The sequence below is a fragment of the Lampris incognitus genome, chromosome 20 (genome assembly GCF_029633865.1).
Source record: "Lampris incognitus isolate fLamInc1 chromosome 20, fLamInc1.hap2, whole genome shotgun sequence".
Taxonomy (NCBI): Eukaryota; Metazoa; Chordata; class Actinopteri; order Lampriformes; family Lampridae; genus Lampris; species Lampris incognitus.
Window position 1 is genome coordinate 30,195,909 of NC_079230.1, and position 144,179 is coordinate 30,340,087.

The 144,179-nt window shown below is 49.6% G+C and overlaps 5 protein-coding genes across 7 annotated transcripts in view; 1 reads left to right on the forward strand and 4 right to left on the reverse strand.

Annotated features, from left to right (window-relative positions):
* Positions 1 to 26,795: 26,795 nt before the first annotated feature.
* rce1a (Ras converting CAAX endopeptidase 1a) lies at positions 26,796 to 55,411 on the reverse strand. The gene is made up of 8 exons (XM_056300232.1): positions 55,164 to 55,411; positions 48,104 to 48,206; positions 37,911 to 37,994; positions 32,481 to 32,559; positions 28,069 to 28,236; positions 27,745 to 27,816; positions 27,582 to 27,644; positions 26,796 to 27,269 (listed from the first exon to the last, which is right to left on the reverse strand). The coding sequence occupies exons 1-8, from the start codon at positions 55,409 to 55,411 to the stop codon at positions 27,040 to 27,042; spliced, it is 1,047 nt and encodes a 348-aa protein (XP_056156207.1). The 3' UTR covers positions 26,796 to 27,039.
* A 938-nt stretch (positions 55,412 to 56,349) lies between these two features.
* On the forward strand, positions 56,350 to 99,492 carry peli3 (pellino E3 ubiquitin protein ligase family member 3). 3 transcript variants are annotated; one of them, XM_056300110.1, is made up of 7 exons: positions 56,350 to 56,650; positions 69,430 to 69,630; positions 81,889 to 82,018; positions 90,705 to 90,806; positions 93,274 to 93,513; positions 98,238 to 98,426; positions 98,807 to 99,492. In XM_056300110.1, exons 1-7 carry the CDS (start codon positions 56,484 to 56,486, stop codon positions 99,404 to 99,406), a joined length of 1,629 nt encoding a protein of 542 aa, XP_056156085.1. In that variant the 5' UTR covers positions 56,350 to 56,483; the 3' UTR covers positions 99,407 to 99,492. The 3 variants fall into 3 exon arrangements, with proteins under 3 accessions (XP_056156085.1, XP_056156086.1, XP_056156087.1); XM_056300112.1 differs by lacking the exon at positions 56,350 to 56,650 and adding an exon at positions 56,694 to 56,954; XM_056300111.1 differs by lacking the exon at positions 90,705 to 90,806.
* LOC130130415 (40S ribosomal protein S15a-like) lies at positions 95,756 to 96,972 on the reverse strand. Its single transcript, XM_056300114.1, has 2 exons — positions 96,667 to 96,972; positions 95,756 to 96,183 (listed from the first exon to the last, which is right to left on the reverse strand). The coding sequence occupies exons 1-2, from the start codon at positions 96,970 to 96,972 to the stop codon at positions 96,115 to 96,117; spliced, it is 375 nt and encodes a 124-aa protein (XP_056156089.1). The 3' UTR covers positions 95,756 to 96,114.
* Positions 99,493 to 107,834: 8,342 nt separating the features above from the next.
* Positions 107,835 to 117,448, reverse strand: rab1ba (zRAB1B, member RAS oncogene family a). Its single transcript, XM_056299993.1, has 6 exons — positions 117,151 to 117,448; positions 115,435 to 115,507; positions 115,207 to 115,302; positions 114,603 to 114,698; positions 108,935 to 109,066; positions 107,835 to 108,560 (listed from the first exon to the last, which is right to left on the reverse strand). Exons 1-6 carry the CDS (start codon positions 117,162 to 117,164, stop codon positions 108,366 to 108,368), a joined length of 606 nt encoding a protein of 201 aa, XP_056155968.1. The 5' UTR covers positions 117,165 to 117,448; the 3' UTR covers positions 107,835 to 108,365.
* A 1,977-nt stretch (positions 117,449 to 119,425) lies between these two features.
* The window catches only part of si:ch73-40a2.1 (tyrosine-protein kinase receptor TYRO3), a 33,557-nt gene continuing 8,803 nt past the window's right edge, over positions 119,426 to 144,179 (reverse strand). Inside the window, exons 8-15 of the mRNA XM_056300233.1 lie at positions 135,499 to 135,612; positions 132,816 to 132,896; positions 132,616 to 132,708; positions 131,379 to 131,500; positions 124,701 to 124,810; positions 121,441 to 121,600; positions 120,647 to 120,783; positions 119,426 to 120,029 (exon numbers count right to left, since the gene is read on the reverse strand). Coding sequence (XP_056156208.1) covers positions 119,696 to 120,029; positions 120,647 to 120,783; positions 121,441 to 121,600; positions 124,701 to 124,810; positions 131,379 to 131,500; positions 132,616 to 132,708; positions 132,816 to 132,896; positions 135,499 to 135,612 — 1,151 coding nt within the window. The 3' untranslated portion in view covers positions 119,426 to 119,695. The remainder of the gene's footprint in view (positions 120,030 to 120,646; positions 120,784 to 121,440; positions 121,601 to 124,700; positions 124,811 to 131,378; positions 131,501 to 132,615; positions 132,709 to 132,815; positions 132,897 to 135,498; positions 135,613 to 144,179) is intronic.

Here is a 144,179-nt window from a genome sequence, read left to right on the forward strand (position 1 = left end):
TTGCGGCTAAAAAATGCGAGTGGCTGCCACGCATTCGCCACACGCTGTTCAACCACAGCCCCCACGGCTATGTCAGACGCATCGGTTGTTAAAGCTATGGACGCCGTGGGTGTGGGATGGGCGAGGAGGGCAGCGTTAGCCAGGGCGCACTTAGCTCCGTCAAAGGCCTGGACCCGTTCGGGAGTCCAGTCGACAGGGTCGTTAGCCTTCTTAAGCCGCAGGGCTTCGTAAAGAGGCTGAAGGAGGGGGGCAGCGCGAGGGAGGAAACGGTTATAAAAATTCACCATTCCCAAGAATTCCTGCAATGCCTTAACAGAGACCGGGCGGGGAAATTCCGCCACCGCTTGCACCTTAGAAGGCAACGGGACCGCGCCTTGCGGCGAAATGCGGTGACCCAAGAAGTCAATCACCGGCAGTCCAAACTGACACTTGGCCGGGTTGACGATCAGGCCGTGTTCGTCCAGACGACGGAAAACCTGTTTCAGGTGCGCCAGGTGCTCTTCAGCTGACGGACTGGCCACCACGACCCATCCGCCTTGGGCACCGTGTGACGCGGCGAGGCCCACGGGCTGTTGGAACGCCTCACTATACCCAGACGCTCCATGATGGCGAACTCCTCCTTAGCTGTAGCCAATTTTACCGCGTCGAGGCGCCGCGCGCGCGCAAAAACTGACGGCCCCAGAGTGGGAATGAAATGTTGTACCCCGTGTTTAGTAACCGCGGTGGAAAAGGCGGTGGAAACATCCCCTAATGCTAAAAAGTTAGCGTGTGTTAACGGCCCGGCTCCCCTTGTCTCGCACGGAACAGTGGCGAAAGACACAGCATCAATTAAACGGCGGTTTGCAACATCAACCAGCAGACCATTAGCAAACAGAACATCCGCGCCGATAATAGGAACAGTAATGGCGGCGACTACGAAGTCCCACTCAAAATGGCGCCCGTGGAAGCAAACAGTCACCAACCTTGTGCCAAACGTCGCAATGGACGAACCGTTAGCTGCACTTAACTGTGGGCCGCCGCCTTCGGTCGACCTGTCTGTCTTAGCAGGAGGGAGTAGGCTCTTTTGCGAGCCTGAGTCCACCAGAAACCGTCTTCCTGACATCGTGTCCTTAATGAAGAGCAGCTCACTACGTCCGCCAGCGCCCACAGCTGCTACTGAGCGCTGGCCCTGGAGTTTCCCGCCGCCTCAAACGTGCACGGAGGGACGCAGCGCCTCGCCTTGCCGCCGAACCGCTGGTGGAAGAAACAGAGGCCTCTCCCGCGCCGTCTCCGGACAGTCACTCCAGCCACCACCGCCGGGTCCGCGTCCTCCGACGCCGGCTGCAGAGGCTCCGATGCCACACTCTGCACAGAGAACCGTCTGGTAGCCAGCAGGACCCGATCGGCCTCCTCGCCAAACCTCGGCAGTCACCAGCGGCCAGACACGGGGAGTTAGCCAAAGCCGCGCGCACAGGAGACGGGAGCTGGCGCAGGAAAACGTGCGGGAAAAGGAATCCACCTTCGTCCGAGCCTAGCAGCGACAGCATATTGTCCATGAGATCCACAGCCGTCCCGTCGCCCAAACCGGATAGGGAAAGGATTCTATCTGCCCTCTCTGCGGCAGATAGGCTGTACCTCCGGAGCAGAAGATGTTTGAGGGCGACGTATTTATCGTGTTGCGGAGGGGCGCGCAACAGCTGCATGGCCCGACGTGTGGACTGCTGATCCAGCGCAGCGACGACCAGATAGTATCTCGAGTCGTCCGCGGAGATTCCACGCAGGTGGAACAGCGCCTCGACATGCTGGAACCACGAGGCCGGGTCGCTCTGCCAGAACTCTGGGAGCTTCGAAGCCGCGGCGAGAACGGCCGGCTGTGAGAGTTGGGGCGGCGTGGCCGAAGTGGATTCACACTCCTCTTCTGCTCCAAACATGTTCAATTCGGGGTCACCAATGTGGCAGGATGAGGAAAAACACATGAGACCAAGGCGAGTTTGCTGTTTATTCCTCAACTCCAAAAACCAACTGCAGCAGGAACAACCCTGCACCAGCAAGCCCGGGAACGTAACCACGCCCCCAGCTTACAGTCCTGCTGGGTGAGAGGCATAGCCCCTAGTGTCCGCCACAATGTTTTACATATTCACTGACACACAGGGACTTGAATATTTTACATATTCACTGGCACACGGGGACTGACATATTTTACATATTCACTGACACACGGGGACTGACATATTTTACATATTCACTGACACACAGGGACTTGAATATTTTACATATTCACTGGCACACAGGGACTGACATATTTTACATATTCACTGACACACAGGGACTGACATATTTTACATATTCACTGGCACACGGGGACTGACATATTTTACATATTATTGGCGCAGCACTTATCTTCTGTGCACGCCATCTGTACTGGAATCAGGTACTTTGTTTCGGTGGTTAAACACGAATAAAAGACAAGTCCCGGTCTCAGGAGCCATACGGAATGAGCCACGACTGTTCCGTCACATCATTCAAGCAACACGGAAACACATTTTGGGAATCAAAGTCCACCAGAGCAGCCTGCTGCTGCTGCTGCTGCTTCTGCCGCCATTTGGCAGAAAATGCCTTTTGCAGCTTCGATTACAATTAAAATAACGAGAATTGATAACAAGTAAAAATAAATAACAATAATAATAAAATCATAACGATAACAATAATATAATATATAGTATATAAAAATAAATAATAATAATAATAATATACGATAGTAATAATATATAATATATATTATAGTATATAATAACAAAATAATAAAATAATAATAAAAACAAGATAAAGATAAATAACAAGAATTGATAACCAATAAAAATCAATAATAATAAATAATAATAGATAATAATATAATATATACATGTTATATATAATATATGATGTATAATAATAAATCATAATAATATATAATAATATAATATGTATATATTATATAATATATAATAATAAAATAATAATACTAAAAAATAAATGAAAGATAAGTTAAAAAACAAGATGAAGATAAATTACCAGACTCCCAGTGGGGACTCCGGGTTAAATAAGAGAAGGTGCAGTAAAACCCAGCCTGACCCTCTGCCTCTCTCAGTTAAGATCTGTGTCAGTAAATTTGGAAATTAAAGTGTTACATGGATAGATGTTGTGTCAAATCTAAAATGGATTTCTCTCAATTTAGGTGAGATGCAGGGTTGAAATGGGCACAACCAAGCCTTACACCATTTTTTAAAATTTAGCTTTATGTTATTTGTAATTTATTTTATTTTATTTTATTATTATTCTATTTTTGTATTATTTTATTTTATGTTATTTTGTATTATTTTGTATTATTTTATTTTATTGCATTTTTGTATTATTTTATTTTATTTTATTTTACATTATTTTGTATTATTTTATTTTGTATTATTTTGTAGTATTTTATTGTATTTTATTATTCTTTTTTATTTTTTGCATTATTTTATTTTGTTTTTATTTTGTATTCTTTTATTATATTTTATTTCATTTTATTTTATTATTTTATTTTGTTATTATTTTGTATTCTTTTATTTTATTGTATTTTATTATTGTATTTTATTGTGTTTTATTGTATTTTATTTTACGGGCTTTGCCATCTTTGGCGTGCACACATCGCCTGCTGACGTCATGGGAGCCGACTTCTCTGTGTATTTGTCGGCTCCATGTTCCAGCACATTGTGCTATCTTAACCCGCAAGCTAGCAGCTCGGTGGAGGGCTGAAAACACGGCCTTCCTTCCGACCTGGAACGGCCCCATGCGTTCAAATCCAGGGGCGGCCCGGCGTTTTCACTGGTCACCGTTTCGCTCGTGGAAGTGGGAACCCTGATCCCGGAGGGCAGCCCGGGCACCAAGACTCACGGGGAAGCGGTTTTGGCGTCTCGCAGATGGTTTCTAAAGAGGTGAACAGTTGCAGATTTTAGGGTCACTCAAGACGCTCGGGTTTAAAGGCCTGCAGATGCGCTCGCTGCCCTTCTACACTTGCAGAGAGAGGAGCCTTATCTGGCAGGCAGGCGGGCGGGGCAGGCGGGCGGGGCAGGCGGGCATTCCTGCAGCACGTTAGTCACACACAGCAGACACCCGGAGTCCACACGTAGGGATCATGTAAGCACCGTGTACACTGTGCCCCTGTGTCTGAGCAGCACTGGGAGCTGCCTGTCGGCTGCAGGGACCGGCCCGTTGCTGAACACTCGCACAAAACCTCTTGCATGCACACACACACACACACACACACACACACACACACACACACACACACACACACACACACACACACACACACACACAGACACACACACACACACATTCCTCCGACCTTCCTCCTTCTCTCAACACTTTTGTGTTCATGTGTGCTGCCGTCTCCTGCCGAGACACATGCGGGCAGGAAATAACTGCCTGCACAACAGCCGGGGTAACAAAGCCTCGTCTGTGCCTCTGTGGCAACACAAAGAGACAGACGCAGAGTGGGACGCACACGTTTGTGTGGATGGAGCCCGGGTGTGTATTTGTGTCTGTACGTCTGCTGACTGAGACACTGAGACAGAGGTGCTGAGCAAAGGGCGCGGGTTAACCAAACAGCCTCCATGAGCCTCCATGAGCCGCCGGGCCGCCGCCGGGCCGCCGCCGGGCCGCCGCCGGGCCACCGCCGCCATGCAGGATGAGTGGCAGCGTGGCTCGCCCTCATTTAACTCACCGCACCCAGAGATGTGAATGACGCCACGCCGCTGCAGCCGGGTATTGTGTTTGCTTACAGAGGACATAATATGAGGACTGAGCGGCAGGGCTGTCTCCCTGCCGAGCAGCCCTGGTGGGACTGGACACAGATGGAGATAATATGAGGACAGAGCAACAGAGGAGATAATAACAGGACAGAGCAGCAGAGGAGATAATATGAGGACGGAGCAGCAGGGCCGTCTCCCTGCTGAGCGGCCCTGGTGGGGCTGGACACAGAGGAGATAATATGAAGACGGACCAGTAGGGCTGTCTCCCTGCTCGGGGGCCCTAGTGGGACTGGACACAGAGGAGATAATAAGAGGACAGAGCAGCAGAGGACATAATATGAGGACGGAGCAGCAGGGCTGTTTCCCTACCGAGCGGCCCTGGTGAGACTGGACACAGAGGAGATAATACGAGGACAGAGCAGCAGAGGACACAATTTGAGGACGGAGCAGCAGGGCTGTCTCCCTGCTGTGGGGCTGGACACAGAGGAGATAATATAAGGACGGAGCAACAGAGGAGATAATATGAGGATGGAGCAGCAGGGCTGTCTCCCTACCGTGGGGCTGGTGAGGCTGGACACAGAGGAGATAATATGAGGACGGAGCAACAGAGGAGATAATATGAGGATGGAGCAGCAGGGCCGTCTCCCTGCCTTGGGGCTGGACACAGAGGAGATAATATGAGGACGGAGCAACAGAGGAGATAATATGAGGACGGAGCAGCAGGGCTGTTTCCCTGCCGAGCGGCCCTGGTGGGACTGGACACAGAGGAGATAATATGAGGACGGAGCAGCAGAGGAGATAATATGAGGACGGAGCAGCAGAGGAGATAATATGAGGACGGAGCAGCAGGGCTGTCTCCCTGCCGTGGGGCTGGACACAGAGGAGATGATATGAGGACAGAGCAGCAGGGCCGTCTCCCTGCCTTGGGGCTGGACACAGAGGAGATAATATAAGGACGGAGCAACAGGGTTGTCCCCCTGCCGTGGGGCCCTGGTGAGACTGGACACAGATGGAGATAATATGAAGACGGAGCAACAGAGGAGATAATATGAGGACGGAGCAGTAGGGCTGTCTCCCTGCCAAGCGGCCCTGGTGGGACTGGACACAGAGGACATAATATGAGGACGGAGCAGCAGGGTTGTCCCCCTGCCGTGGGGCCCTGGTGAGACTGGACACAGATGGAGATAATATGAAGACGGAGCAACAGAGGAGATAATATGAGGACGGAGCAGTAGGGCTGTCTCCCTGCCAAGCGGCCCTGGTGGGACTGGACACAGAGGACATAATATGAGGACGGAGCAGCAGGGCTGTCTCCCTGCCGAGCAGCCCTGGTGAGACTAGACACAGATGGAGATAATATGAGGACGGAGCAGTAGGGCTGTCTCCCTGCCAAGCGGCCCTGGTGGGACTGGACACAGAGGACATAATATGAGGACGGAGCAGTAGGGTTGTCTCCCTGCCGTGGGGCTGGACCTGGACACAGAGGAGATAATATGAGGACGGAGCAGCAGGGTTGTCTCCCTGCCGTGGGGCCCTGGTGAGACTGGACACAGATGGAGATAATATGAAGACGGAGCAACAGAGGAGATAATATGAGGACGGAGCAGTAGGGCTGTCTCCCTGCCAAGCGGCCCTGGTGGGACTGGACACAGAGGACATAATATGAGGACGGAGCAGCAGGGTTGTCCCCCTGCCGTGGGGCCCTGGTGAGACTGGACACAGATGGAGATAATATGAAGACGGAGCAACAGAGGAGATAATATGAGGACGGAGCAGCAGGGCTGTCTCCCTGCCAAGCGGCCCTGGTGGGACTGGACACAGAGGACATAATATGAGGACGGAGCAGCAGGGCTGTCTCCCTGCCGAGCAGCCCTGGTGAGACTGGACACAGATGGAGATAATATGAGGACGGAGTAATAGAGGACATAATATGAGGACGGAGCAGTAGGGTTGTCTCCCTGCCGTGGGGCTGGACCTGGACACAGAGGAGATAATATGAGGACGGAGCAGCAGGGTTGTCTCCCTGCCGTGGGGCCCTGGTGAGACTGGACACAGATGGAGATAATATGAGGACGGAGTAACAGAGGACATAATATGAGGACGGAGCAGTAGGGCTGTCTCCCTACCATAGGACTGGACACAGAGGAGATAATATGAGGACGGAGCAGCAGGGCTGTCTCCCTGCCGTGGGGCCCTGGTGGGACTGGACACAGAGGACATAATATGAGGACGGAGCAGCAGGGTTGTCCCCCTGCCGTGGGGCCCTGGTGAGACTGGACACAGATGGAGATCCTCCAAGCCCCGTTTGGAAACGAGCCATGTCAGTTTGAGTCAAGACTACAAACCAATGTTAGTCATGCACAAGGATGCAGAGGCAGTCAGTCCTTTTACCAACACACACACACACACACACACACACACACACACACACACACACACACACACACACACACACACACACACACACACACACACACACAACACTGTGTTGTCGACTGTAGGGGCTGTAAGAAAACATCGATACACTCGAGTGTGGCGATATGATCTTGTGTGATAGTGTATCGATTCTCAAAACCACTGTACCCATTTTTAATTGTTTACATGTAAAGGTTCGTGACAAACATGTTGTGTTGTGTGTAACCCCCGACCGCTAGATGGCAGTGTTGTAATCTATCTTCAGCCATTTGACTCTTCCACTCCAACTCAACAGCGTAAATTGAGGAAGTAGCATAAGAGCAAAGAACACAAGCCTATGAAACCGCAAAATATCACCTTGCTTACAGCATCACAATATATCCCCACATATTGTATCGTGACCCTGTATCGTGACCCTGTATCGTGACCCTGTATCGTGACCCTGTATCGTGACCCTGTATCGTGATGCGTATCGTGACCCTGTATCGTGACCCTGTATCGTGACCCTGTATCGTGATGCGTATCGTGACCCTGTATCGTGACCCTGTATCGTGACCCTGTATCGTGATGCGTATCGTGACCCTGTATCGTGACCCTGTATCGTGATGCGTATCGTGACCCTGTATCTTGACCCTGTATCGTGACCCTGTATCGTGATGCGTATCGTGACCCTGTATCGTGACCCTGTATCGTGATGCGTATCGTGACCCTGTATCGTGACCCTGTATCGTGATGCGTATCGTGACCCTGTATCGTGATGCGTATCGTGACCCTGTATCGTGACCCTGTATCGTGACCCTGCATCATGACCCTGTATCGTGACCCTGTATCATGACCCTGTATCGTGACCCTGTATCGTGACCCTGCATCATGACCCTGTATCGTGACCCTGTATCATGACCCTGTATCTTGACCCTGTATCGTATCGCCAGGATCTCACCAATACACAACCCTAGTAGACTGCATGCATCAGGTTCTCATATTCATGTTCCCACTGAACCCTCTGAACACAGGCTGCTCAGCTGCAAGGGACATCTTCTGTTGTCCTTTATCTGATGGGCTGCAGCAGCATCTGGACATCTCTGACTCCTGACATGTGTCCTGACAAGTGTCCTGACAAGTGTCCTGACATGGGTCCTGACATGGGTCCTGACATGTGTCCTGACAAGTGTCCTGAAAAGTGTCCTGACAAGTGTCCTGACATGGGTCCTGACATGTGTCCTGACATGTGTCCTGACAAGTGTCCTGACATGGGTCCTGACATGGGTCCTGACATGTGTCCTGACATGTGTCCTGAAAAGTGTCCCGACAAGTGTCCTGACATGGGTCCTGACATGTGTCCTGACATGTGTCCTGAAAAGTGTCCTGACATGTGTCCTAACATGTGTCCTGACATGGGTCCTGACATGTGTCCTGACATGTGTCCTGAAAAGTGTACTGACATGTGTCCTGGAAAGTGTCCTGACATGTGTCCTGACAAGTGTCCTGACAAGTGTCCTGAAAAGTGTCCTGACATGTGTCCTGACAAGTGTCCTGACATGTGTCCTGACAAGTGTCCTGACAAGTGTCCTGACATGTGTCCTGACATGTGTCCTGACAAGTGTCCTGACATGTGTCCTGAAAAGTGTCCTGACAAGTGTCCTGACATGTGTCCTGACAAGTGTCCTGACAAGTGTCCTGACATGTGTCCTGACAAGTGTCCTGACATGTGTCCTGACATGTGTCCTGACAAGTGTCCTGACAAGTGTCCTGACATGTGTCCTGACAAGTGTCCTGACATGTGTCCTGACAAGTGTCCTGACATGTGTCCTGACAAGTGTCCTGACAAGTGTCCTGACAAGTGTCCTGACATGTGTCCTGACAAGTGTCCTGACAAGTGTCCTGACATGGGTCCTGACATGTGTCCTGACAAGTGTCCTGACATGTGTCCTGACAAGTGTCCTGACATGTGTCCTGACAAGTGTCCTGACAAGTGTCCTGACATGGGTCCTGACATGTGTCCTGACAAGTGTCCTGACATGGGTCCTGACATGTGTCCTGACATGTGTCCTGGGTTTCTGTTCACTCCCACTTAATGCAGGGTGCTCGGGCCAGCGGTGGTGGTGTAGATTCTGTTCACACACACAAAAACAAAATACTTTAAGAGCTCTCTCTCTCTGTCTTCGTGTGAACCACGTGTCATCATGATCGACAGTGGAGCTCTGCAGACTTGTTTTGGTCCATATGCACTTCAACACGAACAATGGGTATCGAGGAATCCTCTGAATTCTGTGTGATATGATGCCCAGGATGTCACAGAATAATACCTGTCTGTCACTCATGACAGGTACCTGCCCCCAACTGCCTCCTCAGTAAAGGAAGCCACACCGCTTCCGGTGTGGGAAGATGGCGGCGCAAGTTCACATTTGCGGCGGCCTCACCCAGTACCGTTCATGCAGCGTCTTTGTCCACGTCTAAGTTTGTCTTCGTTTGGTGGCTGGGAGAGCTGGCGCTGGATCGGCTGGGAGAGCTTGGTCTAATGCATCCTGTGGGCCCAGGGACCACGGCCCTGACCGGAGCTGAGCCCGAAGAGGAAACACCGGAGGCGGTCTGACAGGATGCGGAAGCGGGGCAGGCTAAGCTAAGTGCTAGCCCATGCAGACCAGCAGTTGGGATAACACCGAGGGCGGTCTGGCGGCGGCCTCGCCTAGCCTTGACTGTGTTTTAGCGTCGTCAGGTGGAGTGCGGGGAGGTGTGTCGAAGGTGTCTGGCTGGGACAGCTGGTGCTGGATTGGCCGGGAGAGCTTGGTCTGCTGCATCCTGTGGGCCCAGGGACCACGGCCCTGACCGCAGCTGAGCCCGAAGAGGAAACACCGAGGGCGGTCTGTCAGGACGCAGAAGCAGGGCAGGCTAAGCTAACTGCTAGCCCATGCAGACCGGCAGTTCCGGCAGTCCTCCTGGCTGGCGTTCGTTCTCCTGGACAGTGATTTTTATTTATTTATTTTTGTAGTTTAGATATGCGTTAGTTTGGAAGTGTGTTTTTGTCGTTGTGTTGCGCTGCTGTGCGCTGGGGAAACAATGTTTAGCTTCATTTCATGTGCGCAAGAGCATGAGATGAAATGACAGATAAAGTGTTTGTCATTTCGAGTATAATTGATACCTACTGATTTGCCGCTGTATTCCTGGTCGCACCCTGGGTGGTGCTGGGACGAGAGTCCGGTCGTGAGGCAGTGCGTCTCACACTGCCGTTACATCACCCGTCTCCGACTTACACTCATGCATTCACTCTGGCGTCTCGAACTCGGCCTCCGCCGCTACATTTTCCCAGGCTTCATGGCGACGCCTCCTGCAAGACCTCCACAAAGACTGTTTTATGTCATCCACACATGCTTGGCCTTTTCTCATCTCTTTGCTCCTCTCAGAAGTCAGAATAAAGAGCCTTCACCAGGGTTTACTGACATAAGTCCAGCTTTACAGGGAGAGCAGACAGGCTGGAGTAAGATGTTGGACATCCTAGCAGGCCTGCCACTGGAAACAGATTTAAAGACGTGTGGGACAGATTTATCGCGTTTTTAAAAGATTCCCACAAGCTGGATATGTCATTATCTTAGAGCCACAGGACAGTCAAACATTTTGCTCTCGATACGTCTCGCTTGGTGTTGAGGTCAAAGCTGAACACATTAAGAAAGACCGACATCAGGAAGGGAAAGCACAGCACCAACTGATCTTTGAAGAGGACGTTTTCACAGCAGGCGTTTCTTTGCAGCCGTTAACATCTGCAGGCTCCTCCCAGCCAGGCCAGTCTGCTCATCTCACATCAATCACATCAGTCACATCAATGACATCAGTCACATCAATCACATCAGTAACATCAATCACATCAGTCACATCAATCACATCAGTCACATCAGTCACATCATCACATCAATCACATCAGTCACATCATCACATCAGTCACATCATCACATCAGTCACATCAATGACATCAATCACATCAGGCACATCAATCACATCAGTCACATCAATCACATCATCACATCAGTCACGTCAGTCACATCAATCACATCAGTTACATCAGTCACAACAATCACATCGGTCACATCAGTCACAACAATCACATCAGTCACAGCAATCACATCAGTCACGTCAATCACATCGGTCACATCAGTCACATCAACCACATCAATCGCATCAGTCACATCAGTCACATCATCACATCAGTCACATCAATCACATCATCACAGCAGTCACATCAATCACATCAGTCACATCAATCACATCAGTCACAACAATCACATCAATCACATCAGTCACATCAGTCACAACAATCACATCGGTCACATCAGCCACATCAGTCACATCGGTCACAACAATCACATCAGTCACATCAATCACATCAGTCACATCGGTCACAACAATCACATCAGTCACATCAATCACATCAGTCACATCAGTCACAACAATCACATCAATCACATCAGTCACATCGGTCACATCAGCCACATCAATCACATCGGTCACAACAATCACATCAGTCACAACAATCACATCAGTCACATCAATCGCATCAGTCACATCAGTCACAACAATCACATCAGTCACACCACTCACATCAGTCACAACAATCACATCAGTCACATCAGTCACATCAGTCACAACAATCACATCAGTCACAACAATCACATCAGTCGCATCAGTCATATCAGTCACATCAATCACATCAGTCACAGCAATCGCATCAGTCACATCAGTCACATCAATCACATCAGTCACAACAATTACATCAGTCACATCAGTCACATCAGTCACAACAATCACATCAGTCGCATCAGTCACATCAATCACATCAGTCACAACAATCGCATCAGTCACATCAGTCACATCAGTCACAACAATCGCATCAGTCACATCAGTCACATCAATCACATCAGTCACAACAATCACATCAGTCACATCAGTCACATCCATCACTTCAGTCACATCAATCACAACAGTCACAACAGTCACATCAGTCATAACAATCACATCAGTCACATCAGTCACAACAATCACATCAGTCGCATCAGTCACATCAGTCACAACAATCACATCAGTCACATCAGTCACAACAATCACATCAGTCGCATCAGTCATATCAGTCACATCAATCACATCAGTCACAACAATCGCATCAGTCACATCAGTCACATCAATCACATCAGTCACAACAATCACATCAGTCACATCAATCACATCAGTCACAACAGTCACATCAGTCACAACAATCACATCAGTCACATCAGTCACATCAGTCACAACAATCGCATCAGTCACATCAGTCACATCAATCACATCAGTCACAACAATCACATCAGTCACATCAGTCACATCCATCACTTCAGTCACATCAATCACATCAGTCACAACAGTCACATCAGTCATAACAATCACATCAGTCATATCAGTCACAACAATCACATCAGTCGCATCAGTCACAACAATCACATCAGTCACATCAGTCACAACAATCACATCAGTCGCATCAGTCATATCAGTCACATCAATCACATCAGTCACAACAATCACATCAGTCACATCAGTCACAACAATCACATGAGTCACAACAATCGCATCAGTCACATCAGTCACATCAGTCACAACAATCACATCAGTCACATCAATCACATCAGTCACATCAATCACATCAGTCACAACAGTCACAACAATCACATCAGTCACATCAGTCACAACAATCACATCAGTCACATCAGTCACAACAATCACGTCGGTCACATCAGTCACAACAATCACATCAGTCACATCAGTCACATCGGTCACAACAATCACATCAGTCACAACAATCACATCAGTCACAACAATCACATCAGTCACAACAATCACATCAGTCACATCAATCACATCAGTCACATCAATCACATCAGTCACAACAGTCACATCAATCACATCAGTCACATCAATCACATCAGTCACATCAATCGCATCAGTCACATCAATCACATCAGTCACATCAGTCACAACAGTCACATCAGTCACAACAATCACATCAGTCACATCAGTCGAAACAATCACATCGGTCACATCAGTCACATCAGTCACAACAATCACATCGGTCACATCAATCACATCAGTCACATCAGTCACAACAATCACATCAATCACATCAGTCACATCAGTCACAACAATCACATCAGTCACAACAATCACACCAGTCACATCGGTCACAACAATCACATCAATCACATCAGTCACATCAGTCACAACAATCACATCAGTCACATCAGTCACAACAATCACATCAGTCACATCATTCACATCAGTCACGTCAGTCACATCAATCGCATCAGTCACATCAATCACATCAGTCACATCAGTCACAACAGTCACATCAGTCACAACAATCACATCCATCACATCAATCACATCAGTCACATCAGTCACAACAATCACATCAGTCACATCAGTCACAACAATCACATCAGTCACATCAATCACATCAGTCACATCAGTCACAACAGTCGCATCAGTCACATCAATCGCATCAGTCACATCAATCGGATCAGTCACATCAGTCACAACAATCACATCAGTCACAACAGTCACATCAATCACATCAGTCACATCAATCACATCAGTCACATCAATCGCATCAGTCACATCAATCACATCAGTCACATCAGTCACAACAGTCACATCAGTCACAACAATCACATCAGTCACATCAGTCGAAACAATCACATCGGTCACATCAGTCACATCAGTCAAAACAATCACATCGGTCACATCAATCACATCAGTCACATCAGTCACAACAATCACATCGGTCACATCAATCACATCAGTCACATCAGTCACAACAATCACATCAGTCACAACAATCACACCAGTCACATCGGTCACAACAATCACATCGGTCACAACAATCACATCAATCACATCAGTCACATCAGTCACAACAATCACATCAGTCACATCAGTCACAACAATCACATCAGTCACATCATTCACATCAGTCACGTCAGTCACATCAATCGCATCAGTCACATCAATCACATCAGTCACATCAGTCACAACAGTCACATCAGTCACAACAATCACATCCATCACATCAATCACATCAGTCACATCAGTCACAACAATCACATCAGTCACATCAGTCACAACAATCACATCAGTCACATCAATCACATCAGTCACATCAGTCACAACAGTCGCATCAGTCACATCAATCGCATCAGTCACATCAATCGGATCAGTCACATCAGTCACAACAATCACATCAGTCGCATCAGTCATATCAGTCACATCAATCACATCAGTCACAACAATCACATCAGTCACATCAGTCACAACAATCACATGAGTCACAACAATCGCATCAGTCACATCAGTCACATCAGTCACAACAATCACATCAGTCACATCAATCACATCAGTCACAACAGTCACAACAATCACATCAGTCACATCAGTCACAACAATCACATCAGTCACATCAGTCACAACAATCACGTCGGTCACATCAGTCACAACAATCACATCAGTCACATCAGTCACATCGGTCACAACAATCACATCAGTCACATCAGTCACAACAATCACATCAGTCACAACAATCACATCAGTCACAACAATCACATCAGTCACATCAATCACATCAGTCACATCAATCACATCAGTCACAACAGTCACATCAATCACATCAGTCACATCAATCACATCAGTCACATCAATCGCATCAGTCACATCAATCACATCAGTCACATCAGTCACAACAGTCACATCAGTCACAACAATCACATCAGTCACATCAGTCGAAACAATCACATCGGTCACATCAGTCACATCAGTCACAACAATCACATCGGTCACATCAATCACATCAGTCACATCAGTCACAACAATCACATCGGTCACATCAATCACATCAGTCACATCAGTCACAACAATCACATCAGTCACAACAATCACACCAGTCACATCGGTCACAACAATCACATCAATCACATCAGTCACATCAGTCACAACAATCACATCAGTCACATCAGTCACAACAATCACATCAGTCACATCATTCACATCAGTCACGTCAGTCACATCAATCGCATCAGTCACATCAATCACATCAGTCACATCAGTCACAACAGTCACATCAGTCACAACAATCACATCCATCACATCAATCACATCAGTCACATCAGTCACAACAATCACATCAGTCACAACAATCACATCAGTCACATCAATCACATCAGTCACATCAGTCTCATCAGTCACAACAGTCGCATCAGTCACATCAATCGCATCAGTCACATCAATCGGATCAGTCACATCAATCACATCAGTCACATCAGTCACAACAGTCACATCAGTCACAACAATCACATCCATCACATCAATCACATCAGTCACATCAGTCACAACAATCACATCAGTCACATCAGTCACAACAATCACATCAGTCACATCAATCACATCAGTCACATCAGTCACATCAGTCACAACAGTCGCATCAGTCACATCAATGACATCAGTCACATCAATCACATCAGTCACATCAGTCACATCAGTCACAACAATCACATCAGTCACATCAGTCACAACAATCCTCCCTGCATCACAGTGTGGCGGTGTTACTCTGTCAATTAGTCAACTGTTCAGACAGACTAATTGGCTTTAATAGGTAGCAGGACCCACACACACACACACACACACACACACACACACACACACACACACACACACACACATAGAGCAAGAGAGAGAGGCATAGAGAGGGAGACAGAGAGAGAAATAGAGGGAGACAGAGACATAGAGACATAGGGAGAGACAGAGGGAGACATAGGGAGGGAGAGAGAGAGACAGAGAGAGAGACACACAGAGAGACACACAGAGAGACACAGAGAGAGACACAGAGAGAGAGAGAAAGACATAAAGGGAGGGAGAGAGAGACAGACAGAGAGAGAGAATGATGGTGCTGATAGGAGGGTCATAGTTATTGAGTGGGCATGTGGTGTGAATAACAAAACCTGAGACACCACTCTGTGTGTGTGTGTGTGTGTGTGTGTGTGTGTGTGTGTTAGTGTGTGCGTGCCTGCGCACGCGTGTATACACTTGCTCACAGCAAAGGGGAGTGATCCATGCGGTGTCTCCAGAGGGAGGCAAGCAGCTGTTCCCCCATCTCTCATCTCAGACAGGAAGTGGTCAGAGCAGCAGAGGCACGATGGAACAGCTCGCACGCAAACGCTGCCTCCGATCCAGGTCTTCGGAACAAACGGCCCACCGGAGACTTGAGAGGTTCAGCAGCGCCGGCTCTGCCAGTGCACCGCTGGCGGCAGCGGGGGCTGCGGAGCCTGTGGCAGACAGCAGCAGCCGTCTGTCCTCAGGCCTGGGCCCTCCGCGAGACGTGCGGCGCCGCCTCCCGGGCCTCCTTTTCCAACACGTCCTGCGTGCAGCGTGTGCGTAGGAGGCAGGTGTGCAGACAGACAAACAGACAGACGAGAGCAGACTAAATATCGTGCCCTTGAGGGTAACAAGTGCACGATAGCTCAAAGTCAGGTCAGGTTTTAACTGGTCACAGCTTAAAAACCCTGAACACGGCGAAATAAGAAATGTATTTTCAAATAACTTGATACCGTGTTTTTTTACCATTTCCTGTGTGGGGAGATGGCGGCGCACAAATTCACGTTGCAGCGGCCTCACCCAGTACCGTCCATGCAGCGTCTTCCTCCACGTCTGCGTCTAAGTTTGTCTCGGTTTGGTGGCTGGGAGAGCTGGTGCTGGATCGGCTAGGAGAGGCTGGTCTGCTGAGTCCTGTGGGCCCAAGGACCACGGCCCTGACCGGAGCTGTGCCCGAAGAGGTAACACCGAGGCCGGTCTGACAGGATGCAGAAGCGGGTCAGCCGGGCAGGCTAAGCTAACTGCTAGCCCATGCAGACCGGCAGTTCCAATAATACCGAGGGCGGTCTGGCGGCGGCCTCGCCTAGCCTTGACTGTGTTTTAGTGTCGGCATGTGGAGTGCAGGGAGGTGTATCGAAGGTGTCTGGCTGGGAGAGCTGGTGCTGGATCGACTGGGAAAGCTTGGTCTACTGCATCCTGTAGGCCCAGGGACCACGGCCCTGACCGGAGCTGCACCTGAAGAGGAAACACCGAGACCGGTCTGACAGGACACAGAAGCGGGTCAGCCGGGCAGGCTAAGCTAACTGCTAGCTAGCCCATGCAGACCGGCAGTTCCAATAACACCGAGGGCGGTCTGGCGGCGCCCTCGCCTGGCCTTGACTGTGTTTTAGTGTCGGCATGTGGAGTGCAAAGGTTTCTGGCTGGGAGAGCTGGTGCTGGATCGACTGGGAAAGCTTGGTCTACTGCATCCTGTAGGCCCAGGGACCACGGCCCTGACCGGAGCTGCGCCTGAAGAGGAAACACCGAGACCGGTCTGACAGGACACAGAAGCGGGTCAGCTCGACAAGCTAAGCTAACTGCTAGTTAGCCCATGCAGACTGGCAGTTCCAATAACACCGAGTGCGGTCTGGCGGCGGCCTCGCCTGGCCTTGACTGTGTTTTAGTGTCGGCATGTGGAGTGCAAAGGTTTCTGGCTGGGAGAGCTGGTGCTGGATCGACTGGGAAAGCTTGGTCTACTGCATCCTGTAGGCCCAGGGACCACGGCCCTGACCGGAGCTGCACCTGAAGAGGAAACACCGAGGCCGGTCTGACAGGACGCAGAAGCGGGTCAGCCGGACAAGCTAAGCTAACTGCTAGCTAGCCCATGCAGACTGGCAGCTCCAATAACACCGAGGGCGGTCTGGCGGCGGCCTCGCCTGGCCTTGACTGTGTTTTAGTGTCGGCATGTGGAGTGCAGGGAGGTGTGTCGAAGGTGTCTGGCTGGGAGAGCTGGTGCTGGTGCTGGATCGACTGGGAAAGCTTGGTCTACTGCATCCTGTAGGCCCAGGGACCACGGCCCTGACCGGAGCTGCACCTGAAGAGGAAACACCGAGGCTGGTCTGACAGGACGCAGAAGCGGGTCAGCCGGGCAAGCTAAGCTAACTGCTAGCCCATGCAGACCGGCAGTTCCAATAATACCGAGGGCGGTCTGGCGGCGGCCTCGCCTGGCCTTGACTGTGTTTTAGTGTCGGCATGCGCAGTGCAGGGAGGTGTGTCAAAGGTGTCTGGCTGGGAGAGCTGGTGCTGGATCGACTGGGAAAGCTTGGTCTACTGCATCCTGTAGGCCCAGGGACCACGGCCCTGACCGGAGCTGCGCCTGAAGAGGTAACACCGAGGCCGGTCTGACAGGACGCAGAAGCGGGTCAGCCGGGCAAGCTAAGCTAACTGCTAGCCCATGCAGACCGGCAGTTCCAATAACACCGAGGCCGGTCTGACAGGACCTAGCTGGCGTTCGTTCTCCTGCACAGTGATTTTATTTTTTTGTAGTTGGATGTGTTACTTTGGATGCGTGTCTTGTGGTAGTTCTTGTAGTTTTTGGAAGTGTTTGTGTCTTTGTGTTGCACTGCTGTGCGCTGGGGAAACGATGTTTCGCTTCATTTCATGTGTGCAAGTGCATGAAATGAAACGACAAATAAAGTGTTTCTGATTCTGATTCTACCTTTACCCATAACTGTTCGCCATTGTCTCGGAAACGGGGGGGCGTGGTCTGGTGATATTAATATTCATGAGCTGGCCTTGGACTGACAAGTACAACCCAGGGCTGGCGGTAAGGGTGGGCGGAGTTTCCCATTTGGATGCGTTGATCCGACTAGGTGCAAGTAAATGACTGAGTGATGACATCATGAGTGTCAGCGGAAAAGACCAGCGGAGAGGAGCAGGAGTCGGGTTCTCCTTCCAGACGCAGAAACTGGATTCTGCTTTTATACGAACATTCTCTTCAGTAGGACGAGAAGGCAGGAAGCCACTTCATTTTGTATTGTATGCTTACAGTGAATGTGTCTTCTGCAGGTAACCACCCTGTCGTATAGGAGCAGTGGGCCGCTGCAGCGCCCGGGGACCAACTCCAGTTCTTCTTTCCATTGCCTTGCTCAGGGGCACAGGCAGGAGTATTAACCCTAACATGCGTGTCTTTTTGATGGTGGGAGGACACCGGAGCACCCGGAGGAAACCCACGAGGAGAGCATGCAAACTCCACACAGAAAGGACCTGGGACGGCCTGGGGTTCGAACCCAGGACCTTCTTGCTGCGAGGCCACAGTGTTAACCCCTGGGCCACCGTGCCGCCAACAATACATGTAAATGGGCAGTACAAAATGCTGGATGACTAAAGTTATGACCGATGTTAGAAAACATCAGGGTTTCAAATTTGGACCGACTAACATGTCCTCGTGCATCTTCCCCCAGTGTACCCGCACACACTTTATCCGCAAGCAATGAGATTCCTCCATACTAGAAGGTCACCGTGCTCTCTCAGGAAGGCTTGGGTCCAGAACACATCCCCCGGTTTGGACCGACCAACTGTGCGCGTCTTGACAGTAATGGAGACTACACAGCCCTCCGGCCAACATTAAGCAACCTGCAGATTTACTGCTTGCTCTTTCGGGTTTCTGGTTAATGAAAAGGAATTGCTCATTACTCTTTCCCTGCACCACCCCCACCCATACTCTCTTTCTCTGGCTAGCTCGGCGTCACCCGAGGCCATTTTAATCTGCCTATGTTGGAGCCGTCTCCTTACACAGATGGATGAGAAAGTGGAGCGAGTGCAGCAGAGCAGGAGACGTAGATGACGTGTGCAGGTGAGAAGTGGAGCGAGTGCAGGAGACGTGGATGATGTGTGCAGGTGGATGAGAAGTGGAGCGAGTGCAGGAGACGTAGATGACGTGTGCAGGTGGATGAGAAGTGGAGCGAGTGCAGGAGACGTAGATGATGTGTGCAGGTGGATGAGAAGTGGAGCGAGTGCAGCAGAGCAGGAGATGTACAGGACGTGTGCGGGTGGATGAGAAGTGCAGCAGAGCAGGAGATGTAGAGGACGTGTGCGGGTGGATGAGAAGTGCAGCAGAGCAGGAGACGTAGATGACTTGTGCAGGTGGATGAGAAGTGGAGCGAGTGCAGCAGTGCAGGAGACGTAGATGACTTGTGCAGGTGGATGAGAAGTGCAGCAGAGCAGGAGATGTACAGGACGTGTGCGGGTGGATGAGAAGTGGAGCGAGCGCAGCAGAGCAGGAGATGTAGATGACGTGTGCGGGTGGATGAGAAGTGGAGCGAGTGCAGCAGAGCAGGAGATGTAGAGGACGTGTGCGGGTGGATGAGAAGTGGAGCGAGTGCAGCAGAGCAGGAGATGTAGAGGACGTGTGCGGGTGGATGAGAAGTGGAGCGAGTGCAGCAGAGCAGGAGACGTAGATGACGTGTGCAGGTGGATGAGAAGTGGAGCGAGTGCAGGAGACGTAGATGATGTGTGCAGGTGGATGAGAAGTGGAGCGAGTGCAGCAGAGCAGGAGATGTACAGGACGTGTGCGGGTGGATGAGAAGTGGAGCGAGCGCAGCAGAGCAGGAGATGTACAGGACGTGTGCGGGTGGATGAGAAGTGGAGCGAGTGCAGCAGAGCAGGAGACGTAGATGATGTAGATGACTTGTGCAGGTGGATGAGAAGTGGAGCGAGTGCAGCAGAGCAGGAGATGTAGATGATGTGTGCAGGTGGATGAGGAGTGCAGCAGAGCAGGAGACGTAGATGATGTGTGCGGGTGGATGAGAAGTGGAGCGTGTGCAGCAGAGCAGGAGACGTAGATGATGTAGATGACGTGTGCAGGTGGATGAGAAGTGGAGCGAGTGCAGCAGAGCAGGAGACGTAGATGATGTAGATGACGTGTGCAGGTGGGCCTGCTCCACAAGAGCTCCAGAGAGCAGCTGGCGTGTGGGGGATGGGGAGATACGGAGGGGGAAGGGGGGGGGGTTCTGGTGTGGTACTCATCAGCCCAACAAGGTCCTGAAGGCTCCAGCTGGCCAGCTGCAGACTGGGACTCTAACCTTTAGCGCCAGTCACTCCCCTCGGACTGACTTATGCGGCTGAAGACGACCCAGCTCGTCTCTTATCTCCCCGTCCTGGATTTGACCGCCTTACAGTTGCATTTGTGGGCTTTTGGAGGTCCACCAGGGTCTCTGAGGGAGCACGTTTGCTGCACGCCAAAGCCATGAAGCTGAATCGGTCCAACGCACGTGAGGCCAACGTGCTTCTTCACACTTTCCCCCGCACGTCAGCAGCGCCTACAAGACTTCCTGAGGCGTCGGGGCACGAAGGATATTAACATGCAAATCTCCTCTAAGCCACGCAGCGGAGGCGTGTCGGCGAGCAACTCACAGCCCAGGAAAGAAACGCGGCTGCTGGACTATTGCGCCACCCCGCGGCACGGCTCTGTAACTGCAGAGGGGATGAGCGGAAACGCCAGAAATCCCCGTCGGTTTTTTTTAATCGTTCATGCTACAGCCTTGCTCCTTCCGTTTTGTATTCGTGGCCGCCGGACCTCTAGAAGCACGTCATCGTGAACTCGGACGCCGCCGGTCCGAGACCCCCCACACCACAACACCCACATGCTGGACTACCTGAGTCCAAACGCAACACACACTCACACAGTGCAATCATCTTCTAAGCTGGAAACCCGGGCAAACCAGTGTAAAGCAGTGGGGCTTGTTGTGATATGTTAATTAGGACCGGATGCTAGGTGGAGTGATACAGGAAGTGATGTCTTGACGCCTGAGCATAATGTGGAGTGAAGTTATGTTAAACCCTAGTCTGCCTTGTCGTCCACTAATACTTCAGGGCTGTTATTACCACCTGGCGTGTCATTTCATCATCTCACCGTCAGGGGGCGTCTCATTGTGGAGTAACGAGCATCGGGGACAACCGAATTTCACTTATAATACCACATGACTGGCGGCACGGTGGCGCAGGGGTTAGCACAGTCGCCTCACGGCAAGAAGGTCCTGGGTTCGAGCCTCGGGGTAGTCCAACCTTGGGGGTCGTCCCGGGTCGTCCTCTGTGTGGAGTTTGCATGTTCTCCCCGTTTGGGTTTCCTCCCACAGTCCAAAGACATGTAGGTCAGCTGACTCGGCCTTACTACACTGGCCCTAGGTGTGTGTGTGTGTGAGGAAAGTCTAGAAGGTAGTAAAGGCTGACTCTAAACCCTCCATTCCAAACACGGAGAACTGACCAAACACGGATGAGGGGCTGAAACATCCATTTAAGTTGCACAGTTGCAATAACAGACGCAAGGGACGTGTCGGTTGCTCTTCACGGGGAACTCGAGACGCAGAACAAACCTCGAGACTGGGCAGGGTTATCTACCGGAGTCACGTGCACTACAGCTCCAACCTGCACACAGCACCAACCTGCTCCAGCCAAGCTGGTTCAGACGCTCATCAAGTGGCGGTCTGACGGGACGCGGAGGCGGGGCAGGCTAAGCTAACCGCTAGCCCATGCAGGCCGGCAGTTCCGACAACACCGAGGGCGGTCTGGCGGCGGCCTCGCCTGGCCTTGCCTGTGTGTTTGTGGTGTGGTCGTGTGGAGGGCGGGGAGGTGTGTCAAGGGTGTCTGGCTGGGAGAGCTGGCGCTGGGTCGGCTTAGGGGAGCCTGGTCTGCTGCGTCCGGTGGGCCCAAGGACCACGGCCTGCCTGGAGCTGCGCCTGAGGAGGAAGCACCGAGGGCGGTCTGACAGGACGCGGAGGCGGGGCAGGCTAAGCTAACCGCTAGCCCATGCAGACCGGCGGTTCCGACAACACCGAGGGCGGTCTGGCGGCGGTCTGGCCTGGCCTTGGCTGTGTGTTTGTGGTGTGGTCGTGTGGAGTGCAGGGTGGTGTGTCGAGGGTGTCTGGCTGGGTGAGCTGGCGCTGGTCGGCTTAGGGGAGTCTGGTCTGCTGCGTCCGGTGGGCCCAAGGACCACGGCCCCTGCCTGGAGCTGCACCCGAGGAGGAAGGACCGAGGGTGGTCTGACAGGACGCGGAGGCGGGGCAGGCTAAGCTAACCGCTAGCCCATGCAGACCGGCGGTTCCGACAACACTGAGGGCGGTCTGGCGGCGGTCTGGCCTGGCCTTGCCTGTGTGTTTGTGGTGTGGTCGTGCGGAGGGCGGGGAGGTGTGTCGAGGGTGTCTGGCTGGGAGAGCTGGCGCTGGGTCGGCTTAGGGGAGTCTGGTCTGCTGCGTCTGGTGGGCCCAAGGACCACGGCCCTGCCTGGAGCTGCGCCCGAGGAGGAAGCACCGAGGGCGGTCTGACAGGACGCGGAGGCGGGGCAGGCTAAGCTAACTGCTAGCCCATGCAGGCCGGAAGTCCTCCTGGCTGGCGCTGGTTCTTCTGGACGGTGGACTTGTCATGTTTGGTATATACTACGTGCTAGTTTAGAGATGGGCGTCAGTTAGTATCCGTGTTCTTGTGGTTTTGGACGTGTTCTTGTCCTTGCGCTGCACTGCTGCGGGCTGGGGGAAACCATATGAACTGACGGTGCTCCTGATTCCTGACGGGACGCGTCGGTTGCTCTTCACGGGAAACTCGAGATGCAGAACAAACCTCGAGACCGGGCAGGGTTATCTACCGGGAGTCACGTGCACTACGGGTCCAACCTGCGCCCAATAACGAGCCCGTCTTCAGCCCGGCTGGTCCGGACGCTCGCCAGGTGCGTGGATGAAGACGGCACCAAACCACCGGCGCGGAGCGGACAGCTCAGAAATCCGGTCCACGAAACCCTGCAGGACACCGCGGCCCACGTCCTCGTGTGCCACTGGAAGACGACAACCCGACCGGAACACGACGCCTCGGCACCGTCTTCAGTGACGTAACTTGATGAAGATTTAACAGAGGCAGAGAATAACGCACAGCTTTACGACGGTGTATAAAATTATCTAATTTAATTACAAATTTCTCTTGACATTTCTGCTGAGCGATTCCAAAGATTCTGCAAAAGACTAACGTATTAAAACAATGTGCCCAAAGAAACGGAAGTCTCCGACTGACGGCATTGTACAACGAGGAGAGGATGAACACGAGGTACATGCAGAAACATCTGTACATTAATGTTCATATCACCAAAATAGATCTGATTACAAAACAGTATACACAGTGCCGAATATAAACATCTGTAGAGTTACCCGCCCGCCTGCCCACACACAGTCGTGGAGACAAGCTCCGGGACACGGCCTCCGGGACACGGCCCTCGGTCTGGTGCTGGATAATAAAATAGCAGAGCCGCTTTACTGTGCACCAAAATTTAGCAAAAATAGATTCATATGCGTCTGTCGATGCTGTCCTTCCAGCACATTCTACATGCAGATGATGCATCTTCTTCTCAGCAGCCAATACACATGTACGATTGTTGAAGAAAACACCCTTTGGATGAAAAATAAGTCTTAGTTTTTGTTTCTCTTTTCTTACAGCAGGAAGGGGGAGTGCTAGTGCTCCCGCTCCGAATGTCTAGCAGGTGTACATGTCAGAGTTTCAAGTCAATGGGAGGAAAATAAAATAAAAATTAAAAAAAAAAGCTCAACAAGCATCGACACACACGCAGCAGAAGTGGGCGACGGGCCTCGCGTTGCAGACCGCTCAGGAGCGACTGCGTTGAAGCGGGTTGTGTGACGGGCGCCCGGGAGAGTGTGTGGTTCGGATGAAACATCGCTCGCCGGTTCATCGTGCTGCTACCGGCTGGGCCGGAGTCTGACAACATCTCTGTCAGGGGACTCTCGGGTTCGAACCACGAGGGCGAGCCGGCAGCGAGCCGGCAGCGCAGCTCGGCGGCACAAAGCACGAATCCGTCCTGGCTTTTACAAAGAAGGGGACAGTTTGCCCGCTCGCCGACTGGTGCCGGGAGAGTCAGGGCCAGAGGTCTTAAAACGCTAAGCGGTGGTTTGGCAGAGCTGCATGTATGGAAAGCAGTTAGGGCCGCCAGGTCTTCTACATGGATCAGCAGCGAGAGCCATGCAGCCGCTACGTGAGATGGATAAAAGAAGCTTACGGTTATTGCAGAGCAACGCATGGTCTCAGATGCACAGCACCCAGAACAGGGGGGATGGCGGGGTGCGAGGGGCAGAGCGTGGCAGCAGGTCTACCGATGCTTAACGTGGTCAGAGAACTCTAAGCAGCTGGGGGAGTGTGGCGCCATTGGGTCCAAGTGCTCTCCCGGCCTCTCGTACGTCGAGCTTTCGGATTGGAACGGGGACATAATCTTGGGGAGAGCAGGGTTCAAAAAAAGTTAGGGGGAATTGTTTATTCAGCTGACAGATGACTGACGTCAGGTAAGCCAACAGTGTCAAGGGCTCTCCCGCAACACTGCCAAAGAGATGTGGCGCCATCTGGTGGCGTTATTAAGTAGACGCAGTCTAATGTTTAAAAGATAGGCGACGTCGCCGCAAGGTTGCAGACGTTTCCCCGTTGCTCATTTCAACCCACCAGCACAACAACTCCCTGATTTCACCCTCTACATAATTTATTGCTGAAGATCCAAGTGACCCATTTCTTCACAGTATAGTTTATGCAAGACACCTGCCACCAGTCCGGGAGTTCTCTCCAGGCTCTCTGGAGCAGCTGCAACATCTAGTCCTGTAAACAAGCCAGAACCAGTGCACAAAATACAGAAAGACACAATGAGCCTGTTCCACTGGGTAATAACCGTCTGTGCATTGCAAGGAAATAATACGTACAGGGGCAATGAGGCTGGCTGGGGCAAATGACCAAGAACGAATGATCATCCGAAACAGACCACCACCCCCTAGAATCAATAACGCACCCCGGCATCTCTTCTAGTGCATTCCAGTCAGCATCTCCCAAATGGCCCATCTAGTGCAATGAGCTGCGATAGTCTCCGGTCAAATAAATAGAGAAACCCCACCGCAGACACGGGGAGGACGCCGGGCTCGTCGCACACAAAAGTAATGCAACGACTGTAACCACAAAGAGCAGGTCGTCTGCAAACATCTTCACAAGTCCTGTACTGAAGCAACAGTCAATATGTGCACGCGAGTCTGTGTGTGTGCGTCAGTGTGTGAGTGAGCGACACCGCTTTCCTGGGTCTTTGTATTGAAAAGTTCACATGTTAGAGCATTGAAAATAGTGGTTTAAAGCGTTCCCGTCGCCATACGACTACACCTGAGAGTTACGGCTAAAACCAGACAACCTTCTCTTCTGGAAGGGTGCTTCCCGCCACATTTAACAGGCAGTTAAAGCAGAACAAAAGCAAAACACGACAACATGAGCGCACATCTTCCTGCTCCATACACTGATGACCAGCTGGGACACCGATTAGACGAACACGATGGAGATGCTGGTGTAGCAACCGGAAGCTTCTATAAGCGAGGCGTCTGGAAATGATAACAGGAAGCTAGCTGAGGATCACTGAGCTCAGGAGACAAACGGCGTCGTGGGCCAGCTGTTTGGCGTTGCGAGAGTGAGAAAACGACTTGGGGGGGCCATTACTCTACATGTGAGTAAAGAGCCTCGGAAATCAGCCAGAGCTTATTAAAGTGAGCTAGCCTCCACCGTGAGGAAAAATAACCCCTAACCAATTCCACCACCCACCCTCAACAACAAACACTACCAACACTGAAACATGCAGATGCATATAAATATCAATTTTCACAAACTATAGCATTTATGTTAACATCTCTCCACATATAAAACATTTTCTTATTCATCAGAATGTGTCGTAGTCCTGTGTATTATATTAGCCTACAGTATGACCGCATGTTTACTGCCTAAGGTTTACCATGCGGTAGAGAATGGCCATTTGATACCCTTACTGCCCTGCGGCAGCGTAGAGTAGCGTAGCTACATGGCTGTTAGCACTGACAGTACAGAGCGGACCTGGCGTGACATGACATCACCCAACAATCCTGTAAGAAGTTCTGATATCTCCGTTACGCTGGTGGTCGAGGCGGTGGCAGTGGTCCACCGGGTCTGAGGAGGTGACATTGCCAAGAGTCGACAAGGGTCAGGAGACACATAGCACGCTTGGGGAGGAGGCCAGGGTACAAACAGGGGTGGGAAGGCCATAAAAGACCGGGTCTGTGAGGGGAAAAAGGAAGAGAAGGAAGAGAAAGACCCCGAGCAGGTAACAGGAGAGGACGGTGAGGCGGTGCGGGTGCTCCAGGGCTGTGCTGATGGCAGGGAAACCCATGTAGTTGCAGAAGGAGTGACACAGAACCGGGCCCACCAGGTGACCTACGACAGAGAGAGAAGAGGAGAAAAAGAGAGATGACAGCTGGTATATGCACTGACAGTCCAAATGAGGGTTTGATCCCGGTGACCATTAGCGCTGACTTGACCAAAAGTTACAGCACTGGGGTCAAACACGCCTTTAAGTCTGCCGACAGCCACTAACCACACAACCATCACGTGACAGAACACTCGGACCAGACAACCTGGACCTGAACCTGAACAGTCAGGAAACTTTAAGCAATAACTAGAGGGAACTACGTAGGGTGTTGTGCTCCATGCAGGACAAGAAGGTCTAACATACACCGTAAAGCTGACCTGTTCTGATGAATATGAAGGCAGTGTAGGCTCCAAACACGGCTGTGTAGGAAAACTGGAACACTGTGGTGAAAGAGAGCAACACGGCCCACCATCAAGCTCTTCCCCGGCATGTTCAACCAGTCCCATCATGAATGTTTGAATAGGCCGTATGGATTTTTACCTGCTGAAAGGAAGATCCCCGACATGGTCCCCTGTCTGAAGCGCAGCAGCTCAATCACATGGTGGAAGTGGGCTGCAAGGACAGCAACGCTGTTATTAGAGCCGCATCACGCAAATACTGGTTCTTACTTTAGTTTTTCTATGGGAGAGGGCAAAACAGGTAGTCCAGATAGGAGCATCAAACCCAACCAACTTCTGCTAGTTCTGTCACGACAACAGCCACCACAACACATTTTCACTGGCTTGGGTCACAAGCGGTGAGACCCAAGTCCTCATTCTGTCCATACCTGGGATTAAAACTGCCTGACCGACTAAAGAGTCTCACCTACTCCAAAAAAGAGTGGGCAGGTGAAGATGGCGGTTGAAGGGCTGGCGCAGGGCACCAACATGGGTAGCATGCAGGCTCGGAACACCAGCTCCTCAGTCAGCGGCGCCACCACCTGGTTTCTCAGCCAGCGCATGTCACTGAAGCACAACGTCCAGAACCAGGGGTCTGCAGGATGGACAGCAGGGACACAAAGCTAGTTAGGGGAAAGGACTAAGCCCTTTCTTTCTTCTTTTTTGTTTTTTTTTTTCTGTGCTGATCCGGGGAGGGCTGCAGACTACCACATGCCTCCTCCCATACATGTGGAGTCACCAGCCGCTTCTTTTCACCTGACAGTGAGGAGTTTCACCAGGGGGACGTAGCGCGTGGGAGGAACACACTATTCCCCCCAGTTTCCCCTTCCCCCCGGAACAGGCACCCCGACTGACCAGAGGAGGCGCTAGTGCAGCGACCAGGACACATACCCACATCCGGCTTCCCACCCACAGACACGGCCAATTGTGTCTGTAGGGACGCCCGACCAAGCCGGAGGTAACACGGGGATTCGAATTGGCGATCCCCATGTTGGTAGGCAACAGAATAGACCGCCACGCCACCCGGACGCCCGACTAATCCCTTTGTGACTCAACACAAAACTGGCTCTGTCTTTTCCTATATCTCTGACAAAGACGCATTCAACTTGTATACATTTAAATTTACACATTTGTAAAGCAGTAGAGGTCCGGGAAAAGTTGTTCAGTGTAAAACTGCAAAAGTAGGCCTCCGGGTGGCGTGGCGGTCTATTCTGTTGCCTACCAACACGGGAATCCCGGTTCAAATCCCCGTGTTACCTCCGGCTCAGTCGGACATTCCTACAGATACAATTGGCCATGTCTACAGGTGGGAGGCCAGATATGTGTCCTGGCTGATTCACTAGCGCCTCCTCTGGTTGGTCGAGATGCCTGTCCGGGGGGGTGGCAGCGTGATCTTCCCACACGCTACGTCCCCCTGGTGAAACTCCTCACTGTCAGGTGAAAAGAAGCGGCTGGCGACTCCACATGTATGGGAGGAGGCATGTGGTAGTCTGCAGCCCTCCCCGGATCAGCAGAAGGGGTGGAGCAGCGGGGGTGGAGCAGAGCGGGTAAAGCAGAAGGGGTGGAGCAGAGCGGGTGGAGCAGAGACTTACTATTTAAACCGGCTCATTATTTAAATTGGAATACTTGCAAAATAGCTTTCATATTTGCTCCGTGCAGCCCAGATGGATAATCCAAAAAAAAATCTCTTTCCATTTTCTTCCATTGTGCAGTGAAGCGCCTCAAATTCACACGTGTAGCACACAAATAAACACGCACAGAGTGACTTCTGCCCCAATACCAAATCAAGACCCCCTTCGTTCCTGTTTTTCATGCTAATTTAACGCGTGAAATTTAGAAGTTAGCTCGCTAGCATGCTATGAGAGACATATTCACTTTTACCATAACTGTAAACACCCCAAAACATGACTGACAGGGCTGGTAATTATATATATAATTATATACACTACCGTTCAAAAGTTTGGGATCACATTGAAATGTCCATATTTTTGAAGGAAAAGCACTGTATTTTTCAATGAAGATAACTTTAAACTAGTCTTAACTTTAAAGAAATACACTCTATACATTGCTAATGTGGTAAATGACTATTCTAGCTGCAAATGTCTGGTTTTTGGTGCAATATCTACATAGGTGTATAGAGGCCCATTTCAAGCAACTATCACTCCAGTGTTCTAATGGTACAATGTGTTTGCTCATTGGCTCAGAAGGCTAATTGATGATTAGAAAACCCTTGTGCAATCATGTTCACACATCTGAAAACAGTTTAGCTCGTTACAGAAGCTACAAAACTGACCTTCCTTTGAGCAGATTGAGTTTCTGGAGCATCACATTTGTGGGGTCAATTAAACGCTCAAAATGGCCAGAAAAAGAGAACTTTCATCTGAAACTCGACAGTCTATTCTTGTTCTTAGAAATGAAGGCTATTCCATGCGAGAAATTGCTAAGAAATTGAAGATTTCCTACACCGGTGTGTACTACTCCCTTCAGAGGACAGCACAAACAGGCTCTAACCAGAGTAGAAAAAGAAGTGGGAGGCCGCGTTGCACAACTGAGCAAGAAGATAAGTACATTAGAGTCTCTAGTTTGAGAAACAGACGCCTCACAGGTCCCCAACTGGCATCTTCATTAAATAGTACCCGCAAAACACCAGTGTCAACATCTACAGTGAAGAGGCGGCTGCGGGATTCTGGGCTTCAGGGCAGAGTGGCAAAGAAAAAGCCATATCTGAGACTGACCAATAAAAGAAAAAGATTAAGATGGGCAAAAGAACACAGACATTGGACAGAGGAAGACTGGAAAAAAGTGTTGTGGACGGATGAATCCAAGTTTGAGGTGTTTGGATCACAAAGAAGAACGTTTGTGAGACGCAGAACAAATGAAAAGATGCTGGAAGAATGCCTGACGCCATCTGTTAAGCATGGTGGAGGTAATGTGATGGTCTGGGGTTGCTTTGGTGCTGGTAAGGTGGGAGATTTGTACAGGGTAAAAGGGATTCTGAATAAGGAAGGCTATCACTCCATTTTGCAACGCCATGCCATACCCAGTGGACAGCGCTTGATTGGAGCCAATTTCATCCTACAACAGGACAATGACCCTAAACACACCTCCAAATTTTGCAAGAACTATTTAGAGCAGAAGCAGGCAGCTGGTATTCTATCGGTAATGGAGTGGCCAGCGCAGTCACCAGATCTGAACCCCATTGAGCTGTTGTGGGAGCAGCTTGACCGTATGGTACGCAAGAAGTGCCCATCCAACCAATCCAACTTGTGGGAGCTGCTTCTGGAAGCGTGGGGTGCAATTTCTCCAGATTACCTCAACAAATTAACAGCTAGAATGCCAAAGGTCTGCAATGCTGTAATTGCTGCAAATGGAGGATTCTTTGACGAAAGCAAAGTTTGATGTAAAAAAAATCTTATTTCAAATACAAATCATTATTTCTAACCTTGTCAATGTCTTGACTCTATTTTCTATTCATTTCACAACATATGGTGGTGAATAAGTGTGACTTTTCATGGAAAACACAAAATTGTTTGGGTGATCCCAAACTTTTGAACGGTAGTGTATATATATATATATATATATATATATATATATAGTATATATATGTGTGTGTGTGTGTAATTATATATATATACTGGCAGAATCTAGTTTGTTTAAGTTCATTTATCTGCTAATGTGTGACGCCGAGACTTGTTTCCACCCACGATGGAGGTGAAGGAGGAGGAAAACATCCATCTGGGCTGCACGGAGCATCTGCTGAAGAGATTTTGTGATTACCTGCTCTCATATCGTGGCCAGGTAACGACACCCTTCTCCCAAACTAACATCACTTCAGCATCACAGCATGTGACTTCAGAGAAACTCTATTGAGCCCCGTGGGGGCAATTCTTCCTCTGCATTTAACCCATCCTAGTTGTGCAGCGAGGAGCAGCGAGGAGCAGCGGGCAGCCGCCGTGCAGCGCCCGGGGACCGGAGCACCCCGAGAAACCCCACCGCAGACACGGGGAGAACATGCAAACGACCTGGGATGACCCCCACGGTTGGGACTACCCCGGGGTTCGAACCCAGGACCCTTCTTGCCGCGAGGCGACAGCGCTAACCACTGCGCCACCGTGCCGCCGCACTTCCCCTGAACCACGGTGTTGAAGGACGATGAACAGACGCTGTGACGAGGTCTGACTGAATACTTCTCCCGTCTCTGAGGGTCTGGGTTTGAACGTTTACTCAGAGCAGTACACTCAGCCTTCCAGCTTTCAGAACGTAATGAGCCTCGAGTCAGAGCACGCTGCAGTCCCTCTGGATTACTACATCACATCACATTAAACTACACATGTGAGGGGATGCAACCAAAAACACAAAAAAAGGAAAATGACATCACGATATATTTGAAAATGCTCAATACGCGTCGAACTGGCACTAAAATATCATCTTGAACAGGGAGGTGCCAGCCAGGAGCAGCCAGGAGCAGCAGTGAATGGACTGCCTTTCATGTAGCGCTTTTGGGGCTACAACAGCCGCTCAAAGCACTTTACAGTCAGTGAATGCCTCATATTCACACACACACACACTCTCTCGTACACCGAGTACCAGCCGTACAAGGTAACAACCAGCTAGTCGGGGGCAGTCAGGGGTTCGGTGTCTTGCACTGTGACACCTCGACGCCTTTGCAAGGAGGAGCCGAGGATCAAACCAGCAACCTTCCGGTCACTACACAACCATGACAAGTATGGGTGTGTGTGTGTGTGTGTGTGTGTGTTTTCCTCTGCGTGGTGTTCAGGATCTGTAATGGCAGACAAAACAGGACAAACAAGACAACATGTTGTGCGTCAGCTGTCTCACCGAAGGCCACCCGCAGGCCGTCCATGAAGCTCCAGGGACAGTCCATGGCCAGCTGGATGAGGGGGCCCAGGAACAGCACCTGATGCAGTGAGGGAGGACACAGTGAGAAAGAAAGTAAGAGTCTCCCGTCTTGTTCCCCGAGAACAAATAATCACCGTTCTCCCTGACACGACTCGTGTGCAGTCCCTCCGGCCGCCCAACACAGCCAGCAAGACTCAAGCGCTCCTCCAGCCGACCAACACAGCCAGCGGGACTCAAGCTCTCCTCCAGCCGCCCAACACAGCCAGCGGGACTCAAGCGCTCCTCCAGCCGCCCAATACAGCCAGCAGGACTCAAGCTCTCCTCCGGCCGCCCAACACAGCCAGCAAGACTCAAGCGCTCCTCCAGCCGACAAACACAGCCAGCGGGACTCAAGCTCTCCTCCAGCCGCCCAACACAGCCAGCGGGACTCAAGCGCTCCTCCAGCCGCCCAACACGGCCAGCGGGACTCAAGCTCTCCTCCAGCCGACCAACACAGCCAGCGGGACTCAAGCTCTCCTCCAGCCGCCCAATACAGCCAGCAGGACTCAAGCTCTCCTCCAGCCGCCCAACACAGCCAGCGGGACTCAAACGCTCCTCCAACCCCCTCTGCCGATCCGGGGAGGGCTGCAGACTATCACATGCCTCCTCTGATACACATGGAGTCGTCAGCCGCTTCTTTTCACCCGACAGTGAGGCGTTTCACCAGGGGGACGTAGCGCATGGGAGGATCACGCTATTCCCCCCAGTTCCCCCTCCCCCCCGAACAGGCACCCCGACCGACCAGAGGAGGCGCTAGTGCGGCGACCAGGACACATACCCACATCCGGCATCCCACCCGCAGACACGACCAATTGTGTCTGTAGGGGCAACCGACCAAGCCGGAGGTAATGCGGGGATTCGAACTGGTGATCCCTGTGTTGGTAGGTAACAGAATAGACCGCTACGCTACCCGGACGCCCACGAAGGGAAAATGTGATAAACTTTCCCCTTGCCAACTGTCAGTTTTGCCAAGTGCTGGGACTGCCTGGCTTATCTAAGAGCCCTACATCAGCTTAAGGGAAACTCACTGGGAAAAGGCATCTTTAACTGTATTCACACCGAGGGACCCGTTTCAAAAGATATGCTGCACCTAATGACTTCCTGGTCGCGTAAACCTGTACCCCTTTGCTATTAATTATTCATGAATCATATTCGAGTGCTTTCTAATTCAGAAGAAGAGGAACGGCACGAGACAACGGACCTCGTTCATCAATTATTCCTAAGTACATACAAATGTGTTCTTACACACCCATGGAAATGTGCAGCCCTGCAGTCTGTCTCAGAGACCAGTGCAGAACCTAGTAACCCCTGCATATAGACACCAGTTGGCTAGCGCTGATGTCTTTGTAAGCCTGGGGGACTGCTCGTTGCAAGAGGTAGACAACAGATGTTAGGAGGAAGGAGTCAAATGTCTTGATGCATGCTCAATAGTCCAGGTAAGGACACCACAGAAAGGTGAACCAGTTCATCTGGACACAACTCCAGTTAATGGTCACGGCAACTTGAACATGAAACCGATAGTTGTTTTCGGTCGTTATGCCACCGCATTGTTTATCATCGGCAGTCACTTGGGGTCGAGTATGACTGTCCTTCTAGGTCCTTGTACTTGCAGGACTTTTTATGTGGAGTGGCTGATGCTCCTGCAGCCACCACGCGTTCCTTGGCAGGGGGTGGTCAGAGTCCAATGGCATGGAGAACCAAGACGATTTGGGATCACCCTCTCTTGCAGCCTTCATCCACCTTCACTGCCGCTGTGACCTGGAGACATCTTCCACCAGTTCCACCATCGGGGTCTTTGTTGGATCGCGCTTCATCTGGAACCTCCCCATCACCCTATCTGCCTTGGGTGATCCTACCAGGAGCCAAGCTCCGGACGGCATAGCTCTTGGGATCATTGGTACATGCATGGTGGCGATCCAGGAGAAGTGCATAGTTTATAAGGGCGGGGATACCTACAGTCAGTTTGGACTGAAGAAGTCACTTAGATGAGTGAACGCTGATGAACTGATTCACCTTTCTGTGATTAGGGGAAAGGAATTAGAAATAACCATCAGGCTTTGCTTCTGACTGTCATGTAATCTGAAGAGCTAAGAAAAATCCCATAGGTATGTAAGAACAAATCTGTATGCAGGAACGATTGATGAATGAGGCCCATTGTGTGAGGGAGCCTCAATGTGGCAAGTCCTATTTTCTGTATTTCATGCATTAGTGTTATTTAACATTGGAATATCATCATCATCATTTGGGTTCAAGATTACAGGGCTTGACCCTTAATAATATAGACTGGTTAATTATTACAATTTTTCTTCTGCAGTTGTTAAATTTACTCAGTTGATTTATGGTGATCACATGTATACTGGAATAATGACAGAAACAAGTGCCACAAGCCCAGCAGTTGTTACTCCAATCAGCCACATGAGGGTGCTGTGATGAAAGGTCTAAATTACACAATTTGGATGGCTACTACTGCTACACTTTTAAGTGTCACAGACCCAAAATGGGGCAGATATATTGAGCTACGCTGGCTCTACAAATCTTAATCAGGACCACCAAAGTCCAGCAGACTGGATCTTTGATTAATTTGTTTAGTTTTGTTCTGTTTTAAACAGTAATACCCAGAGGCTTGTTCAATTTATCAGCTGTTGGCACTAAATTTGGCAAGTGTGCTAAAGAGACCAAGGTGCCTGAATGACTCATAAATAGGCCTCTGGATAAAATGCATGAATTTGAGGTAAACAATGCACATTCAACCAGCCATCCACGGGATGTAAAAGAAAACAGATTCATCAGACCAGGCCACCTTCTTCCACTGCTTCACGGTCCAATTCTGATGCTCACGTGGAAATTGTAGGTGCTTTTGGTGGTGGACATGGGTCAGCATGGGTTCTCTGACTGATCCGTGGCTATGCAGCCCCATACACAGCAAGCTGTGATGCACTGGGTGTTCTCACACCTGTCCGTCATAGCCAGCATCAACTTTTTCAGCAACTTGAGCTACAGAAGCTCTTCTGTGGGATCGGACCAGACGGGCTAGCCTTCACTCCCCATGCACATCAATGAGCCTTGGGCGCCCATGACCCTGTTGCCAGTTCACAGGTTGCCCTTCCTTGGACCACTTTTTGTAGGTACTGACCAATGCATACCGGGAACAATCCACAAGACCTGCCGTTTTAGAGATGTTCTGACCCAGTCATCTAGCCATCACTATTTGGTCCTTGTCAAAGTCACTCAGATCCTTATGCTTGTCCATTTTTCCTGCTCCCAACACATCAACTTCAAGAACTGACTTTTCTCTTGCTGCCTATTACATCCCACCCCTTGACAGGTGCCATGGTAACGACATAATCAAGTTATCACTCACCTGTCAGTGGTTTTAATGTTTTGGCTGATTAGTGTATGGCCAACATTAATCAATGACTTGAGAAATGTGTGTGCCTTGACAGAAAACGGGCTTTAGTGCACTGACCATTCACCCAATTGTTACAGCTTTGTGCAGACAATAGTTAAGAACCATGAAGGTAGGCCACACAAAAATATATCCACAATTAAAAGGGGAGCCACAAAAGATAACATCTTACAAAATTTAGAGCTGAGAAGATTTCGAGCCTCGTATAAATCATAATTACAAGGTGCGGTCATGAACAAGGAGCATACAGGTTTCACCTATCAAATGATGGCTGAAAAGGCTTAAAAATGATTCAGAAAAATAATCTGTTTCTGGTAATAAAGTGTCATCTAACACCCTTATTTGATTGGACAATCAGTGAATTATCATCAGTCGGTCTGTTTTCAAATAGTTGGTTCGCCTCATTGTGCAAGTTAGTGAGCCCACTAGCTATCGAAGAGTCTGGTGAACTCGAGGCCATGCCCCTCAACCTTCCCAGAGCCCCTCAACCTTCCCAGAGCCCCTCAATCTTCCCAGAGCCCCTCAACCTTCCCAGAGCCCCTCAACCTTCCCAGAGCCCCTCCACCTCCCGAGAGAAGTGGCTGTGCGTAAGTGTCCTGGTCGCTGCGCTAGCGCCTCCTCTGGTTGGTCGGGGTGCCTGTTCGGGGGGAGGGAGAACTGGAGGGGAATAGTGTGATCATCCCGTGCGCTACGTCTGCCTGGTGAAACTCCTCACTGTCAGGTGAAAAGAAGCGGCTGGCAACTCCACATGTATGGGAGGAGGCACGTGGTAGTCTGCAGCCCCCCTCAGATCAGCAGAGGGGGTGGAGCAGCGACCGGGATGGCTAGGAAGAGTGGGATAATTGGCCGGGTACAATTGGGGAGAAAATGCGGGGCGGAAGTGGGGGGGACTCCAAATGTGACTGTGCAATTGCTGACTTGCAAAGCTACTATAGTGATATGAATGCTGTGGCAGTGAGCAGAGAGGTTGGGCGTGCAGACTGTTTACCAGGGGAAACCTTTCTGTGACGAGGCTGGGAAGTTTGTAGAGATTTATAGAAATGTCCAGACATGAGGAATTAACACTTAAAGGAAGTCTCTTAATGATGGAATATGAAATGGCTGACACAGTTACAGTATTGTTACAACGTGACTGGTCAAACAGTCAGAGCGTTGTGCTGTCCCGCTGGCCAGGGATTTGAGGTGACTGTTAAAATTACTGTAAATGTTGGTCGGGTTTTAAAGTACTCGAGCAAACCTACCCTGACTGCCCCCCCCTTTTACCCCCCCCCCGACTATATTCGGCCAATTACCCCACTCTTCTGAGCCGTCCCGGTCTCTGCTCCGCCCCCTCTGCCGATCCGGGGAGGGCTGCAGACTACCACATGCCTCCTCCCATACATGTGGAGTCACCAGCCGCTTCTTTTCACCTGACAGTGAGGAGTTTCACCAGGGGGACGTAGCGCGTGGGAGGATCACGCTATTCCCCCCAGTTCCCCCTCCCCCCCGAACAGGCACCCCGACCAACCAGAGGAGGCGCTAGTGCAGCAACCAGGACACATACCCACATCCTGGTTCCCACCCGTAGACACGTCCAATTGTGTCTGTAGGGACGCCCGACCGAGCCGGAGGTAACACGGGGATTCGAACCGGGATCCCCGTGTTGGTAGGCAACGGAATAGACCGCTACGCTACCCGGATGCCCCGACAGTTGGAGGAGTCTTAATGAGCCGTTAGTCAGACAGCAGTCACCCAACAATTCTTTGGCTCTTGTTGGAGAAACTGTACGTCGTCTTCGCCACCAGCTGGGGTGCAACAATCCACAGACACATGCTTTAGCCAAATCATATACAGTGTCATTACCTACACAGATCTCAAGTTATTCATCATCCTCTTGAGAAAAACAAACAAACAAACACAATCAAAAGGGACAGAGTACAACACGTCTCTGGATGTACAACACACAGATGAAGATGATGCATTACCATGGTCAGCAGCAGAGGCAGTACGACCGCAGGAATCAGGCCCTCCAAGTGAATCCCCATCAGAGCCAGCAGAGACGGGCCAGGCTGGCATGAGAGATACAGAACACACACACAGACACACAGACACACAGACACACACACACACACACACACACACACACACACACACACACGGATAAGTGCAAGGCAAATTCATGAACTAAAACTGGGTTGAACACAGCACAAAAATAAACCCAGGTACACTTTTCAATCATCACCAGTTAGAACTTCCTGGCTGCAGGAGCTGCAGACCAGGTCTGCAGATGGGATGTAAGCAGTTAACCCAGAACAAACCCCCTCTCCTAAACTGGAGTGAGTGCAGTTAACCCAGAACAAACCCCCTCTCCTAAACTGGAGTGAGTGTAGTTAACCCAGACCAAACCCCCTCTCCTAAACTGGAGTGAGTGCAGTTAACCCAGAACAAACCCCCTCTCCTAAAATGGAGTGAGTGTAGTTAACCCAGAATAAACCCCCTCTCCTAAAATGGAGTGAGTGTAGTTAACCCAGAACAAACCCCCTCTCCTAAAATGGAGTGAGTGTAGTTAACCCAGAACAAATGCCCTCTCCTAAACTGGAGTGAGTGTAGTTAACCCAGAACAAACCCCCTCTCCTAAACTGGAGTGAGTGTAGTTAACCCAGAACAAACCCCTTCTCCTAAACTGGAGTGAGTGTAGTTAACCCAGAACAAACCCCTTCTCCTAAACTGGAGTGAGTGTAGTTAACCCAGAACAAACCCCCTCTCCTAAACTGGAGTGAGTGTAGTTAACCCAGAACAAACCCCCTCTCCTAAACTGGAGTGAGTGCCGTTAACCCAGAACAAACCCCCTCTCCTAAACTGGAGTGAGTGCCGTTAACCCAGAACAAACCCCCTCTCCTAAACTGGAGTGAGTGCCGTTAACCCAGAACAAACCCCCTCTCCTAAACTGGAGTGAGTGCAGTTAACCCAGAACAAACCCCCTCTCCTAAACTGGAGTGAGTGTAGTTAACCCAGAACAAACCCCTTCTCCTAAACTGGAGTGAGTGCAGTTAACCCAGAACAAACCCCCTCTCCTAAACTGGAGTGAGTACAGTTAACCCAGAACAAACGCCCTCTCCTAAACTGGAGTGAGTGTAGTTAACCCAGAACAAACGCCCTCTCCTAAACTGGAGTGAGTGCCGTTAACCCAGAACAAACCCCCTCTCCTAAACTGGAGTGAGTGTAGTTAACCCAGAACAAACCCCCATCTCCTAAACTGGAGTGAGTGTAGTTAACCCAGAACAAACCCCTTCTCCTAAACTGGAGTGAGTGTAGTTAACCCAGAACAAACCCCTTCTCCTAAACTGGAGTGAGTGTAGTTAACCCAGAACAAACCCCCATCTCCTAAACTGGAGTGAGTGTAGTTAACCCAGAACAAACCCCTTCTCCTAAACTGGAGTGAGTGTAGTTAACCCAGAACAAACCCCTTCTCCTAAACTGGAGTGAGTGCAGTTAACCCAGAACAAACCCCCTCTCCTAAACTGGAGTGAGTGTAGTTAACCCAGAACAAACCCCCTCTCCTAAACTGGAGTGAGTGTAGTTAACCCAGAACAAACCCCCTCTCCTAAACTGGAGTGAGTGTAGTTAACCCAGAACAAACCCCCTCTCCTAAACTGGAGTGAGTGTAGTTAACCCAGAACAAACCCCTTCTCCTAAACTGGAGTGAGTGCCGTTAACCCAGAACAAACCCCTTCTCCTAAACTGGAGTGAATGCAGTTAACCGAGAACAAACCCCCTCTCCTAAGCTGGAGTGAGTGCAGTTAACCCAGAACAAACCCCCTCTCCTAAACTGGAGTGAGTATAGTTAACCCAGAACAAACCCCTTCTCCTAAACTGGAGTGAGTGTAGTTAACCCAGAACAAACCCCCTCTCCTAAACTGGAGTGAGTGTAGTTAACCCAGAACAAACCCCTTCTCCTAAACTAGAGTGAGTGCCGTTAACCCAGAACAAACCCCTTCTCCTAAACTGGAGTGAGTGCCGTTAACCCAGAACAAACCCCTTCTCCTAAACTGGAGTGAGTGTAGTTAACCCAGAACAAACCCCTTCTCCTAAACTGGAGTGAGTGCAGTTAACCCAGAACAAACCCCCTCTCCTAAACTGGAGTGAGTACAGTTAACCCAGAACAAACGCCCTCTCCTAAACTGGAGTGAGTGTAGTTAACCCAGAACAAACACCCTCTCCTAAACTGGAGTGAGTGTAGTTAACCCAGAACAAACCCCTTCTCCTAAACTGGAGTGAGTGCCGTTAACCCAGAACAAACCCCTTCTCCTAAACTGGAGTGAATGCAGTTAACCGAGAACAAACCCCCTCTCCTAAGCTGGAGTGAGTGCCGTTAACCCAGAACAAACCCCTTCTCCTAAACTGGAGTGAGTGCCGTTAACCCAGAACAAACCCCTTCTCCTAAACTGGAGTGAGTGTAGTTAACCCAGAACAAACCCCTTCTCCTAAACTGGAGTGAGTGCCGTTAACCCAGAACAAACCCCTTCTCCTAAACTGGAGTGAGTGTAGTTAACCCAGAACAAACCCCTTCTCCTAAACTGGAGTGAGTGCCGTTAACCCAGAACAAACCCCTTCTCCTAAACTGGAGTGAGTGCAGTTAACCCAGAACAAACCCCCTCTCCTAAACTGGAGTGAGTGCCGTTAACCCAGAACAAACCCCCTCTCCTAAACTGGAGTGCACCAACACCAAACAGCTTTTATCCTCTCCTTACAAACTACATTTATTTTCTTTCTTTTTTGGATTTGTTCCCCCATTTTCTCCTCAATTGCATCCGGCCAATGACCCCAATCTTCCAAGCCGTCCCGGTCGCTGCTCCACCTCCTCTGCTGATCCGGGGAGGGCTGCAAGACTACCCACATCCGGCTTCCCACCCGCAGACGCGGCCAACTGTGTCCGTAGGGACGCCCGACCAAGCCGGAGGTAACACGGGGGTTCGAACCGCCGATCCCCGCGTTGGTAGGCAACGCAACAGACCGCTACGCTACCCGGATGCCTTGGAAAACTTTACTACCTCAGTGACATGAGACAAGTGGCAAAATACCTGTGTGATGGTTTCACGTTTGGCCTGCGTGTAGACCATCTCCGAGTTTACCTCGTGTCAAATAAAGGACACGTTCCATACGAGACGGCAGATGCGGGCTTGAACACACGTCCCTTATATCCAAATAACACCTCAGCTGTGGTAAATGAACAAATAAGTGAAAAGTGTTGGGAGGAATATCGGAGCTACTAAACATCTGTTTTGTTAGCCCCCTGCTGTGATGACGCGTTCAGTAAGGACACTTCCACCGATGAGCCAAAACATTATGACCACCAGCCTGTTATGCTGTTAGGCCTCTGTGTGCCGCCAAAACAGCACCAACCCGCCGAGGCATGGACTCTACAAGACCCCTGAAGTTGTCCTGTGGTATCTGGCACCAAAACATTAGCAGCAGATCCTTCCAAGTCCTGTAAGTTACGAGGTGCAGCCGCCGTGGATCGGACTCGTCGGTCCAGCACATCCCACAGATGCTCAATCAGACTGAGATCTGGAGAACTTGGAGGCCAGGACAACACCTTGAACGCGTCATCGTGTTCCTCAAACCTTTCCCGAACAATGTGTGCCGCGTGGCAGGGAGCATTATCCTGCTGAAAGAGGCCACTGCCATCAGGGAAGACCACACCACCAGGTCATGAAGGGGAGAGCCTGGTCCCTGGGTCTGCCCATTCATGTGGGCAGACCCAGGGTTTCCCAGCAGGACACTGCCAGGAGTCATCACACTGCCTCCACTGGCTTGTCGTCTTCCCTCAGTGCAACCTGGTGCCATAACATCAACGGGTAAATGCCGCACACGTACACAACCATCCACATGATCTTAAAGAAAATGGACTCATTAGACAAGGCGACCATCCACTGCTCAAAGGTCCAGTTCCGAGGCTTGCGTGCCCATTGTAGGCACTTTCGACAGTGGACAAGAGTCATCATGGGCACCCTGACTGGTCTGTGGCTACGCAGCCCCATACACAGCAGGGGGCGACGCACCGTGGGTTGAGACACATTCCTCCTCATTAACATTTTCTGTGACTTGTGCCACAGTAGACCTTCTGTCGGTTCAGATTAGACGGGATGGCCTTCATTGCCACCGCGCATTGACGAGCCTCGGGTGCCCAACGTTTGCCCCTCCTCGGACCACTGTCGGTAGGGACTCGTCAACGCTGACCGGGAGCACCTCACGAGCCTTGCTGCTTCAGAGATGCTCTGACCCAGTCGTCAGGCCACAACAATCGGGGCCTTGTGAAAGTCGCTCAGGTCTTCACTCCTGCCCGTTTCTGCTGCCTCCAACACGCTGGTACGAGCGCCGACTGTTTGCCAACCATCTAGTCTACCCAGACCTTGACATGTGCCCTTGTTTGGAGATGATCGTTATTCGGTTCACCTGTGAGTCACACCTGTCAACATTGGGATTTGAGAAATAGGGAACATTTCCATTGCCCCCCCCCCCATCACCACCACTGTCCACATACCCCTACCATTTAGACAAGGGTACACACAGTGTACCCCAAAACCCCCACTTTATTTAAAATATCAGTGCAACAAGGAGTGGGTTAACTAGTTCCTACATTAATTAAGTAGGTGACTACAATTAGGTGGTCAGAATCAGATACCCAGGGCATCCGGGTTCCTGGTTCGAATCCCCGTGTTACCGCCGGCTGGGTGGGAGGTCCCTACAGACACAACTGGCCGTGTCTGCGGGTGGGAAGCCGGATGTGGGCATGTGTCCTGGTCGCTGCACTAGCGCCTCCTCTGGTTGGTCAGGACACCTGTTCAGGGGGAGGGGGAACTGGGGGGATCCTCCCACGCGCTACGTCCCCCTGGTGAAACTCCTCACTGTCAGGTGAAAAGAAGCGGCTGGCGACTCCACATGTATGGGAGGAGGCATGTGGTAGTCTGCAGCCCTCCCCGGATCGGCAGAGGGGGTGGAGCAGCGACCGGGACGGCTCGGAGAGTGGGGTGATTGGTCAGGTACAATTGGGGAGAAAACGGATTCAGATACCTGGCCGAAAGTGAAATGCTGTGAGCATCCCTGCATTATATAACTGAAAACACAAAAGAGCACATAAGCTCAGTACTTACACGTTTCTTTGTGTACTACTTGAATGAGGATATGTACACATCACTTACATATGATGCTTTAGTTGTGATTTTGAGAGAGGCCGACTGGTAAGTGAGACAACTGGTCGGGGAGGGTGATTACGGAAACGGATGGGAGACAGGATGAGTGAGAGAATGGATGGAGGATACCGTTTTATTTGCTGTGGGGGTCTCTTGCATCTGCAAGGGACTTGTACCTGTATTGGTCGCACACTTTGCATTCCTCAGCATCTTCTGAGAAGGAGTGTGTGTGTGTGTGTGTGTGTGTGTGTGTGTACATACACACAGGGTGTTGTGATGCGTCTAGTGCAGCAGTGTGTAGTTGGAGGGAAGGTGCATGTGTTCTTCCAACCCGCTTGTGTCCTTCCTGCCCTTAGCTTGCTGCCGCTAGCTAGCCTCTGTGGCGAATAGGGAAGCATCCTAGCGTGTTAGCCTTCCCTTGCCAGTACATAGCCTCTCCTTCACCAAGACTCCTGCCAGGCCTCCCCGTGGCCACACGTGGTAACTGGGGTCTTGCGGCCCCAGGCTAACTTGGCAGGGGATCTCGGAGCAGCAGTGGGCCCCAGAGATATGGTGTGCAGGCCCACCCTGGTGGACACGCCCTGGCACCTATCAACCACTGCCCCGCTGCCTTGTGGGTGAGTCTGGAAGACATAAGGCTAAGGGAGCTCACCCCAACAGAAAAGCAAGCTGTGGCGGCACGCTTCGAGGCGGTTTCCGAAAAACTGGATTTCCGGCAGCCCCCCTGCAGTTGTGTGGAGGTGCCGGTCGTCTAGGGATCCCCCTTGCCATCGGAACCATCTCCTCTACAATCAAGTCATGTGGCGTTGGGAGAAGCGCCCCACCCCTCATGCCACTTTAAAAACCATCTCTGCTGCGCAGGTATCTTCTGCTATCTGAGTCCTCAAAGGACCCACAAAGAGAAGAAGATGGTCATCATCGGGCACGATGGACAACCAGCAAGCAAGCAAGCGTGTGTGATGCTGACATATTTTACAAAAAGCATGACTTTGACCGACGCTGCTCTTCGCTAAGTTCCGGTAAGCCCCTCCCATTTAGTGAGATACCTGCACAAACTTTTAGCCTTTTTGGAGGGTATTCCATCCCTCTCACATTCATCCATCCTTGAATCAATGCTCTCTTCTTCTTGGTCTTCTTCTTGGTCTTCTTCTTGGTCTTCTTCTTGGTCTTTTCTTATTGACGGATGCCGTCTGATTGAATGACTTCTTGTCACTAGATGTTACAGCTCGTGTTCTACATACTGCCACCTGCCTTACCTGAGGGGAATGTAGCATACACATCGAATACGCCCGGTGGTTATGTCTACCATCAGCATTACCCCTGACCTTTTCTTTTTTTTGGAAAGGTTAAAAATACCAGAGAATCCCAGGGGGAAGGGGGGCGGGGGGGTTGACAGGTATGCTGTGAGTGGTCATAATGCTTTGGCTCATCAGTGTATATCTTTTCATTTCATTTGATGAGCTTCACCGACATGGGCGCACAGCAATTAACGTTCTCTGATGGCCTGGCGGCCTGTCCAGGGTGTCTCCCCGCCTGCCGCCCCAATGACTGCTGGGATAGGCGCCAGCATCCCTGCGACCCCGACAGGGATAATGCATGGATGGATGGATGGATGGATGGTCAAATATTCACTGGCATGACTTATTAACTGGTAAATTCGGTCTATCGAGCAGCTGGTGTTTCAGTATAACAGCATCTCCTGACAACTGCGACCTCCAAAGGTTCCACAGCCACAAATCGTGGTGGGATGTTTGATCGATCACTATCTTTTCAATTTCCTATTAGAGAAGTCACCAAGACCTCTTTTTTTCCACCGATGAAACGCCGCGAAAACTCGGTCTTTTCTGTCCGTGGCTGATGCCGAGATGCTGATCCATGCTTTTGATTCATCCAGACCAGATTACTGCAGTGCCCCCTTTTCCCGGCCTGCCACGCACTAAAAACCTTCAGCTGGTTCCCAATGCTGCTGCTAGAATATTAACTAAAACAAAAATGTTTGACCAGGTCATGCCGACTCAGCCTCCCTTCACTGGATCCCCGTTCATGCTATTCATCTGACTTGAAAGTCCTACTTTTTTTCTCGGATTTTCCCCCTTTTTCCTCCCCAGTTGTACCCGGCCAATTACCCCACTCTTCCGAGCCGTCCCGGTCGCTACTCCACCCCCTCTGGAGTCACCAGCCGCTTCTTTTCACCTGACAGTGAGGAGTTTCTCCAGGGTGACGTAGCGCGTGGGAGGATCACACTATTCCCCCCCAAGTTCCCCCTGAACAGGTGCCCCGACCGACCAGAGGAGGCGCTAGTGCAGCGACCAGGACTCATACCCACATCCGGCTTCCTATCCGCAGACACGGCCAATGGTGTCTGTAGGGACGCCCGACCAATCCGGAGGCAACATGGGGATTCGAACCGGTGATCCCCGTGTTGGTAGGCAACGGAATAGACCGCCACGCTACCCGAACAACTTAAAGTTTTACTTTTAACCTATGAAATACTTAATGGGCCAGGGATCCCGGTTCGAATCCCCGCATTACCTCCGGCTTGGTCAGACACAAATGGTTGTGTCTGCGGGTGAGAAGCCGGATGTGGGTATATGTCCTGGTCGCTGCACTAGCACCTCCTCTGGTTGGTCGGAGCACCTGTCCAGGGGGGAGGGTGAACTGGGGGGGGAACAGCGTGATCCTCCCACATGCTACGTCACCCTGGTGAAACTCCTCAGTGTCAGGCGAAAAGAAGCAGCTGGTGACTCTCGGAGGAGGCATGTGGTAGTCTGAGCCCTCCCCGGATCGGCCGAGGGGGGTGGAGCAGCGACCGGGACAGCTTGGAAGAGTGGGGTAACTGGTCAGGTACAATTGGAGAGAAAAAGGGGGGAATTTGGCAGATCTCATACAGCCTTGTGTACCTTCCCGTGCCCTCCATTCTCAAAGTGACGGCGTCCTCTCTGTCCTCCCGAGTTAAAAAGAAGTCTGCAGGCTGCAGAGTCTTCTCTTACCGTGACCCCTTTCTTTGCAATAGTCTCCCAGCCCACAGAGAATCTGACTCTGTAGACTCTTTCACGTCTACACTGAAAAGCCCTCTGTTCTCATTAGCTTCCAGCTAGCCGGTTCATCTCCTTGGCAGTTTGACTTCCTCCTGAGCCATCCTCTCTTGGGAGGCTGTCAGTCTCAGTGTATTCATAACTGTAGGTCTCATCTCTTGGTTTTAACCTGCTGACTAGAATGTTCCTGAACTTCTTTTGAATGAATCGCACCATTCTACCCTTCTGATTGTATCTCTGAGCACGTGTGCACTCTCTCTCTCTCTCTCTCTCTCTCTCTCTCTCTCTCATGCGATGTCTATTCTCTCTGCAGGGCCCCACTGAGCAGAGCTACTTTCGTGGCGCGGGGTCCCGCCAGCTCTTCACTTCCTCTTTGGGGTTCCCGACGTTGTCTTGGATGGTCACAGATTCACTGAGTTTGCCTTGCACCCTCTTCACAGGCTCCTTCACAGGCTCCTGACAGGTACCCGCAAGAGAGACCTTATTACCCCTATCCTGGCCCCTCTCCACCTAAGCAGTTCAGAATTGATTTTAAGCTTCTCCTGTTTGTTTATGAAGCCCTAAATGGGCTGGCCCCCTACCTATATCGCAGACCTTTTAACCCTCTAGTCCACCTCCAGGTCCCTCAGGTCGGCTGGCTTGGGACTCCTGGCTGTCCCACCATCTAAAGTTAAGCTCAGGGGTGACCACGCCTTTGCGGCTGCAGCCGGTAGACTGTGGAACAGCATTTCCCTCCCTATCAGATCTGCCCCCTCCAGCCACTCTGTTAAGTCCCGGCTCAAAACGTACTTTTCTTCTCAAGCGTTTGAATCCTCCTGGTGCGGCTGAATTCTGGCTTCTTCCTATGCCCGTGTATTGTTTATTCATCCCTACGAGCTACGTGCCTTTTGTTTTCCTGATGAGGTTTTTCTTGTGGAGATTTTCCTCATTCAGGTCTAGGGTACAAGCATAGAGGGTCCGTCTATTGTCGTATATTGTTGTATATTTGTACTGACAGCAAAGCCCTTCGGGACGACCGTGTGATTTTGAGCTATACAAATAAACTGGACTATAATCTCATATTTTGCATGACTGAAGTTGAATTATTAAACGAGAGGTGCACTGAAACTCAAAGAGAAAAGAGGAACAAGCAACAAAAACAAAACAAAATGAAGACTTTGCTGAAGCTATACTTGGTCGATCACTTCTGAGCGATATACTCACTATTTACATCCATCCATCCATCCATCCATTATCCCAACCGCTTATCCTGCTCTCTGGGTCACGGGGATGCTGGAGCCTATCCCAGCAGTCACTTGGCGGCAGGCGGGGAGACACCCTGGACAGGCCGCCCTGGACAGGCCGCCAGCCCATCACACACACACATTCACACATTCACACCTAGGGACAATTTAGTACGGCCGATTCACCTGACCTACATGTCTTTGGACTGTGGGAGGAAACCGGAGCCCCCGGAGGAAACCCACCAAGACACGGGGAGAACATGCAAACTCCACACAGAGGACGACCTCCAAGGTCGGACTACCCCGGGGCTCGGACCCAGGACCTTCTTGCTGTGAGGTGACTGTGCTAACCACTGTGCCACCTTGCCGCCCTACTATTTACATAATGTATGTAAATATGATATGATAAGCAAGTCCACTTACATTGCCTGCAGCACACATTTCGTGGTTGTCGCCATTGAACAGGCACCAAACTGACATCAGAATAAGGACTGAAATATCTGCTTTATGGAAATTAAGTGAACACATGGACAATACAGCTACATCGGTTTCAGGGTGCATTAAAGTCTCTACAAGTAGGGGAACTGGCCCATTAGTTATCCTTTCATAAGCATGCACACCCAGCACATCTTGTTACTGGTCTCCGATGAGCAGCCCGAAACAAAACGTGCACTTGTAGTCATAAGAAATGTCCGTATCGATGTCTGGCGATGACCCAGAGACCTACCCTGACTCCTGTGAATTCCCTCCATGCCCACACAAAGAGGGGTGACAGGGCAGATACAATCAGTACACTTGTGAAGCGCCTCTTTATCACAGCTGGGTGATCCCTGGGGACAAAAGTGATGAAGAGGGGCAGAGGGAGCGAGGGATGGCATAGACGGAAAGGAGAGAGAGAAAAGAAAACAAAGAGGTCAAAACAGATCATCAACAAAGTGCAGCGGTGAGAAAACCCGAACAGTCACCACTAACTGAGCACCTGCCAGAATGAAGAACTCTACTCATGGACGGATTTAATCGATTTCATTTAAACCAGGCACCGGTCCAGGGGTCCAAGGGGTCAGGGGGCCCCTAAGCCAGTGCCTCTGCGGGAGGTCAATGTTATTAAGCAGATTTAAATGGACTCAGCTATTCAAGTCAATAACAGCTTGCTGTCACTGATTTTTTTAGGCTTTGTCATTGAAGCGCCTGTTACTGGTCTCTGACCTCATAACTGAGACAGGTGTAGTGCCTGTTACTGGTCTCTCACCTCATAACTGAGACAGGTGTAGTGCCTGTTACTGGTCTCTGACCTCATAACTGAGACAGGTGTAGTGCCTGTTACTGGTCTCTGACCCCATAACTGAGACAGGTGTAGTGCCTGTTACTGGTCTCTGACCCCATAACTGAGACAGGTGTAGTGCCTGTTGCTGGTCTCTGACCTCATAACTGAGACAGGTGTAGCGCCTGTTACTGGTCTCTGACCTCATAACTGAGACAGGTGTAGTGCCTGTTACTGGTCTCTGACCTCATAACTGAGACAGATGAACTGCCTGTTACTGGTCTCTGACCTCATAACTGAGACAGGTGTAGCGCCTGTTACTGGTCTCTGACCTCATAACTGAGACAGATGAACTGCCTGTTACTGGTCTCTGACCTCATAACTGAGACAGATGAACTGCCTGTTACTGGTCTCTGACCTCATAACTGAGACAGGTGTAGCGCCTGTTACTGGTCTCTGACCTCATAACTGAGACAGGTGTAGTGCCTGTTACTGGTCTCTGACCCCATAACTGAGACAGGTGAAGTGCCTGTTACTGGTCTCTGACCCCATAACTGAGACAGGTGTAGTGCCTGTTACTTGTCTTTGACCTCATAACTGAGACAGGTGTAGTGCCTGTTACTTGTCTCTGACCTCATAACTGAGACAGGTGAAGTGCCTGTTACTGGTCTCTGACCCCATAACTGAGACAGGTGTAGTGCCTGTTACTGGTCTCTGACCTCATAACTGAGATAGGTGTAGTGCCTGTTACTGGTCTCTGACCTCATAACTGAGATAGGTGTAGTGCCTGTTACTGGTCTCTGACCTCATAACTGAGACAGGTGTAGCGCCAGTTACTGGTCTCTGACCTCATAACTGAGATAGGTGTAGTGCCTGTTACTGGTCTCTGACCTCATAACTGAGATAGGTGTAGTGCCTGTTACTGGTCTCTGACCTCATAACTGAGATAGGTATAGCGCCTGTTACTGGTCTCTGACCTCATAACTGAGACAGGTGAAGCGCCTGTTACTGGTCTCTGACCTCATAACTGACACAAGTGAAGCACCTGTTGCTTGTCTCTGACCTCATAACTGAGACAGGTGTAGTGCCTGTTACTGGTCTATGACCTCATAACTGAGACAGGTGAAGTGCCTGTTACTGGTCTCTGACCTCATAACTGAGACAGGTGAAGTGCCTGTTACTGGTCTCTGACCTCATAACTGAGAAAGGTGTAGTGCCTGTTACTGGTCTCTCACCTCATAACTGAGACAGTTGAAGCACCTGTTACTGGTCTCTGACCTCATAACTGAGACAGGTGTAGCGCCTGTTACTGGTCTCTGACCTCATAACTGAGACAGGTGTAGCGCCTGTTACTGGTCTCTGACCTCATAACTGAGACAGTTGAAGCGCCTGTTACTGGTCTCTGACCTCATAACTGAGACAGGTGTAGCGCCTGTTACTGGTCTCTGACCTCATAACTGAGACAGGTGTAGCGCCTGTTACTGGTCTCTGACCTCATAACTGAGATAGGTGCAGTGCCTGTTACTGGTCTCTGACCTCATAACTGAGACAGGTGTAGTGCCTGTTACTGGTCTCTGATCTCATAACTGAGACAGGTGTAGTGCCTGTTACTGGTCTCTGACCTCATAACTGAGACAGGTGAAGCGCCTGTTACTGGTCTCTGACCTCATAACTGAGACAGGTGAAGCGGCTGTTACTGGGCTCTGACCCCATAACTGAGACAGGTGAAGCCCCTGTTACTTGTCTCTGACCTCATAACTGAGACAGGTGAAGCCCCTGTTACTGGGCTCTGACCCCATAACTGAGACAGGTGAAGCCCCTGTTACTGGTCTCTGACCTCATAACTGAGACAGGTGAAGCGCCTGTTACTGGTCTCTGACCTCATAACTGACACAAGTGAAGCACCTGTTGCTTGTCTCTGACCTCATAACTGAGACAGGTGTAGTGCCTGTTACTGGTCTCTGACCTCATAACTGAGACAGGTGAAGCGCCTGTTACTGGTCTCTGACCTCATAACTGACACAAGTGAAGCACCTGTTGCTTGTCTCTGACCTCATAACTGAGACAGGTGTAGTGCCTGTTACTGGTCTCTGACCTCATAACTGAGACAGGTGTAGTGCCTGTTACTGGTCTCTGACCTCATAACTGAGATAGGTATAGCGCCTGTTACTGGTCTCTGACCTCATAACTGAGATAGGTATAGCGCCTGTTACTGGTCTCTGACCTCATAACTGAGACAGGTGAAGCGCCTGTTACTGGTCTCTGACCTCATAACTGACACAAGTGAAGCACCTGTTGCTTGTCTCTGACCTCATAACTGAGACAGGTGTAGTGCCTGTTACTGGTCTCTGACCTCATAACTGAGACAGTTGAAGCGCCTGTTACTGGTCTCTGACCTCATAACTGAGACAGGTGAAGTGCCTGTTACTGGTCTCTGACCTCATAACTGAGACAGGCTGACCTCATAACTGAGACGGGATAGTTTGTTAAGGTGCAGCAGGCTTTAACTGAGTGTACCTGTGCTCCAAATGCTATTGAGGGAAAGGTGACTCCTTAGTTAATGAGCGGTTTGTTGTAATTGAGTGTAACTGTGCTGGGGGAGGGGGGCTGCTTTCAGACATCCCAGGGACCCACCAGTCTACGGTGTTGCCAGATGTAGGATAATTATCGTATTTGTACGATAATTTTGCCCTCCGTACGATCAACAATGCAGAGAGAAGCTTCCGCTTCCGGTGTGGCAAGATGGCGGCACGAATTCAAGTTTGCGGCAGCCTCACCCAGTACCGTCCACGCAGTTTCTTTGTCCATGTCTGCATCAAAGTTTTGTCTTCGTTTGATGGCTGGGAGAGCTGGCGCTGGATCGGCTGGGAGAGCTTGGTCTGCCGCGTCCTGTGGGCCCAGGGACCACGGCCCTGACCGGAGCTGCGCCAAAAGAGCTAACACCAAGGGCGATCTGACAGGATGCCGAAGCAGGGCAGGCTAAGCTAACTGCTAGCCCATGCAAATCGGCAGTTCTCATCTGGCTGGGACAGCTGGCGCTGGATCGGCTGAGGGAGCTTGGAAACACCCGAGGGCGGTCTGACAGGACGCGAAAGCAGGACAGGCTAAGCTAACTGCTAGTCCATGCAGACCGGCAGTTCCGACAGTCATCGTGGCTGGCATTCGTTCCCTTGGACAGTGACTTTCTTTTTCTTTTTTCTTTTTTTTAGTTGGGATATATGTGTTCGTTTGGATATGTGTGTTCTTGTAGTTATTGGATATGTGTTTTTGTCTTTGTGTTGCACTGCTGTGGGCTGGGGAAATGTAATGACAAATAAAGTATTCCTGATCCTGATTCCTGATCCTGAAAGTCCCATGTTTTTGTTTATGTTGATTTTGATATACTTTTAATGATCCCAACAGGGAAATTCCATCCATCCATCCATCCATTATCTGAACCGCTTATCCTGCTCTCTGGGTCACGGGGATGCTGGAGCCTATCCCAGCAGTCACTGGGCGGCAGGCGGGGAGACAACCTGGACAGGCCGCCAGGCCATCACAGGGCCCACACACACACACACACACACACACTCACACCTAGGGACAATTTAGTACGGCCGATTCACCTGACCTACATGTCTTTGGACTGTGGGAGGAAACCAGAGCCCCCGGAGGAAACCCACGCAGACACGGGGAGAACATGCAAACTCCACACAGAGGATGACCCGGGACGACCCCCAAGGTTGGACTACCCCGGGGCTCAAACCCAGGAAATTCTTGCTGTGAGGTGACCGCACTAACCACTGCGTCATCGTGCCACCCATGGGGAAATTATGCTCTGCATGTAACCCATGCTAGCTGTGTAGCTGGGAGCAGTGGGCAGCCGCCGTGCAGCACCCCCAGTTGGTCTTGCCATGCCCCGGTGAGGGGCACAGACAGGAGTATTAACCCTGACATGCATGTCTTTTTGATGGTGGGGGAAACCGGAGCACCCAAAGAAAACCCACCGCAGACACGGGGAGAACATGCAAACTCCACACAGGATGACCTGGGATGACCTCGAGGGTTTGAACCCAGGACCTTCTTGCTGCGAGTCAACGGTGCTAACCACGGCACCACTGTGCCACTAACATACGATAATGTATAATAATTTAATTTTGTGACACTTAGTATTTGTAGTTGTAGTCAGTCTAGGCTATTCATTTCCTGACAGCAAAATCTGCAATAATAAAATATGGATCCTACATCTGTGTTTACCCGTCTCTTCTCACGTGACATCTTTCAGCCAGTCATGCTTGTGGTGATGATGAACGTTACTCACGAGCACGACGGCTGTTAAATTCCATTCGTCAAACCTAAACGGTCAGCTATCAGCTGGTACATGTACATGCCGAATAGGCCACAACTCACGTTAGAGTTTACTATGAGTTTACTGAAGAGCTACGCTTTTGTTTTCAATGTTGGGACATTTTTATTTGAGTGAGTCCCGAAAGACTACCACCTTCCACGCATCATACAACAAGGTCAGCAATTTCTTTTTTTTTAAAAAACAATGTGGCTAGATGTGTAGGCAGTTTCAAAAAGTCGTTTGTCTCAATAAATATGCTTTCTGAAAATACTCATTTACGCTTATTTGTTCTCCTGGTTATGAATGGCGTAGGATAATTTTCCTCAAAATAAGACTTTTAAGCCTCTGGTAGGCGACTAAATACACTGTGAGAATCCTGGCTTATTGGTATGCCCACCAGACTAGCCAAGTAAAATGGGGTAATAGTGTTTCAGCCCCATTTGGGGTTAACAATGGTGTCAGACAAGGGGGGAATTCTGTCTCCAGTTCTCTACAATTTATATACTGATGATTTGTCCAAGCAGTTGAAAGCCTCCAACACTGGGTGCATGATGGGTAATACCTTGGTGAACCATATTATGTATGCAGATGACCTTGTCATCCTCAGTCCCTGTAGCGCTGGTCTCCAGCAGCTCCTTGATATATGTTGTGTGTACGGTGTGCAGCACGATATCAAACACAATGCTAGTAAGAGTGTTGTCATAATCTGCAGAACCAAAGAGGTCAATCGTCTAAAATGTCCTGATTTTAAACTGTCTGATAATAATCTTGGGGTATGTAATAAGGTGACATATCTTAGACATTATATTACTGAACAAATGACAGATGATGATGATTATTTATAGACAATGCTGCATGATGTATGCACAAGCACACACACTCTCATGCAAGTTTGGTATGTGTTCAGTTAGTGTGAAGATGTCTGTTCAGAGCATATTGTACACCACTTTATACTGCCCCCCTGTGGTCAAACTACATATTGTACACCACTTCATACTGCACCCCAGAGGTCAAACTACATATTGTACACCACTTCATACTGCACCCCAGAGATCAAACTACATATTGTACACCACTTCATACTGCACCCCAGAGGTCAAACAACATATTGTACACCACTTTATACTGCACCCCTGTGGTCAAACGACTTATTGTACACCACTTTATACTGCACCCCTGTGGTCAAACGACATATTGTACACCACTTTATACTGCACCCCTGTGGTCAAACGACATATTGTACACCACGTTATACTGCACCCCTGTGGTCAAACTACATATTGTACAACACTTTATACTGCACCCCCTGTGGTCAAACTATAAAAAAGCAGGCTTACAGAGGCTTCGAGCAGCTTATAATGATGCTATGAGAATAATACTAAAAGGACCTAGATGATGTAGTGTAAGTGAAATGTTTGTGGCTGCAGGAGTCAACACCTTTCAGGCTCTTCTAAGAAATCTCATGTATATATGTATTTGCCGGCTCAGTGACTCTGATAATGTAATCATCAAGGGTTTAACTAATATAAGATTCAGTACCACACGCTACCAATCCCGGCAGCGGGACCACTGGTATAGCTGCCTTCTTATAAGACACTGATTTGTTCCATTTATGTTATTTTATTGTGTTCACTCTGTGTATTGTCTAGGGGTTTGTATTTTACCTGTTTGTCTTTGTCTGTTATAATAATAATACATTGTATTTGTGGGCGCCTTTCAGAGCACTCAAGGACACCTTAGAGAGAACAGTTTAAAAAAACAAGCAGCCCTGCATCAGACAGCATAAAACAAAGCAGGGCAGACAAGAAAAAGTTAACACAACAGATAAGTATCAAATCATCATGTGCACACAACTCAATGAAGCGTGGCTCAGACTGAATAGGCCAGTGTGAAAAGATGGGATGTGAAGGTTGAAAGAGAGTCAGTGTTGCGAAGGTCTTGTGGGAGAGAGCTCCGTGGCCGGGGGGGGGGGGCAGAATGACTGAAGGCTCTAGACCCCATGGTAGTCACGTTGTGGACCCTGAGTCTGCAACAAAGTTCTGAACTGAACTGGCCCTTCACCGTTTCGTACCCGGCAACGCTGCCCGTCTATCGCTTCACTCGCGTGTAAACGCGGCCGCCGACTACGTTCGCCGGCTGCTGGTTGGCGCGACTGCGCAGCGGCGGGGTCGAATCAACAAAGAAACTGGCACGACTAACCTCGGTAGGTCACTCCGCCACACGTACAGGCTCCCCACGTAGGAGCAGGCGAGCAGTAAGCAGGACAGAATCGACACCCAGCATAAGCCGTCCGGAGGCACAAACCCGCCATTGCTGCTCATTTCCTCTGTCATCAGGCTCAGCCGCAAATCCCCCTCCTCCTCTCCCGTGTGGCTGGTGCGAGGACAGGCTCGGCGGTGGAGGCTAAACGAAGGGGTTGGTCGACAGCCGGACCGCTTCTCTACCATCCGGCTCGGCCGACGTCCACGAACGATAAGCCGGGGAGATTCCTTTTCAAAACACAGAGCTATGCGCGCTAGCTTCCGCGGCGCTGGATTTTTACGTCATCGCAGAGCCGCCGGCGCAGAATGTTTACGTCAGCCTTCTCCCCCGGAACGCACCTGTAGATGTCGGTAATAAGATGCGTCGGCCCACTAATTAGGGGGGAAAAGACTGTTTTATGGTTTCCTCTCTGGCAATATTGCGGACCGCTCATCCCGAACACTGACTTATGAGGATTTTACTAAATACCAAGGACTACAGCGAGGCGTTTGTGAGACGAGCGATTTTAATGCTTGATAACATCTGTAGTCTGTTCACCCTGGTAGCCAAGTTAATATACGATTCAAAGCGTCGCCGTTTTCCATCTAGAAACCGTTTAATCATGTTATTAAACTTGAAGTCTGGTGAAATCTGGTGTTTGTGTGTTGGAATGATGACCCTCCAAGAGACGCCACTCTGTCTGTGTGTGCGTGCGTGCGCGCGCGCCCAGGATTATTTATTTATTGTTCTTATTTACACGAGATTATTTTTGCTCCTTGTTTCTTGAGCACGTCCCTTGCCGTTGAGAGTGTCGTATTGATATGAGAGACGGCGCCGCGATTCCAACCACCCCATCTTTCATGAAAAAAAAATACAAATAAAAATTCTGTCGTTATTGCACGCGCACGCGCGCACGCGCCTTCCAAGATAAGCGCATCGCGCTCGTGTACCGTGGCTCTCTGCTGTGTGCCGGCGTCGCGCAGGCGGGCGGATGCTGGGGGCGGAGCCAGCACTTCGTGTGGAACCTGAAGGTGGTTTCTGATATATACGCAACAACCAGCGGAGCGTGTGGCACACGCGTCTGTATACCACTCTTCTCTCTTTCTACTGCTTTTGGGAAGACGGAGAGAGAGAGAGAGAGAGAGAGAGAGAGAGAGAGAGAGAGAGAGAGAGAGAGAGAGAGAGAGAGAGAGACGTGCCGACGCGGGGAGGACGTCTGGACCACAGCAGCCAGCGGTCTCCTAGAGGAAGCGAGCATGTCGCGCCGGTCTGCGGCGGATGTGCGATGCGCACTCTCCGGCCCCGCGGTTCCTCCAGCCGACTTGCCGTCTGCCGTGGCGTGTGTTTAACGCGGCGGCGCCCGGAGCCGAGGCCGCGCCGACGACCGACGGAGCCCCAAGGAATCTAAACCGTCCACCGGACCTCCCCTCGGCAAACATCAGCGGGTACATATAGCCAGCGGCTCTTTCCCTCGCCACATGTGTCGTGACGCGATCTCGGCTGGCGTCCGTCCGCGACGAAGGCGCTGGTACCGATAAAAATGGCGAGGCATGGCCTGCTTTGCCTTGCTGCTATTGTGTTGTGCTGCGTGACGGGGAGTATAGCGCTGCCGGGGCGGCGCGGCTCGGGAGGTACAGCGGGTCGGTCCGGTAGTCCAACGGTCGCTGGTTCGATCCCCGGCTCCTCCGGAGAGCGTGTCGAAGTGTCCTTGAGCGAGACTCTGGACCCCTAACTGCTCCTGATGAGCAGGTTGGCATCTTTGCATGGCAGCCTCCGCCATCGTTGTGTGTGCGTGTGTGTGTGCGTGTGTGTGTGCGTGTGTGTGTGTGTGTGTGTTGATGCACTCCGAGTGGTCCGTAGACTAGGAAAGCGCTGTATAGATGCGCTCCATTTGTCATTATACCATATGCTGACGTTCGTGGTGATGCCCCACACACACACACACACGCATACACACGCACACACCCATAAACGTGTTTGTTGTCTGCATATGGCTGCCTGGCTAGAGGCAGACGGCTGTGCCTTGCTTCAGAAGAAAGGACGCTTAAGACCGGCTCTGAAAACATCCTCGACTCCGGTCTGGATTCCCTCGTCGTAGAAAACACCCGTGCGAACGGATCCAGCTGTGACAGATGTGTGACGGATGAGCTAAAATGGAATGTTCTTGTTTTCTAGGATGCTTTCGGTGTAATCAGATGAAGAATTATACAATCTGTTGTCATGGGGGAGGGGGGGGGCAACCCCGATAAGGGGGGGGGGCAACCCCGATAAAGGGGGGGGGCAACCCCGATAAGCAGGCCGCCGTAACCGCGTGACAAGTGGAAAACGCAATCCTCTGCAATCCGCCCGTGAAGGGGCAGACATGCAGAACCATACGCACCCCGAGGGGGGGAGAGAGAGAGGGGGGGGGGGGCCGTGTTAGAGCTGTTGTACATCAGCCGGTACCGGTTGCGGAGGACCTCGGTGTGTCCCGTGTTCTTTCTAGATGTTTCTTGTGGAGAGCAAAGCTGCCGGCCACGTCTCTGGACGGCCATACGGTGTGTGTGACGAGTGCATTGTAGCTATGCATGTTGGAAATGGGTCGGCTCAACGAGGAGCCACGCGTGGACGTTATTCTGTGATTCGGTGGGTCGATCCTGCGGGACTACAGCTCGCTCGGGCCGAGCCCTTTAGTCACGGCTGTCATACAGGGCTTGGAGGGGAAGGTTGGGCGGAAGCGGCGTGGATGGAGAGAGCTTGGCAAGAGAATAGGGGGGGGGAGGGAAAATGATCATATAATGAACGGCGAGGAAGGTGGAGATGATTATTCAGCGTGGTTGTGCGTCGGCAGGTAGGCGAGATGACACTAGCGGCCCACCTGTCAGGTGCCCACGGGGTCGAGCTGAGAAGAGGTGGCGGCAACAGGAAGAGCGAGGTAAATAGAAAAAAAAAACATCCTTCAGCTGCGGTTTGAACATTTTGAAGGGATTATTCGAACTCTTACGCCAGCAACCCCAGTGGGCCCGTTTGAACCGGAACGTGAGAGGATGGAGGGTTGTTGCTATAGAGAAGGGCTGAAAACCTGTAGAGGACGGGAGCAGAACGTGTCCCTGTCCAGCGAAGGTCTCAGCGTAGCAATAGAGATGGTCGTGTCATCAGTAGGGTTGGATGCTGCAGGTGATATCTTGGCTCTGCTGGCAGGCACTTCCTTTCTGTCTGACTGCCTCCTGAAGTGCGGCTACTAGTGCCTAATGATCTTAGTTAGTTGAATTGTCCTTCTTTGAAATTCAGATGGCCCTCCTCAACAGTGCTACAGGTGTATTCCTTCTCTCCCTCTTTTTGCCTTTCCCTTTCTCTCCAATGCCCCCCCTCCCCCTTATTTCTAATCTCCCTGCCTCTTGGCAGACAGCAGGGCGATTTAAGGCCAGTCGGGACTGCAGGATTCTCTCCATCACTGTAGTTTAGCTCCCCTACAGCATAACACAAACGCACACGTCACCGCCATGCCATCATCGCCACATGCCATCAGCGCCATGCCATCAGCGCCATGCCGTCACCACCATGCCGTCACCACCATGCCGTCGCCATCATGCCATCGACACCATGCCGTCGCCATCATGCCATCACCACCATGCCGTCACCACCATGCCATCGCCATCATGCCATCACCATCATGCCTTCACCACCATACCATCACCATCATGCCATCGCCATCATGCCTTCACCACCATGCCATCAAAACATGCCATCACCACCATGCCATCACCACCCTGCTGTCGCCACCATACCGTCACTGCCATGCCGTCACCACCATGCCGTCGCCATCATGCCTTCACCACCATGCCATCAAAACATGCCATCACCACCATGCCGTCGCCACCATACCATCACCAACATGACATCACCACCATGCCGTCACCACCATGCCGTTGTCATCCTACCATCGCCACCATACCATCACCACCATGACATCACCACCATACCATCACCAACATGACATCACCACCATGCCGTCACCACCATGACATCACCACCATACCATCACCACCATGCCATCACCACCATGACATCACCACCATACCATCACCACCATGCCATCACCATCATGCCATCACCACCATGACATCACCACCATACCGTCACCACCATACCGTCACCATCATGCCATCACCACCATGACATCACCACCATACCATCACCATCATGCCATCACCATCATGCCATCACCACCATACCATCACCATCATGACATCACCACCATGACATCACCACCATACCATCACCATCATGACATCACCACCATACCATCACCACCATACCATCACTATCATGCCATCACCATCATGCCATCACCACCATACCATCACCATCATGACATCACCACCATACCATCACCATCATGCCATCACCACCATGACATCACCACCATACCATCACCACCATACCATCACCATCATGCCATCACCACCATACCATCACCATCATGCCATCACCACCATACCATCACCACCATACCGTCACCACCATGCCATCGCCACCATGCCGTCACTGCCATGCCATCGCCACCATGCCGTTGTCATCCTACCATCACCACCATGCCATCACCACCATGACATCACCACCATGACATCACCACTTGTATGTAGGGCCTCTTGTTCGATAGCAGCCTGCACACTGAGCTTTCTGGGTTATATAAACTGCTGTGAAGATGCACCGTAGTGTCACCACACGACGGCTCCATGTTGTGCTAAGGTCACTGACATGAGTGTGACACGCTGAGGACCGCGTTAGTGATGGTGTTAATAACGAGGAGCCTGAGGCAAGCTGGTTTATAGAAGGGAGGCAGTAGCAGCTACCAGAGAAACGTTGGCCTGGGTGAGAGATAAATGGGGGTAGAACAGAGAAGAAGATGGTGGGGGTTTTGGGGGGGGGGGTGTAACAGTGAAAACGGTAACATCAGCTTGCAGGATGTGTACAGTACAAACTGTTATGTAATGCGGAGCAGACGGGTTTGGCATGTTCTCTGGCTCTGCGAGGTCCTCCCTGACCAGCTCCCCACAGGCCCACCAGGTCCTCCCTGACCAGCTCCCCACAGGCCCACCAGGTCCTCCCTGACCAGCTCCCCACAGTCCCACCAGGTCCTCCCTGACCAGCTCCCCACAGTCCCACCAGGTCCTCCCTGACCAGCTCCCCACAGTCCCACCAGGTCCTCCCTGACCAGCTCCCCACAGTCCCACCAGGTCCTCCCTGACCAGCTCCCCACAGGCCCACCAGGTCCTCCCTGACCAGCTCCCCACAGGCCCACCAGGTCCTCCCTGACCAGCTCCCCACAGGCCCACCAGGTCCTCCCTGACCAGCTCCCCACAGGCCCACCAGGTCCTCCCTGACCAGCTCCCCACAGGCCCACCAGGTCCTCCCTGACCAGCTCCCCACAGTCCCACCAGGTCCTCCCTGACCAGCTCCCCACAGTCCCACCAGGTCCTCCCTGACCAGCTCCCACCAGGTCCTCCCTGACCAGCTCCCCACAGGCCCAACAGGTCCTCCCTGACCAGCTCCCCACAGGCCCACCAGGTCCTCCCTGACCAGCTCCCCACAGGCCCACCAGGTCCTCCCTGACCAGCTCCCCACAGGCCCACCAGGTCCTCCCTGACCAGCTCCCCACAGGCCCACCAGGTCCTCCCTGACCAGCTCCCCACTGGCCCACCATGTCCTCCCTGACCAGCTCCCCACAGGCCCACCAGGTCCTCCCTGACCAGCTCCCACCAGGTCCTCCCTGACCAGCTCCCCACAGGCCCACCAGGTCCTCCCTGACCAGCTCCCCACAGGCCCACCAGGTCCTCCCTGACCAGCTCCCCACAGGCCCACCAGGTCCTCCCTGACCAGCTCCCCACTGGCCCACCAGGTCCTCCCTGACCAGCACCCCACAGGCCCACCAGGTGCTCCCTGACCAGCTCCCCAAAGGCCCACCAGGTCCTCCCTGACCAGCTCCCCACAGGTCCACCAAGTCCTCCCTGACCAGCTCCCCACAGTCCCACCAGGTCCTCCCTGACCAGCTCCCCACAGTCTAACCAGGTCCTCCCTGACACGCTCCCCACAGGCCCACCAGGTCCTCCCTGACCAGCTCCCCACAGGCCCACCAGGTCCTCCCTGACCAGCTCCCCACAGTCCAATCAGGTCCTCCCTGACCAGCTCCCCACAGGCCCACCAGGTCCTCCCTGACCAGCTCCCCACAGGCCCACCAGGTCCTCCCTGACCAGCTCCCCACAGTCCCACCAGGTCCCCCCTGACCAGCTCCCCACAGGCCCACCAGGTCCTCCCTGACCAGCTCCCCACAGGCCCACCAGGTCCTCCCTGACCAGCTCCCCACAGGCCCACCAGGTCCTCCCTGACCAGCTCCCCACAGTCCCATCAGGTCCTCCCTGACCAGCTCCCCACAGGCCCACCAGGTCCTCCCTGACCAGCTCCCCACAGGCCCATCAGGTCCTCCCTGACCAGCTCCCCACAGGCCCACCAGGTCCTCCCTGACCAGCTCCCCACAGGCCCACCAGGTCCTCCCTGACCAGCTCCCACCAGGTCATCCCTGACCAGCTCCCCACAGGCCCACCAGGTCCTCCCTGACCAGCTCCCCACAGGCCCACCAGGTCCTCCCTGACCAGCTCCCCACAGGCCCACCAGGTCCTCCCTGACCAGCTCCCCACAGGCCCACCAGGTCCTCCCTGACCAGCTCCCCACAGGCCCACCAGGTCCTCCCTGACCAGCTCCCCACAGTCCCACCAGGTCCTCCCTGACCAGCTCCCCACAGTCCCACCAGGTCCTCCCTGACCAGCTCCCCACAGGCCCACCAGGTCCTCCCTGACCAGCTCCCCACAGTCCCACCAGGTCCTCCCTGACCAGCTCCCCACAGTCTAACCAGGTCCTCCCTGACCAGCTCCCCACAGGCCCACCAGGTCCTCCCTGACCAGCTCCTCACAGGCCCACCAGGTCCTCCCTGACCAGCTCCCCACAGTCCCATCAGGTCCTCCCTGACCAGCTCCCCACAGGCCCACCAGGTCCTCCCTGACCAGCTCCCCACAGGCCCACCAGGTCCTCCCTGACCAGCTCCCACCAGGTCATCCCTGACCAGCTCCCCACAGGCCCACCAGGTCCTCCCTGACCAGCTCCCCACAGGCCCACCAGGTCCTCCCTGACCAGCTCCCCACAGGCCCACCAGGTCCTCCCTGACCAGCTCCCACCAGGTCCTCCCTGACCAGCTCCCCACAGGCCCACCAGGTCCTCCCTGACCAGCTCCCCACAGGCCCACCAGGTCCTCCCTGACCAGCTCCCCACAGGCCCACCAGGTCCTCCCTGACCAGCTCCCCACAGGCCCACCAGGTCCTCCCTGACCAGCTCCCCACAGGCCCACCAGGTCCTCCCTGACCAGCTCCCCACAGTCCCACCAGGTCCTCCCTGACCAGCTCCCCACAGGCCCACCAGGTCCTCCCTGACCAGCTCCCCACAGTCCCACCAGGTCCTCCCTGACCAGCTCCCCACAGTCTAACCAGGTCCTCCCTGACCAGCTCCCCACAGGCCCACCAGGTCCTCCCTGACCAGCTCCCCACAGGCCCACCAGGTCCTCCCTGACCAGCTCCCCACAGGCCCACCAGGTCCTCCCTGACCAGCTCCCCACAGGCCCACCAGGTCCTCCCTGACCAGCTCCCCACAGTCCCACCAGGTCCCCCCTGACCAGCTCCCCATAGGCCCACCAGGTCCTCCCTGACCAGCTCCCCACAGTCTAACCAGGTCCTCCCTGACCAGCTCCCCACAGGCCCACCAGGTCCTCCCTGACCAGCTCCCCACAGGCCCACCAGGTCCTCCCTGACCAGCTCCCCACAGTCCAATCAGGTCCTCCCTGACCAGCTCCCCACAGGCCCACCAGGTCCTCCCTGACCAGCTCCCCACAGTCCCACCAGGTCCCCCCTGACCAGCTCCCCATAGGCCCACCAGGTCCTCCCTGACCAGCTCCCCACAGGCCCACCAGGTCCTCCCTGACCAGCTCCCCACAGTCCCACCAGGTCCTCCCTGACCAGCTCCCCATAGGCCCACCAGGTCCTCCCTGACCAGCTCCCCATAGGCCCACCAGGTCCTCCCTGACCAGCTCCCCACAGGCCCACCAGGTCCTCCCTGACCAGCAGGGCAGTCTAGATGGAGGACCAGAGGATAGTTCTCAGTGTCTTCATGACTACATGATAGTGAAGGTGAGATGACAGCCGGAAAAAAAGACAAGGAGAGACTAGAAATGTCCCGGGGGGGAGGGGGGGGGTAGGGGTTAGAGGAGCGTTGATGAGAAAATATGAGATTATGAAACGAAGGGCAGTTTGTGGACAATAGGGGGGGACAGGGCTGTGTCTGCCCTGCTGGCCAGAGAACTACAACATGCAGTTTTTCCTACAACAGCCCCTCCACCCACCCCCCCCTCCCTTATCTATTTCTCTCTATTATTTTCTCTTCTCTTTGTCATCCTTTGTCAGACAGCTCTTCTTTGTTTCTTTCCCTCTCTTTCAGTCTCTCTCCCTCGATGGGCCCTCACTCAACACCCCCCTCCCTCCCTCCCAATGCACACCCACCCACCCACCCACCCACACCCACCCACACACACACACAGAATGTGGCTGTGGGTTGATTAGAAAATGCGTGGCACAGAACAGGCAATCCATCACCCTGCCAAAGCCTGGCCCGCCTGCGCCTGCGCCATGCAGCAGACACACAACCCAGCGTACACACACACTGAGACGCACAGCAAACCACCCCCACCCCCACCCCGCAGCACCACCCTCTGCCTCCCGCTACTCTTTTCTTCCTCCTCTCATCATCTTTCTGTTCCACGAGGCCGTTAGCCTCAGAGATCCACAGTCCACACGCACACACACAGAAGATGTGCAGCATTTAAACATCTGCCTACATCTGCCTGTCCTCGTCATCCAGACCCTCACTTCTCCAACCTTCTCACTTCTCCGTCCGTCTCATCCCTCCAACCTTCTCACTCGTCCGCCGTACCCCGACACCTACCGGTGTTTATTGATTTATTTTGTACGAGATCTCCGTTCTAGTGCTGCACATCATGTGAGAGGGGGAGATGTGCAGTTAAAGGTCGTGAGCTGGACCTGAACCGTTGTTGTCGTTGTTGTTGTTGTTGTTGTTGTTGTTGTTTTAAATGCATGCTATTCTGCACCACAGTCTATTGTCACTGTCGGAGAACGCCCGCCCTACCCCATACCCCCACGTTTCCATCGCCTCCCATTAAGTCGTCCCTTCTCTTTTCCTCGTGTACCTCTTTCCCCGGCCTCCCCTGAGTCTACTCCCCCCACCCCACCCCTGCAGCACTGAACCCGCTCCACCCTCCATCCCCTCATATCAAGCCAAGGCATGGATAGCTGGGGGGGGGGATGAAATGACTGAGTCTGCTGCCAGCCATCCGTCATCTGATTATGAGAACATTTTCTCCTCATCGGGGTCCAGATTTAATAAAACCTGGTATCGGACATCAGTTGACTTCTGGGTAAGGTAGTCCAGTATGGGTCAGCGCCTGCTTTGCGGGAGCGTCGCTCCGAGGCGTTGGGAAAACAAGGCAGGCAGGACGGGAGGGTTTCGAAATCACGATAACGTGTTCACCGGCATCGTGTTTGTGTTTCTAAGACTGTTATCTAATCTCCACAAAGAGAGAACAAAGCTTGTGAGGGGGGTTGTCATGCTTTTGCACCACTTGTTTTCCACCGTGTAGGTGGTCTCGCCCACTTTTGATTAATAATAGGTTTGAGTATCAAGGCACCGGCTTAAAACCTGTGCGCCTCTCTGCCGATGGAGGCCCGGGATTCAGGGCTGTTTTTCTTCTGTAAAACGGCTCATGTCAAAATATCTACATAAACACGGTGAGTCAGACGTGGCAGAAAGGAGCCAACTGTTTTCACATAGTAGTGTAACCGGTTATATTGTTGCCCGGTGCGGGATTCGATACGGGGTGTACCGCACCACAAGGCGACCTCACTAACCGCTCGGCTAAAGGGTCAGACCCGTTAGTCAGACCCGTTAGCTAGGGGCTAACGTGTCTTATTAGTAGTTTACAATCGTCACCCTCTCCCGGAAGCGCGCCCTCTGTTCTTCCCGCGCTCCGAAGAGACTTCTGAGGATCTGCACAGTTCCGGATCCCACCGCTGCCACCAATGTAAGCGGTTATTTTCTTGCCCGGTGCGGGATTTGATACGGGTGTACTGCACCACAAGGCCACATCACTAACCGCTCGGCTAAAGGGTCAGACCCATTAGCTAGGGGCTAACGTGTCTAGTTAGTAGTTTACAGTCGTCACCCTCCCCGGAAGCGCGCCCTCGCGCTTTGTTCTTCCCGCGCTCCGAAGAGACTTCTGAGGATCTGCACACTTCCGGATCCCACCGCTGCCACCAATGTAAGCGGTTATTTTCTTGCCCGGTGCGGGATTCGATACGGGTGTACTGCAGCACAAGGCGACCTCACTAACCGCTCGGCTAAAGGGTCAGACTCGTTAGCTAGCGGCTAACATGTCTAATTAGTAGTTTACAGTCGTCACCCTCCACCGGAAGCGCGCCCTCGTGCTTTGTTCTTCCCGCGCTCCGAAGAGACTTCTGAGGATCTGCACACTTCCGGATCCCACCGCTGCCACCAATGTAACCGGTTATTTTCTTGCCCGGTGCGGGATTCGATACGGGTGTACTGCAGCACAAGGCGACATCACTAACCGCTCGGCTAAAGGGTCAGACTCGTTAGCTAGGGGCTAACGTGTCTAGTTAGTAGTTTACAGTCGTCACCCTCCCCGGAAGCGCGCCCTCGCGCTTTGTTCTTCCCGCGCTCCGAAGAGACTTCTGAGGATCTGCACACTTCCGGATCCCACCTCTGCCACCAATGTAAGCGGTTATTTTCTTGCCCGGTGCGGGATTCGATACGGGGTCTACTGCACCACAAGGCGACATCGCTAACCGCTCGGCTAAAGGGTCAGACCCGTTAGCTAGGGGCTAACGTGTCTTATTAGTAGATTACAGTATGCTTATGTAATCGGTTATTTTCTTGCCCGGTGCGGGATTCGATACGGGTGTACTGCAGCACAAGGCGACCTCACTAACCGCTCGGCTAAAGGGTCAGACTCGTTAGCTAGCGGCTAACATGTCTAATTAGTAGTTTACAGTCGTCACCCTCCACCGGAAGCGCGCCCTCGTGCTTTGTTCTTCCCGCGCTCCGAAGAGACTTCTGAGGATCTGCACACTTCCGGATCCCACCGCTGCCACCAATGTAACCGGTTATTTTCTTGCCCGGTGCGGGATTTGATACGGGTGTACTGCAGCACAAGGCGACATCACTAACCGCTCGGCTAAAGGGTCAGACTCGTTAGCTAGGGGCTAACGTGTCTAGTTAGTAGTTTACAGTCGTCACCCTCCCCGGAAGCGCGCCCTCGCGCTTTGTTCTTCCCGCGCTCCGAAGAGACTTCTGAGGATCTGCACACTTCCGGATCCCACCGCTGCCACCAATGTAAGCGGTTATTTTCTTGCCCGGTGCGGGATTCGATACGGGGTCTACTGCACCACAAGGCGACATCGCTAACCGCTCGGCTAAAGGGTCAGACCCGTTAGCTAGGGGCTAACGTGTCTTATTAGTAGATTACAGTATGCTTATGTAATCGGTTATTTTCTTGCCCGGTGCGGGATTCGATACGGGTGTACTGCAGCACAAGGCGACCTCACTAACCGCTCGGCTAAAGGGTCAGACTCGTTAGCTAGCGGCTAACATGTCTAATTAGTAGTTTACAGTCGTCACCCTCCACCGGAAGCGCGCCCTCGTGCTTTGTTCTTCCCGCGCTCCGAAGAGACTTCTGAGGATCTGCACACTTCCGGATCCCACCGCTGCCACCAATGTAACCGGTTATTTTCTTGCCCGGTGCGGGATTTGATACGGGTGTACTGCAGCACAAGGCGACATCACTAACCGCTCGGCTAAAGGGTCAGACTCGTTAGCTAGGGGCTAACGTGTCTAGTTGGTAGTTTACAGTCGTCACCCTCCCCGGAAGCGCGCCGTCGCGCTTTGTTCTTCCCGCGCTCCGAAGAGACTTCTGAGGATCTGCACACTTCCGGATCCCACCGCTGCCACCAATGTAAGCGGTTATTTTCTTGCCCGGTGCGGGATTCGATACGGGGTCTACTGCACCACAAGGCGACATCGCTAACCGCTCGGCTAAAGGGTCAGACCCGTTAGCTAGGGGCTAACGTGTCTTATTAGTAGATTACAGTATGCTTATGTAATCGGTTATTTTCTTGCCCGGTGCGGGATTCGATACGGGGTGTACTGCACCACAAGGCGACCTCGCTAACCGCTCGGCTAAAGGGTCAGACCCGTTAGTCAGACCCGTTAGCTAGGGGCTAACGTGTCTAATTAGTCGTTTACAGTAGTGTAACGTGCATGGATTAGTAGACACGCTGGGCGCAGGCTGGCGGGTCTGACCCTTTAGTCGAGCGGATAGCGATCTCTCCTGCGGTGCGGGCGATACGGGTTCGCCTCCCGGCCGCGGCAGTTCCAGTGGTTGCGTTGTCCCCCCGAATTCGCTACATACAGTATTCTTATTTATTGTCAATTAAAACACTAATGGTGTGGAATGCAGTCTCACAGTATTGCGGATTTCTCTGAAGATTGTATGGATGGCTGTAGAAGCTTGAGGGGGACGTGCACGCTTCTTACCTTTAGCCTGCCTGCCTGGAGCTTATTTCCCAGCACCGCTTGCCAGCGCTCCGACAGAAGCTCGTGTCATCATCGCAGTAAGATGATGGAGCGCTAACGGGGGCAGGGGTGCAGGTTTCTGTTTATCTGCCTTTGTGGGGGGAAAAGCCTTATTACTTTTACTGATCCAATCCAATTGGCTGGGCCGGGGGGCTCAGCAAATATCCTGGGTCAGCAAGCCAAAAGCACTTCAGTCAAGGACCATGAAAATTACCAGAAGAGCAAACGTCAGAAAGTCACTCTGGCCACCGAGGCAGTGGCTGAGTGATGAGGCGCATCCTGCCCATTGTTCCCGAACCTGTTAATGTATGAGTCTGTTATGACTTATGAATCTGTTAATGTATAACTCTGTTATGAATATGTTCGCTGTATGACTCTGTTAGCTGTATTAATCTGTTAGCTGTATGAATCTGTTAGCTGTATGAATGTGTTAGCTGTATGAATGTGTTAGCTGTTTGACTCTGTTAGCTTTATGAATCTGTTAGCTGTATTAATGTGTTAGCTGTTTGGATCTGTTGGCTGTATGAATCTGTTAGCTGTATTAATGTGTTAGCTGTTTGGATCTGTTGGCTGTATGAATGTGTTAGCTGTATGAATCTGTTAGCTGTTTGGATCTGTTAGCTGTATGAATGTGTTAGCTGTTTGGATCTGTTAGCTGTATGAATGTGGTAGCTGTTTGGATCTGTTGGCTGTATGAATCTGTTAGCTGTTTGGATCTGTTAGCTGTATGAATGTGGTAGCTGTTTGGATCCATTAGGTGTATGAATCTGTTAGCTGTTTGGATCTGTTGGCTGTATGAATGCGTTAGCTGTATGAATGTGTTAGCTGTGTGGATTTGTTGGCTGTATGAATCTGTTAGCTGTTTGGAACTGTTGGCTGTATGAATGCGTTAGCTGTATGAATGTGTTAGCTGTTTGGATCTGTTGGCTGTATGAACGCGTAGGCTGTATGAGTCTGTTAGCTGTGTGGATCTGTTGGCTGTATGAATCTGTTAGCTGTATGAATGTATTAGCTGTTTGGATCTGTTGGCTGTATGAATGTGTTAGCTGTATGAATCTGTTAGCTGTATGAATTTGTTAGCTGTTTGACTCTGTTAGCTGTAGCTGTTGGACTCTGTTAGCTGTTTGACTCTTTTAGCTGTTTGACTCGGTTAGCTGTTTGGCGGCTTCAGCAATGATGCAAAGGAGAAGGATTTGTCACACAGCGTTTTTCCAAATGAGCAAACCTGTATAAAATGTATCTGACTTTTTATAATCTTACCAAAATCCTACATAGATTTGAGAGTCATCATGCAGTACCAGAAGCTCTGTAAGGTCATGGTTGGTATGACTAAGAAAACATAATAGTGAAAATGAAATGTTTTCAATGTCGTCAATTCATATTCAAGTACAGTTATTCAGTGTCACAGGTGTAGGTTATCTATCTGACTCCCCGCCCTCTCTCTCTTTGTCTGTCTGTCTCTCCTTTCTCCCCCTAGCCGTGAGCCCCCGTTGTGGCCGGTGGGCATGGTTTTGGAGGGTAGCTCAGAAGCTCTGTGTCCCCCCCCATCTCTGGAGCTGCGCCCATCCTGCAACAAGAGCCAGCCCTCCCCACCCCTGAGCTCAGGCTCGCAGCCCCACGACGGGGTCTTCCCAGGGGACAAGGAGCCCATCAAGTATGGCGAGCTCATCGTCCTAGGGTGAGACACTGGAGAATCGCATCTGTGTACATCGTCTTGAGTGTTTGCTTGTTGGTGGATATGAGCTCTGAGAGACAGTTTGAAGAGAGGTGGATGAGTTGCACATGCTTGCCTGTATGGGTATGTGTGTGAATGTTGTTTTCAAGCCAGTATGTTTTCAGATGCAGTGGGTGCCGCATCAAGGGTATGATGTTTCATTGGTTGCACACTCAAAAACCCTTCCCTCTAAGGGTATCCTCGATCAGACCATCTGGGTATTGGCATCTTGATAACAGTCATATGGCCCATTGAAGGGTACCTTTAAAAAAAAAAGTACTGTTTTTGACATCAGTCTGAATTATTCTGCGCTCCCTCAAACTTCCTACTGGAGGGCGTCTGGATAGCACGGCATACCGTTGCCTACCAACATGGGGATTGGTGGTTCGAATCTTCGTGTTACCTCCAGCTTGGTCGGGCGCCCCTACAGACACAATTGGCCGTGCCGTGTCTGCAGTTGGGAAGCCGGATGTGGATATGTGTCCTGGTCGTTGCACTAGCGCCTCCTCTGGTCAGTCCGGGCGCCGGTTCGGGGGGGAATAGCGTGATCCTCCCGTGCGCTACATCCCCCTGGTGAAACTCCTCACTGTCAGGTGAAAAGAAGCAGCTGGCAACTCCCCATGTATCAGAGGAGGCACGTGGTAGTCGGCAGCCCTCTCCGGATCAGCAGAGGGGGTGGAGCAGAGGCCGGCACAGCTTGGAAGAGTGGGGTCATTGGCCGGATACAATTGGGAAGAGAAAGGGGGAAGATATCCGCACGAAAAACTGCCTACAGGGCCAGAAGCACTCCAGCTGTGGAGCAAATGTGTGTGAGTGAGTGGCTCATCTGACCCCATAGAAAGGTGTCTTTCAAGCACTGAGGCGTATGGACACAAAGAGACATTAAACCCTTAGCTGCTGAAGGGAGTGACGGACATGTTCAGATACACCAACATGTTGCTATCTGCACGTGAGCGATAGAAAAGCAGACATGCTACAGAACTATTTTATGTACAGGGACAGACACGTCTTATCTACTCCTTGGCCTTATGGATCCATGTGCAGATGGATTATGGGAATCAGTTGGCCATGTCCATGTTAGTGGAGATAGAGAGGACCTCATGTCCATGTCGTTAGAGAGAGGGAGGGACCTCATGTCCATGTTATTAGAGAGAGGGGGGACCTCATGTCCATGTCGTTAAAGAGAGGGGGGGACCTCATGTCCATGTTATTAGAGAGAGGGGGGACCTCATGTCCATGTTATTAGAAATAGAGAGGACCTCATGTCCATGTCGTTAGAGAGAGGGAGGGACCTCATGTCCATGTTATTAGAGAGAGGGGGGACCTCATGTCCATGTAGTTAGAGAGAGGGGGGACCTCATGTCCATGTCGTTAGAGAGAGGGAGGACCTCATGTCCATGTTATTAGAGAGAAGGAGGACCTCATGTCCATGTTATTAGAGATAGAGAGGACCTCATGTCCATGTTATTAGAGAGAAGGAGGACCTCATGTCCATGTTATTAGAGAGAAGGAGGACCTCATGTCCTTGTTATTAGAGATAGAGAGGACCTCATGTCCATGTAGTTAGAGAGAGGGGGGACCTCATGTCCATGTTATTAGAGATAGAGAGGACCTCATGTCCATGTCGTTAGAGAGAGGGGGGACCTCATGTCCATGTCGTTAGAGAGAGGGAGGACCTCATGTCCATGTTATTAGAGAGAAGGAGGACCTCATGTCCATGTTATTAGAGATAGAGAGGACCTCATGTCCATGTAGTTAGAGAGAGGGGGGACCTCATGTCCATGTTATTAGAGATAGAGAGGACCTCATGTCCATGTTAGTGGAGATAGAGAGGACCTCATGTCCATGTCGTTAGAGAGAGGGAGGACCTCATGTCCATGTTATTACAGATAGAGAGGACCTCATGTCCATGTCATTAGAGATAGAGAGGACCTCATGTCCATGTCATTAGAGAGAAGGAGGACCTCATGTCCATGTTATTAGAGATAGAGAGGACCTCATGTCCATGTCATTAGAGAGAAGGAGGACCTCATGTCCATGTTATTAGAGATAGAGAGGACCTCATGTCCATGTCGTTAGAGAGATGGAGGACCTCATGTCCATGATATTAGAGATAGAGAGGACCTCGTGTCCATCTCATTAGAGAGAGGGAGGACCTCATGTCCATGTTATTACAGATAGAGAGGACCTCATGTCCATGTCATTAGAGAGAGGGAGGACCTCATGTCCATGTTATTACAGATAGAGAGGACCTCATGTCCATGTCATTAGAGAGAAGGAGGACCTCATGTCCATGTTATTAGAGATAGAGAGGACCTCATGTCCATGTCATTAGAGAGAAGGAGGACCTCATGTCCATGTCATTAGAGAGAAGGAGGACCTCATGTCCATGTCATTAGAGAGAGGGGGGACCTCATGTCCGTGTTATTAGAGATAGAGAGGACCTCATGTCCATGTCGTTAGAGAGATGGGGGACCTCTTGTCCGTGTTATTAGAGATAGAGAGGACCTCATGTCCATGTCGTTAGAGAGATGGGGGACCTCTTGTCCATGATATTAGAGATAGAGAGGACCTCATGTCCATGTCATTAGAGAGAGGGGGGACCTCATGTCCATGTTATTAGAAATAGAGAGGACCTCATGTCCATGTCATTAGAGAGAAGGAGGACCTCATGTCCATGTCATTAGAGAGAAGGAGGACCTCATGTCCATGTCATTAGAGAGAAGGAGGACCTCATGTCCATGTCATTAGAGAGAGGGGGGACCTCATGTCCATGTTATTAGAGATAGAGAGGACCTCATGTCCATGTCATTAGAGAGAGGGGGGACCTCATGTCCATGTTATTAGAGATAGAGAGGACCTCATGTCCATGTTATTAGAGATAGAGAGGACCTCATGTCCATGTTATTAGAGATAGAGAGGACCTCATGTCCATGTCGTTAGAGAGATGGAGGACCTCATGTCCATGATATTAGAGATAGAGAGGACCTCATGTCCATGTCATTAGAGAGAAGGAGGACCTCATGTCCATGTTATTAGAGATAGAGAGGACCTCATGTCCATGTCATTAGAGAGAAGGAGGACCTCATGTCCATGTTATTAGAGATAGAGAGGACCTCATGTCCATGTCGTTAGAGAGATGGAGGACCTCATGTCCATGATATTAGAGATAGAGAGGACCTCGTGTCCATCTCATTAGAGAGGGGGAGGACCTCATGTCCATGTTATTACAGATAGAGAGGACCTCATGTCCATGTCATTAGAGAGAGGGAGGACCTCATGTCCATGTTATTACAGATAGAGAGGACCTCATGTCCATGTCATTAGAGAGAAGGAGGACCTCATGTCCATGTCATTAGAGAGAAGGAGGACCTCATGTCCATGTTATTAGAGATAGAGAGGACCTCATGTCCATGTTATTAGAGATAGAGAGGACCTCATGTCCATGTCGTTAGAGAGATGGAGGACCTCATGTCCATGATATTAGAGATAGAGAGGACCTCATGTCCATGTCATTAGAGAGAAGGAGGACCTCATGTCCATGTTATTAGAGATAGAGAGGACCTCATGTCCATGTCATTAGAGAGAAGGAGGACCTCATGTCCATGTTATTAGAGATAGAGAGGACCTCATGTCCATGTCGTTAGAGAGATGGAGGACCTCATGTCCATGATATTAGAGATAGAGAGGACCTCGTGTCCATCTCATTAGAGAGGGGGAGGACCTCATGTCCATGTTATTACAGATAGAGAGGACCTCATGTCCATGTCATTAGAGAGAGGGAGGACCTCATGTCCATGTTATTACAGATAGAGAGGACCTCATGTCCATGTCATTAGAGAGAGGGAGGACCTCATGTCCATGTTATTACAGATAGAGAGGACCTCATGTCCATGTCATTAGAGAGAGAGAGGACCTCATGTCCATGTCATTAGAGAGAAGGAGGACCTCATGTCCATGTTATTAGAGAGAAGGAGGACCTCATGTCCATGTTATTAGAGATAGAGAGGACCTCATGTCCATGTCATTAGAGAGAAGGAGGACCTCATGTCCATGTCATTAGAGAGAAGGAGGACCTCATGTCCATGTCATTAGAGAGAGGGGGGACCTCATGTCCATGTTATTAGAGATAGAGAGGACCTCATGTCCATGTCATTAGAGAGAGGGGGGACCTCATGTCCGTGTTATTAGAGATAGAGAGGACCTCATGTCCATGTCGTTAGAGAGATGGGGGACCTCTTGTCCATGATATTAGAGATAGAGAGGACCTCATGTCCATGTCATTAGAGAGAGGGGGGACCTCATGTCCATGTTATTAGAAATAGAGAGGACCTCATGTCCATGTCATTAGAGAGAAGGAGGACCTCATGTCCATGTCATTAGAGAGAAGGAGGACCTCATGTCCATGTCATTAGAGAGAAGGAGGACCTCATGTCCATGTCATTAGAGAGAGGGGGGACCTCATGTCCATGTTATTAGAGATAGAGAGGACCTCATGTCCATGTTATTAGAGAGAGAGAGGACCTCATATCCATGTCATTAGAAAGAGGGAGGATGTCATTAGAGAGAGAGGATATTGCCACATGCTTTGGTAATATGTACACAAACGTATGTCATGCCAATAAAGCACATATTGAATTGAATTGAGAGGACCTCATGTCCATGTCGTTAGAGAGAGAGAAGACCTCATGTCCATATCATTAGAGAGAGAGAGAGGACGTCATGTCCATGCCATTAGAGAGAGAGAGGACATCATGTCCATGTTATTAGAGAGAGAGGGGACATCATGTCCATGTTATTAGAGAGAGAGGGGACATCATGTCCATATCATTAGAGAGAGAGAGAGGATTGCCTGCTGGCAACCTTTTTGAGGTCCATCCAGTCATGTGTCCTCTGCAGCTTGTAGAACACTAACTGGGAATGTCATGGATGGAGGCTAGAATGATCCGGGCATCATGGGACTTTTCCCCGTTACATAAAGCACATAAAGGATAATTCACACTGTTGTAATGCTGAGCAACCCCCCCTATTAAGCAATTAAATTTCGGTTAATTTTCAATGTTTTGGAAAACTAATTGCTCGAGATCGGTTCAATTATTAGAAACATTGAAACTTCGTGAACGTGAGTTTGTGTTTGTTTTTTGCATGGCAACCGGGAAGAAGGTGGCACAGTATGATAAAGTAGGCAAATCTGCTCGTTCCCGGAAGTTTTTACTCACTCAAGCCGCCTGTTGGAAATGTTGATTTTTACCATTACCACGATAATACTCAACGCAGAAAGATGACTAAGCCATGTTATAGGTTTATTTTCGTTCCTGAGAAATTGGCCGTGCCCAATTCAGCCAGTTTCTCCTGAATCTGTCAGCCGTTTGGTGGCTTTTACAATGATGCAAAGGAGAAGGATTTGTCAGTTGCTTGACAGAGCACCATTTCAAATGAGCAAATTTGAGACGTCCGGGTAGCGTGGCGGTCTATTCCGTTGCCTACCAACACAGGGATCGCAGGTTCGAATTCCCGTGTTACCTCCGACTTGGTCGGGTGTTACAGGCACAGTTGGCCGTGTCTGTGGGTGGGAAGCCGGATGTAGGTATGTGTCCTGGTCGCAGCACTAGCGCCTCCTCTGGTCAGTCGGGGCGCCTGTTCGGGGGGGACTGGGGGGAGTAGCGTGATCCTCCCATGCGTTAAGTCCCCCTGGTGAAACTCCTCACTGTCAGGTGAAAAGAAGCGGCTGGTAGTCTGCAGCCCTTCCCAGATCCGCAGAGGGGGTGGAGCAGCGACCGGGACGGACCCTTGACTTTTTTTTCAAGGAACCAGATTTTTTTCAGCACAGTTGCTAATTGTTCACACTGCTGATTCAGCAGGGAGCGTTTCAATACTGAGGTTGTTGATACAGTTCAACGTCCCAATAACAACAATGACCATAATTCATTAGGCACACTCTTTTTTTCAATGGGTGTGCTCCATTTGATCTAGAAAGTAAGTTGCATATTATTAGATTAGATTGGACTGTTTTATTAGGAATTTATTTGTCATTTCACTTCATGTACTTGCACACATGGAATGAAACAAAACATCATTTCCCCCAAGCCCACAGCAGTGCAACACAAAGACAAAAACACATATCCAGAAACTACAAGAACACATATATCCAAACTACAACACATATCCAAACTAAACACATATATCCAAACTAGAACACATATATCCAAACTAGAACACATATATCCAAACTAAACACATGTATCCAAACTAAGAACCCATATATCCAAACTAGAACATGTATATCCAAACTAGAACACATATATCCAAACTAGAACACATATGTCCAAACTAAGAACACATATGTCCAAACTAAGAACACATATATCCAAACTAGAACACATATATCCAAACTAGAACACATATATCCAAACGTAGAACACATATATCCAAACTAAGAACACATATATCCTAACTAAGAACACATATATCCAAACTAGAACATGTATATCCAAACTAGAACACATATATCCAAACTAAGAACACATATATCCTAACTAAGAACACATATATCCAAACTAGAAAATGTATATCCAAACTAGAACACATATATCCAAGCTAAGAACACATATATCCAAATTAAGAACACATATATCCAAACTAAGAACACATATATCCTAACTAAGAACACATATATCCAAACTAGAACACAAAGATCCAAGCTAAGAACACATATATCCAAACTAGAACACATATATCCAAATTAAGAACACATACTATATCCAAACCAGAACACATACACTACCGTTCAAAAGTTTGGGATCACCCAAACAATTGTGTTTTCCATGAAAAGTCACACTTATTCACCACCATATGTTGTGAAATGAATAGAAAATAGAGTCAAGACATTGACAAGGTTAGAAATAATTATTTGTATTTGAAATAAGATTTTTTTTACATCAAACTTTGCTTTCGTCAAAGAATCCTCCATTTGCAGCAATTACAGCATTGCAGACCTTTGGCATTCTAGCTTTTAATTTGTTGAGGTAATCTGGAGAAATTGCACCCCACGCTTCCAGAAGCAGCTCCCACAAGTTGGATTGGTTGGATGGGCACTTCTTGCGTACCATACGGTCAAGCTGCTCCCACAACAGCTCAATGGGGTTCAGATCTGGTGACTGCGCTGGCCACTCCATTACCGATAGAATACCAGCTGCCTGCTTCTGCTCTAAATAGTTCTTGCACAATTTGGAGGTGTGTTTAGGGTCATTGTCCTGTTGTAGGATGAAATTGGCTCCAATCAAGCGCTGTCCACTGGGTATGGCATGGCGTTGCAAAATGGAGTGATAGCCTTCCTTATTCAGAATCCCTTTTACCCTGTACAAATCTCCCACCTTACCAGCACCAAAGCAACCCCAGACCATCACATTACCTCCACCATGCTTAACAGATGGCGTCAGGCATTCTTCCAGCATCTTTTCATTTGTTCTGCGTCTCACAAACGTTCTTCTTTGTGATCCAAACACCTCAAACTTGGATTAATCCGTCCACAACACTTTTTTCCAGTCTTCCTCTGTCCAATGTCTGTGTTCTTTTGCCCATCTTAATCTTTTTCTTTTATTGGTCAGTCTCAGATATGACTTTTTCTTTGCCACTCTGCCCTGAAGCCCAGAATCCCGCAGCCGCCTCTTCACTGTAGATGTTGACACTGGTGTTTTGCGGGTACTATTTAATGAAGATGCCAGTTGGGGACCTGTGAGGCGTCTGTTTCTCAAACTAGAGACTCTAATGTACTTATCTTCTTGCTCAGTTGTGCAACGCGGCCTCCCACTTCTTTTTCTACTCTGGTTAGAGCCTGTTTGTGCTGTCCTCTGAAGGGAGTAGTACACACCGGTGTAGGAAATCTTCAATTTCTTAGCAATTTCTCACATGGAATAGCCTTCATTTCTAAGAACAAGAATAGACTGTCGAGTTTCAGATGAAAGTTCTCTTTTTCTGGCCATTTTGAGCGTTTAATTGACCCCACAAATGTGATGCTCCAGAAACTCAATCTGCTCAAAGGAAGGTCAGTTTTGTAGCTTCTGTAACGAGCTAAACTGTTTTCAGATGTGTGAACATGATTGCACAAGGGTTTTCTAATCATCAATTAGCCTTCTGAGCCAATGAGCAAACACATTGTACCATTAGAACACTGGAGTGATAGTTGCTTGAAATGGGCCTCTATACACCTATGTAGATATTGCACCAAAAACCAGACATTTGCAGCTAGAATAGTCATTTACCACATTAGCAATGTATAGAGTGTATTTCTTTAAAGTTAAGACTAGTTTAAAGTTATCTTCATTGAAAAGTACAGTGCTTTTCCTTCAAAAATATGGACATTTCAATGTGATCCCAAACTTTTGAACGGTAGTGTATATCCAAACTAGAACACATATATCCAAACTAAGAACATATATATCCAAACTAAGAACACATACTATATCCAAACTAGAACACATATATTCAAACTAGAACACATATATCAAACCAAGAACACATATATCCAAACTAAACACATATATCCAAACTAGAACACATATATCCAATCTCGAACACATATATCCAAACTAGAACACATATATCCAAACTAGAACACATATCCAAACTAGAACACATCTATCCAAACTAGAACACATAAATCCAAACTAAGAACACATATATCCAAACTAAGAACACATACTATATCCAAACTAAGAACACATACATTGAAACTAGAACACATATATCCAAACTAAGAACACATATGTCCAAACTATGAACACATACTATATCCAAACTAGAACACATATATCCAAAGCTCGAACACATATATCCAAACTAGAACACATATATCCAAACTAGAACACATAGATCCAAACTAAGAACACATATATCCAAACTAAAAACACATACTATATCCAAACTAGACAACATATATCCAAACTAAGAACACATATATCCAAACTAAACACATATATCCAAACTAAGAACACATATATCCAAACTAGAACTCATATATCCAAACTAAGAACTCATATATCCAAACTAATAATGCATATATCCAAACTAAGAACACATATATCCAAACTAGAACACATATATCCAAACTAGAACACATATATCCAAACTAAATACATATCCAAACTAGAACACATATATCCAAACTAAACAACAACAAAAAAAATTACTGTCCAGGACAACGAACACCAGCCAGGATGACTGTCGGAAATGCTGTTCTGCATGGGCTAGCAGACCACCCTCGATGTTTCCTCTTCGGGCACAGCTCCAGGCAGGGCCGTGGTCCTTGGGCCCACAGGATGCAGCAGACCAAGCTCCCCCAGCCGGTCCAGTGCCAGCTCTCCCAGCCAGACACCCTCGTCACACCTCCACACGATGACGCCAAAAACACAGTCAAGGCTAGGCAAGGCTGCCGCCAGACCGCCATCGGTGTTATCGGAACTGCCAGTCTGCATGGGCTAGCAGTTAGCTTAGCCTGCCACGCTTCCACATCCAGTCAGACCGCACATGGTGTTTCCTCTTTGGGCAAAGCTCTGGGCAGGGCCGTGGTCCCTGGGCCCACAGGAAGAAGCAGACCAAGCTTTCTTAACTGATCCAGTGCCAGCTCTCCCAGCCATCAGACGAAGACAAAATCTTAGACGCAGACATGGACAAAGACACTGCATGGACGGTACTGGGTGCGGCTGCCACAAATGTATGTTCGCGTCGCAGTCTTCCCACACCAGAAGCCACATGACCAAGGCCGGTGGAACAGCAGACACTCCGCATATTATCATCAACAATACAGTTACACAATAACAGAAACAAACTTATTACGCACAACAAGTAGGTGAATGGTAGTATGCATGCCAGTGGTGTGTGAGGAGGGGACTATCGGGAGGAATTCAGAGTCCTGATAGCCAGGGGGGAGCGCCTCCCTGAGGGAAGGAGCTGCAGCCCGGGTGGGGAAAACTGCTTGAATGGAGTCCCGGCGGCAGTTATTATCTTGAATCCCATCTGATGATAGCAGATGATAGCAGATAGTGTGGCAGAAGTTGTTGTAACAATCCGGAGTTGTCTCAACACAATAACTTTTCAGTTTGTTTTCAGCCATACCATCCATCCAAAGCAGTCATTGGACAGCAGACGGGGAGGCACCCTGGACAGCCTGCCAGACCATCACACAGGGCCAACACCCAGACACACACACACATTAACACCTAGGGACAATTTGATACGGCCGATTCACCTGACCTACATGTCTTTGGACTGTGGGAGGAAACCGGAGCCCCCGGAGGACGACCCCCCCAATGTTGGGCTACCCCGGGGCTCAAACCCAGGACCTTCTTAATGTGAGGCGACTGCATTAACCACCGCGCCACCGTGCCCCCTCAGCCATACCAGCCCATTATAACAGATGTGTTTTACTAGTCTTCCATTGTTCGCTGTGCTGTTGGTACCTGTGGCACTTTGTTTACTCGGCACACTTAGCTGTTGATTCAGAAAGGCGTGCCGAAATTAAATGTAGTGGAAACCACGCCCATCTGGCATAAACCGGCACTTTGCCTGATGGGTTTTGGAGCTCACCCAATGTTCCACAAAGCGCTCCTACAGGAGGTAACAGATGTGTTGTGGCCGAGAGAGAAAGGGGAGAAGGAAAGAAAGGTGGCCATACAAAGTGGTGTGTATCCCTGATACAGGGCTGTGGTCAGATTACTACCAGAGTTGGGGCTTTTCTCCCAAAAAGGGGGCTTTTTATCCCTAACACAGGATCCCTTACGCAAGCCTTTGACCTACCACGGCTACAAATACACCATGCTCGTGGACGACTCGCCACATAGTGGATATTTCAGGCGTAAAAACAGAATATCTTCATAACTATGAACTGATTATGCTGCTGTAGAAACCCTATCTGCTGCTTGGTTTCATCGAATACACTTGAGACCGTATGGATCTTTCATTTTTTGGGGGGTAGGTTACCCACAAAATGGTTGTAAACATCGGCTAAAATTGGTGGCGTTCGGATGGAATTCAAAACTTACTTTTAGACCGACTGGAAATCAAACCAAATTCAGGAAAACCCCCCCCCCTTTTTCTCCCGAATTGTATCCGGCCAGTTACCCCTAAATTCACGGAAAACACTACTCGCTGGACACGACCCGGGCGTGTCATCTGCACCGCAGGGGAAGTGGCGTGACCTCATCCTGCAGGAGCCTGTCAGCCCCTCCACCACTCAGGTCGGTGGATTCATCGCTTGTACTCCACCTGACTTCCCTGTTCAACGACTGGCTTGAAAATAGAAACCAACACGTGAATACTTGCACATATTATCCAGGTTTCTCACTACATGAATCCATAATGCAGACCACATTAATCATGTTGTTTAGCCGGTGCCATTGTGTGAGAGTGGCATGACATGCAGAATTTTTGGGGATTTTTTTCCCCCTTTTTGGCCAGTTACCCCACTCTTCCGAGCCGTCCCGGTCTCTGCTCCACCCCCTCTGCTGATCCGGGGAGGGCTGCAGACTACCACGTGCCTCCTCCCATACATGTGGAGTCGCCAGCCGCTTCTTTTCACCTGACAGTGAGGAGTTTCACCAGGGAGACGTAGCGCGTGGGAGGATCACGCTATTCCCTCCCCGAACAGGCGCCCCGAGCGACCAGATGAGGCGCTAGTGCAGCGACCAGGAAACACACCCACATCTGGCTCCCCACCCGCAGACACGGCCAATTGTGCCTGACCAAGCCGGCGGTAACACGGGGATTCAAACCGGCGATCCCCGTGTTGGTAGGCAACGGAATAGACCACTACGCCACCCAGATGCCACGACATGCGGGAATTTCTAGCTATTAATTTTCTTATTCATGGTTAAAATTCCTCCAATGACTGCTGGGATAGGCTCCAGCATCCCCGCGACCCTGAGAGCAGGATCAGCAGTTTGGATAACGGATGGGTGGATGGGTGGGTGGATGGATCGAATTGTCTTATTAATATAAATTTAACATTTCACAATGTATTGACAAAACATGTTAGTATTATAAATCTGTATCGTTTACTGATATTTCCATATATTTGAGCAGTCATACGTCGTCCAGCTCAGTAAACTGGTCCAGGGTTTGGTCAGAAACCACGTCGACCCATCTGGGACTGTGCTTTTGCAGAACGTAGCGGGACATTTTTTGCCACTGTTACAATCAGCTACACCTTGTCTCTCTGGCACGCAGGCACAACGGTTCGCTGGCCAACGGGGACAAGGGTCGCAGAAGAAGTCGGCTGGCGCTCTACAAGAGGCCCAAAGCCAACGGAGTCAAACCCGACGTCATCCACAATGTCTCAACCCCTCTGGTGTCGAAGGTAAGAGACCCCAACTGCCTTGTTACCCAACAGGATGCAGTGATTCCTATTGAAGTCCTGCAGGAGGCTGTGTTATTGCTACGGAGGGGGTTAAAGGGGATCTCCCTCTGTGCCTGTCTCAGTCCTTGTTCTTAGTTTCACTGCAGGCAAAAGCCAAACATCTCATTTCAAGACTATGAGAGCAGTGATTTAAGGTAGATGTGGGGACGGGGGAAGCTAAATGTGAAAGTCAGACATTTTGTTTAGTTGCAGAATTGGGGGGGTTTTTTTGTACATTTTTTTTATGAACACACTACTAGATTTACAGGTTACCATTTTTAATTTTCCCCACCCACCCTTCCACTCTCCCCCGACCCCTGCACCTCAACAGAAACACAGCATACAAAGCAAAAAAAACATATACTATATATCTATATAAAGGGGAAGACAACAATAACCATTGTCTCCCCCAATAGCGAACATCAAAAACAACCACTACAACAGCAATAATAATAATAACAATAATAATAAAATAATAATAACAATAACAATAATAATAATAATAATAAAACAATAATAATAACAACAATAATAATAATAATAAAACAATAATAATAACAATAATAATAATAAAACAATAATAATAAAATAATAATAACAATAACAACAATAATAATAAAATAACAATAACAATAATAATAACAATAATAACAATAATAATAACAATAATAATAACAATAACAGTAATAATAATAATAATGATAACAATAATAATAATAACAAGAATAATCTGCAGTAATCTGCCCTCAAACACCACCTGCACCCCAGGAGGCCACAGTCCCAGAAGTGTGTACCCACACATTGATGTATGTACCCACACATTGTTATACCTGCATGTATGCCTGCCAACATGAGGGTGATTCTTCAGTTTGGCGTACTTCTGGCTTTTGCGATTTTTAAAAAATAAAAAATAAAATTCTCTAAAATCTGTTTTTCTTTTTCAAAAGCTCTGTTAAGTGGTGTGGGACAAATATCTTAGCGGAGCTTTGATCGTCCTACAACACAAGTTTCATATCATGATGCTTTTTTCAACGTAACAGCAAAATGTGATGTAATGACATGTGACGATAACGACACGCGATGTAATGACACGCGATGTAATGACACGTGATGGTAATGACACGTGACGATAATGACACGTGATGGTAATGACGCGCGATGTAATGACGCGCGATGTAATGACACGTGATGGTAATGACACGTGACGATAATGACACGTGATGGTAATGACGCGCGATGTAATGACGCGCGATGTAATGACACGTGATGGTAATGACACGCGATGGTAATAACACGTGATGGTAATGACACGGGATGTAATGACACGTGATGGTAATGACGCGTGATGTAATGACACGTGATGGTAATGACACGTGATGGTAATGACGCGCGATGTAATGACACGTGATGGTAATGACACGTGATGGTAATGACAGTTTTCACTTTTTGGAGAAAAATTTGGCTAGGTCTTAGACTTGCTAAGCTAACTTGTTAGCTAGCATACAACGTACAGCGGATATAGGTGAATGAAGTGACATGTCTTATTTGTGAACTACGATACTCCACTAGTGACTTGTGTGGTAATAAGGTCTTTATACTGTCAGATCAGGACATACAAATCTACACATCACATGTGTGCATATGAGAAAGTCACGCTTCCGCCATGACTGCTCACGCGCCTCTGGCACTTCTAGTTTCCATGGCAACCACATTGTTGTTGTTTGAAGAAACGTTGCTGGTCTAAAATGTTGGGTGTGATGTAATGACAGATGTATGAGGGACAGCGATATTTAACTATACAGGTGTGCAAATTGCACACATATAAACCATATGAATGTGAAATTTGTCTTTTTAAATTATTATGAGAAAATGCAAAGTAAAGCTTTAATGAATTTAACCATTTTTATTACTTTATTATAGAGGGCAGGTTAAAAGGTCTGGGTTGGGGACAAAACCACAACAGTGAAATTCTGCCACATTTGAATTTTCAACAAACTGAAAAAGTATGAAAATGTCCTCACTGAGACACAAATCCTTTTTCATAGCTAACACAACCTAACTAAAAATTCAATAACTGTTTTTTCAAAAAAATAAATAAAAGAAATTCTTGAAAATCTACCCTGGGGACAGAAACACTCCCTTAACTGAAGACTCACCCATAAACACACACCCAATGTACCTATAGACACACTAGCTGTATACCCCTCTATACACACTACATGTATACACCTCTATACACACTACATGTATACACCGCTATACACACTAGCTGTATACCCCTCTATACACACTACATGTATACACCTCTATACACACTACATCTATACACTCTACATGTAAACACCTCTATACACACTACATGTATAAACCTCTATACACAATACATGTATACACCTCTATACACACTACATCTATACACACTACACGGTTACACCTCTATACACACTAGCTGTATACACCACTATACACACTACATGTATACACCTCTATACACACTAGCTGTATACACCTCTATACACACTACATGTATAAACCTCTATACGCACTACATGTATACACCTCTATACACACTAGCTGTATACCCCTCTATACACACTAGCTGAATACACCACTATACACACTACATGTATACACCTCTATACACACTAGCTGTATACACCACTATACACACTACATGTATACACCACTATACACACTACATGTATACACCTCTATACACACTAGCTGTATACACCACTATACACACTACATGTATACACCTCTATACACACTACATGTATACACCTCTATACACATTAGCTGTATACACCTCTATACACACTACATGTATACACCCCTATACACAATACATGTATACACCTCTATACACACTACATGTATACACCTCTATACACACTAGCTGTATACACATCTATACACGCTACATGTATACATCTCTATACACACTAGCTTTATACCCCTCTATACACACTACATGTATACACCTCTATACACACTAGCTGTATACACCTCTGTACACACTAGCTGTATACACCTCTGTACACGCTACATGTATACACCGCTATACAAACTACATGTATACACCGCTATACACACTAGCTTATACACCTCTATAAACACTACATGTATACACCTCTATACACACTACATGTATACATCTCTATACACACTACATGTATACATCGCTATACACACTACATGTATACACCTCTATACACACTAGCTGTATACCCCTCTATACACACTACATGTATACACCTCTATACACACTACATCTATATACATTACATGTATACATCTCTATACACACTAGCTGTATACACCTCTATACACACTACATGTATACATCTCTATACACACTACATGTATACATCTCTATACACACTACATGTATACACCTCTATACACACTAGCTGTATACCCCTCTATACACACTACATGTATACACCTCTATACACACTACATCTATATACATTACATGTATACACCTCTATACACACTAGCTGTATACACCGCTATACACACTACATGTATACACCTCTATACACACTAGCTGTATACACCTCTATACACTAGCTGTATACACCTCTATACACACTACATGTATACACCCCTATACACACTACATGTATACATCTCTATACACACTACATGTATACGCCTCTATACACACTGGCTGTATACACCTCTATACACACTAGCGGTATACACCTCTGTACACACTACATGTATACACCGCTATACAAACTACATGTATACACCGCTATACACACTAGCTGTATACACCTCTATACACACTACATGTATACACCTCTATACACACTACATGTATACATCTCTATACACACTACATGTATACATTGCTATACACACTACATGTATACACCTCTATACACACTAGCTGTATACACCTCTATATACACTACATGAATACACCTCTATACACACTACATCTATACACACTACATGTATACACCTCTATACACACTAGCTGTATACACCTCTATACACACTACACGTATACACCTCTATACACACTACATCTATACACACTACATGTATACACCTCTATACACACTAGCTGTATACCCCTCTATACACACTACATGTATACACCTCTATACACACTACATCTATATACATTACATGTATACACCTCTATACACACTAGCTGTATACACCTCTATACACACTAGCTGTATACATCTCTATACACACTACATGTATACATCTCTATACACACTACATGTATACACCTCTATACACACTACATGTATACACCTCTATACACACTAGCTGTATACCCCTCTATACACACTACATGTATACACCTCTATACACACTACATCTATATACATTACATGTATACACCTCTATACACACTAGCTGTATACACCGCTATACACACTACATGTATACACCTCTATACACACTAGCTGTATACACCTCTATACACTAGCTGTATACACCTCTATACACACTACATGTATACACCCCTATACACACTACATGTATACATCTCTATACACACTACATGTATACACCTCTATACACACTAGCTGTATACACCTCTATACACACTACATGTATACACCTCTATACACACTACAATGTATACACCTCTATACACACTAGCTGTATACACATCTATACACACTACATGTATACACCTCTATACACACTACATGTATACACCTCTATACACACTAGCTGTATACACCTCTATACACACTACATGTATACACCTCTATGCGCACTATATGTATACAGCTCAATACACACTACATGTATACACCTATATACACACTAGCTGTATACACATCTATACACACTACATGTATACACCTATATACACTCTACATGTAAACACCTATAAACACACTAGCTGTATACACCTATATACACACTACATGTATACACCTATATACACACTAGCTGTATACACCTCTATACACACTAGCTGTATACAGGCTAGCTGTATACACCTATATACACGCTAGCTGTATACACCTCTATTCACACTACATGTATACACTTCTATACACACTAGCTGTATACACCTACTATATACACACTAGCTGTATAGTCATACACACACATATCCCAGAACAGTACACAGTTATGTAAACCACATCACACATTCCCTGCTCCAGTCCAGTGGAGTCCAGTCCAGCGGGTAGTTGTAGTCCAGTAGGATTAAGTTGCAGCATTGAAGCTGTGGCTGCTCCAGCCCAGTGGAGTCCGGTCCAGTGGGTAGTTGTAGTTCAGTGGGGTGGAGCACATATAAGTTGCAGTATTGTAGCTGTGGCTGTGTCCCACCACACTGATGGACGAGTTAGAAGGGACATGCTTGACTCTAACAGCAGCCCTCAGGTCAAGTGGTTTATTGCAGCCTGGTAATATGTGCGGGTGGTGTCGACACCTTCCCTCGTGGGTTTTGCTACCGATAAAAACACCATTTAAAAAGCAGAAAGGTGCAGGAGGTGACTGCTGGTATTTCCTGTTGTTGCACTGCAGTCCGGTATTGACCCGCCAGGGGGGATGAGGGGTAGCCACATCATCCATCTTTTTCCCCCCCTCCGCTTCTTAAGACGTGTCTCCAGCCTTGCTTTTATCTGGTTTTACGTTAATTACTTGATTTCTGCTTGCTGAGTTGAATCATGTGTCGCTGCGCTTACTTGTTTCCAGGTCACTTTGTTCTGGAAGGTTCTGTACAAATAAGGTTGATCATCATTACAATAAAAAACAACAAATTTGACCATTTCGCTCTCCAGCCCCTTCATAATAAGAATTCATCGGAAAGGCGTCCGGGTGGCATGGCGGTCTATTCCGTTGCCTACCAACACGGGGATCACCGGTTCGAATCCCCGTGTTACCTCCGGCTTGGTTGGGCGTCCCTACAGACACAATTGGCCGTGTCTGCAGGTGGGAAGCCGGGTGTGGGTATGTGTCCTGGTCGCTGCACTAGCGCCTCCCTCTGGTCAGTTGGGGCGCCTGTTCAGGGGGGAGGGGGAACTGATCCTCCCTCACGCTACGTCCCCCTGGTGAAACTCCTCACTGTCAGGTGAAAAGGAGCGGCATGTGGTAGTCTGCAGCCCTCCCCGGATCAGCAGAGGGGGTGGAGCAGAGACCGGGACGGCTCAGAAGAGTGGGGTAATTGGCCAAGGACAATTGAGGAGAGGCGGGGGGTGTCCAAAAAAAAAATAATTCATGGGAAAAGAAGGAGCGAAGGGGACAACCAGTTGGCTGTCTGGGCAGAGTGTCCTGCAGCTGTCCCTCTGGTCAGAGTGTCCTGCAGCTGTCCCTCTGGGCAGAGTGTCCTGCAGCTGTCTCTCTGGGCAGAGTGTCCGGCAGCTGTCTCTCTGGGCAGAGTGTCCTGCAGCTGTCTCTCTGGGCAGAGTGTCCTGCAGCTGTCTCTCTGGGCAGAGTGTCCTGCAGCTCTCCCTCTGGGCAGAGTGTCCTGCAGCTGTCTCTCTGGGCAGAGTGTCCTGCAGCTGTCTCTCTGGGCAGAGTGTCCTGCAGCTGTCCCTCTGGGTAGAGTGTCCTGCAGCTGTCTCTCTGGGTAGAGTGTCCTTCAGCTGTCTCTCTGGGCAGAGTGTCCTGCAACTGTCCCTCTGGGCAGTGTCCTGCAGCTGTCTCTCTGGGCAGAGTGTCCTGCAGCTGTCTCTCTGGGCAGAGTGTCCTGCAGCTGTCTCTCTGGGCAGAGTGTCCTGCAGCTGTCTCTCAGGGTAGAGTGTCCTGCAGCTGTCTCTCTGGGCAGAGTGTCCTGCAGCTGTCCCTCTGGGCAGAGTGTCCTGCAGCTGTCTCTCTGGGCAGAGTGTCCTGCAGCTGTCTCTCAGGGTAGAGTGTCCTGCAGCTCTCTATTTGGGCAGAGTGTCCTGCAGCTGTCCCTCTGGGTAGAGTGTCCTGCAGCTGTCTCTCTGGGCAGAGTGTCCTGCAGCTGTCTCTCTGGGCAGAGTGTCCTGCAGCTGTGTCCTGCAGCTGTCCCTCTGGTCAGAGTGTCCTGCAGCTGTCCCTCTGGGCAGAGTGTCCTGCAGCTGTGTCCTGCAGCTGTCCCTCTGGGCAGAGTGTCCTGCAGCTGTCTCTCTGGGCAGAGTGTCCTGCAACTGTCCCTCTGGGCAGAGTGTCCTGCAGCTGTCTCTCTGGGCAGAGTGTCCTGCAGCTGTCTCTCTGGGCAGAGTGTCCTGCAGCTGTCCCTCTGGGCAGAGTGTCCTGCAGCTCTCTATCTGGGCAGAGTGTCCTGCAGCTGTCCCTCTGGGTAGAGTGTCCTGCAGCTGTCTCTCTGGGTAGAGTGTCCTTCAGCTCTCTATCTGGGCAGAGTGTCCTGCAGCTGTCTCTCTGGGCAGAGTGTCCTGCAACTGTCCCTCTGGGCAGAGTGTCCTGCAGCTGTCTCTCTGGGCAGAGTGTCCTGCAGCTGTCTCTCTGGGCAGAGTGTCCTGCAGCTGTCTCTCTGGGCAGAGTGTCCTGCAGCTGTCTCTCAGGGTAGAGTGTCCTGCAGCTGTCTCTCTGGGCAGAGTGTCCTGCAGCTGTCCCTCTGGGCAGAGTGTCCTGCAGCTGTCTCTCTGGGCAGAGTGTCCTGCAGCTGTCTCTCAGGGTAGAGTGTCCTGCAGCTCTCTATTTGGGCAGAGTGTCCTGCAGCTGTCCCTCTGGGTAGAGTGTCCTGCAGCTGTCTCTCTGGGCAGAGTGTCCTGCAGCTGTCTCTCTGGGCAGAGTGTCCTGCAGCTGTCCCTCTGGGCAGAGTGTCCTGCAGCTGTCCCTCTGGGCAGAGTGTCCTGCAGCTGTCTCTCTGGTCAGAGTGTCCTGCAGCTGTCCCTCTGGGTAGAGTGTCCTGCACTTGTCTCTCTGGGCAGAGTGTCCTGCACTTGTCTCTCTGGGCAGAGTGTCCTGCAGCTGTCCCTCTGGGCAGAGTGTCCTGCAGCTATCCCTCTGGGCAGAGTGTCCTGCAGCTGTGTCCTGCAGCTGTCTCTCTGGGCAGAGTGTCCTGCAGCTGTCTCTCTGGTCAGAGTGTCCTGCAGCTGTGTCCTGCAGCTGTCTCTCTGGGTAGAGTGTCCTGCAGCTGTCCCTCTGGGCAGAGTGTCCTGCAGCTATCCCTCTGGGCAGAGTGTCCTGCAGCTGTGTCCTGCAGCTGTCTCTCTGGGTAGAGTGTCCTGCAGCTGTCCCTCTGGGCAGAGTGTCCTGCAGCTGTCTCTCTGGTCAGAGTGTCCTGCAGCTGTCCCTCTGGGCAGAGTGTCTTGCAGCTGTCCCTCTGGGCAGAGTGTCCTGCAGCTGTCCCTCTGGGCAGAGTGTCCTGCAGCTGTCCCTCTGGGCAGAGTGTCCAGCAGCTGTCCCTCTGGGCAGAGTGTCCTGCAGCTGTCCCTCTGGGCAGAGTGTCCTGCAGCTGTCCCTCTGGTCAGAGTGTCCTGCAGCTGTCCCTCTGGTCAGAGTGTCCTGCAGCTGTCTCTCTGGGTAGAGTGTCCTGCAGCTGTCCCTCTGGGCAGAGTGTCCTGCAGCTGTCTCTCTGGGCAGAGTGTCCTGCAGCTGTCCCTCTGGGCAGAGTGTCCTGCAGCTGTCCCTCTGGGCAGAGTGTCCTGCAGCTGTCTCTCTGGGCAGAGTGTCCTGCAGCTGTCTCCTTGCTGTGTAACCTGGATAATGTGTTTTGCATCGACAGGCTCTCAGCAACAAAAGCCAGCACAGCATCTCCTACACACTGTCACGGAGCCACTCTGTCATTGTGGAGTACACTCATGACACCAACACAGACATGTTTCAGGTCAGTGGCTGCTCTCACACACACACACACACACACACACACAAACACACACACACACAACCATACGCACAACACGTGCCGTGCCAACTTGACATTTTAGGTGTGACCTGCTGTGGAAACCGAACACCAGAAGTCAAACGAAGGGGAAGCCAGCAGGGCGTCGTCTCGCTGACCCTGCAGGATGCACACAGAAAAAAACAAAACACGGCGTCCGGGTGGCGTGGCGGTCTATTCTGTCGCCTACCGACACGGGGATCGCCGGTTCGAATCCCCGTGTTACCTCCGGCTTGGTCGGGCGTCCCCACAGACACAATTGGCCGTGTCTGTGGGTGTGAAGCCGGATGTGGGTATGTGTCCTGGTCCCTGCACTAGCGCCTCCTCTGGTCGGTTGGGGTGCCTGTTCAGGGGGGAGGGGGAACTGGGGGGGAATAGCGTGATCCACCCACGCGCTACGTCCCCCTGGTGAAACTCCTCGCTGTCAGGTGAAAAGAAGCGGCTGGTGACTCCACCTGTATGGGAGGAGACGTGGTAGTCTGCAGCCCTCCCCGGGTCGGCAGAGGGGGTGGAGCAGAGACCGGGACGGCTCAAAGAATGGGGGTGATTGGCCAAGTACAGTTGGGGAGAAAAAGGGGAGGGAATAAAAAAAACACACATGCTCTACATACACTACACATGTGATGTACACACACACACACAAAAAGAGGTTCTGCCTACACACAAACCGCCCTCGCTTTTCTCCCCCCGGCCACATGTGTCACCAGGGAGCGTTGAAAGCCATTTGTTAGCGGCCGCCTCTGAATCCTCCAGAATGCCGAGTCATGACAGAGCCGGGATTGCATCAGGCGAGCCGGAGAAAGGGGAGGGGGGAGAAGGCAGGGAGGGATGGTGAGAAGGAGAAAATGTGAGCTAGTGTGAGGTGGTGGTGGTGGTGGTGGGGGGGGGGGGGGAACTGAATACGAGCGAATGAGTCAAGCTTGTCGGCTTTAAGCAGCTCACAGCGTCAGTTAATTTCTCCTGTCTTGTCTCTCATCCAGGTGATGAATGTGAGGCCCCTAACTCCACCAGATGGAATCGAGCAGGCTCGAGCCCGGTCTATTTCTGTCCGCCTGTCTCCCTTTTTTCTTTCTCCCTGGCATCAAACCTCTTTTGGGTCCCTGACTTAAAACGGATACAGAAATAACCGAACATTCTCGACAGCATATGAGGGATGACAGATGGGTTCAAGGTGGAGGTGGGACTACGTCAAGGATCGGCTCTGAGCCCTTTCTTGGTTGCAATGGTGATGGACAGGTTGACGGACAAGATCGGGCAGGAGTCTCTGTGGACGATGATGTTTGCGGATGACATTGTGATCTGTAGTGAGAGTAGGGTGCAGGTGGAGGAGAGCCTGGAGAGGTGGAGGTGTGCACTGGAGAGAAGAGGAATGAAAGTCAGTAGGAGCAAGACGGAATACATATGTGTGAATGAGAGGGAGGACAGTGGAATGGTGAGGATGCAAGGAGTGGAGGTGACGAAGGTGGATGAGTTTAAACTGTCCAAAGTAACGGGGAGTACAGAAGAGAGGTGAAGAAGAGGGTGCAGGCAGGGTGGAGTGGGTGGAGAAGAGTGTCAGGAGTGATTTGTGACAGAAGGGTACCAGCAAGAGTTAAAGGGAAGGTTTACAAGATGGTTGTGAGACCAGCTATGTTGGCACTGATGAAAAGACAGGAAGGGTTAGGGTTAGGGTTAGGGTTAGGTGAGGTGGCAGAGATGAAGATGATAAGATTTTCATTGGGAGTGATGAAGAAGGACAGGATTAGGAAGGAGTATATTAGAGGGACAGCTCAGGTTGGACGGTTTGGAGACAAAGCAAGAGAGACAAGATGGAGATGGTTTGGACATGTGTGGAGGAGAGATGCTGGGTATACTGGGAGAAGGATGCTGAATATGGAGCTGCCAGGGAAGAGGAGAAGAGGAAGGCCAAAGAGGAGGTTTATGGGTGTGGTGAGGGAGGACATGCAGGTGGCTGGTGTGACAGAGGGAGATGCAGAGGACAGGAAGAGATGGAAACGGGTGATCCGCTGTGGCGCCCCCTAACGGGAGCAGCTGAAAGTAATAGAAGTAGTAGGTTCTCAACAGCATATATGGGACTTGTACATTTTTTGATGTTTCATTACTGTTCTGCCCTGTGTGATGGCCCGGCGGCCTGTCCAGGGTGTCTCCCTGCCTGCTGCCCAGTGACTGCTGGGATAGGCTCCAGCACCCCCGCGACCCTGAGAGCAGGCTAAGCGGTTTGGATAACGGATGGATTATTGCCCTTGCGGGGGGTGTAGATATCATGTCTCCTTGTATATGAGCGAGAGGATAAGAGAGTTGTAGTCCTGCCACGCCTCTACACTCATAACTCCACAACTGATACAAGGTAGATTTTCCTGCCATTGTTACTGATGCTGCCATTGCAATAACCCCTCTCCATTTGCCTTTCTAGATTGGCCGATCTACGGAAAGCATGATAGACTTCGTGGTGACTGACACAGCGGGCAGCAGCGGCGGTATTGGCAGTGGTGGGCAGGGCCAGGGAGCTGTCGGGGAATGCGGAGGAGGAGGCCAGTCGGCCCAGAGCACCATCTCCCGCTACGCCTGTCGCATCATGTGCGAGCGCAGTGCTCCGTACACGGCCCGCATCTACGCCGCCGGCTTCGACTCGTCCAAGAACATCTTCTTGGGGGTGAGTGCTCTCCCCGGGCACAGGAATCCTTTCTCCGGTTGGTCACCGGCAGGGGCGCCCGGGAACCCCGACGGCCCCAGAAGTGAGCGAGAACGTGGCAGAAGGAGTGTTGTTGCACTGTCCACCAGTGATGTCATAGCTGTGAGGATGAGCCTCAGCAGGCGTGACGGGGAGGGGGGCACTGTGTTCTACATGAATGCGTGATTGTGTGCGGGAGGGTATCTCCGTAAGTGTTGCTAAGGTTGGTCCCCTTCATTTCCTGTGTAAAACTTTGTTCTGGACACTCGTGGCCGCAGAAGCAGCAGCGTTGCGTTCTTGTTTAGTTCGTTCTGTGAGGAGGAGCTTGCACTTGGTTCTGTAGCAGACGTTGTGACGGGGTCTGTATGGACTATGTGTAGCTCAGGCTGTTACTGCTCTGGCACAGCGAAAGGAGCATAATGCCTTTCCGATGTTCATGATGGCGGTACACTGGTAGGCTGCCCAGTCGACTCAGCAGTCCTCTCTCTCTACGCTCTCTCTACGCTCTCTCTCTCTCTCTCTCTCTCTCGCTTACTCCCTCGCTCACAAACATACACCCCATTCTGTCTCCCTGTACCTCCACCTCAGCGAGCAGGGCTGGCTGTCTGGAGCAGTGCCCAGCCAGACAACATCTACTAGGACTTCTCTCTGTCTTTGTTCAGAAGGCCATCAGGGTTGATTACTAGAAACTCACTTGGTGCTGAAAGGATGGGTGCCTTTTCAAGCCACGGAAAACCGCCACACGAGGTAGCTAGTAATGGGGCTTTGAGAGGCGGACGGGGCCAGACAAATCAGAGGAGGAGCAGGGGAGGACACGGTAGAAGCGGCGCTGCTTATGGAGATACTATCCCTACTGCAGAGTAACTGTCGATCACGTGCCGACTAGGACTTGCAGTAAGTAAGGAATGTATGTGCAGTTCGGTTAGTTTTTGTTCTCCGTGTCCAGGCATCATCCAGAAACGCCCCAATTATTCCGGGCAGCATGAGCAGCCAACGAATGATACCGTGCAAGTACCCGGGGTTAGGAGGGTGTTCGCTTTCTCGTTGATAAAAGCAGCTTTTGATCCATTTTGGCAGAGGCGCCCGATATAGATCTTGCCCCCTCCCTCTGGCAGGTAGCAAAGAAGGTGCCGGAAAGAACAGGTTTTTCTCCGAGATGAACCGCGTGGTGGGGGTCGGCGGGGTAGACAGGGAGTCCGGCCCTCCCGGGGAGGGTGCGCCGCAGCCGGCAGACACAGGAAGTAATCGATTCAGTCCAAACGGCCTCGTTCTCTGGTCAGTCGGGGTCATCGACAAACGGTTCTTACTCGATGTTCAACTGTAAAACAAGTAAAATACGTGTTGGTGGTCCACCCCACAATACTTCTTAGACAAGAATTGATGGGGGCGGGGGGGGGCGGGTATGTCGGAAGTGGCAGAAATAGAATTATATCATCCACATGTGAAATCCCTTACCAAAGTTAGAATGACGACATCCGGTTCTGGTTCTGTACCTTGTGTCTGGCAACGTGATGTGTAAGTGCACAACCCCCAGCTGGACCAGTAACAGACTCTTTTTTTATGAGCGCATGACAGCATCACATGAAACATTAAAGACCCCCCGCCCCCTCCCCCAACCGCTAGGACGGCTGATGGGATGACATCACTTCAGCAACAGCCGCTCGGCGCATGACTGCTGCGATGCGTGTAACCGAGGGATGGGTATCATTAAGATTTTAACAGTCCTGCTACTCTCACCGATTCTGCTCATCAAGCCGGTCCTTTAGCGGTCCTTTATCGGTTCTGTTTGTTTTGTTTAAGAGGAAAAAAACAAAACCAATGAAGAACAGAAGTAACACTGCTCATGTCTGGACAGAGCGTTGCTTTTTCTCCCCAATTGTATTCGGCCAATTACCCCACTCTTCCGAGCCGTCCCGGTCGCTGCCCCACCCCCTCTGCCGATCCCGGGAGGGCTGCAGACTACCACATGCCTCCTCCCATACATGTGGAGTCACCAGCCGCTTCTTTTCACCTGACAGTGAGGAGTTTCACCAGGGGGACGTAGCACGTGGGAGGATCACGCTATTTCCCCCAGTTCCCCCTCCCCCCGAACAGGCTCTCCGATCGACCAGAGGAGGCGCTAGTGCAGTGACCAGGACGCATACCCACATCCGGCTTCCCACCCGCAGACACGGCCAATTGTGTCTGTAGGGACGCCCGACCAAGCCGGAGGTAACACGGGGGTTCGATTCAGCGATCCCTGTGTTGGTAGGCAGCGGAGTAGAGCGCCGCGCTACCTGGACGCCCTGGGCGTTACTTTTAATCATCACCCCATGTGTGTATAATGTAGTCAACTCCCTGTGGGCTCCAGGCTGCTAGCATGCATAAACATACCTTAGGTGGATGGGCCAACCAGAGATGAGCTACGAGCCAGGCAGCCCAAAACTGCACTTCTCCACCTGTACCTGGTGCTGTTTCACCAGATGTCTGGAAGAGCGCTCGTGTTTCCACCCTGACATGCAAAAAACCTGCTGCACTTGTGGCAACGAGCATCGCCAGCATCGACTCTGGCGATGTATTTTTTTATGTGCAGTTCTTTACATTTTAGAGAAAGAATCCTGTGTGTTTCTGTCCGGCCTCTTCCTGATCCATGACACCGGCTGAGGTTGTCAACTGATCCATGACGCCGGCTGAGGTTGTCAACTGATCCATGACACCATCTGAGGTTTTCAGCTGATCCATGACGCCGGCTGAGGTTGTCAGCTGATCCATGACGCCGGCTGAGGCTTTCAGCTGATCCATGATGCCGGCTGAGGTTGTCAGCTGATCCATGACGCCGGCTGAGGTTGTCAGCTGATCCATGACGCCGGCTGAGGTTGTCAGCTGATCCATGACGCCGTATGAGGTTTTCAGTTGATCCATGACGCCGGCTGAGGTCGTCAGCTGATCCATGACGCCGGCTGAGGTTGTCAGCTGATCCATGACGCCGGCTGAGGTTGTCAGCTGATCCATGACGCCGGCTGAGGTTGTCAGCTGATCCATGACGCAGTCTGAGGTCGTCAGCTCATCCATGACGCCGGCTGAGGTCGTCAGTTGATCCATGACGCCGGCTGAGGTTGTCAGCTGATCCATGACGCCGGCTGAGGTCGTCAGCACAGTGTATCCAAACTGTCTTGAGGGCAACAGGTTGTTTTGCCACTTCTCCAAGTCTTTGAGCCGGAGGTCGAAGCGTGGACTGGTCACACCATGCTTGTTCAGTCTGGCCGTGAGACTGACGAGAGTATTCCCAGCTCTGTGGTCATCGGTGATCTCAAACTCACCGATGTAACTGTGCTTCATCACGACAGCCAGGAAGCACACAATGACCTTAGAACGCGGCCTGATAAGGACCTGGCGTTTCCCGCGCTTCTCGGCATTATTGGTGCATTTTAACGCGTCGGCGAGAACGTTCGTGTGCACCATGACGCCGGTTCTGCAGTATGGCGGAAGAGACTCTCGTGAAGTACAACTTGACTTGTGACCGTTTAGGTCTCTCGCCGCCATCGCCACTAAGAGCAGCCTGTGTGTGGTGTGTGGATGGGAATAGTGAAAATGCATCATAGGCTAATGTCCTCATCTTCCTGCGGATAAGACGGAGTTGGTAGGTGAGGTTAAAGGTGCAGAGACGTCTGCGTAGCCTAAATGAATAGGAAATGTATTTTCTTAATTTCTCCAATACAGAACCATTAATGTCGGAGCTTATCAGTACTACGGTCTTTAACAATTTTGCACTGTTTAATACCAGGTTTCGGGACCCATCCCTAGCCTAACGCATCCTAAAATGCCGCCTGGCCTTCTAAAAATAGCACGAGGCCCGAGGAGGACAGACTAGCTTACGAGCGCTTGATGTCAGTAGCGGCAAGCTGAACAGTCCCAACACGGCTCCTGCTCAGCTGGCACCGACACAGTGTCCTTGGCAGAAAGCAGCATCAGGGCGACGAGCAGGACCAGTGCGAGGGACAAGAGACGGAGACGGAGAGTAGTAGAGGTAGTTACAGTAACACGGTTGTCAGGGCTTCTTGCCCGGCACGACTGCTTAAAATTCCATTAAAGACGCTCGGAAACAAAAGCACAAAAAGAAAAATTATGGGACGAATTCGATTCAGGGCGGCGCGGTGGTTAGCGCTGTCGCCTCACAGCAAGAAGGTTCTGGGTTCGAGCCCCGGGGTAGTCCAACCTTGGGGGTCGTCCCGGGTCGTCCTCTGTGTGGAGTTTGCATGTTCTCCCCGTGTCTGCGTGGGTTTCCTCCCACAATCCAAAGACATGTAGGTCAGCCGACTCGGCCGTACTGAATCGTCACGAGGTGTGAATGTGTGTTGGTCCTGTGTGATGGCCTGTCCAGGGTGTCTCCCTGCCTGCCGCCCCATGACTGCGGGGATAGGCTCCAGCCTCCCCCCACGAGCGACCCGGAGAGCAGGATAAGTGGTTGGGATGATGGATGGATTCAGTCCAAACTGGGATTTGTGAGCGGTTCTGATCATCTGCTGCTTCATGTCTGTACACGGGTCCAACACGTGTGCACAGACGTCACACGGCAGCACAGAAAAACCATGTTGACTGTTTCTCTATGTAACCCCCATTGCCATTACCACCACCACCACCACCGCTGCACTGATTCATTCACCTCCCTCCCTCCACCCCTCCCCTGACCGTGACACGTGTCTTGTTTTTGTGGGGACATCTTGTAGGAGAGGGCTGCCAAATGGAGGACGTCAGATGGCTTGATGGACGGTCTGACCACCAACGGGGTGCTGGTGATGCACCCGGCGGGGGAGTTCGTCTCGGAGCCGGCGCCGGGCGTTTGGAGGGAGATCTCGGTGTGCGGGAACGTCTTCGCTCTGCGGGAGACGCGCTCGGCCCAACAGAGAGGAAAACTGGTAAGACGGGGGGGGGGGGGGGCCCAAGCGGCATCGGAGCAACACGAGCCGACGGGGAAAATGAGCCCTGTGATTTCTCCGGAAAGGTCACAGACGGTTGGAGGGGGTTCCCTGACCTCGACTGGACTTCAGAGAAGGCCTCTGACATTTTGTGTAGCTCTAGGGGCTTGGGATTGTGTGGGTCATAACGCGCTGCGAAGTAAATTAGCCTCGAGCTTAGCGTGTCCCACTGTGAGTGTGCTGCTTGCATGTAGTTGAAGAGAAGATGACGTGTAAACCGTCCGCTAAAGCCCACACTGCCATCAAGTGGCGTTGCAGAAGTGCAATAGTAGGATGCAATAAGCTTGATCACAATAGCTGAGTAATGTGTCTCTCCTCAGGTGGAGAACGAGTCCAACACCCTTCAGGACGGCTCTCTGATTGACCTGTGCGGCGCCACCTTGCTGTGGAGGACCCCCGCCGGATTGCGTCGCACCCCCACCCTCAAACAGCTGGAGTCCCTTCGCCAGGAGCTCAATGCCGCCCGCCCCCAGTGCCCCGTGGGATTCAACACCCTCGCCTTCCCTAGTCTAGCTCAGCGCGAGATTGTCGACAAAAAGCAGCCCTGGGTCTACGTCAACTGCGGTCACGTGCATGGCTACCACAACTGGGGCTACCGCAAGGAGAAGGGCCCCGCTGGCCCTGGGGGCACGGCCCCGGCCAGCACCGGGGAAAGGGAGTGCCCCATGTGCCGGCGCGTGGGCCCCTATGTGCCCCTGTGGCTGGGCTGCGAGGGTGGCTTGTACCTAGACGCAGGACCGCCCACCCACGCGTTCTGCCCCTGTGGCCACGTGTGCTCGGAAAAGACAGTGGTAGGTTGGAGCCAGATCCCGCTGCCCCATGGGACCCACGCCTTCCACGCCGCTTGCCCCTTCTGTGGCACCTGGCTGACTGGGGAACAAGGCCACATCAAACTCATCTTCCAGGGCCCCGTCGACTGAGCCCATGGCGCGGAACGCGGCGAGAAGAGCGGTCCCGAGGTGGTGAAGGTGCTGTCGAGACTGTACTAGCGAACTGACTAGAAAAGGACGGAAGGGGGAATGAATACGGGGGGGGGGGGGAGGAAAGACTGTGAAAACGACAAGCTTCTTTTGAGAGGGAAAGTACATGCCAAGGCTTAACTGAAATGAGTTGTATGGACAAGATGTAAATAAATTGTGTTGCAATGAAAAATAGTGTTGTGATGTGGTCAAGACAAAATTCTCCGTCGGTAGGGGGGAGATGTAGTCCGGTCACAGGGCCGCTCCACATTTTTGGGGCATACAGCCCCGCCCGCGGGTGTGCGTTTAGCTACATCAGCTCCACGGGCCCCTCTCTCCGGATGTGCAGCAAGCATGTGTGCAGCCGTGCTGCCGGTCTGCAGCGCCCGCACGGTGCTATAAATAACTCAAGGTCACCGGCACACCACTTCCTGTGTACAACAAGTGGGGGAAGATGGGGGAGGGGAGGTACATCCACATGGTGTGAATAGAGACATGGAGCAAAGTAGCGTCAAGAGTTGGAGCAGCCAATATTCAACATCTATGCCAATTCTATTCAAATTAACATAATACCCAGTAACGAAATACCCAGTTTGTCTTTAGTGATACCAAGGAAACCGGTCGTTTGTGTTGTTGTGTTTGTGTGTCATTAGTGCTGCCGCAGACATCTTGTCAACACAAACGCTGAAATCTGGTCGAGCGGAGACCTACTGAAGGGGTCGAACGGCAGACTGCCAACTGCAAATGGAGCCGTTATGTCTGCAGAGTTTGTTAGAAACATCCCAGAGACGGAGCCACACGCCAGGCACGGCAACAAGCACGCCGCCATGACAGTGTGGCGCGACTCGAGCACGCCGCCATGACAGTGTAGCGCGACTCAACAAGCACGCCGCCATGACAGTGTGGCGCGACTCAACAAGCACGCCGCCATGACAGTGTGACGTGACTCAACAAGCACGCCGCCATGATAGTGTGGCGCTACTCAAACACGCCGCCATGACAGTGTGGCGCGACTCAACAAGCACGCCGCCATGACAGTGTGGCGCGACTCGAGCACGCCGCCATGACAGTGTGGCGCGACTCAAACACGCCGCCATGACAGTGTGACGCGACTCAACAAACACGCCGCCATGACAGTGTGGCGCGACTCGAGCACGCCGCCATGACAGTGTGACGCGACTCAACAAACACGCCGCCATGACAGTGTGGCGCGACTCGAGCACGCCCCCATGACAGTGTGGCGCGACTCAAACACGCCGCCATGACAGTGTGGCGCGACTCAACAAGCACGCCGCCATGACAGTGTGACGTGACTCAACAAACACGCCGCCATGACAGTGTGACGCGACTCAACAAACACGCCGCCATGACAGTGTGGCGCGACTCGAGCACGCCCCCATGACAGTGTGGCGCGACTCAAACACGCCGCCATGACAGTGTGGCGCGACTCAAGCACGCCGCCATGACAGTGTGACGTGACTCAACAAACACGCCGCCATGACAGTGTGGCGCGTCTCGAGCACGCCGCCATGACAGTGTGGCGCGTCTCGAGCACGCCGCCATGACAGTGTGGCGCTACTCAAACACGCCGCCATGACAGTATGGCGCGACTCGGCCGAGCTGCAGGGAAACCTTCATACGCCCACATTGTTTGGAGTCTGGGATTTGGATCCCTGCGCACATAGTATACCCGAATCCACCGCAAGAAGGTCCTGGGTTCGAGCCCCGGGGTAGTCCAGCCTTGGGGGTCGTCCCGGGTCGTCCTCTGTGTGGAGTTTGCATGTTCTCCCCGTGTCGGTTTCTTCCGGGTGCCCCGGTTTCCTCCCACAGTCCAAAGACATGTAGGTCAGGTGACTCGGCCGTACTACATTGTCCCTAGGTGCGTGTGTGTGTGTGTGTGTGTGTGTGTGTGTGTGATGGCCTGGCACCCTGTCCAGGGTGTCTCCCCGCCTGCCGCCCAATGACTGCTGGGATAGGCTGCAGCATCCCCGCGACCCTGAGAGCAGGTGAGCGGTTGGGGTAACGGATGGATGGATGGATGTAGATCCAGTATCACACAGACGAGCATATGTACACAAAAAAAGCATTTCATTTATCAAAAGAAACGACCAGCTCCCACGTTGACGTTGATTCCTTTTTATTTTATATTTATATATATATAATATAATATATATATTTATAATATGTACAGAAAAAACAATCAAACTCAGCAGACAGCGCACCAAAGTGAACAAGCAAAACAAACAAAACAAGAAAAAGGTGACTGACAGGTGGGGTCCTGTCCGGTGCTAAACACCGCCCATGTGGGCCTGTATAAACACCGCCCATGTGGGCCTGCATCAGCAGCTGAAGTGAGCGAATGGTGTGGATATCTAACAACCCTCTGTCCACATGAAACAGAAGAACACGGAGACCAAAGAAGAAGTCACTGAAATCACATTCATATGTAAGCCCCCCCACCCCACCCCACCCCCCACCTTATCCTTGTAACCGCACCAGTTCCAACCCGGCAGCCCCTCGCCCCTCTGTGGACCAGACACAGTACTACCTCACAGTACATCATGAATATATTCCAGCCTCTGGAAAGTAAAAACATTCAGAGGAACTCCAGAAGGGGGCGCACGCTCACCGTGGCGCCAACCGTCCGCCGTGTTGCGTGTCTGCGTGAGTGAAGAGCGCGTGTGGGGGTTTTACGTCGCTTCTTGCGCACGCACTCGAGTGCGAGACCGTCGTTAAACGCCAGGGGACCAATCATGTGTCCGAACTGCTCCACTCCTACACACCTTCTAACCGCTGTCCCCTCCCAGCGACCGGCGGCCGCTGAAAACGCGCGCCGGCCGGACTCCCGAGTCCTCGGGATGAGCGCCGGCCTTCCTCCAACACGGCGCCGCTGGGCTGAAGAGCTGCGTTCAAGACACGTGTCACTAAGCACTGATCACAGAACTACATCAGCCTGACCCACTGCTACATCAGCCTGACCCCACAGCTACATCAGCCTGACCCCACGGCTACATCAGCCTGACCCCACAGCTACATCAGCCTGACCCACTGCCACATCAGCCTGACCCCAAACACAACCACGCGAGCACTGAAGACCCACATAAACCCCAAACCGTCTGGAGTGTCAGTCACATTTGGGCCACACTAACAACAAACTATCAGTGCAATGTGTCTCCGGTCTCCATTGAGGAAGTCCGTGAAAAGTTACAAAAAAAACAAACTACAGCACGGCGGTGACAGACAGCGTGGACAGAAACGTCGGCCACTCTCGGAACTGGGGCTTTTCTGGTTTAATGGAGGCCGACATCGCCAAAGTAAGTCCATCCATTGTCCGAACCACTTACCCTGCTCTCAGGGTCACGGAGATGCTGGAGCCTAGCCCAGCAGTCACTGGGCGGCAGGCGGGGAGACACCCTAGACAGGTCGCCAGGCCATCAAACACACATTCACACCTAGGGACAATTTAGTACGGCCAAGTCACCTGACCTCTGGACCGTGGGAGGAAACCGGAGCCCCCGGAGGAAACCCACGCAGACACAGAGGAGGACCAGAGATGACCCCCCCCCCAAGGTTGGACTACCCTGGGGCTCGAACCCAGAACCTTCTTGCTGTGAGGCGACCACGCTAACCACGGCGCCAGCCACCCTGCTGCCAGGTCAGGATGTAATTAGGTGAAATCTTGGCATGACAGTTCAGACAGACACGCCGATGTCAGGTGTAGGAGACACGTGTTAACGCCTCAACAGAGGCGGCTGTCTGACCACTAACCGTCCAGCCCGTGAGACTTTCTACAGATGTCTTGACCACTAACCATCCAGCCCATGAGACTTTCTACAGATGTCTTGACCACTAACCATCCAGCCCATGAGACTTTCTACAGATGTCTGACCACTAACCGTCCAGCCCGTGAGACTTTCTACAGATGTCTTGACCACTAACCATCCAGCCCATGAGACTTTCTACAGATGTCTTGACCACTAACCATCCAGCCCATGAGACTTTCTACAGATGTCTGACCACTAACCATCCAGCCCATGAGACCTTCAACAGATGTCTGACCACTAACCGTCCAGCCCATGAGACTTTCAACAGATGTCTGACCACTAACCATCCAGCCCATGAGACTTCCTACAGATGTCTGACCACTAACCGTCCAGCCCATGAGACTTCCTACAGATGTCTTCACCACTAACCATCCAGCCCATGAGACTTCCTACAGATGTCTGACCACTAACCGTCCAGCCCATGAGACCTTCAACAGATGTCTGACCACTAACCATCCAGCCCATGAGACTTCCTACAGATGTCTGACCACTAACCGTCCAGCCCATGAGACTTTCTACAGATGTCTGACCACTAACCGTCCAGCCCATGAGACCTTCAACAGATGTCTTGACCACTAACCGTCCAGCCCATGAGACTTTCTACAGATGTCTTGACCACTAACCGTCCAGCCCATGAGACTTTCTACAGATGTCTGACCACTAACCATCCAGCCCATGACTTTCTACAGATGTCTGACCACTAACCGTCCAGCCCATGACTTTCTACAGATGTCTGACCACTAACCATCCAGCCCATGAGACTTCCTACAGATGTCTTGACCACTAACCGTCCAGCCCATGAGACTTTCTACAGATGTCTTGACCACTAACCATCCAGCCCATGAGACTTCCTACAGATGTCTTGACCACTAACCGTCCAGCCCATGAGACTTTCTACAGATGTCTTGACCACTAACCGTCCAGCCCATGAGACTTTCTACAGATGTCTTGACCACTAACCGTCCAGCCCATGAGACTTTCTACAGATGTCTTGACCACTAACCGTCCAGCCCATGAGACTTCCTACAGATGTCTTGACCACTAACCGTCCAGCCCATGAGACTTTCTACAGATGTCTTGACCACTAACCGTCCAGCCCATGAGACTTTCTACAGATGTCTTGACCACTAACCGTCCAGCCCATGAGACTTTCTAGATGGTGAGCAGGTGATAAAAAAGAAAAAACTAATCCGTGTTTAACGACTCGGTTTTCAGGCGTGGAATTCACGCTTCTGCAGCTGTGTGATGTGCAGCAACTGGGTGGAGGACAAGGTGGTGTGAGCAGGAATGCGCCCGGTGTCTGTGAGCCGAGGGGCCGGTCAGGGAGAAGCCTGAATAATTCATTAAGCTGCAATGACATGGCTGGCTGGAGGCAAGAGCTGGGAGTTCATATCCGGTCTACAAGAAGAGACCAGTCAGTCCCTGGGCCTCCTAAACGTCCCAAGACCAGACGCACTATGACCCAACGAAGCCGCCGACAACAAGCGCGCAGAAACGCTGCCGTTCAACATGCACGCCCCCTGCTGACGAAGGTCAACGTCGACATGAAGAAACTAGAGAACTCGAGGACAATGTTCTAACTTGGATCCAGTCCAACCAAGAAGACAAGGCTGAAAGCCCTCTGCTCTTTTCATCGTACCACGCCTAAGCAAAAACGCTACTACCGCAGCGCTGTCAAGTCTTCCAGCTCTTAACAGTCTTTTACAAGTGTTCAAAGTCAAGCAGGACGTGGTTTGGGCAGAAAGGAAGAAGCCGAGCCCTTGTTATGAGGTAAAAGGTTTGTTTCATCCTGACATGGACCGGATCACAGGGCAACACCGTGGAGAAGTAACACACTGCTGTGACGGGTCATGGGACCGCTCGGCAGAGAAAACTCCTGACCACCTGACACGCACAACAATCTCGGGCAAGTAGGGCTGGGCAACATGTCCACATCATACTGGTATCGTATCGTGAGACCGGACGTCGTCGTGGACTCTGGGTATCGTGACATGGCACACATGTTGTCTTCCAGGTTTTAAAGGCTGCACTACAGTAAAAAGATGCCATTTTCTCCCCCCCCCCTTTTTCTCCCCAATTAAATCTGGTCAATTACCCCACTCTTCCGAGCCGTCCCGGTCTCTGTTCCGCCCCCTCTGCTGATCCGGGGAGGGTTGCAGACTACCACATGCCTCCTCCCATACATGTGGAGTCGCCAGCCGTTTCTTTTCACCTGACAGTGAGGAGTTTCACCAGGGTGACGTAGCGCATGGGAGGATCACTTTAGTCGCCCCAGTTCCACCTCCCCCCCGAACAGGCGCCTCGATTGACCAGAGGAGGCACTAGTGCAGCGACCGGGACACATATCCACATCTGGCTTCTCACCCACAGACACGGCCAATTGTGTCTGTAGGGACGCCCGACCAAGCCGGAGGTAACACGGGGATTCGAACCGGCGATCCCCGTGTTGGTAGGCAACGGAACAGACCGCCATGCCACCCGGACACCCATAATTTTCTGAACTTGCCAGCCTTTCTAGCTGCTCTATTACTTGCCTTCACCCACTTAGTTATTTATAGACATTACCAATGATTATCAAAACTCTGATTGTGTAAATGTTCTGTACGAGCAACAACGTCGATATCGAGGTTTTTGGTCCAAAAATATCGTGGTACTTCATTTTGGCCATATCGCCCACCCCTTCTGGCAAGTGACTGCGTCAGGCTTCCCTCTCTTAACTCAATGTTCCTACACAAACGGGGCTGACCCCTGCCACAGAGAGCCGGAGAGGAGCTCTGCAGGAGCTCTACAGAGGATCCTCCTTTATTTCAGTCTCGTTTGGTCTCAGTGAGAATTCCCTTCAGCCTGATAAACCTCGCTCCCGCTTCTGCACAAGGTGAAGGGAAGGCCACTAAAGCAACTGACCAGGGACTTACCACGGACTGGTACCTGAATGTGCAGAGACATAAGTAGCGTTAAGTTAGGGTTGGCAATGGAGACATGCGACAGGCGTGTTGATCCTGGTGGATCTCCGGCAAGGTGGGGGAGGGAACAACAGCTTTAAGAAATACCCCTACACCATTACCTCTACCCAGCTTCACATGAAAACAAGCACAAACCAAAAAGTTAAAAGATGACCTACAACCCTCCCCGGCCATGTATACTGATCAGAACTACGCGATTTATACAAGCTTGCTCATTAGAAAAGTAAACAAATCAAGACAGAAATAAAAAAATCAAATCATAAGTACAATAAAACAGTCATTGTAATAAGTGACTAAATCTACACACATCGCCAGTTGCTCCCTGTTGTCTGCATTAAGTCAAATTCCAAGTGTGTATCATTGCCCCTAATGGAAGTCTGTTACTAGTTGTCATGCCACTATTCAGAGTGTGTGTGTGTGTGTGTGTGTGTGTGTGTGTGTGTGTTCAGGGGTAGATACAGATCAGCTGTTATATCTTGACATAGTGTTTTCTCATCATTACCTAGCCATACTGCATGTTACATCATGTTTACCTCACGTTACCTCTTTTTACATGTGAAATCCTGTGAGTGATGAAGACTAGCCAACCCTATGAGTGACGAAGAAGAGCCAACACCACATACTGCAGCATCAGGGACTGCCCCCTCTTCCCCTCGCTATCTGATCTGGCTCTTGACTAGATCCCCTTCTCTAAATGTGGAATAATAAAAACAAAAAAAGGATGGAGGAAAACTGGTTAGAGTCCAAATTGAAAGAGCCCAAATGCTCAGTCTGTAGTGTTGAGATGGGGGGGGGGGGGGCTTTGTTACATTCTCCCTTGGCCCGGTTTCACTCTGCTCCTAAACCAGACCCCCTTCTCTCAGGACAAACAAGCATGTCTTGCCTTTTTTTGTCCATCATTTACTTTCCTATACCTGCTAATTGGTAATTCGTTAAGATGGAAAGAATGAGCGTGACATGGGAGGAAGATGAAGGTAGTAGGGCGAGAGGGAGGATGAAGGAAGAAGCACAGTGAATGGGCATCCCCATATCCTCATCAGTAAACCACAAAGATGAGTCACTGGTCCTGTTGCGAGGCACAAGTTCTGGAGCGCGGCCACGAGCCCCACGCACTGCTCATGCTCTCCAGCTCCAACAACGCTACACCTCCTCTGACGCCGGGCGACACCGGCACATGCGGCGCCACCTAGAGTGTGCATACGTGTGTGCGCGCGAGTTGTCAGGCAGATTTTTCTAGAAACCAAATAGGATTATTTCTTTTTTTGAGGGTGGGTGGGGGTGGGGGTGGGGGGCAAAGAGACAGACACAGCCAGAGGAAAAATGGAAACACCACCCGGCTTTTCGGGGTCACGCCAAAAAAATCATTTAACCGCTAACACCCCACTTGCACCTTCTATACCGTTTGTGTGTGTGTTCTATAGATAACCTCACAGGAATCCAGTCCTAATCGTTCACCACCTATGTTCCCATCTATTATCAATGTCAACCTTTTCCTCCATCTATTACTTTCTGACCAAAAATTACCAGAGAATTGCTGTGGCCTTGAACACCCCCCCCCCCACCTCTGTCCTTCCTACCCTCCCGCCCACCTGTCATTTTCTTTCTTGTCTTTGCATGGAGATACAGCCCTCGCTCAACCCGTTCCGAGTTCTCATCTGTTCTTTTATCTACCCCCTGCTCTCAGCAACTATTGCTTCCTCGGTTTCGTTCTATCTGACCTCCACTTCTCCAGCCATCTCCATCTCCGCCCCACAGAGATGGGGACAGGGCAGTGGTTGGCACCACAGCCATCTCCATCTCTGCCCCACAGAGATGGGGACAGGGCAGTGGTTGGCACCACAGCCATCTCCATCTCTGCCCCACAGAGATGGGGACAGGGCAGTGGTGGGCACCACAGCCATCTCCATCTCTGCCCCACAGAGATGGGGACAGAGCAGTGGTTGGCAGGTTATAAGTTGTCATCAGGAGTCGTTGCTTTAGGCCCAGTGAAGAGGAGGAGGAGGAGGAGGAGAGAAATCAAGGAGAGGCTGAATCCTGGTCAGTGGCAGCGGTGGTTGTACAGGAGCTGCTGACGGAGGAGCTGGGGGGAGTATCCGGGGGGGGAGTATCCGGGGGGGGGGCATTAGCGTCCTTTTAACAGCAACCCCCTCCAGACTGCCTGACAGGGGTGCTCTCGATTTTCAGGTTGGGTTTGTCCCCACCAGCCGTGGCCCCAGGACCCATGCGTTTCTTGATCTCGGCCGCCATGGTCATGAAAGCCTGCTCCACGTTGGTGGCGTTCTTGGCGCTGGTCTCCAGGAAGGGGATGGCCAAGGAGTCGGCAAACTCCTGCAAGGGCACGGGGGGACAAAAGGAGTTGTCAACTTGTTTTCAGTGTTATTCAGTTATGATATTGTAAGAAAAAAAAACGTTCTCACACAATATACTCCAAATGTGTTGCACTGACAGTATTCTCAGAAGTATAAATACATAACTACGTAATGTTACTCGGAATGACGGGACAGACGCATTGCGAGCCCACCCTTGTTCAAGCCACTATTTTTATCCATGGGGGCCGTTCCAACAGAAAAGCTCTCTACACACTGAAAAACAAACGCTCTGTGTTGAACCTCTACAGGAATGACAGCCTTCGTCCAGCTGGTCTTCTCCCATGTCAATCATCATTAGTATAAAGACGCTCGTGGTTGCTGGTGCAAACCCACCTTGGCTGTTGTGTAGTCGACGACTTTCTTGGTGGTGAGGTCACATTTGTTGCCCACCAGAAGCTTGTTGACGTTTTCACTAGCGTAGCGGTCGATTTCTTGAAGCCACTGTTTCACGTTGTTGTAGGACTCCTGCAAAACAACACAAGTAGACCACATGGCTGAAGGCTGGCTTTCAGTCTGCCAGACACAGAATCCCAGTCACGTCCATTCCACTTACAACCAGTCCACCTGTCTTTGCTGAACCACAGGTTCTAGGAAGGACAAACTTCAGCCAGTGCCAACCGTACAACTCTGCCAAATGTCTTGATGCCCAGTAACCCAGGTCACCCAGGTAAGGACACCACAGAGAGTTGAATCGGTTCATCTGGACACGTTTACTGAGAGAAACATTTCATCACTCATCTAATGCCCCTTTTCCACTGCATGGTACCGGCTCAACTCGACTCAACTCTACTCGCTTTTTTTGGTTTTCCACTGGGCAAAAGTTAGGGATAGTACCTGGCACTGGTACCAGGTCCTTTTTTTGGTACCACCCCCGTCGAGGTTCCAAGTGAGCTGAGCGGATATGAAAAGACATGAAAACACCACGATAAATAAATTAATCAAACAGATTCAATCTAAATACAAATAAATATAAATATACGTATATTTATTCATATTTATTTAAATATAAATAAATCTTAAAAATAAAAACTAGTCAACACGCCCACAGATCACCAGCGGGGGGCTCCGCCGTGAGGGGATACTATCTGCAGTGGAAAACGAAATCCCAAAAAGTAAAGCGAGTAGAGTCGAACAGAGTTGAGCCAGTACCATGCAGTGGAAATGGGGCATAAGTGACCTCTTCGGTCTCAACTGACTGCAGGTGTCCCCACCCTTATGAACAATACAGTTGCATCATGACTTAAAACAACGACCAGCTTCATATGCAAATATGGGTGTGACCATTAACTAGAGTTACAATGGCCATGTGTACTATTGACAGAGGGTTGGGGAATAGTTGCAGTCACAGCATTGTAAGATGGCAACAGATGTACTCTTAGGGCCCCCCCCCCCCCCCCCCGGTTCAGGGACGGTTGTTCCCTCTTCACATAGATGGGCTCTTTTCACTACCCGTTCAAACCAGCGTTCCTCCCTATCAAGGATGTGCACATCCTCATCCTTGAAAGAGTGGCCACTGGTCTGTAGATGGTGCAGACTGTGGAGTCCTGGTCTGACATGTTAGCTCTCCTATGTTGTGCCGTCCTCTTGGCCAGCGTCTGTTTGGTTTCCCCAATGTACAAGTCTCGGCAATCCTCCTGGCGCTTAACAGCTATACTATATTGCTCCGTTTGTGCCGAGGGACCCAATCCTTGGGGTGGACCAACTTCTGGCCCAGCGCGTTTTGGGGTTTGAGAGCAACTGGGACACGGTGTTTGGAAAATACACATCTCAAATGTCCGACACTCCCATCACATACGGAATCACCACTGGTTTAGACTTAGACAGCTGTTGTCCTTCTCCTCTCTTCAACCGGGTGGTGCACTGTTTGGGCATCTTCCTGGCTTCGACAAACGCCCAGTTAGGATAACCACACTTAACCAGGGCCTGTTTAATGTGGGACTTCTCCCCTTCCCTGGTCGCTGTGTCGGTGGCAGCGTTGTAGTCGAGTCACTAAATCTCAAGTCCGAGTCAAGTCTCAAGTCCCCAGTGTTCAAGCCCGAGTCCCCAAAGAAGAGTCTGAGTCAAGTCCCCATTACCACCGTAAAAAAGCTGACATACAAATAAAAAAGGTCTACATGAACAAAAATGACAGCTGTCACCACTTCAAAGGGAGTTTATTTACTTCATGACACAATAGCCAAATAAACGCACTCGCAAGCATGTCCACACACACCAGTGTTGTAGTCGAGTCACTAAACCTCGAGTCCCGAGTCCCCAGTGTTCGAGTCCGAGTCATCAGTGCTCAGGTCCAAGTCACGAGTCCTGATTTTCAGGACTCGAGTCTGACTCGAGTCCGAGTCCTGGACTCGAGTACAACACTGGTCGGGGGGGACGTTGTCAGCTCGGTGGTACAGCAACCTGATGACTCCTAGTTTGTGATCCAGTGGATGATGAGAGTCAAACCTTAAGTACTGATCAGTATGTGTTGTTTAGAGTAAACGTCACCAATCAAATGGCCCCCATCACCAATTGCCCAAGATGAATTTTAACCCAGGTGTTGTCCACAAATCTGAACCAATGGTTAAAATTTAAATCTCAGGACGTGCCACATCTAACCAACCACATAACTCTGTGGACAACTGCATCGAGTTCACCAGGGAGGATGTGAAAAATGACAGATCAGCCTTCTTGCACTGTGAAACTGCAACTGGTGATGGGGGACATGCAATCTGTTCGAATACAGGACAAACAGCAAGACTTTGCAGGACGATGTATGACAGAGTCCTGTGATGGCCTGGCTGCCTGTCCAGGGTGTCTCCCCGCCTGCCGCCCAATGACTGCTGGAATAGGCTCCAGCATCTCGCGACCCCGATTGGGATAAGCGGCTTGGATAATGGATGGATGGATGACAGATTTAATGTCCTCTCATTATGGGTTTCTGACACTAAAAGGTATAGAACTTAAATATAATGGGAATCGGCCTTCATTAGACGCACCTTCATCCCGCCTGCAGCTTACTGCTTGCCCCTAGCCATTACAATATAGAGAAGAAGAAGAATGAAAGCCACTTTATTTTGTCATTGTACAAATTCTACATCGTATAACTATTACCCAATCCTCTGTGAATAGTACACATGGCCATTTAAACTCTAGTTGGTGGTCATGCCTCTCTGCATATGAAACCAGTCATTATGCAACTGTGCTGTTTATAAGGGTGGGGATACTGGCAGTCAGTTGAGACTGAAGAGGTCACTTAGATGAGCGATGAAACGTCTCTCCAGCTAAACGTTGTGTCCAGATGAACTGATTCACCTTTCTGTGACTTTCTTACCTGCATTACTGATCATGCATAAAGACTTCGTTGTACAAGGTTACAACAAAATTTCGTTTTCTGCATGTAAGCCATCCTATTGTATAGGAGCAGTGGGCAACTGCAGCACCCAGGGACCATCTCCAGTTCTTCTTTCCACTGCTTTGCTCGGGGGCACAGGCAGGAGTATTAACCCTAACATGCATGCTTTTTTGATGGTGGGAGGAAACCCACACAGACACAGGGAGAACATGCAAACCCCACACAAAAAGGACCTGGGATAGCCTTGGGGTTCGAACCCAGGACCTTCTTGCTGAGGTAACAGCGCTTTTTTTTCTTTTTTTGAGAAGAATATATATGCTATGCTTGAATAAAAGGTTAGGAGAAAAAATTATGTAGGCAGGACCAGCAATAAATAATGAGAGCAGTCTTCAACTACTATGTTTTTTTTGTTTTGTTTTTTTGTGTTTTTTGACCAAAGCAGTTTAAACTGTCCTGAGTAACGCGGAGTGTAGAAGAGAGGTCAAGAAGAGCGTGCAGGCAGGGTGGAGTGGGTGGAGAAGAGTGTCAGGAGTGATTTGTGACAGAAGGGTACCAGCAAGAGTTAAAGGGAAGGTTTACAAGATGGTTGTGAGACCAGCTATGTTATATGGTTTGGAGACAGTGGCACTGATGAAAAGACAGGAGGTGGAGCTGGAGGTGGCAGAGATGAAGATGATAAGATTTTCACTGGGAGTGATGAAGAAGGACAGGATTAGGAACGAGTATATTAGAGGGACAGCTCAGGTTGGACGGTTTGGAGACAAAGCAAGAGAGGCGAGATTGAGATGGTTTGGACATGTGTGGAGGAGAGATGCTGGGTATACTGGGAGAAGGATGCTGAGCATGGAGCTGCCAAGGAAGAAGAAAAGAGGAAGGCCAAAGAGGAGGTTTATGATGTGGTGAGGGAGGACATGCAGGTGGCTGGTGTGACAGAGGAAGATGCAGAGGACAGGAAGAGATGGAAACGTATTATCAGCTGTGGCGACCCCTAACAGGAGCAGCTAAAAATCAAATCAAATCAAATCTTAGTTTATTCAGACACAAAGGTAGGTCCATGTTAAAGACAACAACAAAGAAATACAACACAGGACAAGAACACAAAAATATAGCTAAAAACAGCAGCTCACAAGTCCACAATGATTAAAAGCTATACAGACATTTGTTCCAATGTTTCCAGAAACAAGAGGAGTACCTGGTGTCCCTTTGTGTAGGCTCCGTTAACAGCATTATAATCACATTCTTAGAATCAATTAATCGACACATAAATGTGTACATAAAATTCCTCAACACAGCATGAAAAGTGGGAACATTACTAGTCACAAACACATGACTTGCACTTGTCCATCTTGGAAGCTTGAGCAAGATGCTAAATGCATCATTATATGCTACCTGCAGCTTTTTCATTTTCGCTTTGCTATAACTGCACCACAAGTGCGCAGTATAAAGCGGAGTACAGTTGGCCCCTAAAAAGAGCAGTTTTAACATCATCTGTACACATGTGACATTTGCGTGCCAGCATGTTGGCTTGTGCATACAGTTTGCAACACTGGCGCTGCACATCATCGTCATCATCACATAGATCATTCCTGATGATGTGACCAGATATCTCATTTTGCTCACCACATGTAGTGCTTGGTTTGCCAAGAAGAATGAGGGAACATTTTGCTTCTGATGCTCCTTGGTTTTAGCAATCATGACAACACTCTTTTTAGAGTTAAATGTGATGTCATGCTGCACACCATAACTTGAGCAGACTCTGAGCAGTTGCTGTAGGCCAGCACTATAAGGGGACAGGAGGACTAAGTCATCAGCGTACATCAGAGGGTTATAAGATTATCCCCCACCATACAGCCAGTCTTACACTCTTAACTTTTTGGAGAGATCACCCATATACACATTGAAGAGAACAAGCAACAGTATTCCACCTTGTCGGACCCCATTGGTCACTGGGAAGGGGGCAGATATACTCTTACCCCATCAGACTTGCATGGTTTGGTATGAATACCAAAAATGCAAGATCCTTATCAAATAAGAGGGGACCCCTCGCTCTTGTAGTTTAACAAACAATTTACCATGATTAACTCGGTCAAAAGCTTTTGATGCATCAAAAAGAAAAACCACATAAATACTGTAGTGGTACATCTTCTATATTTACTAACAACTTCCTTCAGTGCATATATGCACAAATCTGTGCTGTGTTTATTTTTATAGCCAAACTGATTGTCAGTAGTTGATATATATTCTTGAAGCCTATCCAAGAGCATTCGTTCCAATACTTTGGAAGTACTTTGAAAGTAGTAGTAGTTTTGACTAAAGCAATATGAGAGTGGATAATGCCAGAGATTACCATTTCAACAGTGAATAAAACTGATTGTTTAATGTTTAATTGGAAAAACGTGATTTTTTGTTATTTTGCTCCAAAATGCTGGACATCATCTTGACACACATTAAGTCAGCACTGGAACGATGCTCAGTCCTACCATATTTTGCCCCCCCTCCCCCCCTTAATTCATGTGTTTATTTTTTGCAACATTAAACCATTCCCTAGAAATTCATTCAAAAGCTGGAAGGAAACATTGCTACTGTTGCTTTTTTTCATTTCAACTAAAAACTGCCAACCACCGGTGGACGTGAGCTCTAAAGTACACAAAATGTAGTTTGTAAACCTACCTGATCTGTGACATCATACACAACAATGATGCCATGGGCTCCACGGTAGTAACTGGAGGTAATAGTGCGAAACCTCTCTTGACCCGCAGTGTCCCACTGAAAGCCAGAAACAGAGGTTCATCAGCAACCTTACTGAATGACTAACAACATACAGAAGTAGTATTAGCAGTTCTAGTAACTGTTGCCTATGTCTCTTATCTTTCATGGATATATACAGTGCAGTGTATCTTGGCAACATAACCTCAACATGCTGTGTCTGTAAAACACAATAAATCTTTGACATTCTGCCTATTTGGGAGTCTACAACAGAAGTTGTTCCTTTAATAAGGCCATTTGTCTTTAGAGAGTTCCCTTGGCCAAACCAGTATCTAGTTACACCCTGGTTTGACTATAACACACACACACACAGACTGCCTCTCACATTTTTTGACAACAGCTGGATCAAAGCTCCTAAATTGGAATGCAGTTAGGTAACTTTTTCACAGAAGCAAGCTCCTCAAGCGAAGACATCTTTATTTCATGTCTTTTAATGTAACTGGGTTAAGTAGTGGTTTCTGTGTGTGTGTGTGTGTGTGTGCGTCTCTTTTTATGTATTCAGACTCACAATTTGCAGTTTGATGGTCTTGCCATCTAGCTCAATGGTGCGGATCTTAAAGTCCACTCCAATGGTGCTGATGTAGCTTTCTGTGTACGTGTCATCCTGAATCGAGGGTGGTAGAAAGACAGGGGAAAGGTGACGTGAACAAACCTCGTGTCTGAAAATAGACCCGTTTAACAAGGCCGAGCAGGGGAAAAGCCAACATTTCGACATGAAGAAAGCCGAGCAACTCACAGCAAACCGAAGCAGAAGACAGGACTTCCCCACACCGGAGTCTCCGATGAGCAGGAGCTTGAAGAGATAGTCACTGAAATAAAAGCATGTTAGGTCAGACCAGGGACCTGACATTTCTCGCCCTGCCATACATACCGTTTCTGAGTTCATCTGCCAGGCTTTGGTCATCCATACCCTGGTAATGCTGAGCACAAGCCACGCAGCTAATACCGACCTTGCTCACTTAACTGTGCCTCCCCGAAAGGTATTGTAGCGAAGTTGCTGCCCCGTCAGAATTGTGCCAATTGTCCTGGTTTACCCATCAGGCACTGTGTGCAGATTGTCAGTTGTTATTAAATGTTTTGTAAGTGTTTTATGTGGGTTTATGTGATTACAATTTGTTGTGGTGTAATTGCGGTTGTCATTCTGTTGTGTTGTGTAACCTTGGAAGTGAAACCCTGAACAACTTTGTTGTTCGAGCTGATGACCCCCATGTACTGTGTCACATATCTGTAAGTTCTCGTTTCTGTGTGCGTTCAATAAAGGGGCTGCAACGTTACCTTTATCGTCGCTTCTACGTTCGCCGCAGTACTTTGGTGAGCACATCTGCGGAAAGTGGTGTTTTCAGAGCCAAACCACAACTTGCCACACGTGTTCAGCGTCATCCTGTACCGCCGGAAGCCGCCGTGTGCTGCAGCGTGACACCGCCCGTCGAGTCGGCGTCTGGTATGACGTCACGGACGCCGAGCGTAATTGGAGCGTCGCGATCTGCCAAGCCCCCCCCCCCCGCCGCGACTGCGCATGGGCGAAACTTCTGTAGCCGTCCAAAAGGCAACCGCGACGGGTCAACCAAGTCACACAGCTGCGCATTAAAAAACACCTTTCCAACGACCGAGTAACTGAGATTAGCGGTGAAGTTGAAACTGTAATGGTGGCCACCGTCGGTTACTACTTTTAAAAAAAATAAGAAACCATTCAAGGCCCGGGTGGCGTACCGTTGCCTACCAACGCGGGGGGGCGGGGAGGGGGGATCGGCGGTTCGAATCTCGGGCGTTATCTCCGGCTCGGTCGCAGCTGGCCGTGCCTGCGGGTGGGAAGCCGGGTGTGAAGGGTAGGGTGGTTGGCCAAGTACAAGCTGGGGAGGAAACAAAGACATTCAAACCGACAGAATGTGAGAAAAGGCTTCAATATGTAGAGGAGGGGGGGCAGTCGGCCGCAGGTGTCAAAGGGCTTCAGGTGGCTAGTTAGCATTAGCCAAAAAAATGGCCAGGTTTCGACGTGTCTTTGTCCCCGTCACTTAGCAACGTGCCCCGGCCGGTTACCCCGCGACTCTTCACACCCGGCTCCCCGGGCCCGCACACGACGCGGCCGCTTGTGTCCGTCGAGACGCCCGACCAAGCCGGAGGCAACGCGGAGCCGCCGTTAGCACCGAGCCGTCGAGTTGACCGGCCGCCGGCGTGACGTCTCCGGGGTCGCCCGCCGACCGGGCACCCGGCCTCGCGGGCTTGCCGCGAGAGCCGGGGACGACTAAACGGTGGCACGAGCAGAACCGTCAGCTGACCGGGAGAGAGAGAAAAGGCTCGAGCCTGACACGTTCGTTAAGAGGATGTGTCCGCGCCCAGTCCGGCTCCCAGTCCGGCTCCCAGTCCGGCCCGCTGGAGCCAAGTCACACACGGTCTAACGGCCCTGGAAAATAACCGAAACCAAACGTGGAAGCATCTTTTTAATTTTACTCACTATTCAGGATTCATGTTGGACCGACTGAGGCTCTGGCTGCGGGTTTCCGTCTGCGAGGCGACTGCTCCTCTTATTCCGCTTTCCACTCCGGCACAAAAAGATGACTTGTAGGTCTTGTTGTTCACAGGCCCTGAGATGGCTATTTACCGCCTCCTATGCCGTCCCTATTCAGTCCAGTCTACTCGACTTTAGTATTACCATGGAAAGCTAGCTGACATGTCCCTGTTTCACCTGAGAACGTGGGGTTTATTCTCTTCCTTTACCTTCTTTTCGGTATCCGTTCTGCACTAGACGTACAAGATGGCTGCGCAAGTGCGGCAGTGACGTCAAATGACGTGACGCTACAGACCACTACTACTGCTACTTCCGGCTGCTCCCGCTAGAGGGCGCCACAGAGGCTCACCCGTTTCCGTCTCTCCCTGTCCTCTGCATCTTCCTCTGTCACACCAGCCACCCGCGTGTCCTCCCTCATCACATCCGTAAACCTCCTCTTTGGCCTTCCTCTTCTCCTCTTGCCTGGCAGCTCCATATTCAGCATCCTTCTCCCAGTATACCCAGCATCTCTCCTCCACACATGTCCAAACCATCTCCATCTTGCCTCTCTTGCTTTGTCTCCAAACCGTCCAACCTGAGCTGTCCCTCTAATATACTCGTTCCTAATCCTGTCCTTCTTCATCACTCCCAGTGAAAATCTTATCATCTTCATCTCTGCCACCTCCACCTCCACCTCCTGTCTTTTCGTCAGTGCCACTGTCTCCAAACCATACAACATAGCTGGTCTCACTACCATCTTGTAAACCTTCCCTTTAACTCTTGCTGGTACCCTTCTGTCACACATCACTCCTGACACTCTTCTCCACCCACTCCACCCTGCCCGCACTCTCTTCTTCACCTCTCTTCTGCACTCCCCGTTACTTTGGACAGTTGACCCCAAGTATTTAAACTCACACGTCTTCATCACCTCCACTCCTTGCATCCTCACCATTCCACTGTCCTCCCTCTCATTCACACATAGGCACACTCTCCTCGCTTGTCAGCACATTTCCATCTCTATCCTTCATCATCCTAACCTGCTTCACATCCTTCCCAGCTCGGTCCCTCTGTCTAGCCAATCAGTACAAGTCCTTTTCTCCTTCCTTGGTGTCCAACCTCTCATACAACTCACCATACACCTTTTACTTTACCTTCGCCACCTCTCTCTTTGCTTTACGCCGCATCTCCTTGTACTCCTGTCTACTCTCTTCATCTCTCTGACTATCCCACTTCTTCTTTGCCAACCTCTTCCTCGGTATACTTTGCTGTACTTCCTCATTCCACCACTGAGTCTCCTTGTCTTCCTTCCTCTGTCCTGATGACACACCAAGTACCTTCCTAGCTGTCTCCCTCACTATTTCTGCAGTGGTTTTCCAGCCATCTGGCAACTCTTCACCACCACCCAGTGCCTGTCTTACCTCCTGCCTGAACTCCACACATCAATCTTCCTTCTTCAACTTCCACCTTTTGATCTTCGGCTCTGCCTTCACTCTCTTCCTCTTCTTGGTCTCTAAAGTCATCCTACAGACCACCAGCCGATGCTGCCTAGCTTATGTTCTCCCCCGTCACCTCCTTGCGGTCTCCAATCCCTTCCAGATCGCACCTCCTACATAAGATATAGTCCACCTGTGTGCACTTTCCCCCACTCTTCTACGTCACCCTGTGTTCCTCCCTCTTGAAATATCTATTCACCACAGCCATTTCCATCCTTTTCTCAAAACGACGTGACACTGCGGACAAATCTAGAAATAGGATGACATTGGGGCTTGTGGTTTATTGCACATTTTGAGCTTAACAACGTCCGCACAAATGATGTGCGGTTGTACATACAAGTTACTTATTTTAAGAGTGTAAGGGAAAATTGATTATTCTTAATTAAGAGTAGTAATTTTCAAATTTGTGCCAATCTCGCATAGCAGTAAATTCCCTCTGTGTTTCTTTGACATCAAGGCCAAGTAGAAACCAGCTCTCTGAGAGCAGATAGTCTGAGACAAGGCCTGCCTGGTGTCTAACAAGCAGAGAACCTAGTCAAGGACGCAACCTCAGCCCACCCTGAACTTATCCACTCAGAGCGTATTCAGGCACTCATGCCGGGTATAAAAGTGGACTGAAGACAAAGATCAGGGCTCGTTCCTCCTGGTGGGGGGGGGTGGTTGAATAAAGCTTTATGAAAAGACAGAACTGGCGTCACCAGTGTTGTTAGCAAAATTGTCACGACACGTGTTATTCACAGATAGGTAGGATAGTGAATCTTTATTCATGGATGCAGTTTTCCGGGGGAGCACAGCAACTCGGCAGCTTCTTGCGTACCAGTTCTCAAATCTACAGCCAAACGATTTGCATATATTACCTCTGTTGTGAAAAGCAAATTTAAATCTTGAAATCATAAATGTATGCTGATTTTATAGTCTCTCTCTCTCTCTCACACACACACACACACACACACACTTATTTACAAGAGAATTTGGCCACTCCAGGACATTTATTGGCTTTTGGCGCCTCTTTTTGGCACTTATTGTTGCTTTGCGGAGGCTACGTTGACACACAAGAGGTAGCCGTCCTCTGTGCCGTCCTCCTTGTGCTCTGTCTTAGGTAGGGGTGCAGCACCCATGGAAGGAGACGGCAGGTAAATATTCCCCAGGGCGTCCGACTCTCCCTCCTCGTTCTGTCCATGGGCGGTGTAGTGAGAGGCAGCGGCCTCCAGGCCCTGGTTAATGTACAGGGCGTCCTGGCTGGCCTCCAGAACCGGCAGCTCAGACAGAAGGTCCTTGAGTCTTCTACCCAGTTCCCTAAAGCCAGGCCTGTGGGATACCTCCCTGTGCCAGCAGCTCCACATTATTTCATAGCTGATACGGAGAGGCGGATGGAGGAGAGGGGAGGAATCGAGGCAAGAGACAAAACAACAACAAAAAGGGGAATAAAGAGAGGGAATATTAGGCCATGGAGAACAAGAGTAAAGCCATATCAAGGTTAAACACTGGGTTTAAACGACTGGAAGAGAAGAGGACAGGGTGGATTGTAGTCTGGAATATAATATTAATGACATGGTCAGTGTCCCCTCTTTGTCTCTGATGTGCACTCCTGTATTCTGAGTTACAGTTTGTAGCATAATAAAAAGGCTCAAAATGATTCAGTTAGTCAAAGCCAAGAGGCCAGTAAGAGTATGGAGAGAGACCAGGAGCAGATCATCATCTTGGCTCGCTCAAGTTGTCAGCAATGCCGTGGAAGAGAATGTCTCTCCATGTGAATTCAGATGAAGTAAGACGATGATTTCCTGTACTATGTTTTATTTGGATACGATTCCCCCTGGGCTATACGAGCAACCACTTTTAACGCTGTGTGCCAAGTGTAGCTCAGTCGGCGCACACAAACCAGAATAACGCCACACACTGCCTAGAGCCAATACAGCTTCCTCATCACTAGCATGCTTTCTAAAAGATGTGAATGGGTAACAGCAACTCACAGTTTGGAGTCACAGTCTTCCGGCTGTTTGGGCCTGTAGCCAGACCTCAGCAGATCCAGCAGTTCGTGATTGTGGACACCAGGATACGGGGTCCTCCCTCTGGTGACGATCTCCCACATGGTCACCCCAAAAGACCACTGAGAGAGCAGAGATGTGTTGGACACGATTTTACGACTCGGTGGATGAATTTGAATACCAAGTCCTCGTGCGCTCCTCATCAAATGTAATCCCATTTCAACATTTTAACAACGGAATAATAATTCCTAAAGTTCATGTATGCAAATCATGAATGCTTTTTAAAATGTGTATTGATAAGGGCGTCCGTGTGGTGTGGCAGTATATTCCATCGCCTACCAACACGGGGATCGGCAGTTTGAATCCCCGTGTTACCTCCGGCCTTGGTTGGGCGTCCTTACAGACACAATTGGCCGTGTCTACGGGTATGTGTCACTGCACTAGCGCCTCCTCTGGTCGGTTGCTACACCAGTACGGGGGGGGAGGGGGAACTGGGGGGGGGGGATAGCGTGATCCTCCCACGCGTTACGTCCCCCTGGTGAAACTCCTCACTGTCAGGTGAAAAGCGGCTGGCGACTCCACATGCATGGGAGGAGGCATGTGGTAGTCTACAGCCCTCCCCGGATCAGCAGAGGGGGGTGGAGCAGCGCTAACCACTGGGCCACCATGCCGCCCAGTTCCAGTGGGTGTTGTATAGCAATGTAAGTCCTCAATCACAAGGCAAAAAGAAAATCCTGCTGGGAGATTCAATAGGGAGCATAACAAGTGAACAAACTCACCACATCACTCTTGACGTTATACACGGACTCGGATAGGCTTTCCATGGCCATCCACTTTATTGGCATGCGAATAGATACCACTTGTCTGTAGTAATTACAGCTGTGGATTTTTTTGGACAGCCCAAAATCAGCTACACACACTTGGAGATCATCCCCCAGCCTGTGAAGGACAAATGACAGCACTGCAGGTCAACTTCATTGTTATTTGGCTTAAATTACTATTTTTTGGATGAAAACAACGTAACAGCTCCTGACAGATTTCCAAATTGGTCATGTAAGATAGGTACCGCCAGACTCTGCTTCCGGTAAAACTTCTTGGTAACACTTTAGTATGGGGAACATAAAAAAACTTAATTACTAGTGAATTAGTAATGATCACGATGTCACTTTAGTATGGGGAACATAGTCTAAGTAACAAAAACTTAATTTAGAGTAATTTAACACTATGAACCCTTGTAGTTTTGTGTGTTGTTATGTAAGAACAGACCATATTCATTAAGTGTTAGTAAGGGAGAATAAGTCTTCTTGTGGTACTACCACCTTATAAAGTCCATACTAAGCAAAGCATATTGAGATGGTACTACTAATAAGCAATACTTCTGAGGTTATAGAGGGAAAACTCATAGTTAATGGCTTACTGGTTGTATAATAAGGCCATGCAGAATAAGGCATTAATGAGTACGTAATAATGACCAATTAAGAGCCAATATGTTGCTAGTTTGCATGCTAATAAGCACCTAATTAATGGTGACTACGTTCCCCATACTAAAGTGTTACCGACTTCTTTATTCTAAGTGTAGGAAATATCTATGTATCATTCAAACGTTTCATAACCAATTTAGAATCCCAAGTCAGAAAACTAACAACAGGCTGTTTTGTCATTGTTCGTTTACAAATTGAAAATCGGAGAACCAATAACGGGCTGTTTTTCCTTGTTTTGCTCTGGTTCTGGAGTTAAAAATAGAATATGAGAAATTGGGGTATTTGTAGTGTAAGCGGTTATTATCTTGCCCGGTGCGGGATTCGATACGGAGTGTACTGCACCATAAGGCGACGTCACTAACCGCTCGGCTAAAGGGTCAAAGTCGTTAGTTAGGGGGCTAACGGGTCTTATTAGTAGTTTACAGTCGTCACCCTCCCCGGAAGCGCGCCCTCGCGCTTTGTTCTTCCCGCACTCCGAAGAGACTTCTGAGGATCTGCACACTTCCGGATCCCACCGCTGCCACCAATGTAACCGGTTATTTTCTTGCCCGGTGCGGGATTCGATACGGGGTGTACTGCACCACAAGGCGACATCGCTAACCGCTCGGCTAAAGGTTCAGACCCGTTAACTAAGGGCTAACGTGTCTTATTAGTAGTTTACAGTAGTCTTTGAATTTTTTCGTTTAACATTTCCGGTTTGCTGGGACCAGGAAATTGTCGACGTTTCACGTGCCTGGACAGACGTGAGCGGCGGCTCATCCAGTCGTTCAACTGTCTGCCAGCTGCCGAGCCTGGAGTCATAAACTGCCGTAAAGTGAAACAGTGGTCAAACCGGCTGCCTTCTGAATTTCGTTGCGCCTAAAGTAGCGTCATTACGGGAAGGGCGGCTTCGGAGCGCGGCGGAGGTCCTGAAAGATACGGATGGGTTATTCTCAATCACGTGACCCTCTTTTTTTTTAGACAACGAACAGCTCCGCCATCTTGGAGGGCAGCTAGACCTTAGCAACCACCGTTTACGCCGGAGATCTGATTGTCGATCTGTGTTTACAAGAACGACACGCTGTCCGCTGGCTGGCAGGTCTGACCCTTTAGTCTAGCGGTTAGCGATGCCTCCTGCGGTGCGGGCGATACGGGTTCGCGTCCCGGCCGCGGCAGTTCCTGTGGTTGCGTTGTCCCCCCGAATTCGCTACAGTATGAATCAAACCTTGAAACACATTCCGTCACGCTGACTGTTTGGAAGACCTTTAGCATCGCGCAGGGAGAGCAACGCAGCATCCTACGGACTGGAGCCGTTGTCCTCCAACATGGCGGACGTGTTGCCGTCACGTGGTATGTGACGTAATATGAGAATAACCCATATCCCTTTTCTGTCATCAAATCAGACCAAATCAATTTTATTTGCATAGCCCAATATCACAAATTTGCCTCAGTGGGCTTAACAGTGTAACCGGTTGTTTTCTTGCCCGGTGCGGGATTCGATACGGAGTGTACTGCACCACAAGGCAGCGTCACTAATCGCTCGGCTAAAGGGTCAGACCCGTTAGCTAGGGGCTAACGTGTCTTATTAGTTGTTTACAGTCGTCACCCTCCCCGGAAGCGCGCCCTCGCGCTTTGTTATTCCCGCGCTCCGAAGAGACTTCTGAGGATCTGCACACTTCCGGATCCCACCGCTGCCACTAACGTAACCGGTTATTTTCTTGCCCGGTGCGGGATTCGATACGGGGTGTACTGCACCACAAGGCCACATCACTAACCGCTCGGCTAAAGGGTCAGACCCGTTAGCTAGGAGGCTGACGTGTCTTATTAGTAGTTTACAACAGCTACACAACATCCTGTCCTTAGACCCTCTCATCGGATAAGGAACAACTCCCGGAAAAAAAACCTTTAACGGAGAAAAATGTTTCTCTCTGTTCTTTTATGAACACAATCGGTCTGCATTGTTCTTTTTCCTCACGTCTGACCTGCTGTACTTTTTTTTTTTTTTTGCCAATAGGTTATCAGATAACTCCCAGAGATTGCTGTTGCCAGTATTCTCTCTTACAGTATTAAAGTGGAGTCATCCCACTGTACCAGTTTGTGGACATTGCGAAATAAAATCACCTCTTCGCTCTGTATGCAGTCTGGTGTGTTTGTTTCATCTGTTTTTATGCTTTGATGAAATATTTTTGCATTGCCCCCTACTGGCCCACTAATACCACTTCCGGCATCAACTCATTTTCCCGGGAGGTCTCCCATCCAAGTACTACCCAAGCCCATACCTGCTTAGCTTCCGTCATTTGGCAAAAACGGGGTACGTATTGGTATGGCTGCCGAGAGTGAATGAACGTCAGTCTATAACTATGCACAGTGACGACTCGTGGTTTTGATAGTCGACTATTCTGTGAAACCCCGATTACACACTGAGGCCCTCAGTCTCCCTTCCACAGACAGGCTATGGCGGAATACCAATGGCAGAGAACAAAGATGCCGTTTTATCTGAACAAGGCCACTCTGATCTCTAAGCCTTCCCCATCTGTGCCCAGGGTGTGCTGCTCTCGGTCGCCCTCTGGTGGACTCACATGCAGTTGCGTGCAGCCAGGTCCCTGTGCAGGAAACCCTGAGAGCTGAGATACTCCATCCCTGCTGCAATGTCAATCATGAAGCGAAGGAGACTCTGGTGAGGCACAAACTGGGAGAAAGAGAAGTATGAGAATAAAAAAAGGACACTGGTGAAGAGATTCTGTCAACGTTTCAGGAAGTGGTAAAAGAAGGACCTTCTTGCCCTGACCTCATTCCAGAGTGCTGCCCAAGTCATTAGACCTGCACGAGTTGTTGTATTAAATACTTTCAAACATGTTTTGTCAAGATGGCGTAGAAACCCAAGGTCTTAGATCAAGTTATATTTGTTATCAGGGCAACTTCTGTTGAATTTAGCCTTCTCCTTCTTTGCTTCATCCTCGACTTACATCTCATGTGAAGTCCCCTGTCTACCCCCCCCCCCCGAGGTTATTCCTGCCTTACTTCTGAAAGACGTGTTTTGGGCTTCCAGTATGCAATAGCTCCCTGCAAGGGCAGATTTAAGGCTTGTCAGATAAATACCTGGCCATGCACCATCAAAGTAAAACTACATAGATCTGTGGATGTTGTGTTAGCGGTCAGGTCCTGTGGTGGAAAGTATCAAAGTATTCAAGTACTGCACTTAAGCGCAGGTTTGAGGTACTGATATTTTATTTGAGGATTGGCACTTTGTGAGACTCAGTACTTTGACTTCACTATATTTCTGAGAGAAAATATCGTACTTTGCTGCTGACCTACATGTCTTTGAGTCACCTAACCTACATGTCTTTGGTTCACCTGACCCACATGTCTTTGAGTCACCTGACCTACATGTCTTTGGTTCACCTGACCTACATGTCTTTGACTCACCTGACCTACATGTCTTTGGCTCACCTGATCGACACGTCTTTGGCTCACCTGACCTACATGTCTTTGCTTCACCTGACCTACATGTCTTTGGCTCACCTGATCGACACGTCTTTGGCTCACCTGACCTACATGTCTTTGCTTCACCTGACCTACATGTCTTTGGCTCACCTGACCTACATGTCTTTGCTTCACCTGACCTACATGTCTTTGGTTCACCTGACCTACATGTCTTTGACTCACCTGACCTACATGTCTTTGGTTCACCTGACCTACATGTCTTTGACTCACCTGACCTACATGTCTTTGGTTCACCTGACCTACATGTCTTTGGCTCACCTGACCTACACGTCTTTGGCTCACCTGACATACATGTCTTTGCTTCACCTGACCTACATGTCTTTGCTTCACCTGACCTACATGTCTTTGAGTCACCTAACCTACATGTCTTTGGTTCACCTGACCTACATGTCTTTGACTCACCTGACCTAGATGTCTTTGGTTCACCTGACCTACACGTCTTTGGTTCACCTGACCTACATGTCTTTGGTTCACCTGACCTACATGTCTTTGAGTCACCTAACCTACATGTCTTTGGTTCACCTGAGCTACATGTCTTTGACTCACCTGACCTACATGTCTTTGGTTCACCTGACCTACATGTCTTTGGTTCACCTGACCTACATGTGTTTGAGTCACCTGAACTACATGTCTTTGAGTCACCTAACCTACATGTCTTTGGTTCACCTGAGCTACATGTCTTTGACTCACCTGACCTACATGTCTTTGGTTCACCTGACCTACATGTCTTTGCTTCACCTGACCTACATGTGTTTGAGTCACCTGAACTACATGTCTTTGGTTCACCTGACCTACATGTCTTTGAGTCACCTGACCTACATGTCTTTGGTTCACCTGACCTACATGTGTTTGAGTCACCTGACCTACATGTGTTTGGTTCACCTGACCTACATGTGTTTGAGTCACCTGACCTACATGTCTTTGGTTCACCTGACCTACATGTGTTTGAGTCACCTGACCTACATGTCTTTGGTTCACCTGACCTACATGTCTTTGAGTCACCTGACCTACATGTCTTTGGTTCACCCGACCTACATGTGTTTGGTTCACCCGACCTACATGTCTTTGGTTCACCCGACCTACATGTCTTTGGTTCACCTGACCTACATGTCTTTGACTCACCTGACCTACATGTCTTTGGTTCACCTGACCTACATGTCTTTGAGTCACCTGACCTACATGTCTTTGACTCACCTGACCTACATGTCTTTGGTTCACCTGACCTACATGTCTTTGAGTCACCTGAACTACATGTCTTTGAGTCACCTGACCTACATGTCTTTGACTCACCTGACCTACATGTCTTTGGTTCACCTGACCTACATGTCTTTGGTTCACCCGACCTACATATCTTTGTGTCACCTGACCTACATGTCTTTGGACTGTGGGACGGGGAGAACATGCAAACTCCACACAGAGGATGACCTGGGACGACCCGTCAAGGTTGGACAACCCCGGGGCTCGAACCCAGGACCTTCTTGCTGTAAGGTGACCGCGCTAACCACTGCGCCACTGTGCCGCCCACTTTAGTACACATTACTGCCAAAACGTCATCATGAAGTGACATTTTTAATGTAGGACTTTTGCTATTAATATTTGTATAAATCTGTATTGCTACTTCTGCTTAAGTAAAGCAGCTGAATGTTGACCGTCGATCAGGCCACATGTCAGCAAATCTCTTCATCTAATAGCTTGTCTCAGATCAGCGTTCAAACACTTCTTACAAGAGACTTTACAATTACAGCTCCTGGTTTGGTTTGTAGACATTTCATTACTCCACCATAGAGCTGTCTGTACATGCTGTACTACTACTACTACTTTCGGCTGCTCCCGTTAGGGGGCGCCACAGCAGATCATCCTTCCATTTCTTCCTGTCTTCTGCGTCTTCCTCTGTCACACCAGCCACCTGCATGTCCTCCCTCACCACATCCATAAACCTCCTCTTTGGCCTTCCTCTTCTCCTCTTCCCTGGCAGCTCCATATTCAGCATCCTTCTCCCAGTATACCCAGCATCTCTCCTCCACACATGTCCAAACCATCTCAATCTTGTCTCTCTTGCTTTGTCTCCAAACCGTCCAACCTGAGCTGTCCCTCTAATATACTCGTTCCTAATCCTGTCCTTCTTCATCACTCCCAATGAAAATCTTATCATCTTCATCTCTGCCACCTCCAGCTCCTCCTGTCTTTTCATCAGTGCCACTGTCTCCAAACCATATAACATAGCTGGTCTCACTACCATCTTGTAAACCTTCCCTTTAACTCTTGCTGGTACCCTTCTGTCACACATCACTCCTGACACTCTTCTCCACCCACTCCACCCTGCCTGCACTCTCTTCTTCACCTCTCTTCTGCACTCCCCTTTACTTTGGACAGTTGACCCCAAGTATTTAAACTCAAATGCATTCGTCACCTCCACTCCTTGCATCCTCACCATTCCACTGTCCTCCCTCTCATTCACACATAGGTATTCTGTCTTGCTCCTACTGACTTTCATTCCTCTTCTCTCCAGTGCATACCTCCACCTCTCCAGGCTCTCCTCCACCTGCACCCTACTCTCACTACAGATCACAATCTTTCCATCATATCAGCCAGCTCTCTGCCTTTACCAGTCATAGTGCCAACATTCACAGTTCCAACTCTCACCTCCACACTCCTACCCTTCCTCCTCTCTAGCTGCCTCTGGACATGCTTTCCCCCTCTCCTTCTCCTTCGCCCAACAGTAGCATAGTTTCCACCAGCACCCTGCTGGTTAACAGTACCGGTGGCGGTCGTTGGTATGAAAATTTCCGGTATGGAGATTTTATTTATGATCCGCATATTTGATTTGGCAAAGATTTTTTGCCGGATGCCCTTCCTGACGCAACCCTCCCCATTTGTCCGGGCTTTGGACCGGCACTAAGGATGCACTGGCTTGTGCATCCTCAGTGGCTGGGTTCTGTACATACTGTACTACCATGTAGTAAATACTGTACTGCCATGTAGTAAATACTGTACTGCCATGTAGTAAATACTGTACTACCATGTAGTAAATACTGTACTGCCATGTAGTAAATACTGTACTGCCATGTAGTAAATACTGTGCTACCATATAGTAACAACCGTAAAGATGTTTTGAGCACAATAATTTCAATTCTGTATGACGTCAAACAGGTTTCTTAGTCTATTATATTCAAATTGTCATTTGCATTAATTCTCCAGCTGATGGCCTCTCGTTCCCCACTGCACAACTGTAGAATCTGGCCACCCCCACCCTACACCTCATGCAGGTACCACTGGCTCCCTGTCATTGTTCAGTTTCCCTTTCAGCTTCACCGCGTGGTGATCAAACCTACGTCCTAAAACAACGGAACTGGAGAGATAAACTACAAAAACGGCCTCTTGTCAAGTTTTTGCTCGATCAGCCGAAAACTGACATCTTGGATCAATTCAAGTTTGGCTTTGAAACACTGCACATCAGGGAAAATGTCCGAATGACAACAAATTAAAGATTAGTGGTGGTAGTACTAGTAGTAGTAGTGGTAATAGTGGTAGTAGTAGTGGTTGTAATAGTGGTAGTAGTGGTAGTAGTAGTGGTAATAGTGGTAGAAGTGGTAATAGTAGTGGTAATAGTGGTAGAAGTGGTAATAGTAGTGGTAGTAGTAGTAGTGGTAATAGTAGTGGTAATAGTGGTAATAGTAGTGGTAGTAGTAGTGGTAATAGTGGTAGTAGTAGTGGTTGTAATAGTGGTAGTAGTGGTAGTAGTAGCGGTAATAGTGGTAGAAGTGGTAATAGTAGTGGTAGTAGTAGTAGTGGTAATAGTAGTGGTAATAGTGGTAGCAGTGGTAATAGTAGTGGTAATAGTAGTAGTGGTAATAGTGGTAGTAATAGTGGTAGTAGTAGTGGTTGTAATAGTGGTAGTAGTGGTAGTAGTAGTGGTTGTAATAGTGGTAGTAGTGGTAATAGTAGTGGTAGTAGTAGTGGTAATAGTGGTAGTAATAGTGGTAGTAGTGGTAATAGTGGTGGTAGTAGTGGTAGTAGTAGTGGTAGTAGTTGTAGTAGTAGTGGTAGTAGTAGTGGTAATAGTGGTAGTAGTAGTGGTAGTAGTAGTAGTGGTGGTGGTAGTAGTAGTAGTAGTAGTGGTAGTAGTGGTGGTGGTGGTAGCAGTGGTAGTAGTAGTAGTAGCAGTAGTGGTAGTAGTAGTAGTGGTTGTAGTAGTAGTGGTAGTAGTAATAGTGGTAGTAGTGGTAATAGTGGTAGTAGTGGTAATAGTGGTGGTAGTAGTGGTAGTAGTAGTGGTAGTAGTGGTAGTAGTAGTGGTAGTAGTAGTAGTAGTGGTAGTAGTAGTAGTGGTGGTGGTAGTAGTAGTAGTAGTAGTGGTAGTAGTGGTGGTGGTAGTAGTAGTAGTAGTAGTAGTAGTAGTAGTAGTGGTAGTGGTGGTAGCAGTGGTAGTAGTAGTAGTAGCAGTAGTGGTAGTAGTAGTAGTGGTTGTAGTAGTAGTGGTAGTAGTAATAGTGGTAGTAGTGGTAATAGTGGTAGTAGTGGTAATAGTGGTAGTAGTGGTAGTAGTGGTGGTAGTAGTAGTAGTAGTAGTAGTGGTAGTAGTAGTGGTAGTAGTGGTAGTAGTGGTGGTAGTAGTAGTGGTAATAGTAGCAGTGGTAGTAGTAGTGGTAGTAGTAGTAGTAGTAGTAGTAATAGTAGTTGTAGTAGTAGTGGTAGTAGTGGTAGTAGTGGTAGTAGTAGTGGTAGTAGTGGTAGTAGTAGTGATAGTAGTGGTAGTAGTAGTAGTGGTAGTAGTGGTGGTAGTAGTAGTGGTAGTAGTAGTAGTAGTGGTAGTAGTAGTAGTAGTAGTAGTAGTGGTAGTAGTAGTGGTAGTAGTAGTGGTAGTAGTGGTAGTAGTAGTAGTGGTAGTAGTGGTGGTAGTAGTAGTGGTAGTAGTAGTAGTAGTGGTAGTAGTAGTAGTAGTAGTAGTAGTAGTAGTGGTAGTAGTAGTAGTAGTAGTAGTAGTAGTAGAAGTAATGGTAGTAGTAATGGTAGTAGTAGTAGTAGTAGTAGTGGTAGTAGTAGTAGTGGTAGTAGTAGTAGTAGTGGTAGTAGTAGTAGTAATAGTAGTGGTAGTAGTAGTGGTAGTAGTAGTGGTAGTAGGAAGTCAGGTTTCCTTTGGGGTGGGGGATGACAGACAGTTTGCGTGTCTCTTTAAAGCAGTTTTGTCCTCGGTTAAACATCTGACCACTTAAACCCTCCTGAACACGGGCTGAGTCAAGACTTGTATGGATATGAATATTAATATGAATATGAATGTAAATACGAATAAGAGTATGAATATTAATATGAATATGGATGTAAATATGAATAAGAGTATGAATATTAATATGAATATGGATGTAAATATGAACATGAATATGAATGTAAATATAACTAAGAGTATGAATATGAATATAAATATTAATATGAGTATAAATATTAATGTGAATATGGATGTAAATATAACTAAGAGTATGAATATGATTATAAATATTAATATGAGTATAAATATTAATATGAATATGGATGCATAGTTGTGGATATGCATACATCCAAACACGCTCATGCAAGCATGTTTGCATCTGTAAGTGTGCCTGCAGCTGCAGCCACACACCTGAACGTGTATTTGGTCCGTGTGTGTGTGTGTGTGTGTTTGTGTGTGTGTGTGTGTGTGTGTGTGTGTGTGTGTGTGTGTGTGTGTGTGTGTGTGTGAGACTTTATTTGCATGCAAAAATATGCAGATTGCGTCTCACCATAGGAATATCCCCGTAGCGTGTGGCGACGAGGAAGCGGCGCAGGTCTCTGTGCTTCATGAAGGGAATGATGACCAGCGGCAGGGACAGATCAGAGTCCTGCTGTCTCTCCAGAGTGATGCCTGCAGGACACACACACACACACACACACACACACACACACACACACACACACACACACACACACACACACACACACACACACACACACACACACACACACAGTGCTTTACTGTCAACAGCGCTGCGGCTCCTGCTGGGGACGTCTCCCTAAAGTCCGACAAAAAATGATCTGTTGTTGAGGTGGCAGGGGGTGAACTGAGGTGGCAGGGGGGTGAATTGAGGTGGCAGGGGGTGAATTGAGGTGCAGGGGGTGAATTAGGTGGCAGGGGGTGAATTGAGGTGGCAGGGGGTTAATTGAGGTGGCAGGGAGTGAATTGACGTGGCAGGGGGGTGAATTGAGGTGGCAGGGGGTGAATTGAGGTGGCAGGGTGGTGAATTGAGGTAGCAGGGGGGTGAATTGAGGTGGCAGGGGGGTGAATTGAGGTGGCAGGGGATGAATTGAGGTTGCAGGGGGGTGAATTGAGGTGGCAGGGTGGCGAATTGAGGTGGCAGGGGGTGAATTGAGGTGGCAGGGGGGTGAATTGAGGTGGCAGGGGGTGAATTGAGGTGGCAGGGGTTGAATTGAGGTGGCAGGGGGTGAATTGAGGTGGCAGGGGTTGAATTGAGGTGGCAGGGTGGTGAATTGAGGTGGCAGGGGGGTGAATTGAGGTGGAAGGGGGGTGAATTGAGGTGGCAGGGGGTGAATTGAGGTGGCAGGGTGGTGAATTAGGTGGCAGGGGGGTGAATTGAGGTGGCAGGGGGATGAATTGAGGTGGCAGGGTGGTGAATTGAGGTGGCAGGGTGGTGAATTGAGGTGGCAGGGGGTGAATTGAGGTGGCAGGGTGGTGAATTGAGGTGGCAGGGGATGAATTGAGGTGGCAGGGGGGTGAATTGAGGTGGCAGGGGATGAATTGAGGTTGCAGGGGGGTGAATTGAGGTGGCAGGGTGGCGAATTGAGGTGGCAGGGGGTGAATTGAGGTGGCAGGGGGGGTGAATTGAGGTGGCAGGGGGTGAATTGAGGTGGCAGGGGTTGAATTGAGGTGGCAGGGGTGAATTGAGGTGGCAGGGCGGTGAATTGAGGTGGCAGGGTGGTGAATTGAGGTGGCAGGGGGTGAATTGAGGTGGGACAGCTCACCGAGTAGTCTGACCACGTTTTTATGATCAAAGTTCTTCATGATCTCTGCCTCCTCCAAGAACTTGTGCAAGTCCTCCTGAGTGTGGAATCCAACTGGCGGCATGCGGAGGAAAGGCCACAGCACAGCATTACAAAACCAATACACGCGTTGTGCACAGAAATATTTAGGACTGACGCCACATTTGACATCGACGTAGCACCTCTCATGGTCTTCACGGCAACCTTGACATACGAGCCTTCCTCTGGGGAGAAGATCCCTTCGTAGACTGAGCCGAACTCTCCTGCAAGCGAGACAAGCATGCTGCACTGAACATGGTGAGCCGCCCAGTTTCAAACGCTGATGAGGAAGGATAAAGCTATGACTCATACTACTATCATACTATTACTCATACTATTACTCATACTATTATCATAATATTACTCATACTATTATCATACTATTACTCATACTATTATCATACTATTACTCATACTATTATCATACTATTACCCATACTATTACTCATACTATTATCATACAATTACTCATACTATTATAGTACTATTACTCATACTATTACTCATACAATTACTCATACTATAACTCATACTATTACTCATACTATTACTCATACAATCACTCATACTATTACCATACTATTACTCATACAATTACTCATACTATTATCATACTATTACTCATACTATTATCATACTATTACTCATACTATTACTCATACTATTATCATACTATTACTCATACCATTACTCATACTATTATCATACTATTACTCATACTATTACTCATACTAGTATCATACTATTACTCATACCATTACTCATACTATTATCATACTATTACTCATACAATCACTCATACTATTATCATACTATTACTCATACTATTACTCATACTACTATCATACTATTACTCATACTATTACTCATACTATTATCATACTATTACTCATACCATTACTCATACTATTATCATACTATTACTCATACAATCACTCATACTATTACTCATACTATTACTCATACTACTATCATACTATTACTCATACTATTACTCATACTATTATCATACTATTACTCATACTATTATCATACTATTATTCATACAATTACTCATACTATTATACTATTACTCGTACTATTACTCATACAATCACTCATACTATTATCATACTATTACTCATACTATTATCATACTATTACTCATACAATTACTCATACTATTATCATACTATTACTCATACAATTACTCATACTATTATCATACTATTACTCATACTATTACTCATAATATTATCATACTATTACTCATACAATTACTCATACTATTATACTATTACTCATACTATTACTCATACAATCACTCATACTATTATCATACTATTACTCATACTATTATCATACTATTACTCATACAATTACTCATACTATTATCATACTATTACTCATACTATTATCATACTATTACTCATACCATTACTCATACTATTATAATACTATTATCATACTATTACTCATACTATTACTCATACTATTATCATGCTATTACTCACACTATTATCATACAATTACTCATACTATTATCATACTATTACTCATACTATTATCATACTATTACTCATACTATTACTCATACTATTATCATACTATTACTCATACTATTATCATACAATCACTCATACTATTATCACACTATTACTCATACTATTATCATACTATTACTCACACTATTACTCATACTATTATCATACTATTACTCATACTATTATCATAATATTACTCATACTATTACTCATACAATTACTCATACCATTACTCATACAATTACTCATACTATTACTCATACTATTACTCATACAGTTACTCACACTATTACTCATACTATTACTCATACAATTACTCGTGCAATTACTCATACTATTACTCATACTATTACTCATACAGTTACTCACACTATTACTCATACTATTACTCATACAATTACTCGTGCAATTACTCATACTATTACTCATACAATTACTCGTACAGTTACTCGTACAATTACTCGTGCAATTACTCATATTATTATTCATACAAAACATCCACGGCTTTCCCACACACACACACACACACACACAACCACACACATACAATTTAACGCAGCTATTTACTGTAATGACATAAAAAGACAATTGTTTGTAAAAAAAAATTTAAAAAAGCATTTAAAATATGAGTCACCACATATACAAATTAAAACAAAATAAAGAGTAAATGACAGCAAGAACTGAGTATATGCAGAGCTCATATCTTTTATCCGTAGTCCATGTCTAGTTTTGGATGAAACTTTGACGAATACACATAATGTATACACATAATGCATACATGTTGAGTACCTTGTTCCCCCCCTATTGTACTTGGCCAATTACCCCACTCTTCTGAGCCGTCCCGGTCTCTGCTGCACCCCCTCTGCCGATCTGGGGAGGGCTACAGACTACCACATACCTCCTCCCATAGTACATGTGGAGTCGCCAGCCGCTCCTTTTCACCTGACAGTAAGGAGTTTCACCAGGGGGACGTAGCGCGTGGGAGGATCACGCTATTCCCCCTCCCCGAACATGCGCCTTGACTGACCAGAGGAGGCGCTAGCGCAGCGGCCAGGACACATACCCACATCCGGCGTCCTACCCGCAGACACGGCCAATTGTGTCTGTAGGGACGCCCAACCAAGCCGGAGGTAACACGGGGATTCGAACCGGCGATTCCTGTGTTGGTAGGCAACGGAATAGACCACCGCGCCACCCGGACGCCCCGAATACCTTGTTTTTTTTTTTAGACTTTACTGTGTCAGATATGCAAACAAAGCCAAGATTCAGCCTTAAACAGCATGGATGGGGAGTCAGGACTTACCCCTGCCCAGCTCCTTGCCCAGGGTGAGTTGGGTGCGTTCTATCAGGTTCCCCCTCAAGTTGGCCAGAAGGCTGTCACTGAAGCCCCCCAGCAGCTGGGTCACACTTTGCACCACTGTGGGAAGATGAGCACACAGGAGACAAGAGAACCTGGTCAACTGTGTCAAAAGCTCTTGAACTGACGTCATGACATTGCAAGACAGTGTTTTCAAAAAAAGAGCTGACCGTTAAAAGTCCCCCCCCCCCTCCGGCAAAGTCAGTTCCGACTAAACCCAGCAGCAAACCTGCAGGACAAGCAGCACTGGAGGACTGGACTGGGAACACTGCTATGAATAGACTCTTTATATAATGGAAGCCTTCAGGTGAAGACTGGCTGACTGTTTGACTGCAGTGAGCTTCTTCTCTTGTCAGGCTGCTTGACTGCAGTGAGCTTCTTCTCTTGTCAGGCTGTTTGTCTGCAGTGACCTTCTTCTCTTGTCAGGCTGTTTGACTGCAGTGAGCTTCTTCTCTTGTCAGGCTGTTTGACTGCAGTGAGCTTCTTCTCTTGTCAGGCTGTTTGTCTGCAGTGAGCTTCTTCTCTTGTCAGGCTGTTTGTCTGCAGTGAGCTTCTTCTCTTGTCAGGCTGTTTGTCTGCAGTGAGCTTCTTCTCTTGTCAGGCTGTTTGACTGCAGTGAGCTTCTTCTCTTGTCAGGCTGTTTGACTGCAGTGAGCTTCTTCTCTTGTCAGGCTGTTTGCCTGCAGTGAGCTTCTTCTCTTGTCAGGCTGTTCGACTGCAAAGAGTTTCTTCTCTTGTCAGGCTGTTTGACTGCAGTGAGCTTCTTCGCTTGTCAGGCTGTTTGACTACAGTGAGCTTCTTCTCTTGTCAGGCTGTTAGACTGCAGTGAGCTTCTTCTCTTGTCAGGCTGTTTGACTGCAAAGAGTTTCTTCTCTTGTCAGGCTGTTTGACTGCAGTGAGCTTATTCTCTTGTCAGGCTGTTTGACTGCAGTGAGCTTCTTCTCTTGTCAGGCTGTTTGACTGCAATGAGTTTCTTCTCTTGTCAGGCTGTTTGACTGCAGTGAGCTTCTTCTCTTGTCAGGCTGTTCGACTGCAGTGAGCTTCTTCTCTTGTCAGGCTGTTCGACTGCAGTGAGCTTCTTCTCTTGTCAGGCTGTTCGACTGCAGTGAACTTCTTCTCTTGTCAGGCTGTTTGACTGCAGTGAGCTTATTCTCTTGTCAGGCTGTTTGACTGCAGTGAGCTTCTTCTCTTGTCAGGCTGTTTGACTGCAGTGAGCTTCTTCTCTTGTCAGGCTGTTTGACTGCAGTGAGCTTCTTCTCTTGTCAGGCTGTTTGACTACAGTGAGCTTCTTCTCTTGTCAGGCTGTTCGACTGCAGTGAACTTCTTCTCTTGTCAGGCTGTTTGACTGCAGGGAGAGCATCTTCTCTTGTCAGGCTGTTTGCCTGCAGTGAGCGTCTTCTCTTGTCAGGCTGTTTGACTGCAGTGAGCTTCTTCTCTTGTCAGGCTGTTCGACTGCAGTGAACTTCTTCTCTTGTCAGGCTGTTTGACTGCAGGGAGAGCATCTTCTCTTGTCAGGCTGTTTGCCTGCAGTGAGCTTCTTCTCTTGTCAGGCTGTTTGACTGCAGTGAGCTTCTTGTCTTGTCAGGCTGTTTGACTGCAGTGCGTTTCTTCTCTTGTCAGGCTGTTTGACTGCAGTGAGCTTCTTCTCTTGTCAGGCTGTTTGACTGCAGTGAGCATCTTCTCTTGTCAGGCTGTTTGACTGCAGTGAGCTTCTTCTCTTGTCAGGCTGTTCGACTGCAGTGAGCTTCTTCTCTTGTCAGGCTGTTTGCCTACAGGGAACTTCTTCTCTTGTCAGGCTGTTTGACTGCAGTGAGCTTCTTCTCTTGTCAGGCTGTTTGACTGCAGAGAGCTTCTTCTCTTGTCAGGCTGTTTGACTGCAGTGGGATTCTTCTCTTGTCAGGCTGTTTGACTGCAGTGAACTTCTTCTCTTGTCAGGCTGTTTGACTACAGTGAATTTCTTCTCTTGTCAGGCTGCTTGACTGCAGTGAGCTTCTTCTCTTGTCAGGCTGTTTGACTACAGTGAACTTCTTCTCTTGTCAGGCTGCTTGACTGCAGTGAGCTTCTTCTCTTGTCAGGCTGTTTGACTACAGTGAACTTCTTCTCTTGTCAGGCTGCTTGACTGCAGTGAGCTTCTTCTCTTGTCAGGCTGTTTGACTGCAGTGAGCTTCTTCTCTTGTCAGGCTGTTTGTCTGCAGTGAGCTTCTTCTCTTGTCAGGCTGTTTGTCTGCAGTGAGCTTCTTCTCTTGTCAGGCTGTTTGTCTGCAGTGAGCTTCTTCTCTTGTCAGGCTGTTTGACTGCAGTGAACTTCTTCTCTTGTCAGGCTGTTTGCCTGCAGTGAGCTTCTTCTCTTGTCAGGCTGTTCGACTGCAAAGAGTTTCTTCTCTTGTCAGGCTGTTTGACTGCAGTGAGCTTCTTCGCTTGTCAGGCTGTTTGACTACAGTGAGCTTCTTCTCTTGTCAGGCTGTTAGACTGCAGTGAGCTTCTTCTCTTGTCAGGCTGTTTGACTGCAAAGAGTTTCTTCTCTTGTCAGGCTGTTTGACTGCAGTGAGCTTATTCTCTTGTCAGGCTGTTTGACTGCAGTGAGCTTCTTCTCTTGTCAGGCTGTTTGACTGCAATGAGTTTCTTCTCTTGTCAGGCTGTTTGACTGCAGTGAGCTTCTTCTCTTGTCAGGCTGTTCGACTGCAGTGAGCTTCTTCTCTTGTCAGGCTGTTCGACTGCAGTGAGCTTCTTCTCTTGTCAGGCTGTTCGACTGCAGTGAACTTCTTCTCTTGTCAGGCTGTTTGACTGCAGTGAGCTTATTCTCTTGTCAGGCTGTTTGACTGCAGTGAGCTTCTTCTCTTGTCAGGCTGTTTGACTGCAGTGAGCTTCTTCTCTTGTCAGGCTGTTTGACTGCAGTGAGCTTCTTCTCTTGTCAGGCTGTTTGACTACAGTGAGCTTCTTCTCTTGTCAGGCTGTTCGACTGCAGTGAACTTCTTCTCTTGTCAGGCTGTTTGACTGCAGGGAGAGCATCTTCTCTTGTCAGGCTGTTTGCCTGCAGTGAGCGTCTTCTCTTGTCAGGCTGTTTGACTGCAGTGAGCTTCTTCTCTTGTCAGGCTGTTCGACTGCAGTGAACTTCTTCTCTTGTCAGGCTGTTTGACTGCAGGGAGAGCATCTTCTCTTGTCAGGCTGTTTGCCTGCAGTGAGCTTCTTCTCTTGTCAGGCTGTTTGACTGCAGTGAGCTTCTTGTCTTGTCAGGCTGTTTGACTGCAGTGAGCTTCTTCTCTTGTCAGGCTGTTTGTCTGCAGTGAGCTTCTTCTCTTGTCAGGCTGTTTGTCTGCAGTGAGCTTCTTCTCTTGTCAGGCTGTTTGTCTGCAGTGAGCTTCTTCTCTTGTCAGGCTGTTTGACTGCAGTGAACTTCTTCTCTTGTCAGGCTGTTTGCCTGCAGTGAGCTTCTTCTCTTGTCAGGCTGTTCGACTGCAAAGAGTTTCTTCTCTTGTCAGGCTGTTTGACTGCAGTGAGCTTCTTCGCTTGTCAGGCTGTTTGACTACAGTGAGCTTCTTCTCTTGTCAGGCTGTTAGACTGCAGTGAGCTTCTTCTCTTGTCAGGCTGTTTGACTGCAAAGAGTTTCTTCTCTTGTCAGGCTGTTTGACTGCAGTGAGCTTATTCTCTTGTCAGGCTGTTTGACTGCAGTGAGCTTCTTCTCTTGTCAGGCTGTTTGACTGCAATGAGTTTCTTCTCTTGTCAGGCTGTTTGACTGCAGTGAGCTTCTTCTCTTGTCAGGCTGTTCGACTGCAGTGAGCTTCTTCTCTTGTCAGGCTGTTCGACTGCAGTGAGCTTCTTCTCTTGTCAGGCTGTTCGACTGCAGTGAACTTCTTCTCTTGTCAGGCTGTTTGACTGCAGTGAGCTTATTCTCTTGTCAGGCTGTTTGACTGCAGTGAGCTTCTTCTCTTGTCAGGCTGTTTGACTGCAGTGAGCTTCTTCTCTTGTCAGGCTGTTTGACTGCAGTGAGCTTCTTCTCTTGTCAGGCTGTTTGACTACAGTGAGCTTCTTCTCTTGTCAGGCTGTTCGACTGCAGTGAACTTCTTCTCTTGTCAGGCTGTTTGACTGCAGGGAGAGCATCTTCTCTTGTCAGGCTGTTTGCCTGCAGTGAGCGTCTTCTCTTGTCAGGCTGTTTGACTGCAGTGAGCTTCTTCTCTTGTCAGGCTGTTCGACTGCAGTGAACTTCTTCTCTTGTCAGGCTGTTTGACTGCAGGGAGAGCATCTTCTCTTGTCAGGCTGTTTGCCTGCAGTGAGCTTCTTCTCTTGTCAGGCTGTTTGACTGCAGTGAGCTTCTTGTCTTGTCAGGCTGTTTGACTGCAGTGCGTTTCTTCTCTTGTCAGGCTGTTTGACTGCAGTGCGTTTCTTCTCTTGTCAGGCTGTTTGACTGCAGTGGGTTTCTTCTCTTGTCAGGCTGTTTGTTGCAGTGAGCTTCTTCTCTTGTCAGGCTGTTTGACTGCAGTGAGCATCTTCTCTTGTCAGGCTGGTTGCCTGCAGTGAGCTTCTTCTCTTGTCAGGCTGTTCGACTGCAGTGAGCTTCTTCTCTTGTCAGGCTGTTTGCCTACAGGGAACTTCTTCTCTTGTCAGGCTGTTTGACTGCAGTGAGCTTCTTCTCTTGTCAGGCTGTTTGACTGCAGAGAGCTTCTTCTCTTGTCAGGCTGTTTGACTGCAGTGGGATTCTTCTCTTGTCAGGCTGTTTGACTGCAGTGAACTTCTTCTCTTGTCAGGCTGTTTGACTACAGTGAATTTCTTCTCTTGTCAGGCTGTTTGACTGCAGTGAGTGTCTTCTCTTGTCAGGCTGTTTGACTGCAGTGAGCTTCTTCTCTTGTCAGGCTGTTTGACTGCAGTGAGCTTCTTCTCTTGTCAGGCTGTTTGACTGCAGTGAGCTTCTCTTGTCAGGCTGTTTGACAGTGAGCTTCTTCTCTTGTCAGGCTGTTTGACTACAATGAGCTTCTTCTCTTGTCAGACTGTTTGACTACAGTGAGTTTCTTCTCTTGTCAGGCTGTTTGACTGCAGGAAGAGCATCTTCTCTTGTCAGGCTGGTTGCCTGCAGTGAGCTTCTTCTCTTGTCAGGCTGTTTGACTGCAAAGAGTTTCTTCTCTTGTCAGGCTGTTTGACTGCAGTGAGCTTCTTCTCTTGTCAGGCTGTTTGACTGCAGTGAGCTTCTTCTCTTGTCAGGCTGTTTGACTGCAGTGCGTTTCTTCTCTTGTCAGGCTGTTTGACTGCAGTGGGTTTCTTCTCTTGTCAGGCTGTTTGACTGCAGTGAGTTTCTTCTCTTGTCAGGCTGTTCGACTGCAGTGAACTTCTTCTCTTGTCAGGCTGTTTGACTGCAGTGAGCTTATTCTCTTGTCAGGCTGTTTGACTGCAGTGAGTTTCTTCTCTTGTCAGGCTGTTTGACTGCAGTGAGCTTCTTCTCTTGTCAGGCTGTTTGACTGCAGTGAGCTTCTTCTCTTGTCAGGCTGTTCGACTGCAGTGAACTTCTTCTCTTGTCAGGCTGTTTGACTGCAGGGAGAGCATCTTCTCTTGTCAGGCTGTTTGCCTGCAGTGAGCTTCTTCTCTTGTCAGGCTGTTTGACTGCAGTGAGCTTCTTCTCTTGTCAGGCTGTTTGCCTGCAGGGAACTTCTTCTCTTGTCAGGCTGTTTGACTGCAGTGAGCTTCTTCTCTTGTCAGGCTGTTTGACTGCAGTGAGCTTCTTCTCTTGTCAGGCTGTTTGACTGCAGAGAGCTTCTTCTCTTGTCAGGCTGTTTGCCTACAGTGAGCTTCTTCTCTTGTCAGGCTGTTTGCCTACAGTGAGTTTCTTCTCTTGTCAGGCTGTTTGACTGCAGTGAGCTTCTTCTCTTGTCAGGCTGTTTGACTGCAGTGAGCTTCTTCTCTTGTCAGGCTGTTCGACTGCAGTGAACTTCTTCTCTTGTCAGGCTGTTTGACTGCAGGGAGAGCATCTTCTCTTGTCAGGCTGTTTGCCTGCAGTGAGCTTCTTCTCTTGTCAGGCTGTTTGACTGCAGTGAGCTTCTTCTCTTGTCAGGCTGTTTGCCTGCAGGGAACTTCTTCTCTTGTCAGGCTGTTTGACTGCAGTGAGCTTCTTCTCTTGTCAGGCTGTTTGACTGCAGTGAGCTTCTTCTCTTGTCAGGCTGTTTGACTGCAGAGAGCTTCTTCTCTTGTCAGGCTGTTTGCCTACAGTGAGCTTCTTCTCTTGTCAGGCTGTTTGCCTACAGTGAGTTTCTTCTCTTGTCAGGCTGCTTCATTACAGTGAGTTTCTTCTCTTGTCAGGCTGCTTCATTACAGTGAGCTTCTTCTCTTGTCAGACTCTTTGACAGGCTTCTTCACTAATAGTCTACGTTTTGTCTCCGTTTTGCCTTGTATTTTCTAAGGCTGGAAAGGGAAAGGAAGAAGAAGCTGAGGCTGTGGTCCCACAAGAGGCATACAACAGTCTCAGTCAAAGGTAGGACCAGCTCAGTACTGAACGTGGCAACTTGACGAAAGACTTTAACAAACTCAAAGAGGAAAATGCAGGATTCAAAGAGGAGCTTCAGAAATCACGCTTCTCATTCTCCATGGTCAGAACCAACGCTGCTGCACACTTCCGGGTTCTCACTGGGCTCACTTCAGTCATTTTCATTTGGTTAACGACAAAAATAAAAGATAGTGTGCAGAAGTGTACTGTAGGTCTCGTGCTGGGAGACCATTTATTAGTGGTCCTCATGAAACTGAGATTGGGGCTCAGTAACAGAGATACAGCATATAGGTTCAAAGTTTCAGAAGGCACAAGATCAAACATTTCTAAGATCCTGGTTGCCTGTAATGGCAAATGTGCTGTAATCTCTTATCGAGTGGCCGACTAGGGGTGCTGTCCTGAAATATGTGCCAAGGAGTTTCAGGCGACATTTCAAGAGATGCCGGTGTGTCATTGACTGTACAGAGATTTTCGTGGCGAGACCTACTAGCTTGACTGCTAGAGCCCAAACCTGGCCCACTTACAAACGTAATAACACAGTTAGCTACCTGGTGGGAATAACGCCTGCGGGGGCAGTTTCCTTCCTGTCCCCAGGCTGGGGTGGGGGTGTCAGATAAGCAAATAGCAGTTGAATCAGGGTTTTTGCACCTATTGGAACCAAAAGATGAAGTCTTAGCAGACAGGGGATTTTGGATCAGGGATGAGCTTGCTGCATATGGTGCCACCCTGCGTATACCGAGTTTCACTAAAGGAAAGCGTCAGTTACCCGCTTCTGAAGCGGATTCGTCAAGACAACTGCCTCTTGTGAGAATACGCATAGAGACTACCATACTATACTATAAGCAGATGGAAGAGTTTGAAAATTTTGCATTCTGTTATTCCTATTTCACAAGTTAGCCTCTTGGATGACGTGGTGATTGTGTGTGGTGCTCTTACCAATCTCTGTCAATCTGTAGTGGCCAGGAAATGGGGAGGATGTATGAAATAGCCTACAATGTGTGTGTGTGTGTGTGTGTGTAAAACAATGAATTCAGCTTTTCTACTCCGCTCATTTTGAGAAAGGAAACGTGATTGTGATTAGAATGGACACACATAGAAAGAAAGAATCATCAAATAAAGAGACTTCTAAAATCTAATTACAGTGTCTGTTATTCTTATTTATAGCCAATAGCCACCTCTTACGTTGAAATGTTGCTGTATTCCAGAGAATATACAGGAGTCATATCCTTAAGGATAACAATGGCTTTAGCTGTTCCATGCTGTACTTACACCTTCAAATGCCTCTGCCGTCACACTGACTGGCTAACTTTTTTGGCACCTTTCCGCCTCAAGTGGCTATAAAAAGGTGTTGTTCTCAATGGCGTGCCTGTTGAAATAGAAACATATATACAGTACGTCTCCACATAACAGTGGCCAGCTGTTCAGACCGACGCAGGTGGGTCAGGTGGGTTTATCTACACTGACTGCAGTGCCAGCTCTGCAGCCTCCTCTTCACTTGTGCACAACCATAATGGAAGAAGTGCTTGCTCATTACACGCTCAGCCATTTGTCCAAACTCTGGCTTTTCACAGAGTACCGGTGGTCGAAGAGCAGGACCTCGGCTGCGGGCCAGAAGTTCTGGCAGAATACAAGGTGTAAATGGCCCCTCCACGGTAGGTAAATCCTGTCAAATCGTCCATCCACTGAGTGAGCATGTATGGGTCGGCCAGCCTGGTCCCGTTGGTTAACGTCAACCTCTTCAAGTCAGACTCGCGGTCCCGGGGAGTAGGCAGCGGTACATGTTCAGAAATACACGTTTCTTCATCCATCCTAAATATACAAGCTGATAAAGGAGCTAGCCAGCTAGCTAACAGCTTCCCTTAAATGTCCCAGAAGGGAAGGTTTCGCCTCCAGCTAAGCTCCGCCCACAGAAAACGTCCCTATGTTTACTAACAGAAGAGGGGTCTATATCCGGTACCCATCCAAACATCTATAATGGAATTATGCTTTTTTGTCTCTTTTTGCATTTATTGGATAGAGGATTGTGAAGGGGCAGAGGGGAGACAAGGAGAGAGCGAGAGATGGGTGTCACGCGCAGCAAAGGTCACCGGCTTGACTCGAACCCGGGGGGGATGGGGAGCCGAGTTATGCCCTTCTTTAGGTAAAGCGCTCTGTTGGACTC

Excerpts from the sequence above, each read along its gene's own strand:
- peli3 (XM_056300110.1), top strand. The coding sequence starts at position 56,484 with ATGTGCGATGCGCACTCTCCGGCCCCGCGGTTCCTCCAGCCGACTTGC. Across the intron at positions 56,651-69,429 it reads CCCTCGGCAAACATCAGCGG|CCGTGAGCCCCCGTTGTGGC; the intron begins GTACATATAGCC and ends TTCTCCCCCTAG. Across the intron at positions 93,514-98,237 it reads CCAAGAACATCTTCTTGGGG|GAGAGGGCTGCCAAATGGAG; the intron begins GTGAGTGCTCTC and ends GACATCTTGTAG.
- LOC130130415 (XM_056300114.1), bottom strand. The coding sequence starts at position 96,972 with ATGGTGCACACGAACGTTCTCGCCGACGCGTTAAAATGCACCAATAAT. Across the intron at positions 96,184-96,666 it reads CAAGACAGTTTGGATACACT|TTGACAACCTCAGCCGGTGT; the intron begins GTGCTGACGACC and ends GTCATGGATCAG.
- rce1a (XM_056300232.1), bottom strand. The coding sequence starts at position 55,411 with ATGGTAGAGAAGCGGTCCGGCTGTCGACCAACCCCTTCGTTTAGCCTC. Across the intron at positions 27,645-27,744 it reads GGGGATCTTCCTTTCAGCAG|TGTTCCAGTTTTCCTACACA; the intron begins GTAAAAATCCAT and ends CTTTCACCACAG. Across the intron at positions 27,270-27,581 it reads CTTCATATTCATCAGAACAG|GTCACCTGGTGGGCCCGGTT; the intron begins GTCAGCTTTACG and ends TCTCTGTCGTAG.
- rab1ba (XM_056299993.1), bottom strand. Across the intron at positions 115,303-115,434 it reads GTCTTCTGCTTCGGTTTGCT|GATGACACGTACACAGAAAG; the intron begins GTGAGTTGCTCG and ends CCCTCGATTCAG. Across the intron at positions 108,561-108,934 it reads TCGACTACACAACAGCCAAG|GAGTTTGCCGACTCCTTGGC; the intron begins GTGGGTTTGCAC and ends GTGCCCTTGCAG.